Source organism: Chenopodium album, chromosome 5, assembly GCF_948465745.1.
Source record: "Chenopodium album chromosome 5, dcCheAlbu1.1, whole genome shotgun sequence".
In the NCBI taxonomy this organism is placed as follows: Eukaryota; Viridiplantae; Streptophyta; class Magnoliopsida; order Caryophyllales; family Amaranthaceae; genus Chenopodium; species Chenopodium album.
The window spans coordinates 12,289,042-12,433,220 of record NC_137838.1 but is presented as its reverse complement, the minus strand read 5'-3'; the positions used below and the strand labels follow the sequence as shown (position 1 = coordinate 12,433,220).

The window sequence follows — 144,179 nt, the reverse complement described above, 5'->3', positions numbered from 1 at the left end:
ATGCTTAGTACTTTTTTCCACTTTCTCTTTCTAACTTTTGTCTATAATTGTATTTTTTTTTTTTTTTACTTTTATTAATGTACTTTATCCACTTTCTCAACCTATTTCTTAAATACCGTGAAAAAACACAAACAAGAACGATATTATGGGACGGAGGGTGCATCTCTTTATTATTGTAGATATTCACTAGCTAAATAAAGATGTATACAATCATTAGAGAATATATGCTAAATACATTCTAAGTTACTCATAAAGTCGTAACTTTGTAAGGCTAAAACTACTCTATGTTATTATTGATCAACGTATTTTGTCTTGAATCCAGAGAGACCAAGTCGCACCAGCAAAAGAAAGAAGCATCATCCCCAAATTTTAGTGTTAAATAAAGTATTTATATATATATATATATATATATATATATATATATATATATATATATATATATATATATATATATATATATATATATATATATATATATATATATATATATATATATATATATATATATATATATGTATGTATGTATGTATGTAGAAGATAGCTCTTAGGAATAGTGTTCTACCAACTATATCCTCAAAAAAGTGTATAAAAATGTGTATTTACTTTTTTACCCTCATTAATATGTTTACTCATTTTTTTTCCTCATAAATATGTTTACTCATTAATATATTTTTTTTTTTTTTTCATTAAACCTATCATCAATTAATTAATTTTTTTTTTAACAAAAAACTTATAATGCTTTTTTTTTAATAAAAAAAATTCTAATGCTTTATACTTCATATGTTATTATTATTATTATTTAAAAAGAAAAAAAAATTGTATGTACAAAGAGACTGTTTATTATCAAAAGACTGTCTATTTTTACTCCTTCGTGGTTGTAGGGACTATTTCAAACATAACCCCTAGCTTGAACCCCACTGTGATCATACACTAAAGTACGGTGACATCCAAAAGGAAAGAAGATAGAGCAAAAGAGTCGCCAACAAGTTTTAGGAACTTGTAAACCGTTCACAGGGTGAAAGTTACACCCCTTAACGATCTAGGAGATCGTCAACTCCAATAGGTCTGGAACCATGACTGGTAGTTCGGGGATGAAGGTACAAATCCAACCTAAAAGAGATTGATCCTGCCCTAATAATAGGTGTAGGGAATATTTCAAGCGTTAACCCCTAGCTTGAACCCCACTGTGATCATACACTAAAGTACGGTGGCGTCCAAAAGGGAAGAAGATAGAGCAAAAGAGTCGCCAACAAGTTTTTTTAGGAACTTGTAAATCGTTCACAAGGTGAAGGTTACACCCCTTAACGATCCAAGAGATCGTCAACCCCATAAGGTCTAGAACCAAATAAGGGTTCGGGGATGATGGTACAAATCCAACCTAAAAGAGATTGAACTTGTCCTAATAATAGGCCTCTACTTTATTCTAATCGTATTCATGTACGCTTTCTGACTAACATGCAATCATTAGGTTAACCCTAAACCTGTTTAATCTATGTTGGTTGAATATTAATGCACAAATAAACTATTATTGGCGATCACTTGAATTATAATAACAATTAACCCTAACAAGATTATTAATTATCTTATTAAGCGTGATTACAAGTACCAATTCCCTTTAAACATGCATAAAGGTGTGATCAAGCAATAAAGAATAAATATCAAGCAACATAATAAATAATAATAAATAATCAATCATTAGAATAAACATGAATAATAATAATCATCATCAAAATAATAATAATAATAATATTCATAAATTATCATAAATTATAACAATTATAATCATAATCATGTTCATGTTAATATTAAAGCATAATAGTAGCAAGATCCTAGGCATGCTACTAACAAGATTAATAGCAAACCCTTAGCTAGCATGTCACTAAGCAATAAAAATCAAATTTTTAACCCTAACATGATACTAACAATCATAAATATTAGGAAGAACATAAAAGGCATCGCAGGAATCATATTTAATATATTTGATATTATAATTTTTTCCCTAAACATGATACTAGGAATATCATAATAACAATATAAACATGATCATAATATCAATTAATCAATTAAAGCACTTACTTTGATGCCTCGTACCTCTTTCTAATAACAAAATACACACGTTAGTAACTTCAAGGAAAATAATAAACAAAACAATCAAATTAAATAATTGAAATAGAGATTTGGGACCAAAACCTCAGAAATTAAACCTTTCACGTCTAGGGCGAAGACAACTTCGAATATGGCTAGGTGTTTCTAGGTCTTGCGAATGCGGAATTTTGTATGTGAAAACAAAGTTTAGAGAAAAAAGAATTGAAAGAGATGAATGATTAAGAGAAAATTAGTGAATCAATGATTGCGAGTGAAAACTGATTGTAGGTGAATGAAAACGGAGTTTTTAATACGTTATTTATAGAGAAATCAGCCAAAAAGATAAAATATCAAAACTGAGCACTTGGCACACGAAAAACGAGATTGGCGCACGCAAAACAGAGCTGGCGCCAGCACCAGGCTATTGGTGCCAAGCGCCAATGGCTAGCACCAGGCGCCAGGCCTGTTTTTGACGCGTTTTCGAAAATCAGATAAATTTGCTGTATCGGAGGATAAAATCGCATCTTTTCCTCGAAAATGTTCTTTGATTTTAATTAAAACTCTGAAAAGTCAAAAGTCAATTTATCAATGCTAATTGAATTAGGAATGAAAAGAACCTTCTAGAAGAATCTAGAAGACTAAAACCATTCCTAATTGCATTAGGAATGATAAATCATATTAGGCCCTCCTCTAGATCATTGGGCCGTATATAAGGCTCAAACCGGGCCCAGTTTAGTAAATTGACCATAACTTCCTCAATATTCATCGGAATTGGGCTTATAATATATCGTTGGAAAGCTCTTGTCAAGCCCCATCCAACTACACTACTATTGGACCCATATCATGGACCAACCAAACCTGATTGGCTGTTTTTTAAAAATAAGTTTTCAAAAACAGAGAGAAGAGAAAAGAATTAAAACTATCCGCAACACTAAACTTTCCACACTTTCACTTCATTCGATTATGATTCGACGTGAAAGGTACTCATCAATGGGTTTGGTTTTGGGGAGATACAAATGGGTGTCTACAATAGGCCTCTACTTTATTCTGATCGTATACATTCATGTGCACTTTCTCACTAAAATGCAATCAATATGATTAAACCTAAACTTGTTTGTCTATGTTGGTTGAATATTAATGCACAAACAAATCTATTATTGGCGATCACTTGAATTATAATCACATTAACCCTAAACAAGATTATTAATTATCTTATTAAGCGTGATTACAAGTACAAATTCCCTTTAAACATGTATAAAAGGTGTGACCAAGCAATAACAATAAATATAATCAAGCAACATAATAAATCATCATAAATCATAACAATAATAATTATTATAATGATGATCATGATCATAATAATCACAATCATAATAATAAAAATAATCATGATTAAAATAATCATGTTAAAGCATAATAATAGCAAGATCCTAGATATGATACTAACAAGATTAAATAACAAACCCTAGCATGTCACTAAACAATAAAGATCAAACTTTAGCCCTAACATGATACTAACATGAATATTAGGAAGAGAATAGGAAGCATCGCAGGAATCATGCATGATTGATATAAGTAAATCACCCTAAATATCATACTAAATAAAACATCCTAACATGATACTAATATGAATATTAGGAAGAGAATAGGAAGTATCGCAGGAATCATGCATAATTGATATAAGTAAATCACTCTAAATATCATACTAAATAAAAAATCCTAACATGATACTAGGAATCAAAATAACAATCTAAGCATGATTTCTATATCATAAAATCAATAAATCAATTAATTAAAGCACTTACTTGGATGCCTCGTACCTCTTTCTAATAACAAAATACACGCGTTAGTAACTTCAAGGAAAATAATAAACAAAACAATTAAATTAAATAATTGAAATAGAGATTTGGGACCAAACCCTCATAAATTAAAACCTTTCACGTCTAGGGCGAAGTCAACTTCGAACTTTTGGCTAGGTGTGTCTAGTGCTAATGTATGATGAATTGTGTTTGTAAAAGGCTAGGCTTAGAAAGATAGAGAAAATCAAGAATTTCTTGATGAGAGTTGGTGATATTTGGTGATTGGAAAAGGGAAGATATGACCTCTATTTATAGAGAAAAAAGAGAGTCGAAGAATAAGAAGAGAATCCGAATTCGAATCGAAATAGAACTCGATGGACAGCAGTTTTTGCGGATTTTGTTTTTATCATATCTTTTGATCCAGAAGTCCAAATAAGGCATATGATATGTCGTTAGAAATCTCTTGAAGTCTACTTTCCAACCCAATTAGAGTGAGATTAAAATATTTTGTAGATAAAAAGATATGGCCAAAATAGTGGGACGGTGTCAGTTTTGGATAGAGTTTTGTATCTCATTCATATCTTTTTCGTTATAGCTCGGATTTAATATTATAATATGGACTTGACCTCTCAAATGATATTTGACTGTAACTTTGATTATTTGTGTTGCAACAAAATTATGGATTTCTTTTCTGTTTTATATAAATGAAGATTTTGTGTTAATTTCATATGTCTTAGTATTTGGAATAATCAATTCAAATATGAGGATTCGGAATAATTTTTTGCTCTTCTGTTTGACAAATGATATGTTTCTTTGTGATTAGAAAACTTACTTTGATTTATAATTAATTTAAATATTCATGAATTAAGATCCTAGCTCAACTTGAAGCTATTGCTTTCAATGCTTCTATTGTGTTTCCCATGAGTCAGTCACAAGTCTCACAACTCACCAGAACAAAGAGTGATTGTTTGACAATATTTGGTAGTTAATGAAATATTGAGCCTCTCTAATGATGTGTACTGTACCAGCATTATCTGGCTAGATCTGGTCGTAGGCGAGTAATTTTGGTAGGACAGAGAATAGGATGGTTGTAGTTTAGTGGCTACAAGGAAGTAAGCTTTTTTTGTAATCCGTCAGAAATAAAATAATTTCCGACGGAATTTTCCGTCGAAAAGGCATCTGACCATATTTATTTTAACAGGTAGAAAATTTCGTATAAATAGCTAACCCTAAAGCCACCCTCGCTCATTTCAGTTCCCCTCTCTCTCTCTCTCTCTCTCTCTCTCTCTCTCTCTCCTCTTTCCCTCATCGCCGCACTCCTTCTCTCTCTTCATTCTTTATCTCTCCTCTCTCGATCTCCTTTAATACTCCCTCTATACTCTTTATCTCTCCTCTCTCGATCTCCTTTGTTGTTGATTACTGAATTAGCTAGCCCACGAAGCTTTTCCGATTTACTTCCCGACCACATTCCCTGCGTGTTATGGTTTTAAGGTCAAGTTCGAACATGGAAACGCTAGATCTAGCGTTTTCATGGTCGAATTTGGCCTTATATAACCAATTTTAAGACCAATTTCAAGACTAGCCATGGTTGAATCGTTGTGGTAATTTGTCGAATTTAGCAAAACCCCCAAATTGATTACCCAAACCCTAATTAAACTAATCAATTCAGTTCGTTGTAGGTTAGATTGTAGAAATTATAACCTAATTTGCGAAATTTGTGTAATTGAAATCAAATTTGAGAGATGAAATTGAAAGAAGGAAGTAGAAGAATAGGGGAAAGAGAGGGAAAACAAATTGTGGGTCCCACAATGATGTCATCTCACAAAGTGGTGGGATTTCAAAAACATTTGGAAAAAACTAGGTGGTAAAATCCAAAAAAAAAAAAAAACTTGAGGTGGTATTTTCAATTTTGGCAACAATAGATGGTGGTAATTATCAAAATTTCCTTGTTATAATTGTGTTAAAATGAAAATAGTACAAGCTTGAAGTATTTATACAACATATTTAAAAGTCAATATGATATTAAATATAAACTCTAACAAGCATAATAAATTAATAATCATCTGCCGTCATCCAAAGGCACCAACTGCACAACTCTACTTTGGCTGCTTGATGAATAGTTCATGCCATCGTTGCCATAGCCATTGTTGAAATCATGCGCCTCACTAAGCAGATATTCACTCTCCTCTTGGAGTAGCACACTATTGTTTGACAACCATGGATGATTAGTCATACAACTAATCCTTTCTAGCTCTCTTGCAACCTCCTTCATTGTTGGGCGATCCTCTCCTTTAAGTTTCAGGCACCTCCTTGCAAGATTAGCAACTTCCTTAAGCTGCTCCATTGCACTATCACTTACAATTTGTTCATCAAAAATCTCAAATAAACGATCTTCCTTAATTTTCCTAAGAAAGCATACAGCAAGGCTTCTCTCATTTTCAGGCTTAGCATAAGATATCGCCTTCTCTCTAGTTAGTAGCTCGACAAGAACAACACCAAAGCTATAAACATCGCTCTTATCAGTGAGCTCACCAGTTTGCATGTACTCTGGATCAAGATAACCACATGTCCCTTGAACCATAGTCCCTAACTGCTCTTGATCTACCGGAGCTAGCTTAGAAGCTCCAAAATCAGCGACTTTTGCTACGCACTTATCATCCAAGAGTATGTTTGCAGACTTAATATCCCTGTGAATTATTGGTATAGAAATTGTGGTATGCAAATAAGCCAAGACCTCAGCAACTTCTGCTGCAATTCTTAAGCGAACATCCCAAGTAAAAGAATACATTTTTCCTTCATCATGCAAATGATCATGCAATGTACCATTACTAATAAATTCATAAACGAGCAATGGTACCTCCGTCTCCAAGCAACAACCTAAGAGCTTTACCACATTCTTATTGTTGATTTGTGACAAGGCAACAACCTCGTTAATGAATTGTTCGGCCTGGGTGGAATCAACCTTGATGGACCTTTTGATGGCGACTACTTGATTGTTAGGTAGTAGTCCCTTGAAAACCATGCCAAAGCCTCCGCGACCAATGATGCTATTTTCACTATAATTATCAGTAGCCTTCTTCAGTTCTTCATCAGTGAACATATTCACCGCATTGCCAATTGACACATCTCGTCCTGAAAGCTTTTGTTGTAAAATATGACCACCATTTTGGTGAAAGCATTTCTCCCTTAGTTTTTGAATCTTTTTGTTTCCATGTTGCCAATGAAACCAAAAGATAACCAGCAAGGAAAAAATAAACCCACCAGCAACACCTAATTAAACAAATATTAAGGCCAAGAGTTAATTAATGTATACGACTTGAAACTTTGTTTTATGTTCCTAGTTGGTGAAAAAACATAAATTGACCTTGGTAAGCCCGTTAACCCCGTTTGTTTTGTCAACTAATTTAACGGCAACTCGGCAATTGGTGATAATTTTTAAACCATAAGATTTTTTTTTAAAAAAAAAAAAAAAAAAAAAACCTATTATTTTACAAAGTTGTAGCATCTAATATGAGGTTCCACTGTTCCACTTTAAAACGTATAATAATTAATAACAAATCTATAACTAATACAAAAATAGTAACCACCGACATCATTCTTACTTTCTTAGAACACATGTCATGTTATCATTAAAAAAAAATTCATTTTGTGAATTTTATTTTATTTTATTAAAATTCTGATCAGCCACATCATCATTAGTATCAAATTTTGAAAAGTGATTTATACTTTTTAACAATAATAATTTGATTTTTTTCCCCTTAGGTACCCTTTTCATTCATTCAATTTATCTGTAAGGTCTATTTTAAATAAAATAAAAAAAAAAAGAAAAAAATTGATGTTTTATTTGTTTTTAAAATTTTTTTATTTTAAATTTTATTTGATCAAATCGTGCCTCGTATGAGACTAATCTAGTTAACAATAAAGGAATTAACCATACAATTATTGTTTTGGAATTTATTAATATAAAGACTCATGTATACCGTACAATTTTTGTTTTGGAATATGTTGAAATTAACAGGTTTCAAATTAAAAAATCAACAAAGAAAAATTAACATTGCCCTTGTCTGGCCGTTTCTTTATGGTTGAATGGGTCTATGGTTGTATACTTGATTGTATACCAGTTATAAATTTATAAACGGAAGTTGTTACATCAACAGTGAAAGTAGGGACCAATACCGTAAAGATGGAAAAGATTCTGGTTTTGTCTAAAATTACCTTTTTAATATTCCTGAGCAAATAATACAAAATTTAATCCGTATTATTTACATAAAGTCTATCTTTCACTTTTTAAGTCCATCGCAGTGATTAGTTTTTTTTTTTTTTTTGACAGGAGTAGTGATTAATAAATAAAACTGATAGAGTATATAAATAATTCCCGGCTACTACCATCAGTCCATTAGATTAAGTTTTTGGTTGAATTCTAAAATCGGTTTATATGTTCTACTAAAAACATAACTAAAACGTGATATTAATAAAATGGTCAGTGTAACAACTTTGTTAATTGGTGTTCAAATTGGCAATATACTTTAATAATAGTAAAGAAAAATAATAGGTGGACAAAGAACTAAAGAAGACATAGAAAATTTAACTCACCAATGATTATTCTAATTGCCAGTAATAGTTTCTTCCTGCTTGCTGAATCGGTATCAATGAGAGTACACGGATTCTCCTTTGTACCCTTGCCATAATAGCCCTTTGGACATGTACAAGTATAATTTCCAGGAACATTAACACAATACTCTTGTTTTTCACATGAATTCAAGCTATTATTCGCGCATTCATCGATATCTGGATGTAATAAGCCCAACAAAGAATTAGCTACAACAATATGATTTTCTATAAATATACAAACAAAATTGAGTGTTACTGATAGAGTATATAAATCGATCACAGGCTCTAACGGACTTTGATAGTATGTTAAAAGACCAACTCAACCAAAAGCTTATTAATCTGATGGTTGAATTTCGTGATCGATTTGTATACTCAAATTAGTTACTAAAAGTGAGAGTGTGATTAGTTGGATTACCTTGACAATCATGAAGGTAGGGGTTACCCTCGAAACCGAGGTTACACTTGCAGTGGTATCCCCATTGACCTGAAGTGGCGTCGAAGCAGGTACTATTTCCTTTGCATAGGCAATTCTTTGCTGCTAGCGCGGTTTTGCAATCTTCTGTTCCAATTGACCAATTATATACCATGGGTGTACTTAGAGTATCTAAATACGCGGCATCTTGTGTTAGTATAGAGTCAAAAGAGAAGGGTGTTCCCTTCTCTTCTACATAATCTTTAGCCACCACAAATGCAATACTGCAAGGGTTGAAGTCTTGCACATCCCTATGGTTATAGAGACTCCCAACGCCTAGCGTTATGTTGGTTATCCCATTTGGAATAGATGCTAGGCAACAACCAATTCCGGAACACTCATTGCTTACATCTGTTTGATTCGTGCACCCGGTCACACACCCGGTTTCAAACAAGTTGGTACTTTCCATCCGTGTACCAGAGAAGAGTGTCAATGTGTCGCAACCAATTGCACCAGCAATGTTTCGGGTTGTTGAAAGTGAAAATCTTGTTATACTAATCCAAGATGTAAAATTACGAGTTTCTACACCATTTTTATCGTAACAACTATATGAAATGTAGTTACGTACTCGAAATTCACCATCTAGAGAGATCTTCTCAATCTCTATACTATCATACGTCGGAACCACCGGGATATTACTAGTGTTGCAAGTGATATCGTAGTAGAAGCCGTCTTCGGGATGATCGTAGTGGCACTTATCACCTATACCGAAAGGATAGGGGATCGTAACGTTGCCGCATTTTTCAGGACAACCAGGAAGGGCTATTTGGGAGTTTGTTAGAGGCAATATTGCTAAAACTATGGTAGCAAAAATAGTTAGCAAAGTATGGTGACGCCAACCAAAATCTGCTTTCAACATTTTTGTGCTTATTTTTGGTTAACAAATTATGTGAAAGTGTACTAGTTAATGAATAACAAGACTACAAGAGCAATGAATTGAATGTGTTGCTAAGTCAAGGTCTTCTCTGAAAAACTGAAAAGTAATACAAGTAGCCAAAACAATATATAAATAAAATTAAAAAACCAAGGTTTTGTCAAGTTAGTCAAATTGTTGGTTTTGATTATTAGCCGAGATAAAGTTGTCGAAATTTGTTTTTATTAGTTTCTTTTAGGGAATTTTCCTCGATATGACTATAAAATAAACTCAATCAGGATGTTTAAAGTTGCATTAAAAATATTTCCAACCAAAACATACTCTTAATTTTTTTTACGAGTACTTATTAAAAATCTATCAATTGGATAATAAATTTTTTTTTTTTTTGAGGAAATCAACTGGATGATTCAATTTGTATTTCTAAAAAAAAAAATTAAAAATTAAAAAAAAAAAAAATCATAATTCGTAAGGCGATTTACTCAGGACTTTAAAGTCTTTTTTTTCTCCCTTGTCATTACTCTATAATAAATAAATAAAAACAATTGTAAGGCTGCTAACTAGCTGCCATTGTGGACCATCAGACTCGTATCATCGTATGGTTTGGCAAAGATTAATAAAAAATAAATTTTAAAAAAATAGTAGTCTAGTTCTAGACTTCTAGTAGCAGAAATTCTTGGCCTCAAGTAGTAGAGAACTAGAGACCAAGTTGGTCTCCAATAAGGTCTTATATGTAAGTACCAACGAGATATATAGCCAATATCATCCTTAGTAGTATATATCGATATACCATCTACAACACGTTGGTGTCACCATAGTATTGCGGTTGAATTGGTATCATATTTAACAAATGTTGTTGTTGTTATAAGTTGGTTTATTATTGGTATCCTAACTAGAGTTTTGTTTGTATCTAGCTACGTTCGATTTGTATCCGAGCCATACGGTTAAGAGTTAAACTAAGTAGTTAATAATTAAGCAAAACTGGACAATACTAGGTTCTCTACTGAGTGTAAAAAACCAGATTTTAAGCATTATTATCATATTCCTGAAAATACTAGTAATTTTTGCCCAGTCCTTAATTATATAGTTGATCAAATTGGTGAATTAAGATTGGAAGTTTATAACATACATGCTCGTTGTATTAGTATCGAAAATAAGATATCAATAACCACAACCGATATTAATAAAAAAAGTAAGCGATCTAAAAGAACAACTTAAACAAGTTCAACTTGCTTTAACAAACGAAGTTAAGCATCAATTTGGAAAAGAAGTATCACCTAATAAAGAGAAAATTGTCCCATATAAATATAAGGTTTTTTTAGATTTTAACACCTGCTAAAAACCCGAAAATGGTTTTTAACACCTCCAAAAAAAAAAAAAGGGTATTAACACCATACAAATTTCCAAAAAATTGGTATTATCACCACTTAATAGTTTCCGTTAAAAAATTCCGTTAAATGTGGTCCACAGTGACACGTGTCACTATTTTATTTGTTTAAAAAAAATTAAAAAAAATTAAAAAATTAAAAAATTAAAAACCTAAAACTACCCCACCCACCGCGCCACCACCGCTGTCCCCAAACCCACCCCTGCCGGCGTCCCAGAGAATAGCCCGGCGCCGGCGACCCCACCCCCACCCCCCTTTCCTCCACCTACGCACCCCACCCCTTCCCTTTCCCCATTTTGTTTCCCGAAACCACCCTAAATGCCCCCTCCCCTTCCCTTAATCGATTCCCTACCACCCCAAACGAAACCCTAAAACCCATTTAGGGTGTTTTCGGGGTGGTGGCTCAGGAAACGAAAATGGGGAAAAGGAAGGGGTGGGGTGCATCGGTGGAGGAAAGGGGGGTGGGGGTGAGGTCGTCGGCGCCAGGCGATTCTCTGGGACGCCGAACGCCGGTAGTGGGTGGGTTGGGGGACGATGCTGGTGGCGCGGTGGTGGGGCTGGGGTAGTTTTAGGTTTTTTTTAATTTTTTTTTAAAATTTTAATTTTTTGTTTTTTAATTTTTTTTATTAATTTGGCCAATAATAAAGCGACACGTGTCTGTATGGCCCTACTTAACGAATTTGTAAACGGAATCACTTATGTGATGGTAATACCCAATTTTTTGTAATTTGGGTGGTGTTAAAATCAATTTTTTTTTTTTTGAGAGGTGATAAGAACCATTTTCGGGTTCTTAGGTAGTGTTAATATCTAAAATAACCTAAATATAAATATCCTTTTCAAAATCTAGATTAAAAAAAAAAAAAAAAAGTTTACTATATCACTCCCTAAAAGACCTACTAGTAACCAAGAAAAGAATAAAGAAACTAAAAATGAACCCTCATCTTCAGGAGAAAACACTTAATGAATTACAAGCCCTATTTGATAAAGAAGAAGGCCCTAATAAGCTTAACGAAATCATGAACTTAATTTCTGAAAAAGGGATTGCTTCTAATAATGAAATAGAGAAAAATAATTATGTTACTTTAGAGGAAGATTTATATCAACAAAGGGGATTAATGAAGTTGAATGATCTAGACTTTCTACCCATAGAAGTTGTCCAACAAAAGATTGAAAACAAACTAGGTAAAAGAGTAATGGATAATAATGATATTAGAGAAGAAATTATTAATGAAAATATTTATGTAAACAATGTTTTCCAAAGACCTAGGTATCAAGGGGAAGGAAGTTGCACACGACCAAGATACATACCAGAGAAGACTATCCGGTTTAGTGTCAAGGTTATGCCTAATCATACCTAAACAAGAAGTGGCTCTTGAACAATCTAATATATATATATAAAGGGGAGTTTTTTCCCGAGTTTTTAGAGAGCCACGTAGGATCTAATTTTCTCAGCGCGCCATGTAGGATTATAAATCTTAGTAGTAGCCAATTAAATAAGAGATTATTAATTTCTTTTAGAATTAAATAATTTAAATGCCATGTAAGCAAAATTGGCGAATGAGATTTTTAAGTTTAAATTAATTAAATATTATATATTATCTTTTAATATTAGGAATTTTATATAAATATATAACAAATTTTAGGCTCATAAATACAAAAAAAAAAAAAAACATTATTTTAAAAAATCAAACAAAACGTGCATTGCACGGGCTTCATCTAGTAATGTAATAATGACTAAGTAATTTTATAACACTAATCGAGTAATCCTTACAAAGACTTATTAATAACTTCTTAGTATAAAATAAAAGTTTTATCCTTTTACCTTTAACTATTGTACTCCGTAGAAAAATCTAAATATCTTTCGTTTATGTCACGTCGCTTCCCTCCATTATTATTGGCTGGATATAAATTGACACGAAGAAGAAAAGCTGACGTCAATTCTGGTTTCAATTACCTTTCTCAATTGATTATTCTTCCTTTCTTTCATCTGTTGACGGAGTCAACTTTGGAATTCTAAAATCAGAGTGTCGGTTTGTCCCGCGTGGCCGCGTGTATTTAGTAGTTCTAGTTGGGTGGGGTCAGGTTACCAAGATCAAATCGAAGCAGACCAAAGTGTTACAAATGATCTGGATTATGCACGTTGTTATTGATCGAAATGAGTTGAATTGAACTTATTAGAGTTGAGCTGAATTGAATTTATTAGAGTTGAGCTGAACTGAACTTATTAAAGCTGAACTGAATTGAATTGAACTTATTATATATAGTTGAAATGAACTGAAAATAATCATATAAGAATAGACCCTTAGGCATTTGTAAATACTTCCCCATTTCTATTTAGTTGACGCACTTAAAAAATTTACCCTAAAAGAAAATGTGTCAACTTAAAAAAAAAATAAAAAAAATTCCTAAAAAGGAATTTGTGTCAACTAAAAAGAGACGAAGGTAATAGTATTGTTAGAAAAATAATCTAACAAGATTTTACCCGACTATATTTCACCTGGCCTTGTATAATTAACTTTTTTATCTGGGCATCAAAAATACAATTATGATAAAAACTACTCGTATACACTAAATATGTTCTTTTTTTCTTCATATTATTGAATAGAAAATAAATAGTAAGAGAAAAAATAGATTGAAATGAATGATAAAACTGTCTAAATCAATGAAAAATATGCACGGAGAGTAAGAAATCAAAGGAGGATGAAACAAATGTTGATATATATATATAAGTGAGATTAGGTTTATATGTGAGAATTCATACTTATATGAGAACTAATTTTAGAACATTAGAACATCTAAATATATAATAATTTAGAACATCTATGTAAGTAATATGTTTAGAGCATTTGATTTAAAAATTAGAACAAGTGATTAAAAATTTATATAAATCTGCTTTATAAAATTTTAAACATATGAGTATAATTTAGAACATCTGATTTAAGATTATGAACATGTGAATAAAAATTTAGAACAAACTGATATAGAATATAGAAAGTGTGAATAAAAAATTTAGAACATACGAGTAAAAAAACAGAACATACGCTTCAAAATCTGGAACATATAAATAAAAATCTTAGAACACACATTTTAATTAAAATTTAGAACATATAAGTTAAAATTTTGGAACAAGTTATTTAAAATTTATGATATTAAACTTAACTAATTTATGGTTTAGAACATGTGAGTACTAAATTAGAACGTTTGACTTACACTACTACAAAAAGAGTGATTTTTGGACGCAATTGGTTCGACGCTGTTGAAGGGGCGTCAGTCTATAATTTTTGGTTCCGTCTTTTTGCGACGCTTTTTGTAGTCGGAAATTTTCTCGACACTTAAAAGCGTGCACGTGAGTAAGGATGCCCGCAATTTTGAATTTTATTAATGAAATAATGAGCGGGTTCGTGTTTTTTCACCCTCAGCTCAGTCGAATTAGGTTTCCACTTTCCAATTAAACGTCTTCAAAAAAAAAAAAAAAAAAAAAAAAAAAAAAAAAAAAAAAAAAAAAAAAAAGCAAAAGGTTCCCAATTAAACGAACTGCCCATATTCTATTCTACTCTCCTCTAAACTTGGACTCCATCATCACTTTCATCAGAGACAAAAAAAATCTCAAAATTTAGGTTAATTTCTGGGTTTTGCTTGCTAAATTTCAAGGAATTTGGGGTTTTGTGGCTCGTCACTTGCATAAATTTGAGGTATTTATTTACAATTTGCTGAACAATATTGTTGCTAGGTATATATCTCTATCGTTTTTGGCACATAATATATCACAATTCTCTAAATTTTCGTTAAAATTGGGAATTATTTGTTTGCATGTCTTCGATTTTGCGTTGGTGAAGAACAAGAATCGATCTCTTATTGCGAGGTAATTTTTTTCCCTTAATTAGATAAATTAATTTCTTTTTATGTTGTTTTTTTCGTGAATTCTGTTTTAAAATCCAAGTTTTCATGTTTTTTTTTCATATTGTTTTTTGGTTTTTGTTTTGATTTTTATGGCGTTTTAGCGTTTTAGTTTGGAATGTTATGGGTTTTTTATATGAATATTATAGGCTTTGAATTTTCTGGTTTTTGATATGTACGTATAGAGCCAAGGCAGCAGTGTGAACAGGATATGATCCTAGGTTTGGGAACTTTGGGTATAGTTGAAATTGATAATTGCTGATTAAATGTTATCCCTTGCACAGAGCTGGAAGTTTTTTGTTTAGTTTAGATCATTGTATTATTCTAATTTTGATAATGCCACTATGCTCTTCCTATATTGCTCATCTAATTTTGATTGTTTTTTCTGTATACTTTTCCATGTGCTTATATCTCTGTCTCTCATAGTCTTTTTCCTCATGAGTCCATGAAAATGTGGAAGATAAAGGTTACCTCCACCAAGACATTCTTGTAGTTTGGTAGTTTGGAAGCTGAAAAGGTCTTATTGAAAATTTGATTGTACTTTATAGAAATCTAATATCTTTATTTATATCAGGTATAAGAAAATAATGTTACTTTATCTGTGGTAAATTGTTTTAGGAGGGTAAAAATAATTCCAACAAATAGACATGTTTCTTTCTAATTTTCTTCTTTCACCCACAACAAGTTTGTAGGCTTGAATAACTTATTGTCATTGTTTTTGTTTGGCAATTAACTATATACTTCTTTGTAGACATGGATACTAGTTGGATTGATTTACCAAGAGGTGATCCTGGTTATTTTAAAGGCTGCATGAAATTCTTGGAACTTGCTAAAGAGACTCTTTTACCAAATACATGGGAAACTAAATGCCCATGTAATAAGTGCAAGTTAAATAAAACAAATTCTGTAGAAGAAGTTGGAGGGCATATTTTATTTTATGGTTTTTATAAAAACTATAGAAATTGGATATTTCATCGTAAAGATGAAGGGAGTAAGACCTATGATCTAAGTGATGATCAAGTAAATGCAGTAGGTCGAGATGATATGGACGGGTTACTAAGAGCAGCTTTTAGATTTAATACAACACAACGAACCGACAAAACTCAAGATCCATCATTTAATGAACAAAGTATTGAGGATGACAATTCATATGACATGGATGAGGGGTTTACCATTTATCGCGAGGTAGATGATGAGTATCAATCAACTTTCTCAAATGAAGAACAAGCAAAGTATAAAAATCTCATGGAAGCTTCTGAAAAAGGCCTATACGAGGGGTGTACTACTTTTTCGAAACTTTCATTTCTATTGCATTTGTTTCACCTAAAGTGTATGTTCCATTAATCTGCAGATTCATTTAATAAATTACTTGAACTTCTAATTGACGCATTTCTCATTATTAAGGAGTTTCCATCGTCCTATTATGAAGGCATGAAGATAATAAATGATTTAGGGTTAGGATATGAGAAAATCCATGCATGTCCAAATGATTGCATGTTATATTGGGGCGAATTCGCAAATAAAAGTGAGTGTCATATATGCAAGACATCAAGGTGGAAAAATGTGAAAGGAAAGGAGGGTGATGTAAATGAAAAAGGAAAAGAAGCATTTAAGAAAGGCGAGGCAGCTAAAGTAATGCGGTACTTTCCCCTTATCCCTAGATTAAAGAGGTTTTACATGTCATCTAAAACTGCAGAGGATATGAGATGACACTTTAATCGTAAGGATGATAAGATTCTACGACACCCTGCTGATGGCGAGGCCTGGAAAAAATTTGATGAAAAATATACAGAGTTTGCCGCTGATCCTCGCAGTGTTAGATTAGGCCTAGCGAGTGATGGTTTTAATCCATATCGTCTTATGAACACAAATTATAGTACATGGCCGGTGGTCCTCATTCCTTATAATTTACCACCATGGCTTTGTATGAAACCATCATCCTTTATTCTTTCTATAATTATTCCTGGTAAATTTGGTCCCGGTATGGATATTGATGTGTACTTGCAACCACTAATCCATGAATTGAAATTATTGTGGGAAGGTGTTGATGCTTTTGATTCTTATAGTGGAAGCAACTTCAAACTACGAGCAGCCCTACACTCTACTATTAATGACTTTCCGGCTTATGCTATGTTGTCAGGTTGGAGTACGAAAGGCTACAAAGCTTGTCCTTCTTGCACTCATTCTACTCATTCCGATAGATTTGGTGGCAAAATTATCTACACTGGGTATCGAAAATGGTTGCCTATTGATCACCCATATCGTTCACAAGCTAATTTGTTTGATGGGAAAGAAGAATATGGTATTGCTCCGATTCGTACCAGCGGGACCGAAGTTTTGAAGCAACAAGAAGGGGTAAAGTATGTATATGGGAAGACAAAAAAAGTTCCTAAAAAAAGAGGGAAAAAAGCTGCCAATGAACTTGATGATGATTGCGATCCCGATGGTGATCATATTCTTTGGAAAAAGAAAAGTACATTTTTTGAATTAGAGTATTGGGAGCATAATCCTCTTAGACATAATTTAGATGTTATGCACATTGAAAAGAATGTGTCCGATATTTTATTAGGAACTCTTTTAGATATGGATAATAGTAGGGATGATGAGAGTGGCAGAGAAGCCCTAAAGAATTTGAATATAAAACCTCATCTATGGATCGACCCTCAAGGTTACATCCCGCCGGCTGCATACACCATGTCTAACGAGGAGAAAGAACGATTTTTGAAAGTCTTGAAAAAGATGAAAGTTCCTGATGGATATGGATCTAATTTGCAAAGATGTGTGAATCTAAAGCAACGGAAACTTATTAATATGAAAAGTCACGATCATCATATTCTCATGCAAGATATCCTCCCGGTTGCTTTAAGGGCGTCGAATGCCACAAGAGTTATTGACTTGCTTGAAGAGTTGTCTGACTTTTTTAAAAAGATATGTTCAACTGCTATAGATACAAGAGAATTAGATACCATTCAATCAAAGCTCGTGTTGACTCTTTTCAAGTTTGAAAAAGAATTTTTACCAACATTTTTTACAATCATGGTTCATCTACTAATTCATTTAGTAGAAGAGGTCAGACTAGGCGGACCGGTTCATTATAGATGGATGTATCCCGTTGAAAGGTACTTATTATTATTATTATTATTATTATTATTATTATTATTATTATTATTATTATTATTATTATTATTATTCTTTTTATTTGTATTATTTATTTTTATATAATAATTTTTCCTATTCTTTCACATTCACATACAAAATCGTTACTATAATTCAAGGTACTTGGCCTTTTTGAAATCTCATGTAAGCAATAAAGCGCAACCGGAAGGATCTATAGCGGAAGGTTACCTTTTGTGGGAGACAATTGCATTTTGTTCGAGATATTTAGAAAGTGTTGAGACTAAGTTCAATAGACCTAGAAGGAATGAGGATGGTGTATCAAACATTGACAACTATTTGTATAACTCTGGTGGTCGTGTTGTTGGAAAAAAAAGAAAATGTCCGTTTGGATGATAGAAGTTTAAAGCAAGCTAATCGCTATGTTTTACTTCATTCTGATGAACTAACCCCGGTGCTCAAGTAAGTAGCATAATGTGTTTAGTTAAATCGTCCAATATATACTTGTTACTAACATAAAATTTACATCTCGGTAGTGAGTTACTAAAACTAAAGAGGCAAGAGAATGACGTTGGAGGAAGTCAAGCTGACGAATCTATTGAAAATCAGTGGATAATTGATGAATTTGCAGATTGGTTGCAAAGCCAGGTCATATGCTTTTACATTTAGGGTCTTTTTATTTTCATATTATACAACTTTCTAATTCTAACTTTATTATTCTCGAATTATAGGTCCATAATTTAGATGATAGCACGGTAGATGGAAAGTTAAGAAAAGCCTTAGCCGGTGGCTTGAGTAACCACGGGAAAAGGATGAAAAGTGTTATTATCAATGGTTACAAATTTGATATTGTGGATCGTGAGCGATTTCGAGTAACTCAGAATTCAGGAATCATGGTGGAAGCAGAGGGTCACGAATATTATGGAAAACTCAAAGAAATTTTGGAATTAGATTATTATGGTTCTTATGAGGTTGTAATGTTTCGTTGTGATTGGGTCGATATCCGTAGGGGTATCAAAACAAATCCGAATGGAAGTGTTCGTATCAATTTCTCAAAGTTGATGCACACTGGTCGATTTTTGCGTGATGATCCATTTGTTTTCTCATCTCAAGCAAAACAAGTTTTTTATATTGAGGATGAGATACAAAAAGGGTGGTGTCATGTTGTGAAAACTAAGCCTAGGGACTTGTTTGATATACCTGAATAATTTGTTTATAACTTTTATAATTTATTATAGATTTGAGTTCATAAATTTGGATGGGTGTGTATTTTTATATTTCATTTAGTTATTCTAATTCATCAAAGTTTGTATTTTATTAACTTAATTTCTGTTTTTATGGTACTAAGTTGTATTATGGTGTTGGTTTCTTATTGGTCGAATAAGAACTTAAATCAGATCTGAATACCAGAATTGAATTCAGAGCCGAAATCAGAACTGAATTCAGATCTGAATTTCAGAACTGAATCCAGAACTGAATTCAGAAGTGAATGCAGAACTGATCTTAAGAACTGAAAATCAGTTCTGGAATTCAATTCCAAATTGCAGCTCTGAACATCAGAACTTGTGTGTGTGTGTGTGATTATATTTCAGTACATGTTGTTTCTATTGGGTGTGATAATGAATTTCACTTCTGATTATTTAGCAATTAACTACTACATATTGGTATCTAGTTTATCTTACTAATGAAATTTTATCTCATGATAATTTTTTATGTATATTGCTAAATTTGCCATTAGTATCATACTGATATATATCGTGCTTTCTTAGTGGAAACTTGTAGTTATCTCACAAAAGGATCTTAGACGAGTGTGGTCTGGTTTAATCTAATTGAAGATGTTAGCTTTTTTTAACTACTACGTTGATTAGTTAGTGTGCTCAGATTCAATATTGGCACGTTCTTACATCGAGTTTGCTTACTTTCTGCTTTTGCTACACTAGGTGGCAAGTTCTTAGCTCTCTACCAATTTTGCCATTTCATTTTCTATTTAACTAAAATTAGATTATAAATACCAGGTTTCTGCTGGTGTGTCATTTACCCGAGAGTCAAGACAAGACTTAAATTTTTTTCCTACTTCCTAACCAGGTATCACTACATATATTTACTTAGTTTTGTTAGTAGTATATATTTCTAAATTCATATTCATATAAAGTAAGAATGATGTTAGCTTTTATAACTACTACGTTGATTAGTTATTGTGCTCAGATTCAATATTGACACGTTCTTACATCGAGTTTGCTTACTTTCTGCTTTTGCTACACTTGGAGATTGAGTTTAGTTATTTCTTTTCTTATAGATCTCTCATACTTGAGACTTGAGAAAGTTTATAAGTCTTGATACGTATAAGCCAAGATCAATGCAAAATTATCTATATTCTGCCAATTCTGCCATTTCATTTTCTTTTACCTGATATTTTTTGTCTTTAGATTACTTGAGAAAGTTTATAAGTCTTAGCTCTCTGCCAATTCTGCCATTTCATTTTCTTTTACCTGATATTTTTTGTCTTTATATTACCATGAGATTCCCCATGAAATTTTTTGCCTAGACTCGTGAAGTAAATCTCCAGTGAACTTTTGGCAGTTAAGTCTCTGATTTCTAATGCTAGTACTCACATTTGGAAAGCAAGTGATGCCAATGTTTCTAGCAGGTTGTGTACCCTTACTGTTGTTGGTTTAAACTTAGGAGGAAAGCAAATTGAAGCTGCAACCATTGATTTCATACCTTTTCCAATATTTTGAGTTGTGTTTGGTAATTGAGGGTCAAAGAGAGATATAAAATGCTAAAGGTTTAAGATCATTTTTGACATACTAATGTAGCTTGTCTTATGGTTTTATCAGGTAAAAGATGACTTATCGAAGCAAGAGAGCAAGGGAAATACTTGCTGCCACAGCTAAGTCAAATGCTACCGAAGCTGTTTCACAACCCACCAAAAAACAAGCTACTAAGTCACCACAGACTGAGGTACTTAAGGATGAAAAATGGGGACCTTTTTCTCCACCAAATACCACAACAAAATCTGACCAACAACCACCTAATAGTTTGGGATCCATTTGGAAAAACCATCCTGGTTCAACATCGAGTTCAGTCAAAGAGGCAACTACATCAGGTTATCATAATAAATACCCAGCAAAAGTCCCACCTAATATCCCACCTAATATTCCACAATCAAGTAGACCAAACTCATCATTGAAATCCCTTTCTACTTCTCATAAACCTTCCGAGCAAGCTGTGAGACGAGGAATTGAAGCCCTTGAGACTGGTGCTGTTAAAACTTCAGCAACAGCTCTACAGAATAATCAAGATCGACAAAACAGTGGGAAAGAATCAGAAAAGATCCCAAAACAATCTAAGTCTTTACGACCAAAAGCACTTCCGGATTGGCCCGTAGACATAGATTTTGACGACAAGGAGGAGGTGATAACAATAGGTAAATATATTTATTAAAGTTGTCTGCTGCTTGTTGTTGTTGTGGTGTGTTTCTGCCTTGTTGCTGCTGCTTGTTGTTGTTGTTGTTGTTGTTGTAGTGTGTTTCTGCTCCCCTGCTGCTGCTACTGCTCCCCTGCTGCTTGCTGTCTTGACATGTTATCTTCCATATTTTGCTTCTATATTTGAGCCTAAAACCATGATATAAAGCATGATGGACAGGATAAACACTTAGAGAAAAGTAATCTATTGTAGAAGTTAAAGTAGAAACTCAAAATATTAATCAATACTCGTTAACCCGTAGAATTCAGTTCATAAAAGGTAGTAAGCTATAATTTCAGATCTGCCTTTGCATGCCAAGCTTTAATATAATAGGATCACCTGAGTGAGATGATAGCTAGAATCCACAAGCTAGTCAGTCCATCCCTCATTACCCCTTTTTGTATTTACATAACAGCCAAAATCACTAGCAGACAAAAGTTGGTAAAAAAATTGCTGCTCTCTCATCACAGCAGCACAGCAGAGGAGTCATTGGGCTGCTCACTGACTTTGATGCTGCTCCAGCCCATCAAGTTCCTTTCTTCCCCTTCTCATGTATGTGATGATGCCTTGGTGTGGCTTGATCTCAGTGTGTGTTACATGGTAGGGTGTGACAAATCTTGTTTTTTAAATAATCCACCATCAATGATTTCTCCTGCTATTCAATGACTGGTGATTGGCAACCTGCATATTTATAACTCAAGACTAAAAGGCCAGGAGATTCTGGTGATCAATTCAAACATATAGGCAACAATTGAGACAATTTTTAGGCTCATATTTATACCTGGACTTAATGACTTAGGGCCTGTTCCGATTGACTGAACTCAGCTGAACTGAACTGAACTGAACCGAGCTGAACTGAACTGAATTGAACTGAACTGAACTTATTAATTAGTGATTTTTAACTACGGATTAGTGATCTTTGATTATTTATTGATATTTATTACTATACATATGTGTATATACAAATGTACATATTAAAATATTTACGAAAAATATACTATATAATTATAATTATAAAATGTATGGAAAATATATTTAAAACTTGAAACCTCTAAACATTTTAAGCACATATACTATTTAATTTAAAAATAAAATAGTATTAGGACAAAAGAACACAAAACACTTACATGTATCTAACACAATTGTATCAATATTATTATTGTTATTATTATTATTATTATTAATTATTGATTATTATTATTATTATTTATTGATTATTATTATTAGTATTATTAGTATTATTATTATTATTGTTATTATTATTATTATTATTATTTATTGATGATTATTATTATTATTTATTGATAATTATTATTAGTATTATTATTATTATTTCAATTATTATTGTTATTATTATTATTATTGTTAATATTATTATTATTATTATTATTATTATTATTATTATTATTATTATTATTATTATTATTATTATTATTATTATTATTATTATTATTATTATTATTATTATTATTATTATTATTATTATTATTTTTGTTGTTGTTGTCGTTGTAATAAGAGCTTAAAAGAATGAAATTTGGCTTTATATCATTAGCAATATCATTAGACATAAATTAAGAGCTGAGCTGAACTGAACTGAACTGAACTGAACTGAACTGAACTGAACTGAAATGAGCTGAACTGAACTGAACTGAACTGAACTGAACTGAGCTGAGCTGAACTGAACTGAACTGAATTTCAACGGAACAGAACAGGCCCTTATACTTGGTTGCTTGCCTGTACTAATTTTAATTTGTGTATAGTTGATGCCTTATATTGGAACAATGGAGTAATAATCTTATATCTCTTTTTCAAGCTTGTGTTATACGTGTTACACATGCATATGTATTTTAAATATCATTGTCAAACTTGTTCTAAATTTGGATATATGGAATTGTTTATATCTTGAAACTTGTATTGAGCTGCATAATTAATTTTTCAAGTAAATTATGCTTGTTATGTCGAGGTACATGCTAATTGACATTTGAATTGAGTCTCTATGATATGTGTTCTGTGCTTTCTTTTTTGATTCAGTACAAATGAATTCTATAACTGAAAATCAGAACTAAAATTCAAATCTGAAATCAGTTATGGATTTCAGTTTTGATTTCAGCTCTGAACATCAGAAATGAATTCTAGAACTGAAATCAGAACTAAAATTCAAATCTGAATTCAGTTCTATAATTCAGTTTTGATTTCAGCTCTGAACATCATAAATGAATTCTAGAACTGAAATCAGAACTGAAATTCAAATCTGAATTCAGTTCTGGCATTCAGTTTTGATTTCAGCTCTGAACATCAGAACTGAATTCTAGACCTGAAATCAGAACTGAAATTCAAATCTGAATTCAGTTCTGGCATTCAGTTTTAATTTCAGCTCTGAACATCAGAACTGAATTCTAGACCTGAAATCAGAACTGAAATTCAAATCTGAATTCAGTTTTGGAATTCAGTTCTTAACATCAGAAATGAATTGCAGCTTGTGTGTGTGTATTTGCACTGTTAAAACATATTGTTCACTTAACTGATTATTTCTTTTAACTTAATTTTGTTATTTTATTTAGATGCCAAGGGTAATACTACATTAGTAAGTGGTATTATTCTGCCAATTGACGTATGGAGTAATAACGGCGTCCAGTACTATGTCGAATTCAATGATTTATGCCAGCCAATTAGGAAGGGTGGACATATTTTGGTTAAATTCATTAGTATGATTGCGAAGATGGAGTCACATTGTCCAGTTGGGGAAAAAGATTGGAAAGCAATCGACAAGCATTTTAAAGGGAAAATAATTAAAGGCATAAGAGTAAGTATATTCATCCCTAAGACACATACTTAGACGGTCTCTTACTTCTAATAGATTACTTGCTGATTTACATTTTTAACTAATTATTTTTACTGAAGGACCGTTTTGTGATTCCTCCTGGTGTGGAATATGACAACCAAGCTCTCAAGCGTGCCAATAAATGTTGGAGGCAGTTCAAATATTCTCTGAAAATGATTCATTACAAGCCACTAGAGAAGAAATTGGATGATATGTGTAATAATGTGCCACATGGAATTACCAGTAGTAACTGGGTTAAGTTGGTAAAATATTGGGATTCGGATTACGGGAAAGTAAGGACAATATTTACCTTATTGTTTACTCTATCAAACGTTATTTAATCTCTAACAAAAAAATTTGAAAATGTGATTGCAGACTATGTCAGCATGCGGTAAAAAGGCACGAGCTTGTCAAAATTAGATTCATACATCTGGCTCTAAAAGTTTTGCAAACCAACAAGCTGATTATGTATGAATATATATGTCATTTTATATTTACTTAGGATATTAGTAAGAGCAAAGCCAAGTTATATGCGTTATATACTATTGTACACATATTTAATGCTTGTTTTGCCTTATTATTTATAGGAGGATGAACATGGAGAAAAAAATGAGCTTGTTAGCGCTGTGGATTAAAACCCATGTGGGTAAAGACGGAAAATTTCTTCCTGACACAGTCACTCAAGATTTTGTGGTATGGTTTTGTGACAGATTTCTGGTATCATTTTGTGTAGATTTTGTGGTGTGATTATGTGTTATTTGTGGTGTTACATTACTCCTAAATGTTGGTATAGGATGATGTTAAAGCTAAGGTTGAAGAGTTGAGGATGGTGCACCCTAAGATGTCTGAACAAGAGCTCGAAGATGAAGCATTTCAGCAAACTATGTATGGCAATGAGATTCCCGATCGTCCGGTGGGTTACGGACTAGGGGTTAAAAAGGGGGACATATTCGGAGTACGTGGTGTGTTAAGGAAGAAAGGCTATGGAAAAGTTCAAAAGAGGACTATTGTGATGGATAGTGTTAAAGAAGAAGTGAATGCTTTGCACAAGAAAAATGATACACTATCTTAAGAAAATGAAAAGCTGAAAGACGAGGTCGGACACAACAATCTTCTTCTTAAAGCGCTTGTTGGACAATTTTCTCAGATTGTAGGTGCAATTCGTCGAGGGAATGCATCTCCGGGTCTTCTAGACAAAGCATCTGAATTCTTAGGAAAGGCAAAACATCAGGTAACAAAGTCACATTTCTCTTTATGTGTGTGAAAGTAAGAGCTTGTGTGAATGCTTGCTTGTGATGTGTGTGTGTGTGTGTGTGTGTGTGTGTGTGCCCTGCTCCCCTGCTACTACTTGTCCTGCTCCCCTGCTGCTTTTATACTGCATGTCTGCCCTGCTCCCCTGCTACTTGCTGTAAAGCTCCCTCACTACTGCTTTTATAAATGAATCCAGAGCTGAATTCAAGAACTGAACTCAGAACTGAATGCAGAGATGATCTTCAGAATTCAGTTCTGAATTCAAAAACTGAACTCAGAACTGAATGCAGAGCTGATCTGAATGTAGAGTTGATCTTCAGAATTCAGAGCTGAACTGAATGTTGAGATGATCTTCAGAATTCAGTTCTGGAATTCATCAGTTCTGAATTGCAGCTCTGAATTGCAGCTCTGACCATTAGAACTTGTGTGTGTGTGATTATATTTCAAAGCTTAGCTTGTGTGTGTGTGTGTGTTTGAATTTCTGGATTTTGTATGTTGCTACCCTAGTAAGTACTAAGTACTAATTAGTAGCCTTTTAAGGTATAGTTGATTATGTCATTAGAAGTGGAAACCATCCTATTTTTTCACCCTCATCAATTTTGATGACGATTTTAAGAGTCCACCTCGAGTTGATCATAGATGTCTTGCACTTTCAGACTTCAAGAGTATCAGGAAAATATCTCTTAATTATATACCCACTTGAAATTTGCATCTTATTCAAGAGTTTGGTGCTTCACCTCCAGTAGCTTGTTATATTTACCTTGTAATTGTTTTAAGTCAACTTTCTCTAACATGTGGGCAAGATCAACAAACAAAAAATTAAAACCTTATTCCCAAGATCAACAGTAATTTCCTTAGTTAAATTTCTGTCTATCAAATAGTTATACCATCATTTTATTGAAATTTATTTTCTGGGTAGTATTTTTTGGAAGAAAACCCTCCTAATTTGATTGACCTTTAATGCTGTTATAGGTTTGAATTGTGAATTTTAAGGAATTATGAACTGGGTTTTTCTTAGATTTTGTAATCATGCATTTTGTAAATTATTAGAACTGTGTACATTTTTTGGTGTTTGATTTTGGTTGGGATGCTTTTCTTTGTTTACAAGACTGCATTTTTCTTTTGGAAGTAGATTACTGATATTTGCACAAGGGTTGTTTACTAGTATGTTCTGGTTGTTGATTTTTATTTAACCACCCAAATTGATTTTCTTGAATTTTGTCACTGAAACAAACATTTGGATTGTAACATCTCCAACTTCTTCTAAAATTTTTACTGAAGTTATTCTTATAGAAAGTATGAGAACCCACTTAAGGCTTTAAGCTGTAGATCATCCAACACATCATGAATTGAAATTATATGAGTCAATTGAATTCTAACAAGTCATTTTTTTTTTTTTTTCTGTAACTTGGCTCTTGTGTAATCTAGATTTGTATATAGTAGCTCTGTTTTATTTACGTAATGTACTATATTGTGTAATGTACTAATTTATACTTTGTATTTTTTTTTTTTTTTTGAAGATTGGAAAAGGCAATGTAGGTGCAACAAGAGAATTGGTCAGGACACTTGAGCATGAACAAGCGACTATATCGTCTATAAGGCCATCGTCTATCTATTTTGGTTTTTAGTCTTATATTAGTGATGTAATTATTTAGGGACAAGCTACTATAATATGCGACTTTTTTTTTTTTTCAAATAATTGTGTTGATGTTTTCTTTTATAAATTTGGTAATTAAGTACTACGTACTCTTATTATTGTTAATTAATTATTTTCTTTTAATTTAGTTATATAGAATATTTGTTTATTATTATTTTTATGTTATTAATTAATTTAATTTATGATAAATTTAAATAACTATAATGTATATGTATGATGATAATAATTTAATAAAAGAAAAAAAAAACTTAAAAAAAAATTTCTAGACGCTTTTTAATGTCTACACTTTTGCACATTTTCAAATTTGAAAGAGTTTCCTGCCATACCATAGGCTGACACAAATAAATGCAAGACAACAAAAAGCGTCGCTACATTTGATTATGTGGACAAGAAAAAGCGTCGCTAAAAAAACTACACATTTGGAATATTGCGCGAAATACGTAATTTTCGACGCTTCGTATATTAGTTTGGACACTAAAAGGCGTCGAGAATCTCGACGCTTTTTAGTGTCCTTGACCAATTTTCGACTCAAGGATTTTCGACGCTTTTTTGCAGCGTCGAGAAATAATTTTTCGACGCTTTTTAGCGTCGAAAAAAGGCCTAAAAAGCGTCCAGAAAACGCGCTTTTTGTAGTAGTGTTAATTTAGAACACCTAAAGAAAAGTTTAGAACATCATATTTAAAATTTAGAACATATGAGTAAAAATTTAGAATATAAAGAGTGATTTCACATAAGAAAAATTCTCATGAGCATATATATATATATATATATATATATATATATATATATATATATATATATATATATATATATATATATATATATATATATATAACAATTCACAAATTGATCAATATATATTAAGGCAAAATCGGTGTAAACCATATTTTTTACCAACTTTTTTAAAAAACCACATTATTTTTACTAAACCACTTTTGAGGGCCTGTTCTCATTAACTGAACTGAACTGAACTGAACTGAACTGAACTGAGCTGAGCTGAACTGAACTGAACTGAAATTCAACGTATAAGAACAGGCCCTAAGTACCTAAGTTTTTTACTGCACCACCCCTATTTCAAATTTTGACAAAAAAATTGACTGAGACGTCAAAGGAGTCCACAACTTGTGCTTTTTCCTCTTAAATCATTTATTTTTTCACTCCCAAAAACATCCGAGTATTCCCTCTATATAAATGCATTACTAAGGGCCTGTTCACATTTACTGAAGTGAGCTGAGCTGAACTTAACTCAACTTATTAGAGCTGAACAGAACTGAACTGATTGAAGCTGAACTGAGCTGAAATGAATATTGTATGAGACAGGAAAAATAAGAGCTTAACTGAACTGAACTGATTGGAGCTGAACTGAACTGAACTGATTGGAGCTGAGCTGACCTGAAATTAAGTAAAAATGAACAGACCCTAAATTGAGTAAAGCTCTAAAAATAACAAACCTAATTTTGCTACAAAAATTAAATTGTAGTCTTTATTGTTCATTCTCAAACCCTAAATTGAGGTAATTGAAGCGGATGGTTGTGATGGAAGGGAGGGCTTTGTTGTGGTTGATTATTTGGAAGTGGATGATTGAGATGCAATCCATTAGATTTGAAATATATGGGTGGTGCAATAAAAAACTTAGGTACTTAAACGGTGGCTTACTAAAAAAAGGGGGGATTTTCTAAGCTATGCCCCTCAAGTTCTTCGGTTTCTAAGCTGTATCCATGCCTTTTCAAAGTTATAAGTTGTATCCTCCACCTTACGGTATTTTATCAACAATACCCTTTGACAGTCATATGTTAACGAAAGTTAAGTTATTTTTTCAACAATGGTGTCGTGGCATTATTAATTTGACACGCGTCCCATTCTAATTGGTTTAACACTTTAAAAAAAATTTAAAAATAAGAAAATAAAATAATAATTAAAGGTTATTGTTAACGTCAAAAGGTTATTGTTTATAAAAATTAGTGAGGTTAAGGGTACAACTTAGACGTTTGAAAAAATATGGGCACAACTTAGAAATCGAAGAAGTTTAGGGGCATAACTTAGAAAAACCCAAAAAAAATATATATAAAAGGTGTTTTTTTTTTCAAAAAGTTAGACAAAAAATGTGGTTTATACCAATTTTACCTAATATCAAATCAACTTAATTATAAGAATAGAGTAAAACATCAATATAAGCAGGTTAACTAAAAACAATGGTGGGATAGAATTGTGTATTTCTTAGCTTATAAGTTATTCGTTCATTTCCAAGAGAAAATACAGATGACTACATGAACAAATTTTCCAATAGTACAGTAACATTATATTAATCTGTCCCTGAATTATATATCATTGTTTAGGTATTGGAGGGGGCATCGTTGTTTCTTTGTTGGCTGGCTTTTGGTTCCATTGGCAACATGGAAACAAAAAGATGCAAAAATTGAGGGAAAAATGCTTTCAACAAAATGGTGGTCATATTTTACAGCAAAAACTTTCAGCACGAGATGTATCACTTGGTACTATGGTTAGAATGTTCACAATTGAGCAACTTCAGAAAGCTACTGATAACTATAGTGAGAAAAGCATCATTGGTCGCGGAGGTTTTGGCATGGTTTTTAAAGGAATACTACCAAACAACCAAGTAGTCGCCATCAAAAAGTCCCTCAAGGTAGATTCCACACAGGTTGAGCAATTCATAAATGAGGTCGTTGCATTGTCACAAATCAACAATAAGAATGTGGTGAAGCTCTTAGGTTGTTGCTTGGAGACGGAATTTATTAGTAATGGTACATTGCATGATCATTTGCATGATGAAGGAAAAGTTGAATCTTTTGTTTGGGATATTCGCTTAAGAATTGCAGCAGAAGTTGCTGAGGTCTTGGCCTATTTGCATACTACAATTTTGATACCAATAATTCGTAGAGATATTAAGTCTGCAAACATACTCTTGGATGATAAGTGTGATGGAACAAACCCGCAAAATGTAACACAAAACCATGTAAATCCAAGAAGTGAAACTTTAATTCCATGAATGACATACCTTGAGTTTCCATAGCAGCCATTAGTGACAGAAAGAGCTAGTCTTCTGACTTCTTCTTCAGTATGAATATTGGTTGAGTTTTCCAGTATTATGTTTTACTAATTTTTGTGTATATTCCTTTTATTCTCCAATGATGGGATATATAAAGAAATCAAAGTGTAACGGCAGATGAAAATAAGGAGTCTGCATCATAATTGCTCCCCTTTTCACTCCCCTTTTTTCCGTTACATCCTAATGAGTAAACACTAATAAAAGGGGTTTGCCCTAATCTTCATGATTGACAAAATTTGTCAATCATAATCTCCACCTCAGCTTTTGTGACCCCCACTTGATGAATCAGCAAAATGAAACATCATTTTATTTGACGCCGTAACCGCAATTGGGTTAACCATTGAAAAGCTTCGTACTCTTTCTTGCTCCATTAAAGCTTCATCAACCTCCATTCCACCATTGAAGCTAGCTTCCCCACCTCCACAACCTTTGAAGCTTTCCTGACACCACCATTGATGATTCCCCAAAATCCACCCACCTTCCCCAATCTTAAACGAAAACCCTATGAATAAAGGGTGAAATTAATGGCATGGTCAACCCCTGGTAGGGGTGACCATGTCCTCCATTCAAGCTCCTTCCATTGAATTTGATTTTCGAAGATGGGTCGTTAATGGTAGAAGTGAGGTCGTCGATGGCAAAGAGAGGAGATGAAATATACATGACGGTGGTTGTGATGAGGGTTGTGGTTGTGATGGTGGTGGAGTGCTTTCACGTTTGACATCGATCGCCGATTGAGCTCTTCTCTTGGAAGTTACCTCTATTCTTCTCTTGGAAGTTACCTCCATTGTTGAGAGATTGAGAAGAGTGAGGAGAGAGAAAGTTGATGGAAAATGTTATGTTAACGGCGTGAATTGTGTGACTGTGAGCTGGAGTAGTGATATGGCAAGAATGCCAACTGTCAAAGGCAAATTTACCATACCATACCATCCCTAATTTAATGATGGAAATCTCATTTACACCCTTATGATTGACAATTTTTGTTGATCATGAAGATCAACTAGTATTTCCCCCTAATAAAACATACACTTGGGGCCATAACCAATTAATGTTACCTTAATTGTAATACAATTAATTTGACCCGTCACCAAATTAAAAATATTACTCCAGTATCTACACATTCTTTCTTCCGTGATACATCAAATATATCGCACAACCAAATTTCATTCATTTAACCGGTCATTTTAATTTTTGGCTTAAGTATATGACGATCAAAACTTTTTATTATTTACATATGTGACCCAATATTAATTTTCTAACAAAGTGCACAGCAAAAGTCGTTGATTTTGGAGCTTCTAAGCTAGCTCCGGTAGATCAAGAGCAGTTAGGAACTATGGTACAAGGGACATGTGGTTATCTTGATCCAGAGTACATGCAAACTGGTGAGCTAACTGATAAGAGCGATGTTTATAGCTTTGGTGTTGTTCTTGTAGAGCTACTAACTAGAGAGAAGGCACTATGTTATGCTAAGCCGGAGAATGAGAGATGCCTTGCCGTATTCTTTCTTAGGAAGTTAAGGGAAGATCGTTTGTTTGAAATCCTTGATGAAAATATTGTAAGTGATGGTTCAGTCGAGCAACTCAAGGAAGTTGCTAATCTTGCAAGGAGGTGCCTAAAACTTAAAGGAGAGGATCGGCCAGCAATGAAGGAGGTCGCAAGAGAGCTAGAAAGGATTACAGCAGGCATTGCTACTCATCCGTGGTCGTCAAACAACACTGTGTTACTTCAAGAAGAGAGTGAACATCTGCTTGGTGATAAGGTGGATGATTTCAACAATGGCGGCTATGAAAACGACGACATAAACTACTCTTCGAGCAGCGAAAGCAGAGTTGTGCAGTTGGTACCTTTGGATGATGGGAGATGATCATTATGCTTGACCTACAATCAGTGGCAGATCCAGGATTTTGGGGGAGGGGTAGCACAACCAATAACATACACTGTGACACTAAGTTCAAAATGTGATAAAGCAAATTAGTTAATATAACAGGGAATTAAAAAAATACATACTAATGTATGCAATTCCATTACAATACTAATTGTATAATCACATCAAGACTAACATTTAAGAATAAACCTTTTTCCAAAAAAGTAACTAAAGTGTCATTTAACAATCCATCTCCCATGCTATTTCGTAGCTTGCTTTTGATTTGAGTCATTCCGGAAAAAGCCCTTTCAACAGTTGCAATAGCCACGCGAAGAAGCAATACTAATTTCAAGAGCAAGTATACCTTTGAATGATCTAGATGCTTTCTCGTCTCAATTAACTTCATAGATAGCTCATTGAGTTTTTTTAGATTCCAAAATCTCTCATCATTTTGCATGTCATCAATGAAATTTCCAAGCAACTAACTAAACTAAGTCTACCAACAAAGTAATCAACTACACTACTAATAATTTGCTAGCCAAGCAACTCAACAAATCAGACATTTAACTCAACAATTGACAACAAATTATTAACAATTGCACAAAATCAACTTATAATTATAACTCATCAAATTACCAATTCATTCAATTGTGCATCTTTCACACATCAAATCAACTCACTAGATAAATTAATTATAATTAAATCACTACCCACAGCCCACTTAGAGTCTTAACTCTAAAACAGTAACAAACTAAGAGGCTAACAAATTCAGAATAGTAGAATACGTCATACATTCATAGACAATACATTATACATAGCAAATTACCAATAAATGATTAGCAATTACCATTTAATAAAGATTAATAGCAAATTAACAATAACTTACAAATTCTCAAAGTCAGATCTAACAGGGGAAGACGGAAGTGGGGAACTCGACAGTACACCTCGACTCGTCCTCGACAGTTGTCTTGTCGCAGAGGAGTAAGAGGACTACTGGCGGGCGGCAGCGACGTCGGCGAACTGGACAGACAATGACGCAGATGGGCTGGGTACTATGGAGTGCGACCAAGAACTCAAGAATGGAATAGGAAGTTAGGGTTTGAAAAGGAAAGAGAAAAGTGAAGAGGAAGACAGCCTTTCAGTTTTTCCGTATTTTTTCTATTTTTTTTTTTTTTTTTTTTTTTTTTTTTTTGGAGGGGTAGCACGTGCCCCCAGGCCCCTACGTGGGTCCGCCACTGCTTACAATAATGGTTTATGTAATGATAAATAACAGAAATTGGGAAAGTTTGTAACATGACCTTATGTTTGAAAAAGTTTGAGCTACATCTATATACGTAGTATATATTATACACAGTTATAAAAATGTATGTTTGTAACATATTAGATGTACTAATATCCCACTATATTGTTCCTATTACATGGAAACAGATGGAGCATGATGAATCCCTTGTTTAGCTATGTACTGATTGAATAGTAGAGTTCACAAGCTAAGCTTGTCACTTGTGCTCTTACTTGATTATACAATATAATATAAAGTAATCTTAGCTAGAATCAATAATCTAGCGTCTTAAGCTTATGTATCAAAGCTAGATCAAGATCAGAGTTGCAAGTCTTGCAACTAACATTGTTGGAAAAGGGGATTCATGATGATGAATCTGTTTATTATTTTTTTTTTTTTTTTAAAAAAAAGCCTAAGCCAAGAAAAGTATTCAACTTTATTTAATTTATTATTAGGAAAGATAAATGTTTAAATGTTATTTACACCACATAAAGATTGAATATATTAGTTTTGAAAATATTTTATTTCATTTTCTTTCAAAAAAAAAAAAAAAAAAAAAAAAAAACTTAAATACCGTGTGTCTAGCCATCATAGAGGCAAATTTGTAACTCGTTAGTGGTATTGGGGCTACTTAGTGGGGTTACTCCGTCAATGCTCTTTGTATTTGAAAATCAATCAATTATATTTCCTCCGTCCCTTAATACAAAGTCTCTTTCTAACATTTATTACTCATATAATAAAAAAAAAAAAAAAAAAAAAGGGATTTTTAATTTAAGGATAGAGGGAGTACACTAGAAGAGGTTCCAAATTAATTGAATTTCATCATTAACATCATATCCATGATCATGATTCCAGTAAAAAATTACACAATTATTAAATGATGATATAGGATTAATAAATGATATTTAAAAATTATAATTAAAGCTCTTCTAGAACTATTTTTTTTTTAAAAAAAAAAAAATATTTGTTTATTAATGTTTGCCAAACAATACGAGTCTGAGTCCACAATGGCAGCTATTTAGCAGCTTTAAAAAAAAAAAAATATCAGCCTTACACTTATTGTATTTATTTATTTATTATGGATTAATTAATTTTTGACAAGTCCTAACTCCTAAGTAAATCGCCTAATTAATTGAAATTTTGTTTTTTAAGTAGGAAATACGAATTTAATGATTTTTTTTTTGAAAACCGGTTAGTGCTTTATTATATCATAGTAAGAGTATCAACGAGTACATACGAATTTAATGATTTGAATCATGGAATAAATGTTTTTTTTTTGGGTAATGTTATATGCAACTGTAAGGGCTGCATATAAGCATTTAATATACTTCTTTTTTTAGTATTTAGTTGAAAATTTATCAACAATTTACGAGTAAATCGGTGTAATAAATGTTTAATTATAGTCTATTCTTTTCACTTTTAGCTTCTTATATACATCCCGGGTTACATATTTTTTTTTTAAACATTTTTTATTTTTTTTGAGGAAATGGTTTTAATGCAATTTAAAACTTCCTCATTGAGTATATTTTAAATAATACTAGAAATTTCCCTATAAGAAATCAATAAAAACAAAGCTCAACAACTTTATCTCGTCGGCTAATAAACAAAACCAAACTTTAGTCAATTTGGCTAACTTGACAAAACCTTGGTTTTTTATTTTATTTTTTTTTTTTGTCTACTTGTATTATTTTTCAGAAGAGACCTTGCCTTTTTTTTTTTTTTTTTTTTTTTGGAAAGGGAGGAGACCTTGACTTAGTAAACGCTTACATCCAATTCATTGCTCTTGTTATTCATAAATTATTACACTTTCACGTAATTTCCTAACCAAAAAAAATAAGCACAAAAATGTTGAAAGGAGACTTTGGTTGGCGTCACCATACTTTGCTAACTATTGTCACAACCATAGTTTTAGCAATATTGCCTCTAACACAGCAATCTACCGGCGTAGAAGTTGGTTCTGTTACAAAATCCCAAGTAGCCCTTCCTGGTTGTCCTGAAAAATGCGGCAACGTTACGATCCCCTATCCTTTCGGTATAGGTGATAAGTGCCACTACGATCATCCCGAAGACGGCTCCTTCTACGATATCACTTGCAACACTAGTAATATCCCGGTGGTTCCGACTTATGGTAAAAATATAGAGATAGAGAAGATCTCTCTAGATGGTGAGTTTCGAGTACGTAACTACATTTCATACGTTTGTTATGATGAAAAGAGTGTAGAAACCAGTAATTATACTTCTTGGATTAGTATAACAAGATTTTCTCTTTCAACAACCCGAAACATTGCTGGTGCCATTGGTTGCGATACATTGGCATTCTTCTCTGGTAAACGGATGGAAAGTACCAACTTGTTTCAAACCGGGTGTGTGACCAGGTGCACGAATCAAACAGATGTAAGCAATGAGTGTTCCGGGATTGGTTGTTGCCTAGCATCTATTCCAAATGGGATAACCAACATAACGCTAGATGTTAGGAGTATCAATAACCAAACAGATGTGCAAATTTTCAACCCTTGCAGTATTGCATTTGTGGTGGCTAAAGATTATGTAGAAGAGAAGGGAACACCCTTCTCTTTTGACTCTATACTAACACAAGATGCCGTGTATTTACATACTTTGCGTACGCCCATGGTATATAATTGGTCTATTGGAAAAGAAGATTGCAAAAGCGCTCTAGCAGCAAAGAATTGCCTATGCAAAGGAAATAGTACCTGCTTCGACGCCACTTCAGATCAATGGGGATACCACTGCAAGTGTAACCTTGGTTTCGAGGGCAACCCCTACCTTCATGATTGTCAAGGTAATCCAACTAATCATTACACTCTCACTTTCAAAATGAATATACAAATCGATCATGTGCTTCAACCATTAGTTTAAACTTTTGGTTGAGTTGATCCTTAACATGGTATCAGAGCTAGTATGATATAAATGTCATGAATTCAAATCTCATTTTCCCTCGAACTGATGGTTGAAGCCCATGATCGAATTATATATTCTATCAGTAATACTTTTTCTGATGGGTTTATTAAATTTCCAGATATAGAAAACCATATTGTTGTTGCTAACTCTTTGATGGGTTTATTACATCCAGATATCGATGAATGCGCGAATGATAGCTTGAATTCATGTGAAAAACAAGAGTATTGTATCAATGTCCCTGGAAGGTATAATTGTACATGTCCAAAGGGGTACTATGGCAAGGGTACAAAGGAGAATCCGTGCATAGTCATTGATAGCAATTCAGCAAGTAGGAAGAAACTATTACTGGCAATTAAAATAATCATTGGTGAGTGCAATTATATTCTAAGTCTTCTTACCCATTATTTTTCTCTGTTATATTATCTAAGGGCCTGTTCATATTTATTGAATTGAGCTGAACTGAACTGATTGGAGCTGAACTGAATTGATTGGAACTGAACTGAACTGAATTGATTGGAACTGAACTGAACTGAACTAAACTGAAATGAATATTTTATAAGAGAGGGAAATTAAGAGCTGAACTGAACTGAACTGAACTGAACTGATTGGAGCTGAACTGAACTGAAAATAAGTAAATATGAACAAGCCCTAAGCATTTAGCCAATTTGAACACCAACTAACAAAGTTGTTGACATTGACCATTATATTAATATCACATTTTAACTTTATGTTTTTTTAAAGTGTGTAAATCGATTTTAGGCTTCAACCAATAATTTAAGCTGGTGGTTAAAGCCCAAAATTAATTTATATCTACCAGTTTTATTTAATACTGAGTAATCACTTAAATTATAAGTTAAAAAGTGAAAGATAGATTTACGTAAATAATACGGAGTAAATTTAATTTGCTTAAGAAGATTAAAATGTACAGATGAGTAATTTTAGACAAAACCAACATCTTTTGCATCGTTATGGCATTGGACCCTACTTTAAGTGTTGATGTTACACAACGTCTCTTTAGGGTTGATGTATAGTTCTTAAATACAAGTAATCAAGTATACAACCATAGACCCATTCAACCATAGTGGAACGGCCAGACAAAAGCGATGTTATTCATTGTCTTATATAAGGAGTACTTTTCTTTGTTGATTATTTTGGAACCTGTATATCTCAATCAATTTCAAAACAATATTTTCTTCAATGTTTTCTTCCACAAAATACAAAGTACTCCGTATTATTCAAAGAAGTGTTATAAGTGTTACAAAATTTTTCTATGTTTTCTTCCTTACATGGGTGCCTATCTTTATTCTCTTTATTTATCTCATTTTCTTAAAATAATTGTTCTCTCTCCTTTAGAGGTGTCAAAATTATACTTGACCTGACTTGATATTAAACCGGCTCAAAAAATATCCGATTCAGATTTCGATTTGCATTCACACAAAATTTAGTATGACTCAACTTCAAAAATGAACTGATATGACCCGACCTCACTAAAACCCGTTCCAGATATCCGAATTGACACTTCTACTCCCCTTATTGATATATGACTATATGAGTCTCTATATCAATAAAGAAAATATAAATATTTTTATAAGACTAAGGGGTTAATCCCCCTATTATTATTACTCCTTCCGTTTTTAAATACTTGCTCCACTTTCCTTTTCTGGCCATTTTTAAATACTTGCTCCATTTCATTTTTTTTGAAACCTTTTACAATATTTAATTCATTTCTCACACTTGGTGAACCCAACATAATACTCTCTCTCCTCCTATTCTTCCACTACTTTTTCTTTTTACAATTTTTTATTTTCTCAATTATCCCATTGCCTCCATATTTTATTTCTTTCTCCAATTTCTCCTAAAACTCCGCTCATGGAGATTTGGAGCAAGTATTTAAAAACGGAGGGAGTATTAATTTGTCATACGGACATACAATTTTAAAGTGGAACACTAGAACCATGGTTGTTCACTTTCGGGTATCCGATTCGACCCGAAAATTCAGATATCTGAAAATTTCGGATCGAAGGAAATTGTGATCTGAATCCGAACCAAAATTTTCGGATATCCGAATTTTGGATCATATAATCGGGTTAACTGATCGAATCTCTAAATATACATATCGAATAGTTAAAATTTTGGGACAAAATCCAATCCATATCCGATCTGAAAACCCAAATTTTTTTTGGATATCCGATCCAAAACCTTAAAATCAGATTGAATATCTAAAATTTCGGATCGGGTCATTGAATTTCCAGATAGGGTATTTTTTAACACCCTAACTAGAACCTTTGATCTTACAATTTTATGTACTCACTCCGTGTTTTTTTAAGTGTTATAGTTTGACCGACACATAGTTTTAGGCAATTTAATTGACTTGAATAAAATAAGAGGTAAGTGGGGTAGTTAGAGTATTAAAAAATTGTAAAAGAAAGATAGTGTGGTTAATAATTTATTGAAAAGTAATGAAGGTGAGAAAAAAGATATAATAAAAAAATAAAATAAAAAAAATAGTAGTGAGTTTGGGTGGGGACCATGAGAGGAGAGAGATACAATATTTTAATGTAGTTTTTTGCCAAAAAAAAGGAAGTGTAACACTTATTAAAACACGGCCAGATTTGGTAAATGTAACACTTAAAAAAACACGGAGGGAGTAATGATAGACTTTTTTTTTTTTTTCATTTTTTATCTTATTGTTTAGAAGTCATCACCATTTGCCGAGTTGTTGTCGTCAAGTAACGGGCTTATCAAGGTCAAGTTATGTTTTTCATAGGTTTATATATATACTAGTTTTGTGCCCCGTGCGATGTCCGGGTTGTTTATTGAATTTTAAGATAAATTTATAATCTATATGTCAATATTTAAAATATATCATTGATACAAAATTAGTTAGGAATTGATGTGTTTTTGACGATTTGCTATCTAATAGGCATGTAATGACTAATAATAATGTTGGTGAAAATGTTTAATTTAATACATTAAAAAAAGTAGCAAAAAATAAACTAAATAAATAAAATGTTCAAAGTACGTTGGATTGACCCGAACCCATAACTTTAGGCAAGTATTGAACATTTCTTGACTCGTAATTTGAAGTGACCCAATCTGAGATGGCTCATGACCTAACCCTAACTGACAGGTCTCTATTCTATTAGATTGTGAAGTACGTAATTTTAACCGATTAATATATATTATAAATAGATGTTTTACGATTTGAACTACTTTCTTCGCTCCAAAAAATATTATGATACAAAAACAAATTTATATGATAATTTTTTAGAATTATAACCTAATAATTTTTTTGAATAAAATTATAATTCAATTTGTACATCTGAAATATTGGTATTTTATCGAAAATAAAACTGTAAACTAATAATTTTATTCTAAAAATCTATCCAAATAGAATTCTAAACTAACTTTTTTATCTTAAAAAGTCTATTTAAATCTAGCCAACGTGTCGCGAAAAGTTGAAACGTCAAGTGTCGCAATCTTGTAACCTGGCTAAAAGTTTATATATATATATATATATATATATATATATATATATATATATATATATATATATATATATATATATATATATATATATATATAGACACACACACACACACTAGGTTAGGTCTCGTGTCATGCACGGTAATTTTCAATAACTATTCTTAAATTAACATTATATTTAATAATAAATCTGTCTAAGGGCCTATTCACTTCCACTTAATTCAATTCAGTTTAGTGCAGTTTAACTCTGAATTTCCTTCTCTCATAAAATATTCCGTTCAACTCTAATCAATTCAGTTCAGTTCAGCTTAATTTAGTAAATATGAGCAGGCCTCAAGTTATTAATTTATACAATGAATTTATTATGAAAGTCTATTATTAACAAAATAGATATTTTAAAATGCGTATGTATATATATTTATATACTTATATATTTCACCAACAAATTTATATCGTTTTGTTGTTGTTAACCAATTGAAAAAATCTTAACAATATGTATTTAACTTGTAAATAAGTTTATTTTTTACACGCTATTATTCATTCTCTGTTATGTATATATGTTGTATTTTTTTTTCTCTCAATAATTAATCAATTGACTTAAAATACTCTTTTCATATCTTTCTTGCCAAGCTTTTCACACATGATTAAATACATAAATTTAAAATTAATTATTTTAAAAAAATAAATAAATATATAAATAAACCTTGTTTTATTAATGGTAAAGTAGTACGTAACTCTACATATGTCATAAATTAGGTTAAGAATGGTATCAATATATAATAAAAAAAAGGATACATTACATCTTTTTTTTTTTTGAAGGAAAATCTTTTACTATCTTTTATTTATGTATAAGGTTTATTTTCTACATAGATATATATAAAAAAAAAAAATCCCTAAAGGACACACCTGAAAATGATAGAGGATTAATTACCAACGAGGAACATAAAACAAAATTTAAAGTTGTATACATTTAACTCTTGGCCTAAATTATTGTTTAAATTAGGTATTGCTGGTGGCATCATTGTATCTTTGCTGGTTATCTTTTGGTTTCATTGGCAACATGGAAACAAGAAGATTCAAAAACTAAGGGAGAAATGCTTTCACCAAAATGGCGGTCATATTCTACAACAAAAGCTTTCAGGACGAGACGTGTCAATTGGCAATACAGTAAACATGTTCACGGATGAAGAACTAAAGAAGGCGACTGATAATTACAGTGAAAATAGCATCATTGGTCGCGGAGGTTTTGGCATGGTTTTCAAGGGAATACTACCTAACAATCAAGTAGTCGCCATCAAAAGGTCCATCAAGGTTGATTCCACCCAGGTCGAACAATTCATTAACGAGGTTGTTGCCTTGTCACAAATCAACAATAAGAATGTGGTAAAGCTCCTTGGTTGTTGCTTGGAGACGGAGGTACCTTTGCTCGTATATGAATTTATTAGTAATGGTACATTGCATGATCATTTACATGATGAGGAAAAATTGTTTTCTTTTACTTGGGATGTTCGCTTAAGAATTGCAGCAGAAGTTGCTGAGGTCTTGGCCTATTTGCATACTACAATTTCTATACCGATAATTCACAGAGATATTAAGTCTGCAAACATACTCTTGGATGATAAGTGCGTAGCAAAAGTTGCTGATTTTGGAGCTTCTAAGCTAGCTCCGGTAGATCAAGAGCAGTTAGGGACTATGGTTCAAGGGACATGTGGTTATCTTGATCCAGAGTACATGCAAACTGGTGAGCTCACTGATAAGAGCGATGTTTATAGCTTTGGTGTTGTTCTTGTCGAGCTACTAACTAGAGAGAAGGCGATATCTTATGCTAAGCCTGAAAATGAGAGAAGCCTTGTTGTATGCTTTCTTAGAAAAATTAAGGAAGATCGTTTGTTTGAGATTTTTGATGAAAAAATTGTAAGTGATGGTGTAATTGAGCAGCTTAAGGAAGTTGCTAATCTTGCAAGGAGGTGCCTGAAACTTAAAGGAGAGGATCGCCCAACAATGAAGGAGGTTGCAAGAGAGCTAGAAAGGATTAGATGTATGACTAATCATCCATGGTTGTCAAACAATAGTGTGCTACTCCAAGAGGAGAGTGAATATCTGCTCGGTGAGGCGCACGATTTCAACAATGGCTATGGCAATGACGGTATGAACTACTCTTCAAGCAGCCAAAGTAGAGTTGTGCAGTTGGTGCCTTTGGATGATGGGAGATGATTACACCTACATAGAATGGAACACTTGTTGGAGTTTATATTTGTTTCCTTAGGCTTAAGTTTTAGGAGGTTTGTTATTATCACACTAATTTTAAATATGTTGTATAAATACTTCAAGCTTGTACTATTTTGAAATGATATATTATGGATATCCTAATGAACCTAGCTACAATCTAAACAACTTAAAAACTTGCTACACTACTACAAAAATGGCATAAGAGACCGGACAAAATAAGTCTAAGAAACCAGAAAAGACACGGTGCGTAGGTAGTAGGTCTCTTAGCCTAAGAGACCAAGTTTTAATTCTGGTTTCTTATATTAGTCAAAGAGACCGGTTGTGAATTAAAATCGGTCTCTTACATATATTCAAGGGTATTGAAACACCAAGGCAAAAAAAACCACATATTTTAAACCCATCGGTTTCTTTGATGTAATCTAAGAAACCAGTTAGTACAAGGAACCGGTTTCTTTGCTTAATATTCAAATTAAAAAAAAATAATGTTGCTGCTGATGTGCATTCGATTAAAGCCGTCAATATGCCCAGTACTTATTAAAATTAAAATTGTGATAGATCATAGTACAAATTAAAAAAATTAAACATGAAGAATTCTATTGAAATTTTTTCCATCAACACAATAGGACGGAGTAAATAATAAAACATAGTATTATTAATTGAATATACAAATTAACCAAACAAAATGACATTATTTTCTATATAAATCCATATTACAAAAAATTACTAACTATCAATAAATTAAAAGAATATCAAAATTATAGAATTCAAGTAATAACTTAAAACTCGAATAACATTTCGATCTCGCTTGCGAGATTCAATCAATTGAGTTACTTCTTTGTACTATCTTCAATTGTACAAGTATGTCATTTCTATTGCATCGTTTTACTGCTAACAAAAAAACCAATCAATTTCAACTCTAAAATAAATCCAGTACATACCCATTGAAAATTTAATTTAAAATTTATAGAAAATAAGAATTTCATTAACATGCAGTAGTATTCAAGCAAAATCTTAGATCTAGTTTGTGCTTATTCAACATAGTATTAGAATATATATAAATATCCCAAAATTATGTTTCACAATTCACAAATTACAAACTTGTAGGAGCACGATTAAAAGGAAAATAAATTGACGGAAAACAAATTACCTGATTGCTTGAAAATTGGGGATTTAAATAGCGATCTTAGTGCTTTATGATAGCGCTGGTGTGAAGGCGATGACAATTAGGATGATAAATATCATTTAGAAGAAGAAGGTTAAGAAATGAAAGAATTGATAAGAGATTAAAGATGAGGAAGTATATGAGATGAAAGAGAAGGTTGGAGAATTAAGTTTAGAGGGGATGGGAAACAAGTAGTGGACGGCAGTTAGACTATCACAATAGGGTTTTATTTATTTTATTTTATTTTTCATTTTTAAAAAAGGGTTTTAATTTTATTATAGTACAAATTTCTAGTAATAAATATTAAAATATATCTAAGAAACTGGATTTTAATAATAAGTGGTTTCTTATTTTTTAAAAAAGAAATCGCACATCTCTTGTTTAAGGTTACTTTTATCTAAGAAACCGGAATTTAAAAAAGGGTTACTTATATCCTAAGAAACCAGATATCTCTCGTATATGGTTCCTTTATCTAAGAAACCAGATTAGTGGTTTGCATGGTGCCTTATGACTGGTTCCGTAGGCCTTTTTTGTAGTAGTGTTAGCTTAACACATGAGTTTGTTTAAGTAATCATCATAACTTAGAAGTCAAAAGTTCTTTTCAAGTGTACCATAAGCATGGTACATGATGTATCATATACATTTCTTTGAACTACTACTTTACATGTCCATTGGTTGTGTTAACTAACTCCTTACTCAAGAAAGACTTGTCAAATACCTCCTTTATCCATATGTTAGAGTGTGTTAAAATGACAATTTAACAATTTTACAATTTTTTACAAATGAGCAGGCCCGGTTATGGCCCTGTGCAAAGAGACCAACAGCACAGGGCCCCCCAAACTCAAAGGGCCCAATTTTTGGTAGCAGCCCATTCCTTTACTTTGTCAATTTGTCTGTAGCATACTGTGTAGGATGTTACTGTCGTATACTCACTTCTTGGGTATAGTAAAATCTACTACAGTAATTATTTTATCCTATTCATACTTTCCAATTTCCACATGTTCTTCAGTAATGCACTAATGCCTAGGAAGTAGGAAATTCAAGAGTTTCCGGATTTTACTATTTCTTTTACTCCGTACTAACTTTCTTCTCTGTTTTTTTTTTCTTTTTAATGGGACATTTCCTAACTCTCTTGTTTCACCCAACTAGTTGAGCCATAGCGAGCGATGCGCGCGATAGCCCAATAAACACGGATTATTTGTGAGCAATGATATTGTTAAATAGATGGGTTGTATTGATATAATTTATTTTGTGTGGAGTAGTAATACGTTTCATCGGATTAAAAAATGTAGGAAGTGATAGCGAAAATTGTAATTGTTATTCTAGTTTGGTTCTTTTTTAGCGTTTAATACGCAAAATTATAATCTGGGTAAGGTAGATTATGGTTTCGATATTAAAATGTCAACAACCTTGTGTTATTTTAATTAAACCGCCTAAATATTAGTTGTGCTAATCGTTTTGTATTTTCTCTAAAATTTGTGCGCTTCTTAGCAACAAAAATTTTATATTAAAAAAATCACCAACACACGCGTGTGTAGATATTGCGTATGTAAGAAATGTTATGAATTCCGAATTACTTACAAATTACTTTTTTTGGAATTGTAATTGTACTACATTTATAGAATACACATAAAATATGATCATCTAAGAAGTCCAAAAGTTGTACTTGATCTAAAAAATTTGTAAAGAAGCTGAAAAGTTGGTATTTGTAAGTCATAAGTTCTTTTATTGTTCCTAGATTTTGTCATGGCTGTTAGACTTTCTCTCATTGGTCAGTTGAATTCCTCTTTTGCATGGTGTATAAATTTTGCTCTGCTATGCTGTCTTGTCTTTCATTTTTCTGTCTTTCCTTTCTTCTTTTTTTTTTTTTTGCTTCATCTTTCCTTTTTCTCTGTGTTTGTGTGCCTGCATTTTACCAATAACAATGGCTAGCACTGATAGCATGGCTACTTCTGGGAAAGTCTTTGCACCTCCAATCTGGAGGCCAAATCAGGCTAGGTCACAGGAGCAGAATGTCGCAAGTTTTCGAGTCTATTTTATGAGTATGGAAATGAAGATGGACAGTCTTCTGAAATTGCTAGAACAAGGAATGTCAAAAGCGGCGAGGATTGAAGAAAAAGGAGAAACAAGCAATAAGCGGAAGCGAGGAATTGAGAGGGATGACTGTGGCGAATGGCCGCTGATCATCGTTGAGTCAGACAGTGATGAAGATAAAAAGAAAAGCAAGAAAGGTAGCGAGACAAAAGATCATGGAGGGGAAAGTAAGGAAAAAGTTGAGATCAAGGAAGAAGGTGACAAGAAAGCAGGAGAGGCAGAAGAGGGAGGTGAAGAATCTGAAGAAGACGAAGATGAATCTGAAGAAGATGAGGAGACTGATAAAGATGGGGAAAGTGATGCGGTTTCTGTTTCTGAGACTGAGAGGATGGAAAAACTGGTTGCAGACCCAGAGGATGGGGAAAGTGAATCTAGGAGCAATGATGATGGTGATAGTGGGTCGGGCTCTGATTCTGGGAACTGTGTGGAAGGAAATCACGAAACAAGTGAAGACTCTTCGATGTTTCGTATGAAAATTTCTGACTAATCGTATACTATCTGCTGGCTAAGTTTTTTTTTGGACGTTTTAGTTGTAGTATTGGTAGGGTATAGACTTAGATTTTCCTAAGTTTGGTTGTTAGTTTCTGGCAGTAAATTATCTTGGTGTATCCTGGCTTTTTTAGGTGTTATAGTGTCTTTTTGGACTGTTAGAAGGAGGGAAATTAGCTGATGGGAAGCCTATGGTGAATGTAATTAGCAAGGGAACATAGTAGGCTGTAATTATTGCAAAATAACCTTTTGCTTTTAGTATAATGGATGACTTAAGTTGGCTATATATCTTGTGTTTTGTATGGCTGATTATTTGGTGTACTACACTCTGAATGCCTATGCTTATATAAACGTAGAGATAATGAGCTCATATGTATGAACTAATGTAAGTACAAAAAGGCGATGCAAAGATTGTTTAAGTTAAGTCTTTTGACAAATGCACGGTTAGCAAACGAAAATAAAGTAATTACTTAAAGTACTTAGTCATAATACTATATATACATAAAAGTTCCGTAATAAGTACATGATTGGCAGCTTCAATGCTACATTTTGTTAAGCCCTAGATAGGTGATGTCTGGTTGCGTTACAAAGCATAATCTAGCAACCAGATAGCAAAAGGTAGGTAGACTAATTACAATCTGTGTCAAGCTTGACACATAGAAAAGTAGTGTTACACAGGAACAAACACCTATGAAATGGTTGTTCCTATATAAAACCATAATGCTTGATTGTCTTTTAAAACTATATAAAAGCAATCAAGCAGCAAAAGATATGTAGTCTAATAGGTGGTTTTAACCATAGCCGATTTTTTTCCTAGTCTATGTGGCTTTATTTAGGAACATGTAATTTAAGAGTACTTATTCCTTTGAAAAGCCACATTGCTTGTAATACTTACTTTTAGAGCATAATATATACATAGCAAAATATTTAGTAAATGAAGCTGTTACTCAACTGATCTGTCATTCCTTCATTTAAATGTCATCGGAGTCATCATCAGGAAACACAAGTGCTCGACGCTTGCTATCTTTCTCTTGCTTAATAGCCTTGGCTGTTTCAGCAGAGCCAAGTGGTGTGTCATAAACAATTCCTTTTCCTTTTAGCGCTGCTTGAATAGCCTGATCTTTTTCTTTTTCCTTGATTAGATCTGCATTCTTGATAGCTGAAGCTGTTTCATGGGCAATAACATCTTTTGCTGGTGTGGTAGGAACAAATTGATCATCAGCATCAACCCTCTTTCTTTTCTGAGCTATATCCTGTGTCTTAGATTCTGCTGCTTTTTGTGCTGCAGCCATCGCTTCTGCTGCTATGCAAGCATCTTCCTCTTCCTGGCTGAAGGCCGATAGATCATATGCAGCAACTGTTTCTTTCTTAATGGTCTTGCTGAGAGGATGTTTGTTCTGAGCTACACATTCATTGTGTTCATAAGACCCAGCACCTTCTGCATCAGCTATTGCAGCTAGATTCTTACTTTCAGAGCCTATAGCTGCATCTGTGGAGCTGCTTCCTGCAGCAATAGGTGTGACTGTGTCTTCTATTTCTACACCCTTTAGACCCCATTGCAGAACGGTGTTCTGTTCTAAAGCAGTTGTAGGGCCAATCTTTATCAAAAAGTATGTAGTTGATAGTCGATATGCTATCTGTCGAAATTTTGTTGTATCATCCTAAAATATAGATATATTGTTGTTTATTATTATTATTAAAATTTGAATGGAATAAAAGAATATTTAGGATTGTTAACTGGCAATGGATCGCGAATCACTTACTGTTGCCTTCATGTGATAGATCCGTTCAGCTGATAGTTCAAAGAGTGGGATGCAGTTTTCAGTAAATGCTGTAAGCTGCAATGCTCTAGTACCATCTGAGAAAGTCATTGTAATAGTCGCCCTGCATAATTTGAAAAATCATTTAGTGTTGGTTTTGAGTGGATATTATGTTCTATGATCTATATTAACTAATGTAAAGAGTTAACGACATTTACCGGTGAGTAGCAAATATTTCTTTCCTGTCACAGGCTATGCAAGTGTAGACTGTTCCAAGAGGGTTCTGTGTTCGCTTTCCACAGTAAGAACAACCTATATATGTTCTAAGCCTGTCATATTGAATATCTGATGCTACAACTCTAAGCCAATACACTTCTTGTGGAAGTGTTGTTGTTGCCTACATTGAAAGTATGATGTAAATGTGAGTATTTTAAGCAATATGGCTTTTCAAAGATAGCACATGTAAACAATCATGGTCTAGCCTTTAGAGTAGGTGAGAATAAATGTACTAATTTTTGTATCAACAATCATGTGTACCAACAATCATGTGTGACAACAAGCAATATAAAACATGTAAACATTTATTAGAAGCTTAATGCAAGTTCTGTAAGAAGCTAAGCTGTTTTGGTAGCTTATAGCAGCAAACCACTCTCTAACAGAATGAAAGATTCCTATACACATTCTGAAAAGGAAACAAAAAATTTTCATAACAAACACACGGAATCTACAGATTTTATAAAACTATAGGTAACTATAGAATTGCATGGAAAACTCATCACTATCTATGCTTAAAAAAGGATACTTATCAAAATAAATAAAACAAACAAAACACATGCTTAAATTGCCTTACATTAGCACTAAAAAGAAGCACATATCTTAATCCTACCTTTTTGGTTTTGATGCGCCCTATTGTTGTTAGAGTCCTCTCTGCAGGTGGATTCCAGGCAGCTGTAACTCTATTCTGATGATCACTTAGAGCAACTCGATGTTTTCTTGCCCTGTGAATAACAATTGTAGTTTACATTAGTCGAAAAGTGTGCAAAATATGTATATTGTGTATGGCTGAAAGTTGAATGTGAATTAGTATACCATTCAGTTAATGCAGCTGCTTTTTCACCTTCAGGGTTTTGAATTATCACAGTAGACGTGGTTGATTCAAGTTGAAAACCTTCAAGTTTTAAATGTTAGAAAATATCTATTGTGTGATTGATATACAATAGAATAGATTAAGTAAAGCATATAATTTTTGGGTTGATTTCTGAGCTACCTTTGCGAGTGATAGGACGCAGAGCTGTGATGCCAACAACCTTAAAATTGTCAGCATCAGAAACAAGAGCTTCACACTGTCTTCCTGATAAATCATTCCAGGTACAGACTTTCATCGACTGATCAGTGCTGAAAGTAAAGCAAAACATAAATGTTTAAGCCAAATTATCATAAGTATTGCACTGCTATAATGACATGTTATTAATTGAATGTAGAAATGAAATCACCTATGGTCTATCATAATCAGGTCGCGTACAAAAGTTTCCTTATTTAGACTTGTCACAATTTTCCTTGGTTCCCTTGCAACATACAGCACAATCACAAGGATATCTAAAAGAGAAGAGGAAATTATCGTAAATTATCTAATGAAGTAAGTTGAAATTTTTGGATCTCTAAAGCAAGATAATAGGATACTGAAATTACCATGTCGAGAATCATCAAGGGAAACTTTTGGAATAGAAGCAAGAGATTGGTATATAGGAAATACTTGCTCTCCTTCAGGATCCAAACATTGGATGAGAGTTCTGCTTCCTATAGTCATATGAAATGGAAGATCTGTTTCTCTAGCCCTGTACTATGCATCTAATGGCCTTATTAAGGCATTAGCAATTTCATAGTTTCCTCTAAACAAAATGACATCTTTATATGCATCAATCTGATCACCAAATAATGTCATCTTCATACGATTTTTCTGTAAAGGAAAACAGAAATAATACCTTAAGCTTAAGTCATGCATAGTGATATATTATAAGATTAGTGTGTACTTATAAATCACATATACAGATTATACCTTGTCATCTTGTAAGATAATGTACTGGTAAAGTATTTTCTTCTCAGATTCCTGTTTTCGACCTTTTTCTGCAATGTTAACTTTTACTTTATATGATTTACTCGATGCATCGAGTTCATCAAGAAACTTTCGCTGTGGTGCCATATCAAGCTTCTGTACAGAATATAAGCAAGAAGCTAACTTAGTTAAGGTTAGAGATATACAAGTATGATGAGTAATGAGTTTTATTTCTTAATTTATTATACTCTTTTTTAGAACGGTAATCCTATAGAAAATTAATAGCTCATGTATTCTAATCTCTAGATACATATATGATTGTTATAGATACTGTTGATTCTAAAAATCTTTTAGTGATAATCTGTTTCAGAGTATATAATCAATGATATGCAGCTAATAAAATAGGCAAATCAAATGGATTTAAGTATGTTTAGTTTAGTGCTAGAACATTAATTTTATAATCTCATAATATAGTGTGCAATGTTTAATAAAAATACTGATTCTCATAATTTAGATTTTAAAAGAATGTTAAAGTGCCTCTGACATATGGAAATAACATAGACAAAATCCTACCGTATCTAAAATTAGAATAATGTAAGTAACTTAGCTTAGTGTTGGAACAATTATAGTGTAATTCTGTAATATAAAACCAAACTTTTTTAGCAGGCAGATTATATAAGCTATATTGTAAAATTCTATTATGTTATCTAATCATGTCTAAGGTCCATAGCATGTCTAGCTTGTTTAGTTGGTAATTCAGCCTATAATCCTAGAATCTAGAGCAACATTATCATGAACCTAAACTAATTATTCAACTTATAATGCTAGAATCTAGAGCAGCTCTATCAGTAACCTAAACTAACTGATATATCAGGTGGTAATTTTATTTATGGATGTACTAAAAGTGTCTGCCTTTTTATATTGTGATGAATAGACATATATATGCTTATTTTCACATGTAAAATACCAATTATAAGCAAAAACATTAAGAAGAATTTATAAATATCTATATATACGCAATTCTGAAGCTTTATAATTGCACTCAAACAAATAATGGCTTTTCTTATACTACAACTAAGACCTTTTAAAGAATATTCATGCTACAATACATGCAATCTATATATGGAATATTCAGCTAGTAATAATTTGAGATCAAATCAACTGTATTTCTAAAATAAATGAAGTGAAATAGCATTCAGACTGATCATACCTGGCCAAAAGTAGAGGTTTTAATGCTTATGGAATAGAATGTAGCTTGCTCTTTGTAAATTTATGTTTGCTTTGCCTTCCTGTGGTCTACTGCAGAGGTATTGAATTTTCTGAGCAATAGAAAGACCTAAGGTGTGCTGTATTCTTATAGCACATCTTTTTTAAAAAAATAAATAAATAAAATTTAATTAAAACAAAAAGTAAGAATTCAATGGTACTGTTTGGAGTAATAGTGGTCTGCTGTTTTTTCTTCCATAAAATCAGCAAGTCTTACTCTTAAAATAGTTGTTTGTAGTGTAGGATGTACTTGATTAACAATTAAATATAGAGTTCCATATATTAGTAGAAAAAGGCTTATTTGTGTCGCTCATTTATAGTGTATTTGCGTCGCTTCTATGAGCGACGCAACTGCTCGCGACGCAAATGACTTTTAAGTCATTTGCGTCGCTCCTAGGCGCGACGCAAATAAGAGTCATTTGCGTCGCTCCTTTATAAAGGAGCGACGCAAATGACTTTTTTGATAAACTTATTTTTTGTCATTTGCGTCGCTCCTTCATAAATAAGCGACGCAAATGACTCTTCTTATAAACTTATTTTTTGTTATTTGCGTCACTCTTTAATAAAGGAGCGACGCAAATAACTCTTCTGATAAACTAATTTTTTGTTATTTGCAGAAATTGCATGCCTTGCATAATTTTGTAATTTTTTTTGCCTATGTGTGTAATAATCTTCTTAAAATCGAAACAGCAGCATGAATTTATAGAAGCTGAAATGTATCAGCATGAGATGCAGTTCATGAGTTAGCACATACCTAATTTTCTATATATCTGTATTTTTCCCCCCTTTTTTTGGGCATGACTCTTTTTTTTTTTTTTAATGATTAGTAATCTCTTATTTTCTATTAATCTAGAATGTCTTAGGTAGCTAGTAACTAAAGAATGCCTTTTTAGATAGGGGTTGTCCTTTTAATTAGAAACGGGTGCCAAATCTTGACTACTTTTTAATGGTTTTTTTTCTCATTAGAACTTCCTCTTTATAGTGTTGTTTCTTAAATTTAAGTTTTCAAAACATATTAATTTATCACACACGAAAGATTATTGCGATACACTAACAGTAAAATGGCCTTTTTGGTAAAATATTTTCGAATGGCATATGATTGGTTTTATAAAATACAAAAACAGACATCTAGATACATAATAAATAGTACAGCTTTTTATATAATCATAACAATTTTTTTAAAAACAACTAATCAAAAGGTATTGATTGATCCACTAAACTATATATATATGGTAAACATACCTCTGCCTTTATTGATAAATCTGATTAAAGGCATAGGGTGAATTCTGACTCATACATATTATGGTTGAGGTTTAATACATATTCATTAAGCAAATTATACACCAAATTTGAGAGTTCAGGTGTCAGATTAATCAGATGTACCGAATGCATCCACCAGACTTGATTTAGACACATTTTGGTTGTACCTTTAGCAAAATGTTCTTTGAACACTGCATAGATGGAACAAAAATGCACATTAGAAGATGTCAGCAATCTGCTAAAGGTTCCTTAACTTTAGACTAATGGATTCAAAAACTTTCCATATAGATAAACAGCATACCATGATTTGAAAGTTAACCAGTATGGTAATTCATGAACTATAACATGCTCAAAAAAACCATCTGCATTGCAAAATAGTATAGCCTGCAGCAGAAAACAAGACTCAGTTAAATTAGTAAAACTGCTAAATCCATTGAAAAAAAGTATAAACCTAGGAAATGGTAAGGTAAAACTCACTGGTTTAGCTAGATGATGCCAGCTAAACTAAGAACATCGTAGGATACTACATTTTTTACATGAGCCAAACTTGATTTTTCAGCATTGATGTCAGTTATAACACTGACATTAGATGCCTGACGAGCCCGAGAAAGTGCAACATATAGTTGGCCATGCGAAAAGCATGATCGCGGCAAATAAACAACAACTTTGTTAAGTGTTTGCCCCTGAGCTTTGTTGATAGTCATTGCAAAGCTAAGCTTTAAGGGGAATTGTTTTCTCTGAAACTGAAAAGGATAAGCTGAGGATTCGGATGGCCTTAGATTAATTCTTGGTATCAGTACTGTAGGGAATAGTTTCAAGCCTTTAAATCCCATTAGCTTGAACCCCACTGTGATCATACACTAAAGTACGGTGGCGTCCAAAAGGGAAGAAGATAGAGCAAAAGAGTCGCCAACAAGTTTTTTAGGAACTTGTAAACCATTCACGAGGTGAAGGTTACACCCCTTAACGATCCAAGAGATCATCAACTCCATAAGGTCATGAACCAAATAAGGGTTCGGGGATGATGGTACAAATCCAACCTAAAAGAGATTGAACCTGCCCTAATAATAGGCCTCTACTTTATTCTGCTCGTATTCATGTGCGCTTTCTGATTAACATACAATCAATAGAATTAACCCTAAACCTGTTTAATCTATGTTGGTTGAATTTAATGCACATACAAATCTATTATTGGCGATCACTTGAATTATAATCACAATTAACCCTAAACAAGATTATTAATAATTTTATTAAGCGTGATTACAAGTACCAAATTCCCTTTAACATGCAATAAAAGGTGATCAAGCAATAACAAATCAAATAATACATATCAAGCAACATAAATAAATAATCATCATCAATCATAATCATAAATATAATAATCATAATCATGTTAAAGCATAGCAAGATCCTAGGCATGATACTAACAAGATTAATAACAAACCCTAGCATGTCACTAAGCATTAAAAATCAAATCTTTAACCCTAACATGATACTAACATGAATTAATATTAGGAAGAGAATAGGAAGCATTGTAACAATCATATTTAATATTAAAGTTACCCTAGACATGATACTAGGAATCATAACAACAATATAAACATGATTTCTACATCATAATATCAATAAAACCATTAAAGTACTTACTTGGATGCCTCGTACCTCTTTCTAATAACAAAATACACACGTTAGTAACTTCAAGGAAAATAATAATCAAAACAATTAAATTAAATAATTTAAATAGAGATTTGGGACCAAACCCTCAGAAATTAAAACCTTTCACGTCTAGGGCGAAGGCAACTTCGAATATGGCTAGGTGTTTCTAGATCTAATGAATGCGGAATTTTGTATGAAAAAGCAAGAAAGAAAGAAAGAATGCTAAAAGATTAATGCTATTGAGAATTGATGAAAGAAAGATGATGAAGAAAGAGAATTAGGTGAATGAGATGAATGATGATAAAGAATAAGGAGAATTCGTGAATGTTGATGATTGTTGATTGTAGATTGATTCGTCCGTGAATCAAAACGGAATTTTTGATATGATATTTATAAAGAAAATCGGCCAAAAAAGATAATTTATCAAAACAGAGTCTGAAGATCACATAACCAAATTGGCGCCAGCCCTGGCTCATTGGCGCCAGGACCAGTGGCTAGCGCCAGACGCCAATGGCTGGCGTCTGGCGCCAATCCTGATTCCAGGCGCCAAGGCCTGGGGTTTGACGCCAAACCGGCTTTTAACACGTTTTCGAAAATCTGATAATTTTACCGTACTGGAAGATAAAATAATGTAATTTCAGTCGAAAATGCTATTTGATCTAATTAAAACTCTAAAGAATCCTAATTGAATTAAGAATGATAAAACCTTCTAGAATGTTCTAGAAGACCAAAACCATTCCTAATTACATTAGGAATGATAAATCATATTAGGCCCTCCCCTAGATCATTGGGCCGTACTTAAAACTCAAACCGGGCCCAGTTTAGTAAATTGGCCATAACTTCCTCAATATTCATTGGAATTGGGCTTATAATATATCGTTGGAAAGGTCTTTGCAAGCCCCATCCAACTACACCACTATTGCACCCATATTATGGACCAACCAAACTGGATTGGCTGTTTTCTTAAAAATAAAGTTTTCAAAAACAGGGAGAAGAGAAAAGAAAAGAAATAAAACTTTCCGCAACACTAGACCTTTCCACACTTTCGTTTCATTCGATTATGATTCAACGTGAAAGGCACTCATCACTGGGTTTGGTTTTGGGGAGACACAAATGGGTGTCTACAAGTATATGCTCTCCTTTGTGATGGCCAACAGCAATAACGCATTCAATGAGATTTGGAAAGAATTTTTTGCATATCAGGCGTGTTCCATTGCAAAGACCAGATGATGGCAGAATGTTACGCAGCAGGATAACAGGACTATTGGGTTTCAATATGAGCTCATGAGGACTCATGCCACCAGGACATAGCTTATTTAGAAATTCAACGGGGTATATGGAACAATTATCATCAATCATTGAATCATAACTCTTGTAGACCACTGCTTCACCAGGGAACTTGCCTATTAATATATCATTTATAACATCAACATCGTCATTGACTGGTGTTAATATAGCTCTAGTAGTGAATATATCTGCGCTAAACGGAGGCATATCCATTTCTGGAAAAGCAGCCGAAGTCAAATGCAGATCCTGAGGTGTGGCAACATCATAAGGCTGTATAATCTCTGATGGCAGCTGAACAAATGCATTTTCAGAATCTTGCAGCTCCCCATTTCCAAGTGCCAGCAAAAAACCTGCATACAGTGGATCATGCCTGGCTCGAATGTTTTCTGTTAGCCTAAACTTCATAAGTTGTGGCCACAAAGCAGAGCTAACCAAGCTAGCAGCAACTGCCTCAGTTTGTGTTTTTTTAGGCACAACAGGAAGAACCTGTCTAAAATCTCCTCCAAAGACTACAATTTTACCTCCAAACAATAATTGAGGATTACATATATCTCTTAGCAACTCATCAAGTGACTCAACATTTTCTTTTTTTGCCATTGAAGCCTCGTCCCAAATAATGAGTGTTGTTTCTCTTAGGAGGGCAGCTAGGCTACCTTGCTTGGGTACATTACAGGCACGTGACTCAAGAGGATCAAGTGGAATTTTAAAGCGCGAATGTGCAGTTCTTCCAGAAGGAATATTAGATGCTGCTATACCCGATGTTGCTGTTGGCAGAACAATCCTATTCATCAGTCTTATCTCTGCATATAAAGCATTATATAGAAAGGTTTTGCCTGTTCCACCAGGACCATCTATGAAAAAAGCTCTAGGAACTTGCTTTGTAACATGATTCATTATCACATCAAATGCCTCTCGTTGAGCCTGATTCAATTGATTTTTGCATTGCAGACATTGTTCTGGTATTGGAGCATTCAATGCATCCTCTATATCTTTTGTTATGCGTATTTCATCATCATCCGGTCCAACTAAATGGTCTAATCCATATTTAGCAAGAGAACTTCCCATTGATTCTAAGAACCACTCAACTGATCTAACAGTCAGTTGTCTAACCTTTTGTGGATCAGAAGGATATCTATGCTTAAAATCTTCAGACAAAAAGCTATAATATTTCATCCAAAGAGAAACAGGATCGCTAGGCTGGCAGAATATCAGCACAGTTGCAAAGAGCTTGCGGACTGTAAGTGGCATTTGAACAGCACACCCTTCTTTCAAACACAAATCAACTGAATCATCTTCTTCTAATAGCTTCAATTTAAGTGCAGCTTGATGAAAGGTGTCGCATATATGGCCATTAACTGTACGCAGATCTTCAAATGATTTTGGACTCCTGACATTGTGCAGTAACAATCTAAGAAAATACCTTTCTCCTTCTGAAGGTCCAACAAATGCCAACCTACCAATGACTATCTTCTTATTCTGTCTCTTATACCAATGCTTGTCAGATGCATCCCAACGATAGTGCTCTGAAAACTCATTGTATAGTAATCCTGTTCCTAAAGGTAGGCTAGCATTCATTCGGAAAAACTCTGTAAGACAGGTTCTAGAACGCTTAGCATCTGAAACCACTAATGTCAGCTTTTCATGACGCCTGAGCTGGATCAACTGAGAATTGGGCAAATGTACAGGAAGAGGCAAAACTGGTGGATGCATCTCATACATATCAAAACCAAAAAGGCGCCAAGCAGCTTCATAGGGGGAAACCCATCGGCCTGATTGATACTGCTCAATTTCATCTTGGGCTGGCATAGTATCTTTAGACTGGACAATATTGAAAGATATTCTATCATGCCCTTTATACACATACTTATATAAATACTTGACAGCCTCTATGGTGGAACAAATTTCAACATTTAAGTGACAATCAAAATACGAAGAAAGATAAGGATTATATGGAATAACCCATTTATTATCCATGACTGTTTTTCGAACTGTAACAGTTTCTCCAGTGTCACTTCTTCGATACAATGGATAACCATCACTGCTATTCCTTGTTTCATCGCAGAACTGCTTTGGGTAACCTTACTTACAACGACCACGACTTTCCTTGTGCTTCATACAAGGACACTCTGGATCCAAATGACCACATGGACCATGCATCATGTGTTTGAGTATAACTTTCCTAAGATAGGTATGATCAACATACGGTATCTCAGCACATACAAATCTATCAAAATCAGAAGGGCATTTGATTTTGTAGTCTTGCTTTAAAATGACTAAAAAATGAGCATGAGGTAGACCTCTCTTTTGGAATTCAATGACATAGATCATTGCTGCAATTTCTCCAAATACCTTTTTTTTTTATCAAATGCTTTAAAGCAAGAACTTTTGCTCTAAAGATCCTTGCAACTATATCTGGTCTATCCTGTGCTTTTTCTCCAACATCAAGTTCTTGCTTAATTTCAGGCCAATTAGCATTGCAGGTCATTGTAATGAAAAGATCAGGCTTTCCAAACCGCTGGACTAATGCCATTGCATTTAGGTACCTCTTTTTAAGGTCTCGAGGACCACCAATGAATGTTGGAGGTAAAATGACCTTACGACCCACATTTGCTGCACAGTTTTCACCACAATCAATGGTATCTAGAATTCCTTGATAGAGATATGCCCTTATAGTCTGCTGATTTTTCCGGAAAAAATCCAACCGTGTATTCTCCACTTTCACATACATATCTACTATGTACTGCTGAAAGCATCGACCTGCTCTAAGTAGCATGTTATTAGGCCTACACTGAAGCCTGTACGCATAATATTCCCTTGCTGAAATGTTCCTGTCTGTTTTTGAAGAAGCTCCACTTGCACCTGCAAATACAAATTTTGTGCTCTAATTAAAAAGGAGAACAGAAATAAGCAATAAACTAAAAACTTATTGCCTTTTGTAAATAATTAAGCAAGCATAGTGCACATACGTCTTGCTTCTTCTTCTAGTAAATCTTCAGCAGTATGAACACTACATGAAGCCACAGGATCAGGCTGCGATTGCAATTGCTGAAATCCACCTTGAGACATTTTTTTTAAGCCTTGAGTCCATCCACAATCACCGTAAGGAAAAAGTATTGGATATTGTAAAGGGTCATAACACCCATAATAATGCATGATTCTATGACATGATTTTCTCTTAGCTTCATCACTCTTAGATGACTCATCCTCAAAAGAATCGTCATTTGCTGAATCACAATCAGTAAAGTCCCCTTGAGATGAATCCTTTTTTGCTGTTACCAAAATATGGGGACTTTGTGCCTCACTGGAAGATGCATTCTCCCGCCATATGACAGCTACTTCATCAGTGGAAGGAGCATTGTAGACGCGTTGATCTGGTACAGTTGTTTTATTTATCAAAATTTGTGTAGATTCATTGATTTGGATTTCTCTCAACGAACGAAAGAACCTCGCATAAGGATTTATTTTAGTAACCTCCATGAGAATAGCCAACACATCTTCTCTTAATTCTGGAAAACACCCTAGCCGTTTCTGAGCTTCAAGTTGTCCATCATAGAAATAAAGCTGCATATATTTGGGTCCTTCCTTTCCAGGTAGTAAATAGGGGATATAATGGTATAGCTGACCATGCAGCTTAAAAACATAAATCCCTTTTTTGGTCTTAGCATCGAATTTTCCACCTAATGATGTAAATGCAAACATGTTGTTATACAAGCGTATGTATTGCCTGAAATGCTTTGCATCTTCGTCCATAGAAGTCAAGAGCCTCAGAAGCTGTGCAGGGCAATCATTTGCAGCAATCTTAACCTCACCATTGCAACAACAGAAGTGAGATGTTTCAAAAGAAAATTTGCGTGCTCTACACTTTAAACATTCAGTAGGAGAAGGAAGCTGGTAGGGCTCTGTAGGTAATTTCTTACCAACTGCTGCATCAGGAATCCCTGCTCATCACAGTATACCCATAAAACAGTCAAACATGTATACATAGATTAACATGCATAATTCAAATGAAAAGGTACAAAATTCAGTAAAAATTTGGTTACTTGTCACTGGATGTCTAGTCCTGAGTATCTTTGCAGGTTTTGTGATAGGCTCAGGCTGCAATCTAGGAAAGCAGAAGCAATACACCATGTATATGTCACTATAGTTTTTTCTTTAATCATGAAACAAGTTAATGCTACTGCTAACTGACCAGTGGCCTTAATACAATATGTGTAACAGTTTTTTTTTTCCTGTATATATACCTCTGCAATTCATCCTGAGATGCAGACTCTAAACTCTTAAGGCGTTTAGTGCGATATCCTTTTGAAGATGATGGTTCCCGTATCAAACGATCTATAAGAGCCTCATTCAAATAAAATATTTAGAAAACTTAAATTGCATATCTAAATTAGCTATGAAATGGCAAAGCTATGGTGCAGGACATACTCATATGTAAATAGATGTATAACAACTATCAAGCTACAATTAATAATGTGTTGTCCAAGAGCTGAATTCTTCTGGCACATCAATCCTGGTTCCAAGGCATAACATGTTATAAGTAACTAACTAACATGAATAATAATAAAAGGATGGGTATGCATAAAGGCTGCATATAAATGAAAATATCACTTTCAACAGAATTCATATAACAAAAAATTTAACCAACTCCATTGCATCATCTCAGGAAATCTAATATAATACATAGGTTTAGCTGCAGAACAACTTATCACAAAAGAAATTTTAGTTAATCAAACTTAACACAAGCCTACACCATACAAAAGCATATAAGCCAGTCCTAAAATAGTCTTAGCAGCAAAGCAGTAACTTAGCTCGATACAAAAACAAGAAAAGCAAAAAGAGCTAAGAAATACATCCGTAGAACTACTAATTCCCAGATAGACACTAAAAACTTCTAATGCTTAACAGACTTTGCACGCTTAAAACAGCCTTCTAAATCTTCTGGCACTGGAAACATCGAAACCATCTCACAATCGGAATCAAGAACAGGACTTGTTTCTGCATATATATGTCGCAGCAGCCGTTTTTTAGGAGGCAAAAGAGGTGGAATAGATACAGGAACCTGAAACTCCTGTCCAAGAGGAGTAAGACAGTCTTGCTCAATAAGAACTGTAGAAGGCTCTAACTGCTCCTTAATGCCTAACACTCGTTCCTTGACACCTATATAGCTCTCCCTCTCTAAGGTACACAGAATGGCATCAAACCTAGTTGTTGTCACCTTATAATTAGCATCGATTATTACAAGGTTAAAGACATCAGAAAGGTAGTCCACAGCCTTTCTAGCTAGGTTCTGTTTTGCTGAAGCTGCAGTCCGGCAATAGTCACTAAATAGACACCGGAATCCTATGCCTTCTCTATGAGGTGTAACAGTAAACCATGAAGTGTACCGAACAGGAGAATGCTCAATGGTTTCAATCGGAGTGCATTTTATATCAACAGTTCTAAATATAGCCCTTAAGATCACAACAAAGTCGACTACAATCTTCTTGTGATTGCTTTCAAGTTCAGAATGAATATCATCATACACACAGATTTTAGGGTCATCTCTCTCAATGCGTTCCAACTCCTCCTTCTTGAACCAAAACAACTGACCACATCGATCATACATCTGCTTCCTCAAGTAGGTCACATCCTCAACCACTATATCATATTTTTTCATAAGATCATAGACAACCTTCCTAGCAGCCACTTCACAAGACTCTTCTATACTCTTAGTATAACCTCCAATATAAACAGAAGCAATGGGACCGCAATCTGTTTTTACAATCACGCAAGCAATGCTTCCAGGTTCATCAACAAACTGGTAATCAGGATCAGGGAAGCTCAAGTAACTGGTAATCTGCTTCAGAAGAGGACGGAAAGGCATCACTACTTGCGTGGGTGGTAAGTCCATGACCTGTAAATAATTACAAGGCAATCAGTCCATTGCTAAAACCATTATTCTAATCATAGATTGTTCTCATGTAAATAGGCTAAACAATAATTAGAAGCCTAATATAAGTATTCTAAGAAGGCAGGTTGTTTGTCTAACCTATACCAATGAACCACCTTCTAACAATACAAAAGGTTCCTATATATAGATTGAAAAACAAACAGAAAGAACTAACGAGAAACAAACAGAATATACATTTTTTATAAAGTCATTTCAAATTACAGAACTACATAGTAAACCAATTATTATCCATGCTTAGAACTAAACTCTTTTCATAATAAATAATTCAAACAAAACAAACACTTCTTTTACCAATAAACAACCTTACATCAGCACTCAAAACAAACACATATACCATCATATGATCCAGATTCTAAACAGAACACCTTCACCCCCCCCCCCCCCCCCTCTCCTCCAAACAAATAGCATATCAAATAGAATATGCTCTTCTCCAAACAACATATCACACTAAACCAGCAGCCCTACCATCACAAGATCCATTTCTAAACAAAACATCTCCTCCTCTAAACAAACAGCATACATATGCAACAGAACACATTTTTCTCCAAACAACACATAACACTAAATCAAAAGGCGTAAAAATCTGAACTATCAATCACATTCCATGCTAATTTTCCATCAATTTTCCATGTTAATTTTCCATCCAATTTTCCATGTTAATTTTCCATCAAATAAAAGGATAAGCAAATAAACTAAATCAACAATTCTCATTTTTTTTAACAATCAGTGCAAAACAATCAAGAGTACTGATTCACAATAAACGAACATAATTCTCTAAACACCATGAAAAATAGGCTACTTTATACACCCAATCTAGAAAGGCAAACATCGGTGCAACACATAAACTCCATCACATGAACAGAAAACATAGCATAGACAACATATCCATCAACACACAAATCACAATGAAGTATCTGGTTTGTCCTTGTCACAGTCCTGTAGTATATGGAATCATCATTTGTCACTGATAGTCATAGTTTCGGTTCATTAAAAGCTCTTGGACGAACCATAACAATGCAATAATAAGAAAGATACATATATATATGTAACAAACATGTCCATCTCAAACAATTGATAAGATTTAAGTTACCTGAGATCCCTTGTTTAGAACTACAATCACTTTAGTGTAAACTCTAGAACACCAAAAGAAAATATATCAGATGCAAAATAACAAGTGATAGATGCACTCCAAGAAGGTGAACTATATATATATATCCAGTACAAGTACACACTCAATCAATAAAAAACCATTTTCTAAATTCAAGCCTCATTCCCAGTCAAACCAAACCAAAAAGACCACACATGACACAAACCTTAAAACATGGAAGACCAAATTTTTACAACCAACTAAGCAAGGTGTCATTGACTGGACTAACTTTAAATTTTCTGTAGCTAGTAATTTTGACAACACTAAGCTCCCCAACAAACAATCCATAATGAGTACTAAACTAATTAATATAGGCAATACAAAAAAAAACAAAAATATAATACACAATAATAAAGGACCCCAAAATAACAAAAATTATAAATCCTAAAGAAAACAAAAAAAAAAAAGGCCTACAGAAAAAAAAAATCGAAAAAAATAAAGAAAGGGAAAAAAAACACTTAACAAACTACAATTTAAAAACGACACCCAAAAAAGGAAACCCAAAAAAATAAAGAGGACACATAAATGCCCAATCCACAAACAAAACCCAACCCAAAAGAAAGTACAAAGTACAAAGTCAAACCCATTCAAATCGCAAGGAAGGTTTTAAAAAAAAAACAAAAAAAAAGGGAAAAATTTGTAAAAAAAAAAAAGGAAACAAGGGTATTTATGGATATGCACTGTAGAATTGAAACAGTAACTGCATTTGTGGGTTCTGAAAGGGTAGTGATTATAATTATCTATTTATCTTATCAATTTACCATCCTCTTACCTCTTTTAATTTTCAGCTAACATATATTGTGACATGTCAATAATATTCATTGTAAATAATATTTTCACAATCCTTCAATAATCTTCAATATAATAGCACTTTCAAGATTTCATACTTTTTTTGTAAGGCAAATTTCAAGATTTCATACTTAACAATTACATCCCTTGATTTCCAGCTATCATCAAATTCACCTCTTATAAATTTTAATCAATTTAATTGTTTTTATCAACATCTAACTACTCAAAACGATTTAAAGTTAAACTATACATTGTATAATTTTCAGTATATATTCTCATTTATTGTTAGTGAAATTTTGAATTTCAATTTAAATATATATTGTAGTAGGGGCCAATTTTATTTATTTATCTATTTCATTTTTTTTTTGTTGAGGGCCCTTTTTAATGATTAGAACAGGGCCCCGTAATGGAATGGGACGGCCCTGCAAATGAGTATGAATTATGAAATACTTCATTAATAAGGTAAAAAATATTTCTTTCTAAAATTTAAAGAGACGATGGCCTAAAAAGGTAGGGATTTTAGGAGGAAAAATGAAGAGTTTTATGAGGAAATTATAAATTAGGGGTTATTGTTTAGTTTTTTCTAGTAGGGTAAGTAGAAGAATAAATATAGATGAGGAAACATATTTAACTCTGGCATCACCTCGAAACACGCACGATTGCACTAGTTCTACTCTAAGCACGAAAATTTTAAATAGTTTTGGGATATATTCATCCCAAGTTTATGCACAATTAACAATCCCTTCGTCTTCCATTTGCTTCAAAGGGGGTGGAGTCGCTATTTTAATTTTGTTCTAAGCTATGCCCCCAAGTTATTGAATTTCTAAATTGTATCCATGCTTTTTCAAAGTTATAAGTTGTGCCCTTCACCTCACAAATTTTTTTCAACAATACCCTTTGACAGTCATTTCCGTTAACGAAAGTTAAGTTATTTTATCAACAATGGTGTCGTAGCGTTAGTTATTAATTTGACACGTGTCCCATTCTAATTGGTTTAACGCTTTAAAACAAATTTTAAAATCAGAAAATAAAATAAATAAATAAAAGTTATTGTTAACGTCAAAGGTTATTGTTAATAAAAATTAGTTAGGTTGAGGGCACAGTTTAGACGTTAGAAAAAGCATGGGCACAACTTAGAAACCGAGGAAGTTTGAGGGCATGTAATCCCCCGTATTTTTAAATATGTTATAAATGAAATTTAATTTTATTTATAATATTGTTTTGTATTTTTCCGTAATTTAATTTCAAAATATTCAAATTATTAATTAGGGTCAAAAATTATTTTAGTACAAATTATTTTATGAACCTTCATTCTATAATTTATTTCAATACAACTAAAGCTTATTAGTCCATTTCAATCATTTGGCCCATTAATTTTGCGAGGCCCAATCTTTCTATTTACCCTACAACATTCTCCCCTATAAATACCCTATTAATCCCCAAAATTTTCCCATACAAAAAGGTTAGTCTTATTTTCTCTTTTGTTTTATTAATTTATATAATTATAATTATTGATTTATAGGTTTTGATTTTATTGTTTGAAATTAATTTAATTAGTGTCAAATTGTATTTTAATGATTAAACTTTATAATTTCAGATTTTATAAATGTCATAATTTTCAGATTTTGTAAATTTTATAACCTAGGGTTTTTAATTATTGAAAATCATGATTTTAGGGTTTTTATGAACAATTGATTAGGGCTGCATGTGTAAAAACCTGTGGTTAATCTGCTCCCCACTCAAAATCCCACAACCCTGATGTGAATGCTGCATGTGTAAGAACCTGTGGTTAATCTGCTCCCCAATATTACAAGTGTAAAAATTGGATCGTCACAAGGTCATTGAAAGGCGAAGGCCATGACCAAAGAAAGACACACACAAAAGCACGCAATCAGCAAAGCTGAGTACATACAAGCTGCGAAATAAATTAGGTAATATCTAACATGCTAATAATAATCAAGCATAAGTATCATTAAATTATAGCCTCAACACATGACTCAACTATCAAATTTATTAAGGCTTCACTAGTTGATATTAACTAACTTATTTATTTATTTCATTGGATTACACAATAGACAAGGTTGTCCAACCCATGCTCCATTTGGAACATCAATAAAAGAAAAACCTCATGCCTCCTTTCGGAAACATCAATAAACATCCAACGACCACGGGCGCGACTCTGTGACCGTAGTTAGTATGAGATCTCACCTAACTCCTAGTTTTAAAAAAAAAAATTTGAAATAGGAGACTCGTAGATCAGACGAGCTCGATAAAAGTACACGGCTAATACCCCGTGTACCCTAACCCCTGATTGTCATTACTCCAGAAGACAGAAGTGCACCCATATATCCAGAGTTTTATTGCTCATCCATCTTGCACTTTACGTGATTTACAGGTTTAGACTTGGTGATGACTCATATGCAAACAATACAATCAATCCAATACCAAATCAATCAAGTAAAACAACTTTTCAATTTCGATTCTTGATTTATTAGTGACAAGCAACATTTATTATTTATTCCTTTAACTACCTCGGTGTATAAACACCTTGAATGCATAAGACACCCCAAAACCTTAACCTCGTCTTATAAGACTTGAATTCTTCCTTTTTACTCAAACTATTTCAATAATCATGAATGAGTAATAAATAAATCATTCCACATATTCACATACCTTTGCCTCTAAGCGTATCTTGCAAAGTTAATGGATAAATAATATTTACAAAGTAGAATAGTGCACATCATACGGAAATCACAATGTATAACCAAACAATCATTCCCAGTCTTCTCTATACATGATACTAAGTTCTCGATCCATCCTTAAACATGCACCTAAAAGCAAGGTTTCGTACTTTGTGCGTACCTTGAGTAAACGAATTGGCATGCCACTTTACTATCTAGAAATCACCTTCAATAAACTCCTCTCCTAAACCAAACAATAACATCTCAATCAATACCCAATCAATCAAATTTATAGCAATACTAACTTACTTTAAAACCTTCAAAATCCAAATCAACCAACACTTTAAAACCTTCCCTTTAGTTAGAATTAAAGGTTTATATATAGTTATTTAAATTTTCTTCATAAAAACCTTAAAATACACTCTTATACGTGAAATTACAGCAAGTTTAAAGTTTAATAAAAATCTTAAAATTATTTAAAAACCCCTAATAATCTCCCTTTTTAATGGGTGATTAAACCCTCTTTATAAAACATCAAAAGTAATACTTAGAAACTATTTACAGCACTTAAAATTTCAATAAAACATATATTTATGCTTAATTAACTTTAAACATAATTAATTTTATTAATCAAACTCAAGGATAATATTTGAAGTATAAAAAACTTCGTTAAAATCAAAAACTGCCCGAAAATTATATTTAGAGGCTAAATTTGGCCGCGAAAGGGTGGTGCTCATTATCAAAGGTAGTGAGTCTTTCTTAAAACGTTGTTTCCACATGGAAAACACTATTTTTTCATCAAAATCGGATGAGTTCAGAATCTGATCGGGATTAAAACGGGATTAATATTAACGAACGGAAATCTAAAAATTAAAACACGAATTTACGTGTTCAAAATAATCTAGAATTAAGTTAAACTAATCAGTAGTTATAATCACCAAAATTTCAAAACATCATTACTATAAAAGCCCTAAATCAATTGTTCATAAAAACCCTAAAATCATGATTTTCAATAATTAAAAAGCCTAGGTTATAAAATTTACAAAATCTGAAAATTATGACACTTATAAAATATGAAATTATAAAGTTTAATCATCAAAATACAATTTGATACTAATTAAATTAATTTCAAATAATAAAATCAAAACCCATAAATCAATAATTATAATTACACAAATTAATAAAACAAAGGAGAAAGAAAATAAGACTAACCTTTTTGTGTGGGAAATTTTTGGGGATTCATGGGGTATTTATAGGAGAGAACGTTGTAGGGTAAATAGAAAGATTGGGTCTCATAAAATTAATGGGCCAAATGAATGAAATGGACTAAAATTAATGGGCCAAATGAATGAAATGGACTAAGCTTTAGTTGTATTGAAATAAATTATATAATGAAGGTTCATAAAATAATTTGTACCAAAATAATTTTTGACCCAAATTAATAATTTGAATATTTTGAAATTAAATTACGGAAAAATACAAAACAATATTATAAATAAAATTAAATTTCATTTATAAAATATTTAAAAATACGGGGGATTACATGGCGGTAGCACGCCAGCAGTAATTCTCTTAGATTTTGTTCAGGGTATATACAGGGCTTTTTTTTTTAAGAACACTTTTATTTTTGTTGAAAGGAGTTGATTAGAGAAAGGCTATGAGAGTAATTTGTGGTTATTAAAACCTAAATAGTACTAGTATGTGGCAAAGTCAAAATAAAACAAATAGAGACTTGGCAAATGAGTCATTTAGATCGGGTCAATTCTTGTCTGGTTAATTTCGGGTTGGTAAATATTCGGATTGGCTCGAGTCAATTTGGATTTCGGGTCAAATTCGGGTCAGCACTTCAAGTTAAGTTCGTGTTGGGTTAATTTTTAGGATCAATTTTCAGATCAATTTCGGGTTGAGTCAATTTGAGTCGAGCCAATTTGGGTCGGGTCAGCTCAATTTTGGGTCGGTTCACCAAAATAAATTCACTTAAAAAAATAGTTGGAAAAATAAAGTAAAATCATTAAGAAAATTTAAAAAAAAAAACAAAAAAACAAAAAAAACAAAAAAACAAAAACGTGAGTACCTATTACTTAGGAAAGATAAAAGCCCTAAAATAATTAATTCACCATTTCACAATTAACTCTAATTCACTTCAAAATTCGGGTCACTTCGGATCAAGTCAATTCGGGTCGGATCGAATTCGGGTCAATCAAATCGAGTTTAAGTCGGGTTGGGTTACTTTGGATTTCAGGTCACTTAGTGTCGGGTCAAGTTAGGGTTTCGGATCAGATTATTTCGGGCATCGGGTTAAGTTCGAGTCGGGTCGGTTTGTTTGGATTCAAGTCATTTTGGGTCACGAGTAAGGTGTGACTTGTTAGCTACTAGCCTACTGGCTATAGCTAGAAAGCATGGACTACTAGCTAGCTAGAAAGCATGGACTACTAGCTAGCTAGAAAGCGTTGGACACGGAGAGATAGTGTTAGCGAAAATCCGTGTCCGAATATATTTTATCATTTTTTGGACACAGACCGTGGTGACACGGCCCGTTTTGCTTTGGACACGCCACCTAAGTGCCACCTCAGCTCTTTTTTAACAAAATTGAAATCCCCCTTTTACTGTTGTTTCATTCACAATTCGCAAATCGCTAGTACACTTCACATAGTTCGCCGCCGCTATCCCTTACTGTCAACCACCGCCGGCGATACACCCGGTCAACCACCACCGGCAGGCGGCAACTTGTTTACTCGAGTTTTTCGTGTCCGTACCCGAATCCGTGCATCCTAGCTAGCTAGTAGTTTAATTTCATTACTCAAATATAATTTGCAGTAAATTATATTGGTGTTAGATTCTCAATTTATAGTTTAATGTTGTGCTTGTGCGATTAATTGTATAAGCAAATTGGAAAAAAATTGTGGGAAAATTAGATAGGTTTTATGAATGTATATGCTGTAATATAGTTATAAAATAATTAAATTTGTAATTTGTTTGATGATAATTGTTTAATTTGTGATGGGGTTTGCTTAAATTGCCATAAAATTACTGCAGGGTTCAATTTTTTTGGTGTTAGATTATCAATATATAGTTTAATGTTGTGCTCTAAATTGTATAAAGCTTATAAGAGAAAAAATGTGAGAAAATTGGATAGGGTTTATGAATGCATTGCCATAATTTAGTTATGGCATTTCAATTTGGATTAATATGGAAGAACTTTAAAGTAGTATAAATTTGTAATTTGTTTGATGATAATTGTTTAATTTGTGATGTGGTTTGCTTAAATTGCCATAAAATTGCTGCAGGGTAAATGGGTTTACAATATGCTGCTAGATTTCAGTACTCACCCTTGGCACTAGAAAGTAGCTTAAAGGTGTGCTTGATTTCGGGTGGTGATTTTTCGTTATCAAAGAGACCCTTTGTTCAATTTTTGAGGAGGGAGGGGAGGTTTTGCCTTTCGTCGTCGAAACATCTAGCAATCTCTTTACCGGTTTGTTTTCTTACTGTGTTTATATAATTCATAATGTAGTTAAATTTGAATATTATTGTTATCATGCTAATGAGAACATCAGCATTGTGATTTTAGAAGATGGAGATGTGGAATTGGTAGAAATGCTGATAATGTGAAGTCTGATGATGAGGATGGTTTCATGGATGAAGATGAGAGGCGTGATTGGAGGAAAAAGATTTGGGATGTGATTGATAAGTATCCTAATGTGCAAGAGGAGCTTGATCCCGAGGAGAAGAGGAGGAAGATGGAGAAGCTTTTAGCCGAGTACCCCCTTGTTGTGGAGGAGGAAGATCCTGATTGGCCTGAGGATGCTGAAGGAAGGGGTTTTGGTTTGGATCAATTCTTTAATAAGATTAGCATCAAGAATGTGAAGAAAAATGATGATGATGATCAGGATTATGATAGCGATAAGGAGATCGTGTGGCAGGATGATGATTATATTCGTCCCATTAAAGATGTTAGTAATGTTACCTTGGCAGAATGGGAGGAGATGGTGTTCAAGGATATCAGTCCTCTAATTTTCTTGGTGCACAACCGCTACAAAAGGTTACCTTTCCATCTTTCTTCTTATAACGTGGAATGCCGTTTTATGTCTTAATTTTTGTCCGGTTAGACTCATTAGAGGGAGCTATATGCTTCTTAGCTGCTGAAGAAATAGTAGAGCAGCAAGTTTTGCTAATTACTGAATTAAGACAATATGTTGAAATAATAATTCATTTGTTGAAATTATAATTTATTAGATTTGCTCGCATTTACTTGGTGAATTGGCAATGTGTTTAAGTTGTTCGTAGTACTTGTATAATTTTTGTGTTGATTTTTATGCTCTTTTAGCTTGCAAGATTAAAAAATCCTCTTTGTAATCGCAATTCATGTGTTTCATATGTGTTTGCTTTGTATATTTAGACATTGGTTATAAGTTTATAACTCGCCATATCAGTCAACAGTTACGTTCATATGTACAGTGTATATTAAGGTTGTTAGATAGTAACTTATACCTTTAAGCTATAACTCACGATGTTAATCACAGTTAGGTTCATATAAGCAAGTTTTACAAAAATTCGTAAGGTAATGTGGTTTTAAAAAAATCACTGGGTACAAATTTTACAAAAATTCAACAAAGTGCTTGTGAAGTGTTGTGATAATTTCAAACTGAGACAAAAGCTGATACAAGTTAACTTTCTGTCAATCTCTTGTGTGTGGTGATAAAAAATTCGCTAAAGGTACCCACTGAAATTACATGTGGGGGCTCCTTACCATTTCATGCACTCAACAATTTATCCTTCATCCTTAATTGTATTGAGAGATGAACATAGAAACGTTTAGTTAGTTTAGACTTTGAATGAAGTTGTAGCTTGCATGTTGTTCAAATTTTGTTGCATCTCATCATCAGTGCTATCAGTATATAGAAGTTTGCTTTGTGACTGCTGAGTATTTTTTAGTACTCAATCATCAAATTAAATTTCTTGTCCTTTGTCCTTAACCTTGGTAATGGTAATTTGTTGCTTGCTATTTTATATATGTTTTTCTCTGTAACTGAATCAGACAATCAGTATCTCTCTTTATTTTTTTATGTTCGAGTAAAGAATTGAAAGTTTCAGCCTTGTATTATCATACTCTGTATTTTGCCTGTTTTATTGGTAGTGGTTTTGATAGGTTTAGTTGTTATTGTTGCCATATGAATATAGGCCTCTGTAAGTGCACATATACTGTTATGGTACTCATTGTAAAGACAAATTGATATAACCTTCTTTATTTTGGAAAAAGATATTTAACTTCCAAACCTTCTGTTTATGGGATATTATGGTCATTTGCTAGCTATGTTGCATTAATTTTCAGACCTAGAACGTGAAGTGTATTATTGCTTTCAGTGCAACTCTTTTTCTGTAACAGCAGTAATTTTAACATCAACCTTCTATATACTCATCTTCTTGTCTGAATGCCTGCTTCACCTCAAAATCATCTTACCAAACTGGTTAAACTTAAAACACTCGCTTGCCTGTCCTGTATCTGAATATAAACATGTTTGCAGACCAAAAGAAAATGAACTATGTCGAGACGAGTTGGAGAGAGCTGTGAATATAATATGGAACTGCAGGTTACCATCGCCTAGGGTCAGTCTTTTGCTTCTTATGCTCTTCTTCTTTAATATTGGATTTATCTACTGGAGCAGATCTGACAACTTACTTTACAAATTCCAGTGTGTTGCAATAGATGCAGTTGTAGATTGTGATTTGGTCTCTGCTTTAAAGGTGTCCAATTTCCCTGAGCTCATCTTCACAAAATCTGGGAAGATATTATATCGGGAGAAAGGTTATCATTCTTTTCTTTTCTTTTTTTTATTCCCAAAAAAGTTTCTTTTCATTGCAATATTGCATTTCCCTACTCCCTCATGACAATGACTGTTGTAACTTCTTCTCGATTTTACAGCTATAAGACCAGCTGATGAATTATCTAAGATCATGGCATATTTTTACTATGGTGCGGCAAAGCCACCTTTTTTCAATAATATGGAAAACTTCGACGAAGCTGTTCCATCAGCTCCTATTAGCATTGAATCTTAGTAACACTGTCATGAAGGTAAAGATAGAAATTCCTCTAGTTTCTTACTCCTGTTGTATACAATGATGTGAAGCATGTTAGTTATGATCAAGATACATTATTACATGTAGTTAACTCTGTACCCTAGCACATGTGATACCTCATCTTTCTCTTTGAAGTTGAAAATATGAAAAGTAACAACTTTATCAATATTTCATACTCATTACTATTTTATTTATTCTCATCTTCTGTGCTTGTTGTATCTGGATTCTGTTGTCTCTGGTACGAGGAAATTACATGCATTACCAGTGTTATCCTTTCTGCTATGAGTTATTAGTGGATGAATTAACTGTGTGATTTTTGCTTTAATCATAAGAATACAAGGTGAAAATCCACAAAGGGAGTTAGGTTTATGGCTTTTAACAAAAAATAATAATTTAATTCTAAGCTTGGCACAGCTGGAGGTGAACCCCATGGTCTTCTGTGATTCTTCACACATACTATATGTGATGATTAACTTTCATGAAAAAAATCAAACAGATCTTGGACTTCACCTTTCCTTTGGCGGACTCTTGTAATTGGTGCAAGGTTGGGGGTGTTAGTGTGAGACTTTGATTCCGGGTCTTCTGTTATTCTGTTAGTTTATCATTATTAAGGGGAGAAGCTGTCATGTATGATATGTATTAGTGTGAATCTTACTATAACTTCATGCAAATAATGCCCACATCACTAACAATAAAGTGTGTTGCATTTTAGATGGTTGGTCAACTAACATTGATCAATTAAAACTACCTCCCTGATTAAATTACGATGCTTAATGATGCTCTTGAGTTGGCCATAGCAGCACACTGTACTTGTCTCGTAAGATAAGGATGGATTTGAGTGACACAACTGCTATATTTGGCAGATTGGTAGGTACCAATTAACATATTTTAGGATCTCTTGATTCCTAGTAGGTGAAAGCTGTAAAACATTATCACCTAGCTACAATAGGTAAACTAGTAGAAGCTCCAGAAGTAACAAAGACTTGGGATCAAATGTCGTCCTTATTGTCAGTCTTTATATCTTGCACGGAAAAAGTCCACATGTTTTTCTGAATGAAACAATATCCTTCACATTAATTCAGTCACTTTCAAGACTACTTGAGAGTTTGAATTGAAGCAGGAAGGAATGATTCCTTAGAATATGCTTTTGTTCTTTCCTATGTTAGCTTACCATATAAACAGACTCAACTCTTGCTAAAAGACCAATTTCTTTTCTTTGTTATATTTTCTGAAACCTTGTGTTATGCAGAAGTTGAATTAGATTTTTTTGCAGGGGATAAATATGTTTGTTTATGGTCCTCTAACCATTAAGTCATTTTCTATATATTTTGAGTATATTAGAATATGGTTCTAGTGATTAGATGACCATCAACAAACATGTTCATATCATTGCACTTACCTACAAATTACATCACTCTCAAGATCCATAAAGCATGATGGCCTGCATATTACATTATTACATCGCTCTCAAAATTTATAAGCAAGTGGCTTCTATGAATTTCATAAAAGTCACTGATATGCAAAATCCAATGATCCTATACAAGGAATTTTCTTTCCTTCTCTTTCAATAATACACGTAGGACCTATGTGATTGTTCTATGTGTTTGATGGATTAGTCCCATTTGGTTTTTGTGTCGAGCTAGGTAGGGCAGAGGAACCAGGACAGATCTACGAAATAACCGGGATGAGAGGTAGGCCGGTCCGGGTAGGGTGCTTTATTTCTGTAAAAAAGGGTTATTATTACAAAAAGACCACGAGCCACCTACTTGATTTTTACTGAACAAGGATGAAGCTTGTTAAATTTTACAAATTGGAACTACCGTGAAAAAATGGAGATGCTTTACCTTACTCCTACAAGTTTTTTGGCAATTTTTCTATCAACGATTAGTTTGAGCAGACTATGAAAAGTTAGTCGACTTAACCCTAATTATTTTTACCAAATCCACAAATAAACATCAAACTTCTGGATGGCATTGTATACAACATCATTCCATCATTTTTTTTTTTTTTTTTTTTTTTTTTTTTTTTTTTTTGGGAAAGGCTTCCCTCATCTTTTAAGAAGGTTGGTAAGGGGTATTACATCTTGCTTTTCAAAATTTAAAGTGTCCAAAATAAAATGAGAAACATAAAGCAAGGGTACTAATCCTCTTTCCCTTTCTTGTAGATCCCTAAATTAACTAAGTGGCCCCTAAAATACCATAAAGCAACAATTGAAGCAAACCAAAGCAGAATGGAAGAACTACTTCTGAGTTAACCAAGTGCAAACTGCCAACTATTGAATGTGATCACTTTTTGCTGGTAAACCAACATCTTCATAGTTGGCCCAAATTATAGCCCCGATGAATTTTTTTAACAAAGTTGAAAGTATAATCAAGCAATCATGCACGTATCAAGTATTTGGAGGACTACGGCTCTAGCCTACAACCAACAACCCTAATCTAATTCAAAGATGTTAGGGTCATGAAAGCGTATTGGAAACAAAAAATGTAGAGATTGAGAAGAATGAATAGGAGAGATGGCAAGAAAAATAATAAAGAATGACACACTATGAAAAACTCTTTGAGCACCAAAAATCCATAGAAACATTCTAAAGTATTGGGCTGAATTATACACTAAAATCTCTCACTATTAATACAAGAGGATTCATAGATTAGTAAATTAGGTATGTACTCCCTCCATCTCTTATTGTTTGCACCATTTGACCCAAAAAACTCTCACAAAATGTGGGGCCATGGGAAAATAAAAGAGGAGTAAGAGAGTAGTATGCAACGAGGGTTAATACACATGAAGACTTGTTATATGACTATGATTTCTTAATTGTGTATGTGTAAGATTGTATGTCCAACACCAATATATATAGTGATAATGTCATAATACTGAGAGTCTGTTCTCTTCAGTTTAATTTCATTTCAGTTCAGCTCAGCTCCAATCAGTTCAGTTCAGTTCAGTTCAGTTCTAATTTCCTTCTCTCATAAACAATTCATTTCAGTTTAGTTTAGTTTAGTTCAGTTCAATAACTCAGAACAGCCCTGAGATCATGTGAATATGCACATGCTACTAACATGTAGAAACTTTCATCATCACAAATTCACAATGTTTCAGTGTTTTCATGAGCCACACCTCTAGTTACTTTTCCAATATTAATTTCAACTAGTCTCTCAATGTTCAAAGAGTTTACTTCATACAACCTTGTAGATTAATTTAGAGAAATTGATCCGATCGCAAGCATTAGCTTTGCTTAATTTATTTTGAAGCTTCATTTCTATAGAATAGAGCACATATAAATGATACAATCTAACAAGACACTGGTCTTACATAGTTTTGAGTCTTTGCTTAAGAAATACTTCTTCCGTTCTTTTTTACTTGACCCGCTTTGACATTTATACTATTCACCACTCCTCCATTGACCGTATTTTATGAATAATTTGTAAGGAAAAACATGTTCATGTTGGATATTTTTGAATTCGTCTCAAGAAATACTATCATAATATAAAACTTTTATAATTTTTACTTATGGAGAATTAAAGTTAATAATCGTTGAAGTATTGCATTGGCAAGCGTGATAAAAGAAACAGGTCAAGTAAAAAAGAACAGAGGAAGTAATACATTATAAATCCCTTTAATAATATAGATGAAGTTGTGTAGGAATTGTTCAACACGAAATCCGCTACTAAAAAACACCATTATTGACATCTAGCTGAAAGATAGTCCATTTAAGGGGACGTTTGGTTGGTGTATTTTTTGAATTGGAAACGGATTCGATTAAACCAATAACGTTACCATGTGTTTGGTTTGAAGGCATGGTAACAATTACTATTACCTAAGGGTAATGATTGCCCCTTATTTGTTATCTCTCAAAAACTTGGGGTAACAAATACCCTTACCCTCCTCTTAACAAATACCCTTTCTATAGTTAAACCAAACAAATGAAAAGGTAATAGCTAAATGATTCCTTTCCCTCCTCTTATTTGTTTCCTTTCCACTTTGTTTTTACTTTTCAAACCAAACGCCCCCTAAGAGTGTATAACAATAATAATCAGAGCACTAAGGTTTCAAAGAATGGATGTACACAAGCACCCAACAAATCAAGCTTATAACCGTTCTTAACTTCTTATTAAATTATATCTTATTCCGAGTACTACCCACTTACAACCACACAACTATGCAAGTGATATTTGTAACATTGAAACATGTTTTAGTATAATACCTATTTTTAATTGATTTCTTGTTTGCTTTTGATCATTTTTGTAAAAGATAATATACATTGAATTTAAATATCGGTAAAAAAAAAAAAAAAAACAATAAATAAATAAATAAATTATGATGGTTTTTTTTTAAAAGACAAAATCGGTAACTTTTCAAGAGAAGAGTAGATTTATGGCAAGGACAGGTTTAGTAAAGTCAAGCTTATGTGCTCAAATATAAAAAGGCCAAAGTCTTTAATTAGAAAATTTGAAAACATAACTAGTTTGGAATAAATGTACTAACATAACATCAACAAAATAACAATTAGATATAAGAAAACTTACGGTTGAAATAATTGTTACTAATCAATTATAGTTTAAGGCAAATTGCAAATAAGTTAATTTTGATGATACATGTCTTTTGAGTCAATTGAGTGGCTGCTTTGAAAAAGTCTTCTTATGGTGATATTTTAGACCTAATATTGAGCGACTTTTATAATAAGGATCAAGGGACGGGTAACTCCTCTATAAATCATAAATGTGTTTCATGCCCCCTAAAAAAAGATACCTTATCTTTTTTATTAATTGATTGATAAACTAGTTTGCGTTTTTTGGTAAAAGGAAGCATGGCCATCAAAATAAATAAATCAATAAAATTCAATAAAACGAGAAACATAATAGCTATTGGCATTCATTGACATATACTAAAAACGCCAATAATCCAAAGTTTTGAGAATGAGAGGTTTGTAATTACGCGTAGTGACATGGAATAACTCTTGGCGCATAGCACTTTTTTTTTGACAACAGCAGCATATATTTGTTTTGAAACAAATAGGATGGTTAAGTTGTAAATATTAACATGAGTGTATGAGTATAAAATATCATCAAATAGGTAATATAGTCCTATTAAATGTTGTAGTGGTATAAATATTTTTTTAATGGTACAATAAATATGCAAATTGTATATCAAATATTAAACCACTATGAGATATAATACTACTATTAAGATAATCTATAATCTACTGGTATAATATACTGTATAATAGTACAAAAGAAAAAATATAACAGTAATCATAAAAAATACCTTTGTGAATATCATATGATTATTTTATCCTCAGCTCGTATTTGTAAAGATTAAATATAGGCATTATGCGCCTAGATGGAAGTATGGGACTCTAGTAACATATGATGGTAATCGTTAGTCGTTTGAAGTGGGTGACCAAAGCTTCTAGGTGAATCCTTCACCAAATAAAAATAAAACCACCCAACCCATAAACAGAGTGGAAAAAACCAAAAAAAAAAAAAATTATTGATTGCAACGCCAGACAAGCTTAATTATTCTATATTACAATCATTTTCCCACTAATCAATTACATTATTTATTCATGATCATCATGACTTAATAATTGATGATATGTACAATTTTTTAACCCTCTTTTTTTCTTTAAAAAAACGGGAGAAATTTTTATACATTTTGTGGAACAAATCAAACCTTTGGTTATAATATTACACAATTTCCCAAAAAAAAAACAATCACATACCACCTGTTAAGCAAGAAAACATTCTATGACTTCTATATCTCTTCATAATTTGCTTAGGAGGAGAGCTAGAATTTCTACCAACACCATAAACTTCATTATCATGATCATAATTGAAGTTATACCCATACTCGCCGGTAGACCCATACCGTCGATGCCCATGACTTCTTCCATCGAACACGCCCCCACGAGGCTCCGACCGTGTAACAACATCAAACGTTGCACCTTGTTCATGTTCATGTTCATTTCCATAATCGTAAAAATCAGCTATGTTGTACGTTTGAGCAGCTCCTACCGAAAGACACCGATATTGCCTACGAACCTTGTTTCGCTTAATGACCTTAAACACCAAAGGAATTAATCCTTCCATTTTCGAAACCACGATTTTGTGAGTTTCTAAGGTAAGAAGATGAGAAGAAGAGAGGTTGTGCTTTGAGGTTAAGGTTTTTGAGGTTTCTTTTGCAATGTGTTTTGGTTTTGTTGGGAGGGTTTGGTGAGTATTCCATTATAAAGACGTTTATTTGACTTAGATGTTATGCTAAGAGATCAATATTGAATTTTTAAATTATATGTATTTGAATTGAAAGCGAACTAACAAATATATACAATAATTGATTGGAATAATATTATGCAATTTTTTTATTTTGGTTGGATTATCAAATGAGCCAACTGGTTTGGACTAATATTTTGTTATGTTATAGTCAGATTTATGAAAGGTACGTGGTTATTTTTTTTATAATATTATGAGCATAAATGGTAACGAATATATTTTATGCTATGTATTTTAAATTTTATTAGTGGTGGAAGGCTTGTAACGAGTTATATATGGTCTTTAAATAAATAAATTCCATGTTCTACTAATAGTGGCATACGAATCATTCAAATCAGTTATTGTGTGGTTTAATTTGGTTTTCAATTATGTTCAGGTGATAATTACATTAGTAAAATTATAGTACTCCCTATATTTCTAAAAGTTCGCTTCACTTTTTATTTGTGCAGTCTTAATGAACATCTTTTGTAAATTACTTATATTTGTGTAGTTTAAATTTATCAGGTTCTGCTTACAGTTTAAACGTAGGTAAGTCAATTAGATCATTTGAATCTAGCTAGTCTTATACTACTGCAGGTCGATCTATAATAATAACGGATATTTTTTACCACTTGTCTTTTACCTTAGCCGCCGTCAGGTGGTGTTAGTTGTGATTTGGAACTAAATATATATGGCCCATAAAGGGACCTAGACTTGTTGATTAATGGCCATCACATTTGATCTAGACTAGGTGACATAACACTTAGAAAACACAATCATACAAATGACAACTAGTTATAAGTCTCTTTATAATGAAGAATCAAGCTAAGTCTTCTTCTTCTTTATAATTCAACTAGATGTAGAATTTTCTTCATTCATCAAATCAAAACATTACCTTCTTCTTGACTTCTTTATAACTCATTTATCAAAATTTTAATAATCAATTAAGCTAAAAAAGTGGTTTAAGAAATTTGGATATTAACTTGATGAAATGAATATAAAGTAAAGTTACATGAAAATGTGGCATATTTTAGATGATATGTTACACGACCCAATAAAGGTTACACGTTTGGAATTCAGTTGATCCAAATATATGTTAATCATATGTATTATTGACCAAGAATCATTACAGCACAGCTGACAAATTAATATTGGATCATCCAATATATATATACTCATTTTCTTCTTGGAATTTTCGGAAAAGTGTTGCTCTTGCTACAAGCTAAGGCACCTTTTATTCTTTCCATCCACACGCAAATGATATGGGTTCAATTGCTTATCCTTACTAGAACTAGAATGTGCATTAATTATACAATCGGGTGTAAAATTATACTCTTTTTACATTATCCTTCTTATACGCCTATGCTCTCGAGTATTAGTTGGAAGTTATGCATCTTCACACAGTTCTACAGTAGTATGATCCTCCCCTAATTCAATTTTTTCCATTCTGTCATTTGTGACAATTATCAAAAATTAGCATTAGTCACTCTTAATTTTTTTTTTTTAGTTTGACATTTTTCATTTTGTCAATCATACCTTTGGGGTTACTTTTTTTATATTATTCTTGGTACAAGGCATCTAAATATATGAGATGAAATGATTGCTATCAATATACTTCATGTATCATGATAGGAGTAACACAATTACAAGCAAGTACTTGGTATTACAAAATATTAAGATAAAGAGAAAGATAAATACACATAAGGATTGAATATACTCCATAAGGCCTCATTCACTTCATCTTATTTTTGTTGATCTAAATTGAAATTATTTTTATTGAATTGAAATTATTTTCGCTGAAATGAAATTAATTTTTCCAAACTAAACAAATTTTGATAAGAGTTACACCCAAGTTTACAACTAAACTAATTAGTTTTATTAAGTTATAGTAATTTCAAGTAAGTTCAAATCAGATACTAGTAAAATAAGCTCATAAAAGTGAATAAAACACATTATAAGGCCTTATTCTGATACGATTATTTTCAGTTCAGTTCAGTTCAGTTCTTAATTTCCTTCGTCTTTTATAAAATATTCAGTTCAGTTCGGCTCAGTTCTTAGTTCGATTCAGTTCAGTTCAGTTCAGTTAAGCTCAACTCTAATAAGTTCAGTTCAATTCAGCTCAGTTCAGTCAATGAGAACAGACCCTGATATTTTAAATAGTGTAGTTTTGAGCTCTTTTTTTTTTTTTTTTTTTTTTTTGAAATATGTATAGATAATATAGTTATTACAGTCAAACATAAGCGTTTTTTTTTTTTTTACGAACAAATATAAGCGTAGCCTATAACATAATCATTATAATAAAGAACTTCTCTTAAGTTGGGAGAAGAGGATTGGTTAGTTCAGATAATAATGAAAACAACATGCCAACTAAAAAGTATGACATAGTTTCTTCTCAATCTAGAAGACTTATCTGTTATTAGGATAGTTATAGTAGTAAAAAAATAATGAATTTATAGTAATATGCTTCGTTCATGTATATCTTTTATTTTGGTAGACTTCGTCTTAGAGGTTTAGTATGATCAGCCAGCTGGCCAATTATAAATTATTTTATCGTTAAAACGGGGGCATAAAGCACGCCATTTTATTTCATTTTCTTAAGTAGCAAAATGTCAATCATGAATTGGTGAATGGAAGTTTCGGTCACATAACATATTTCGATTTTATGTGCTCAAAACAAAACGATTGTAATCTATGTATGACAATTGACAACTACTTTAATTGGTAATGTCTTGATAATTAAAGTCGGAACGTTCATTTTTAACCCAAGTACTCTAACACTCTAAAAACTAAGTGCAAGTTGTAAGGGAATTTATTATTGCTAAATTTATCACTCTATGTAAATCAAAGTGTAGAAATTAATTTATCCAAATTTTCTACTTTGAAAAAGTCTAGATTATTGTAATTAATAAATACGGAGTAAAACGGATTATTATGGCTACTTTGATTCTTTGATGGCTGGAAGAAAAGTACACGTAACACATGTTTATAACTTATATAAAAGATTGTTTTCAAAAAAAAAAAAAAAATTAATATAAAAGATTAAGATGTAAACTTGATCTAATCCAAACTTAACAGATATTAAAAATTTATGACGACAATAGAAACTTCGTTATGTTCCTGTCTTCCCATAAATAGTACAGGGGAGTAACGAGTAATGTTGGTATTACTCAACTACTTGTAAAGTTGTAATGTTGACTTTACAGTGGTTTAAATTTGAGGGTTTTTGCTAGTCATAATCTTTACTTTTCTTAGGTTGAGATTTTATCAACATTAAAATTCTAATATTCTATGATAGATAGGTTTTTTTTTTTTTTTTTTTTGGAACAATATGATAGATAGGTTATTTGTCATACAATTTATCAACATTAAAATTCTAATTTTTGTGACTTAAGAGTAATATCCTTGCTTTTATGGAATTACACATATACTTCATTTTATATGAGTACGATATACTTTAATTTGATTTAATAAATTGTGTTTACTACTCCGTATATGTTGTATGTTCGTATACTCATATGAAACAATAAAATTTAATCATATTAATTATCTGTATGGATCAGCACTTACGTGCGTATGTTAAAGCAAGGAAGCATAAAACATTAGTTTATTGTCTCATATAGTCAATCTAAGACTCAAAATCAAATTAAATTAGGACTATGTAAATTCCAAATTTGAAATACTACCCATTCTTCAATACGAAGTATTCGTATTTACTAATATTTGAGATAAACTTGATTATGTAAGTTTGACAAAGGCGTAGCTGACCACATATCCATTCCTTTAAATATATAATTAGCAGCACTAATGTCATTAAGAAGTTGATAGGCTGGATTATGCAAGTTTGATAGAGATATGAAGCAATCAATAGAACATTGTTTCAATTAAGAATGAGTTGACAACGTGAATTATTAATTTGGAGAAACTATCATACTTGTACTCTTCAACTTAAACAAGCAATATTCTCTTCAACATTTGAGAACATCCAATAGCTACATAGTATTATATTTAGACTAAACTATAATTGTGATTATGATGCATTTACATACTACCTCCGGTCCAAATTACTTGCAATTTTGGAATATTTTATATCTCACAAATAATACCCCAAAGTTGCGAGTAATTTGGACCGGAGGTAGTAATTATTAGTACCATGTACTACCACCCTTCAATCAATTATGAATGGTATGAATATTATATGTAGTAAATAAAATGGTATGAGTGACAAAGATTCCACTATTTATTACCACCTACTAAATGTGTGAAAATAATTAAAATAGAATTACAAAGCGGACTCTCTAAAAGACAAGCACATTGAAAAGTAAAGCCTTACTACTTTACTAGGGTACTCAAAATTTGGTGAAGGCATTTTCATGAAGAAAAAAAAATGGCAGTACAACAAAATTATTTAGTTTTCGAGCTACAAAACTTACCTGTGAAAACAAAAACCCTAAGAAGAATGAAAAATGAAAACAAATCGGGGTATTGAATTAGCACTTTAGCAGGAGATCATTTGGATGTTGACTTGCAACAATAAACCCAAAGTTGTGCCCAAAGAGTGTTAAAAATGTCCTCAATAATGTTTCTTCGTTCAGCAATCACTTGTTTTGTCCTTTTCATATAAGCCTGCCCACACCCTCAGCACTCATTCCCAACATCGGTGCATTGATTGATTCTGCAAGCGGAAACTCCTCATGAATGCAAATCGTGTTTCCCACGCCTATCAGAAGTGAGCAATCCATACAAAAGAGAAGCTTGGCCTTATCAAAGGCATTTCAGTCTAGCAAATGTCAAATAACCTGTGTGGCCTCTTCCTTCACTGCATGGCTTTGCCATGACTGTTGGGGCACCAGAAGCTTCCACTGCATCGCCTTTTTCAGTTGAATGTTGTCTTTTCTTGTGAGGTGGTGATCTAAAAGAGAAACCCTCATCTCCTTTACCAAGTTCAGCCCTTACTTCTTTAACTTCGTATGTTCGGAGGAGTATCTCAAACGTTCTTATATCTATGAGTAAGAAACTAATCTTAATGAAAGGGAAAAGATTATAACAATTTTAAAACTATATCAAGTTAACAGATAAACCAACCTGTGAACTTCAATCCGAGAGCTTCACATGATCGTTGTACTTGCTCGATGCAAGGCGAGAATGAGCACAAAATCCCATCTGGTTTCAACATCCTTCCAGCTGACGGGATTACAAGCCAAGGTTGGGGTAAATCTAAGAAAACAGCATCAGCCTGTCCTAAATGTTCATCAGGAAATCCCTCACCCTGAATATCTCGAACTCCTACTGTAATTAGCTTGTTCACTCCTGTCTTCTCAAAGTCCTCCCTGTCACATGAAATCAAACAGTGAGAAGCTATTTCGTAAGTGACCATGCTAAAAGAACCATAATAAATCAACCAAAAAAAAAAAACAACCTATACATAACTTGTAGGAGTAGACCAGCAATACCCTATTTGCAGTTCTTTTTCTTTATTTATTCTCCTCAAATTTTTTTTAATATTCTTATTGATAAGACTTCAGTTGTTGAACTTTAAACAACCCTATGTGGCAGCAAACATAACTTAATTTACAGACTCCCATGAAGAGTTCTTTCAATGACCAACTTTCAGGCATGGGAAATAAGCATAGTAGAGAACATCAAAAAGTCCCCTTCTATGTAAGCATGGGTCAAAAGTACAAATGAAAAAGGAGTAACACTCCCACCTCTCCACCCTCCCCCCCAGCAACACAAGAAGTACAACAGTTATTAAGGTGTAATGTACAATAACCATCACCAACTATAGCTTTACCTTATTTAATCGCCACAATCTTTACATCCATATACTAAGGCTCCGCTTATGTTGATTAAAAACATTTTTCAGGAAAATCACTTTCTAAGGTAAACAATTTTTAAGGGAAAACACAATTGTAAAAAGGATTTTCCTAAAAAGATAAATGGGAGTAAAAGGGAGGGAAATATAGAGGAGAGAAAATATAAAGCAAGAAATTAGAGAGAAAAGTGCATGGTTTTCCTTCTCTTAAAAGAAAGTTTTTAGATATGAGAAGACTGTTTTCCACTCTTTTACAAAGAAACAAAGGAGAATGGAGAACTGAAGGAAAAATCATTTTCATGGAAAATGTTTTCCACCAAAACAAACAGAGCCTAAAAGCAAAAAGAAGAAAACATAGAACCTTGAGGTCAGCCACATAGTAAATGTTCAAGTGGGCAAGCTCAACTATCATTCACATTTTGGGTTCACCATACCATTCAAGATAATCTAAGAAGCAAATTGTAATTCCAGCGATACTTCTAACAGGAACGCCACTACAATTCAAGATGATTAACTGAATTTAATTAATTACTCCCTCCGTCCCAAAAAGAACGACCCATTTGGGTTGATTACGCGGGTATTAAGGAAGTTAAGTAAAAGGAAGTAAAAGTATATTGGAAAGATAAATTTACATGGGGTTTGTAAAAAAATAGAGAGAGAAAGTAATAAAATAACATGGAAAATAAAATTTTTATATGAGGAAGCTAATTTTGCACAAATATTGTTGCAAATTGGTGGTGTTTTAATGCAAATGGGTCATTCTTTTTGGGACAAAGTTTTGGCCAAATGAGTCGTTCTTTTTGGGACGGAGGGAGTAGTAAAACAGTTCATTTGAAGGTGAACTTACCTAGCTGAAGCAGCCCTTTGCTCATGGAAATCAAATGTATACACATGACCCATCGGTGCCACGGCCCTGGCAAGTGAAGTCGTGAGAGAGCCACTACCTGTACCTGACTCCAGGACGACACATCCCGGAACTATCTCCAAGTACATAACTACGAAGCTAATATCCGCTATGTACAAAATCTGAGTCCTGTGGCTTAGAACCAATGTCCACAATTCTGGAGTTGGTGCCAACAAGTAAACAAACCCCTTTTTGTTGCTGAAGACTTTGGACCCAAATGGCTTACCAATCCAATCAGAGTGTTTAAACACTCCAAACCGGTTTTGCAGGACTGAGCCTCCAATTACCTTGACAGCCTTCATGTGGTCATGGCGTTCATAGACTATTACTAGGTCTCCCTCTTGGATTCGACGTAGGAGGGAGAGTCTTTCCGATGGGTCTGATGGTATCATGGTGTTGCAGTTTCCTCACTGTTAAAAGACCTGTAATTAATAGGTGCCGAAAAACATTACTCCGTATAATCTAATTTTCCACAATGTATGTAATTATCTCCAGCTACGCAGCAAACAATCAAGCAGTATACATTGCTTCAAACAAACTCTGAATACTGTAAATAACTTGCATTGTAAACACAGCTTAATAGAAACAAACTTACAATTCAGTATGTTATAAACGGAAAATTTTTAGCACCTATCCAAGCTTATAATCACATATGCTACAATTTTTAGCTTACAACATTCCAAAGGGAAAATCTAGCATAGCCAACAACAGGACAACAAAAACTAAAAATTCAAAGTTTTTCCATCCTAATTACCGATTCCGAATAAGTGCATCACTTTGACTTTAACTATATTAGCTTACTTATTTTAACTCGATTTTTTGTTAATCTTCATAAACCAAATATTATTCAATTACATAGTATCAATTAGGTTCATAACTACTAGTTTCATAGTTCAATCCTAAAATTAAAGGGTTCTACTACCCATTAGCAGCCAAATTTGATTCAATTAGGGTACTACAACACATTAGCAACCAAATTTGATTCAATTATTGAATTAGGCTCATAACTTTTTTCTCGTCAGTAGTTATAACCAACAGTTCAATTCACTATACTGGAAATTAAATTAAATTAGAAACCCTAGATTCTAAAATTGATATGATTACAAAAGTAAACAAGAAGTTACCTGAGAAGCTGCTTCAATGGAGGATTGAAATATCAGAAGGCGCCTCAATGGAGAACGAGGAGTGCGCTTCAATAACCTGAGAGTGTGAGAGAGAGGACAAATAGGGCTCCGTTCTTCCGTTTCCTTTTTTTTTTTTTTTTAAGGGAATAATATTTATCCGTTAAATCAAATTAGCCAGAATTCTTTCCTAGGAAACTAGGTTAGTGTCTTTAAATTACTCAAATTTTCTTTATTGGATGTTTATTTGTAATTTACAAATGATGGGCCCCGTCAAAAAAAAAAAATAAAAAAATACAAATGATAGGCATTTACGATCACCATAAAACCAAAAACAGATATGAAAAAATCTATTTTATATTGTAATATATTCTCCCTCTGTTTTTTAAAGATGGTTACGTTTGTCTTTTTAGGCGTTCCCTTTTAATGGTTACGTTTCAACTATTCTTAATAATATTCAATGCACGCATCGCGTGCAAAACTACATATTCATATACTTCAATGGATGACATTAGCAGTCTGTGTACTTTGCATTCATTGGTTATTAGATGTATTGATTGAGTGGTTTTATATTCACATGGATTATGCCACCTAAAGTTAGCAGTCTGTTTACTTTGCATTCATTGGTTATTAGATGTATTGATTGAGTGGTTTATATTCACATGGATTATGCCAGCTAAAGTTGAAAATAATGACAAAATATCATCATTTTTTCAATGACTACTATCTTATTTTCCTTAATAACCATGTAAAACTATCAAACATGGTCTTTTTTGGATAAGAAAACCTATATTATGACATTTTTTCTTTCTACTTCAATAAGTGAAGTCTTAACTCAAGCTAAATGCAAACTAGGATCTCTTGTAGATGGGAAGCTAAATGCAAACTAGGATCTCTTGTAGATGGGAAGAGGAAGGAACTTGACTTCCTTGCTTGTATGCTTAGACATACAATAAACATTTCTAAATGCACAGAAAGCCCTCGATCAAAGTCATGGCTATAAAAAGAAGGCTTCAAACACGAATTGTGTATATTAATTAAAATTTGAAAGTTAACCAAGAAGAGAACTTGTAAAAGAATGGATCGGCATACAAACTTGCAGAATGTCAATTCTCATGGTAATACCCCAAACAATACTCTACATGTGAATGGAAGTTTTAGATTTTGAAACTACAAACCACCTTGCTCTTAATCGTTGTGTATGCAAATACTAGCTTCATCTAGATTGTGCAATTAGATTATATTGCATAGTTCAAATTAAATAAAACAACCTGTGATGCTTAACCTTTTCGACTGACAGTAAAGGTAATCCCAGAGGGATCTTGGCAAGATCTTGATCTTCTTAGCTCTGATATAACCCAGTAAAATACTGGTATGGATCAAAAGTTTTTATGCTTATACTTGTTTCCCTGCATTTCAAGCACAGACTATCCGTAGTTCGTTGTGATACATCAAACTAATTCATTCCCCAATTGTCTTTGTTGTCCTGTCAATTCAAGCATAAACTCGTCTTTTTACTAAAAGGCATCAATCCCTTTATATGATAGATACAAGTAGTTGTTCAAGCATCAGCCAAAAAAATAAAAAAAATCTCGACCTTCTATTGAAAAATAAATAGAAAATACACATGCCAAATAATCTCAGTGAAAAGATAAATGAAAGAACATGTGAGATAAATTAAATACATCTATAAAAAGGATCAAAAAAGTTGTATAAAAAGGGATGAAATCTCTACAAAGAGATGTGAGAACTGAATTAAAAATAACACTACTGTAATCATCTTGAAGAAGAAGTGGAATGTTAGAACAAAGTATACAGACTAGCAGGTGCAGGCGTGCAGCACAGCAACAGTGTCATACTTGAAACAGATGATTCTCAAAGCATACATTCCAACTTGAGTCTTTTGCCACATGATCTGCACTTCCACCACCACTGCTTGAATCATGACATGGACTATTCGTTCCCTTAGAAGGGGACCTTTCTATATCCTCTTGGCTGATGTTGTCTTTGTTGTGAGCTAACACATTAGGGACAAATGCATTGTCCAGAATTTTATTGGAATCAGTATCAGCAACCTGTGGGGGTGTATATGACTCACATGGATTATTGCATTCATCAGCATCATTTTCTTCATCAGAGAAGCATCTGCAGCAATCTAATTCATCCATATCAAATATACGGCTAGATAATCCTTCTCTCCATGATATCCTAACCTCAGACTCATGAAAACTACGGAGCAATGATTCAGGAATCCCAGGAGAAGCCTGACTATCCATGGCTTTTCGGAAATTGGCAAGGTCAATTGAATTATCTGGTCTAATCAGCGGATTAAACTCAAAGCTCATCTTTGGTGAATCCACTGCAGGCATATCACATCCCGGAGATAAGCTAGTTCTTCTGAGAACTTCAGTCACTGAATCAAGTTCAGATTCAAACCAAAGTCTAGATATCTCATCCCTGCTCAACTGGGACAATCCAAAGCTTTCTGTACTTGAATCCGACTGTGGGGTTTGAATAACATTTCCACTTCCTATCGAATCTTCAGAACGTGGGGTGGCTTCTTTTTCATGATCATGCCGAAATTTGTCTTGTTTAGGTGAGACTTCAACCTTAGAACTCGGCACATAAAGAGGATAAGTTGGTGAGGGGCTACGCACCAAATGATCAAATGAAGGCCCAAGGACACCTCGAAAGTCAGGGCTCCTACTACTACTACGAGAAATTGTAGTGGCTGCACTACTTGTTGCTGTACAACTACTTCTATTGCACAACTCAGACGAAAACCCAAGACTCGACATAGGTGAAGATGAACAATCAATTGAATTCGGAGACAACACCACTTCACACTCATTCAATTTCACACTACTTTTACTATGATCATCATCCTTGTCCTCACTCTTCTCATCACAAGGAGATAATATCCACTGCATCGAAGCCTCGGATGGAAAAGGAACAAGAGAAACCCTAGGCTTGCTAAAACTTCCTAGGACACCCTCATCATCACTCCTAAACACCTTAGTTTTACTAGACCCAAACAAGTCATTATTTCCAATAGTAAGCAATCCTCTAGGCCTACATTTCCTCTTGTCACTAACACCAGACAGAACATAACCAGCAGCATAACAAGTAGTGGGTGTGGCTTTCACCACCGATGTCGAACCGCCTTGTATCTCAGGCGAAACAGAAGCCTGTATAGGCGGAATAGGGCTAATTGAATCACAACCATTTGACTCCTTTTCACCCAAATCAGACACACAACCATTTTTACCTACAGGAGTAAAATTCACACCTTTTTCACACAATCTAGCATCAGAACCAACAGAAAAATCAGATCTTGAGCTGGGTTTTTTCCCAGATTTCCAAGAATACAAACAAGGAGTAGGAGGGTTTTTCTTCAACCTTTTAACATTTCCAGAAATGGGTTTTTCTGGGTTTCGCAAATTATTGCAATTTTTCACCAAATTTCCACCATTTTCACTCAATTTAACCTTCAAACGCTTAGCATTTGGAGCAGGTTTAGGGGTTTTATGAGCAATTAAAGATTTGGGTTTTCTATTACTAGCATTTTTAGTAGCAGTAGAAGAGTAATTAGACAGAAAAAACCGGAGACAACCCTTTGAAGCTTCTGCTGCTGCTTCACTAGATATTGAAGTTGCAGATGAAAATGAAGATGAACAAGAAGATGAAATGTTGAGATTTTTTACCATTAATGGACTTCTGGGGCTCGGATTTTTAACCCTTTTCTCCGTTTTACTTTGAGTTTTTGAAGCAGAAAATTTGTTATTCATCATAATGACATTAAATTGGTTTTTTTTTGAGGATTTACATCGATTAAAATTGGGGAATTTTTGTGGGATTTGAGAGGATTAGGAATGGATGAAGCTGAAGTGTGTAAGTTTAGGAAGGAGTAAAGAGGGATTATCTTAAAAGTTTGATTTGATTTGATTTGATTTGAATTTGAGAAATGGGGGTTAAAAAATTTTAAGTTTGCCCCTGGATTTTGGCTTAATTTCTGAAGAGGGTATCATGATGTCATGCCATGTGTTTCCTTTTTGGCTTGAACTCTTTGGGATACTTTTAACAAGTGTTTGTACTTCCCCTTTACAAAGAACAACGGTTGTATATTGACTCTTACTCTATTAAATTAATGTTCAATGCTTCCTTTTTTTTAAGACAAAACACGGGGAATCAATTTATTAAATTAAGGTCTGTTAAAGTTTGAAAACTTTAGGGGATAGAGTCCGAACAAATACATTCATCATTAGTACCCGTATCCCATCTAGCAACAAAGTGAGCTACGGTATTCCCCGCCCGTCTAACATGAATACAATCAAAACTAGTAAACGCATTCCTCATTCTATCAATATCCTCGAAGAAATGAAAAATTGGAGCTGCTCCCACTTGCTTGTCTCTAATAGCATGAACCACATTCATCGAATCACCTTCAAGGATCACATTTGCAAACCCAAGTCTGCGAATAATCTGAACACCATAGCACGCTGCAGCTAGAGCTGGGCATGGGCCGGGTCAGCACGCGGGCGGCCCGGGCACGGCACGAGGATGGCCCGGCACGGCCCGGCCCGACGGCAGGCCCGGCCCGGCACGATGGCACGCCCCTCGTGCCTCGTGCGGGCTGCGGTGAAAAAAAATCCAAAAGTGGCCCGGCACGGCACGAGCCCGGCCAATAGCCCGTGGCACGGCCCGCAGGCACGGCCCGCAGGCACGGCCCGCAGGCACGGCCCGCAGGCACGGCCCGCAGGCACGGCCCGTAGGCACGGCCCGTAGGCACGGCCCGCAGGCACGGCCCGCAGGCACGGCCCGCGGGCTAACGGCTATAAACTGGCGCTGCTCTTGTTTTTTCCCTCCAATATTTACTATGAATGCATGCAACTCGGTGATGGTGTCGAACAATATAAAAATCATGTGAAAGATAAATTTTTTGAGTTATATAGAGTTTATGAATCTAAATATGGAACCGTCACTCATTTTGCCCCTTCTCAAACATCCAAAAGCGTAAGTAAAACGGGCAAAAGTTTGGCGGCCCAAGCTGCTAACATGTTATCTAAGTTTTCAGGTAGTGGATCATCATCAAGGCGAACACAAAGCGATGTTTCGGAGTTGCAAATGTACTTAAACTACGACTTCATGAAAGACTTGGACGAAGATTCGAGGTTGGGGATGGACATCCTAGATTGGTGGAAATCCCAAAGCACAAAGCATCCAATTTTGGCGGCAATGGCACGTGATATTTTCAGCATCCAAGCCTCCTCCGTTGCCTCGGAACGAGCTTTTAGTGCTTCGGGAAGGGTTCTAGACGATAGAAGAACAAGTTTGAAGCCCGAAACACTAGAAATGTGTGTTTGCTTGAAGGATTGGATGGATGCCCAAGAACGCATCCAAGATCGTACTTTTACGGCCAACGACAACATCGATGGTTCCGATCGTTCTGGTTCAACTAGCTCCTCCGCATTAGCTAGTGAACATGAAGCCGAAAATGAAGACGAAGAAGATAATGAAGACCTTGATTGAAGATTACCAACAACTCGAGAATTAATATTAATTAGCGAAAATTCTAGTATTTCCTATGTACTCTATTAATTAGTGAAAATGTTAGTATTTCCTATGTTGGCTATGTACTCTATTAACATTAGCCGTATAATAAAATAACAAAATAAGTTATTCATCAATTATTGTTAGTTGTACACTTGTACTTCATATTATCTTTTACTTAATAAATTTTTATGAATGAATTTTTTCAACTTTTAATTTTATGGAATATGTTATATTGTTATTTAATTTTTGTCTAATACTTATATAGTTATATGAATAATATGATATATAGTAAATTATGAATGAACAATAAATATTAATATAATTTAAACAATATTTAATATAACTTAACTCCATAAAAAATTTAATAATTATTAAATTCAAATATTAAATTGTATAATTATTCAATTCAATTTTTTCTTTCATAAAAAAAATTCAAGTTTTTTTAAAGTTTTTTTTAATTTTTTTTTTTAAAAAAAAAAAGAAAAAAGGGTAAGCCGTGGGCCGGCACGGCCCGCCTCCACCGTGGGCCGGCACGGTGGCCGGCACGACGGGCGGCCCGGCACGGCACGACCGGCACGGTGGGCCGTGCCGTGCCGTGGACAGGGAAACCTTGAAGGCCGGCACGGCACGGCACGGCCCGCCTCCACCGTGGGCCGGCACGGCCCGGCACGACACTGTTCATGGCCCGCCTAGGCACGGCCCACGGCAGGCCCGGCACGGCCCATGCCCACCACTAGCTGCAGCAGCTTCTGCCACCTCTGATGACCATCTGCAGGAAGTCTTTTTCGTTGCAACCAACAAAATCGTTCCCCATTCATCCCTCACGACTGCACTTAAGCAAACACCTCCATGGTTGGGCACATTTTATGGGTAAAGTCTATGACAACTAGCATTACACACGATTCATTTATTCATGGATCTAGCATTTTATGTTAATCAACTCTCATCCTTGGTAAATTTAATCTATCGAACTTAAAATTACAGAAATGATTTCCAAAAAAGGTCTCATCACTATAAAATAAATTAACATTCAACATTTAGAATTAGAAATTGTTTTAGAAGCTTTGCAAATAATGTTACAATATGTTAAAATGCACTTAAACCATGAACTAAGGGTATGTTCTCATTGACTGAACTCAGCTGAACTGAACAGAACTGAATTGAGCTGAACTGAACTCAACTGAACTGAACTGAACTGAACTGAGCTGAGCTGAACTGAACTGAACTGAGCTGAACTGAACTGAATATTTTATAAGAGAAGGAAATTAGGAGCTGAGCTGAACTGAACTGAACTGAATTTCAACGTAAGAGAACAGGCCCTAAGTAATCCAAGATATTGTGCAGACGATGGAATTTTTATAATTTTTCTCATGAAACATATTGGAAATGGCATTGCTCACCTTGCTAGTGTATGAAACCTAGGTAAATGAATACTTCAAGCTACACTATTCAATTCCTCAATGTGCTATAGAAGCGTTTGCTAAGGACCAAAAGAGGAAGTATACAACAAGCTACATGCACTAGTATACAACTCTCGACTCTTGTACTTGTCCAATTTTGAATGCTTAGATTTTGGACAGATTTTATCTTTATCTAAATCTATGACATATTACGTGGTTTTCGCTTTATGTAAACATGTACTTGTTATGCTCAATTATAACTTTTTTTTTTTTTTTTGAGGAAATGCTCAATTATAACTAGGCAGAGGCTTTTATAACAACAACAAAATTATCTTCTTAATTATGTTAATAGCAAATTACAATGCAGAAATGACGCATTACATGCAAACTCATCAAAATATGGACCCTTTTATAGATCACAAAATTTTTAATGCACTCGATTATTTATAAAAAAGTTCTAGTAATAAATTAGTATAAAATATTAAAGCAATTCTATTATATTTGAAATTACATGTTGACATTAATATAACAATCACAATATTGTTCCCTAAAAAAAAAAAGAGGGAGCTCCACTAACAATTTAATTTATCTCCTCTCACAACTTTATATGTTGAAATCTGTGCCACTTTATTATTTTACTTTTATCATTTAAAAAATAAAAGAAAATGAATAAATTGTGAGAGGAGATTTATTCACGTCATTATCAACTTGAATTTACCCAAAAAATGACAATATTGTTGCATTTTAAAAAACTTGGTTTATGCTCTTGGTCGATCCGCCCATGAAGTTTTAGAATCTTATGTAGCGTACTAATATCCGGTCCGGTAGACTCCATTCTCTCGCTTCCGACTACCAATTTGCAAACAATACAGGAAGAGAGAGAAAATGGGTGGTGTGCGAGCACTGATCTTGGACGCTTCAATTCTTCTTGCTGATGATTGCGATGGTAATGGCGCTCCTACTCTTCGTGCTGGTGCTGATTTCCTCTTTCGTGCCCTCCAATTTTCCCAGCTTCGAAAGGTTGTCGTCTCTTTCGTCATAGTCGTCGTCAATTTTATATTGTAGTTGTGAATTGTGTTTTTGGATGTTTTGATTTTGCTATAGTGCTGATTAGATTGATTTTAGCTCATTTTTTGATTAATCAATTGCATGCAATTGCATTTGCATTTGATCATATGTGTTCAAATGGTGAATATCAATTTTACTTGAAATTACTTTTTGTTGAAAATTATGTAGTCCGTTTGTTTGTTTGTTTGGGGTTAATGATTGCGCATACTATTTTAGGATGTACGGAAAATGTTGATGCCTTAAAGTGATGTAGTCTTGGTTTATGATTAGATTTTTTAATGTTTAGTTATAATACATATAAATGATCCAATTGACTACATAAATAGTAATTTTGTGATTTTATTTTTTATTTTTTATTTTTTTAAGTTATCAAATGCGCCCGGGCAATGTTACAAGTCACAACTACTTTTAGACCAACATATTGGAGTTTGTAACAGCTTAATTAAAGTGTTGCAATTAATTTGGAATGGATGAAGTATTATATGAACCAAATGGACAAGAAGTAAAGTGTGTTGTTCTAGATGATGCCTTACAAGGGAAAAGCCGATTTGATGAATATAAGTAAACATTACATAGCGGATTAAAAGAAAAGGCTTTCTTTTTGACGAGTTATGTTAATTATGTAGGAGTGGAATGACGAGAATTTGAATAGAGTGGAGATCCTTGAACTTTTTATCTACTCTTGATTTTTCATTAGATTAATGTGCAGTTCATTATAATTGAAAGACATTCCTGAATTTGAAGTCCAGATTCTATACTTAAAAAAGTTTCTTGGTTTAGGTTCTGTTCTTTCCTTTTGTGTTCATACTTTAAGCAGACCATAAGATCTATTTTTTCTTGCACGGAATTCTTTTCGGAGAGGATCTTTCAATCGATAAGGTTTGTGCATGCTTTGAACTTTTGTCTAGGATGACTATGTCTGTTTGAGTACAAATTAGCGCTTCAGAAACATGACTCTTCTACAGGTTAATCCGAAGAAATAATTAGAATTATTGTCGTAAACAAATGATAAACTTGTGAAACTACTTTTATATTACCTATCTGCACTCCTTGCTAGTCACACTAAATACTATTTCACTTTAATTGGTAGTAAACAAGTGCTGATACAGGTGAAAATAATCACAATTCTTGTTAGTTAATTTTTTTTGGGCTAAAAATTAGGTATACTCTTACACAATGAATGTTACATAAACTATATTCTAAAGAATGATGTTTTTCTCTGTTTTGATTGCTCTGAAGAAGATTTAAACTGTAATTGGCAGAATGGGAATACTTTAGAATTAGTTTCATTCCTTGACAGTTATGCTATAGTACTGTTCACTCTTTACTTTTAAGCCTGAAGATACAATCCTTTTCAGCAGCTGTACGCATTTCAGCTTAAACTAGATGGGTATTTCATCCCAAGCAGCAGCTGTATGCATTTCTGCTTAAACTAGATGGGTATTTCATCCCAAGCAGCAGCTGTACGCATTTCAGCAGCTGTACGCATTTCAGCAGCTGTTCACTCTTATGAGTCTTATCCTCGTGCTCATGTTTGACCATAGATTCTACAGTTTTCATTCATCTATGTATATATGTTTTTCTTTGTGGTGCAGGTCAATCTTCTAGAAAAGATGTCAGAAGTTTATTCATTCGATTGTTTTAAAGTCAGTATTTCTGCCTTGGAAGTTCTTATGAATGAAATTTCAGTAGCTTGGGATGATATTCGAAAAGACATATTGTTTGTACTTCACAGTAAGAAGGTGGATGATTGTCTTAAGCTATGTGAACGTGGGGTTTTGCTAAGTATACTAGGTGAGCATACTCTCCTTTACGGTTTACAGTGTACTCCCTTTGTCCCCAAAACTTCGACCCTTTTGTGTTGATTTTGCAGTTATTAAAAAAATTAAATAAAAAGAATTAAAAACAATAAAACATATTGGAAAGATAAACTTACATGGGGTTTGTAAAAAATTAGAGAGATAAAGTATTAAAAATACATGAAAAAAACAAAATTTTATATGGGGAAGCTATTTTTGCACAAATATTGTTGTAAATTGGTGGGTATTTTAATGCAAATGGGTCGATCATTTTGGGACTAAAATTAGGCTAAAAGGGTCGAAGTTTTGGGGACAGAGGGAGTATTATGTATATCTTGACAATGGATATTTGTTGGAAACGAGAGAGAGTTCTACCAGACAACAATTAGTGAATGTATACAAAAAGGCATAGATTTAAGCTGCTGTTACATGTGTTATGTTGTACCTCTGCTGAAAATAAGAAAACAAATGTAGTTTCATAAATTTTGAAAGGATTTGTTTTGATGAGATAATGAAAGAGCAATCTCTAGAAAATAGGAGATGTACACACATAGCTGTTCTCCAATGTCTGGCTTGGATGTCCACTTGACGCATATGATTTCCCATGTGTCTCATTATATCTCACAATTACCATACATCAGTTTTTTTTTTGTTGCCTCCTTATGTGAAATAAGTTGGAATGGTTGGTAAGCTGAATTGCTGATCATTGTGCATGTTGAGGTATCTTTTAGGTGGTCACAGTGTTTTCATTCTTACCTGTAGATGTTGATACTGGAGGAGATACAAATAAGCATCCAAGTGCCCATTATATCGAGAAACTGGAAGAGCTTCCTTTGACTTTGTGCCGCTTGAACAAAAAGGTTTGGCATATATAATTGCTTGGACAAGTATTAGTTTTTCCTTTCCATATAAAGGTATCATGTAGTGGTTTCGTAGGACACTGAAGTCACTTGTTAAACTATGTTCCTTTGAATACCTTTGCTTGGGCCAGTATCAGTTTCCCTTTCCATGATAATGAATTATATAGCGGTTTTATATGACTTGCTATACCATAATCCCTTGACTACCTTTGTTTGAACCTTTGTTTGAAAAACATATAAGTCTATAGAAAATTAAATTGCATGGACTCTTGTTGGTTTGGTATTTTCTTTTAAGTCTCAACGTTGGAAGCTTCAAAGCTGCAAAGGGTAATGAATATATGAGGTGTTTTTCTAATCTATTGGGCTTTTGTATGACGACAAAGAGAACAGTGATGGCATTTTTTAGTGTTTGGTTTCTGGCATCTTCTTTTGTTTGTTCTCCACTCTTTCTTCATTTTGTTGGCAAGAATAGTTTTGGACATTATATACTTGAAGGGTATGTATGGAAGAGGGAGTTCATATGGGTGGAAGTCATTATACGTGGTGCCTTATAGCCTCTCATTCAATAGGAAAGTAATGTTTATGTTAGGATTCTGCTATAATTCAGTGTTGGTACTTGGTAGACATTTAGTAAATAAATCATTTTAATTTCTAGTTTCTTGGTATCCCCTTGGATTTTTTCCTGCATACCTACTTCTGATTTTCAGACTTGGCAATCGGCATTGAATTTCATGCACAACTTTAAACACTTTATGTACTCCTCTCCTTTATCGTCTTCTGCCAGTTCTCTTCTATCTTCATTTCTTCCTCTGAAGACCATCTAGAATGAGATCATAATACTGTTAACTAAAGACAACTAAGGCTACTAGAATTTGTGTCGGCCATTTTGAGTTTTGTAATTCTGTATTTGGTCACCTGCATTTTCCAAGTCCCATGATCAGCATGCTGTTTAATATTAAGTATATGAAAAAAGAGGCATAATCCTATCTAGAAATTTAGTAACACTTAATTTATTATGTGTATTTTAATTTGGGGGTGAGGGGAAGATGAAACACTATGCTGATTTACTTCTGAAAATATATTGTGAACAGGTAGCTTCAAAAGAGACTATAACAGTTGGCTACTGTATGAAGCCCTCCCGGCAAGCAGATTTTGCTAAGGTGAGCTGTAAATTATCTGGAGATAGAGCAGTTGGTGCAACTGTATGGGTTATGCTTTTAACTAATTTATATTATGATTTGTGTTGTTAATACATATACAGTAATAAATAATGAAGTGATTTGATTAAATCAAGCACTAGCAGTATGAAATCCCAAACAACAAGATCAGTATGAAAGAATTTGTGGTATGAATATTCTCATGAATGTGATTCAATGCAACGAATATTCCTTATCTCAAGTATAAATTTAATGCTCAATTGGAAAGATGCAACCTTTTCATTACCAATCTCTTCTTAAAAGTGTTACCAACTTTAAAAACTCGTGATATTTAGTATTCCCTTTGGATTGACAGTATGATATTTTGTTCTTCATGCGCTCACTGCTGTCATTGCTTGTATTTTTAACTTCGATGAGTAGAAGTGTTTAAGATCTTACTTGGGATTGACTTATGGATTTAGTATCACTTTTCTTTTGGTTATCTTTAAATACGTTATATTGGCTATTGGTTTTCATTAAATTGTTAGAAAGTAGGAGCTATAACTTAAGAGTCTTACCAGGTGCTTAAAACACTATTGATTTTCATTTTCACCTTTAATTTGTGATATCATAATTCATATCTGCAAACACAAAGAGAAGGGACGGAATCAATGGAGTCCTCATTCCATTAATGATCATAGCTTGTAAGACATTGCTAAAATTTTCCTTGCTTTTCCTGACCCCCTGATCTTTAGCATAATATTTTACAAGTGTGTCCTTTGGAAAGAAAGCGGTATAAGATGTTCATCTGATGCTGTAATTTTAGTTTCATCTATCAATTTTTTGCAGCACAATGAAATCTAATTTTCAGGATGACCTAATCAACTTTTTATTAGTATATTGATGACTGCCTGTATTTCATAGAAACTTGTGTGCACATGACAAAGAGAATTTGATATTGTGGGGGTTATAGGTTCTATTTGGTGATTCTGAGACTGTTGGGATTGACATGCTCTGTTTTCTGCTCATATCTTTTCTGCAGATTATTTTCTCCTCCCATACTAAGTGAAGTATGTATGTTGCATTTGGCAGAGAGGTGCATTTCCACTGTGTTCAGTCCAGCATGATTTGATGTTTCTGCCCCTCAGTTACGATCTTTCCATACCATTGCAGCTGCAAGAAATTGATGTAATACTTCATAAAGCAACTGACGAAATTTTATCTGTTGAGCTGAACTTGTCACTTGCCCCAAAAATTACCTACACAAATGGTATGGAAGAATTGAGAAGGTACTTTTGTTTTCTTTGAAGATGATATGACTTTCATCCCTAATAATATTTAGTTTTTTTTTTGTCCTCCAACACCTCTCATTTTTTAAATACTAATTAGCCCCTTTCATGCATTACTTCTCTTAATATATCGCATGGCCAATTTCTCTAAAAGACAGGTCAGTTTTCACAAAATGGGATGTGAACTTTTTAAGCTGATTTTTGTCATAACTCACAATAATCGGAGGCGAGTTCCAGTTATGTATAGATTTCTTTTTGTTTGATTTCCCACATTTTCACCTGGCCTCTAAGCTTACCCATTAGTTTTGCAATAAATTTCTCTCTGGATGTTTGCTTTTCTGAATAATTTGATGTTGGCTTTGTCTATTTGCGAATGTTACTGCGGTGAAGGAACTCAAGGAAGTGGTATGTCTTTGGTCATTGTGCCTGGTTTATGATTTGGTAGTACCAAAGAAACTATAGGTGAAGGAACAAATAGAAAGACAAGTTAAAGGCGCGAAGTTGGAAAATACTGTTTGATACATAAGCATATAGTAGTATGAAGTTGTGAACGAGAAGGGGACATAGATCAAGTTGATAAAAATCTGAAAATTATCTCTTTTTTTCACTTTAACCCTAGATATTGCCTTGAGAGCTTTTGGTGGTCTAGATTCGGTTAATGAACTCGTGTAATCCATTCTATTGAGCCTTTTCAATACTTGCTACCCTTGATTGCTGGGGCCTGGGGCCAATGCACAACTTTCTACTTAATGAGAAATAACGTTGATATCTGAAACACTCTCTGTCCCGTAAAATTAAATTGATAAATTATCTTTCTTGGCTGTATCAAGAGAAGTTATAATTGTTTTATTTGCTTAAATGGTACATTAGTGAATTGATATTATGGCAGTTTTTGGTAACATCAAAGTGTTACCAACTTTAAAAACTCTATAAATGGCAGGAGAACTTTGTTCTTAAACTTTTATTGAAGTGAAAAAGATGTGCAAAAAGATACCTTTTGGGTTCTTGACTTCAACTGTAGTGCAGTTGATGTAGTTCTCTAGCATGTTGACACACAGGACCTTGCCGGATCATCCTCACTGTTGTGTTATTGATCCATTCAATAATATTTATCCTGTTTTGGATCGGCTCAAGATCCAATATCTTCTACTCGGGTTGGAGGATCTGAACAAGGAAGGCTTCTCAAAGATTAGGGGGGGCCATTTTCTCAAGGTATTATGTTGTGTTTATCTCCTGTTCTCTGAATGATCATATTGAATTAGATAGACAACAATATGAGTTAGATATAGCATTCAATTGGTCAAGGGAGTGAACATAATGCCCTCATTTTCTCAAGATATAGCATTATGTGCACCTCCGCTGCTCCAAATTATTAAGCTGAATTAAATTGTCACGCTGTCTGTTTTATGCTCAATCAATTGAGAATGGTACATATGATTCTGTCTTATATGAATCCATTATTATGAAACACCTACTTTTCCTTGTGAAATCTTCTACTAAATAAAAGTTTGAGAAAGTGCTTTCATTTTTGTGGAATGAAAAGTGTATTCTAATGCATGTATTGGTTTGATTTGAAGCATTTATAGTCTTAGTGTGCGATCAACTTTTTCCTATAGTAAAAGATTTACCAAAATCATCTGTCATTGTGTCAGAACCAGCCTCTGGAGGAGCCTGGACACTCCTATATTCAAACATACTAACTGAATTAAATTAGTAGGCATTATGAGAGCTTTAAAGTTATTCCCATTCAGTCTAACAAGACACTGAGCCACTTAATTACATGAAACATAACTTACCAATTTCCTCAAACCCCCTCCACCAGGATAGCTTTTCTGAAAGCATCCCTTGCTCATTATTGAAGTGTACTTCTAGGCACTCTAGCTGTCTTCCTCTAAGACCTCTTTCAGAAATACCATGGCTAACGCTAATCACATTTCAAAGAGAGCCAAATTTGCCTCTGCAGTAGAACATCCCACAACCTTCATTTGTTCTGTGCCTAAATTGCACCATTCCCACCATACTTTTCTCCATAATTGCTGTATCAGTATTCCACAATTTTTGCATGAGAACAATCAATCATTTCCAGTTTCTAGGAATTTGGTTTTGCTATATTTTAAAATAATAATTACTAACTTGGGCTCAAGTCTTGTGGGGTGTTCTTTAGCATGTATTCAGTCGAAACTCCCTAATTTCCTCACTTGAAATTTTATATATATTTTTTTAATATATTTTTAATGTGCAGCTCTTCTCTTAACTGGAATCGCCAACATCAATTGTCTGTTCTACAGTTCCTTTTTTATTTCCTCTCTTCTTTTGGCTGGAACTTGCTGTTCTGTTCTTCTATCATATATGCTTCTTTTAGTTGTGAACAATGATGTGCCCATGATCGTAGAAGCTCAAATGATTTTTACATGTCTTTGCTTTTCAAGGCCTTGGTTCTAAATTGGTTCCCCAGCTATAGCAATTATTTAACCCAAAATAATCAGATTTGAGATTTGTATACCTATACTCCGCTTTCTACTTAAAATTTTAAAATTTTTCATACTATCTTCAATTCTTTCTTTTCCTCCCTTTCTAATAAAAAGTCATCCTAATTTTTTTGTTCTTGGCGGTTATGATATAAAAGCCTTCTCATATAGATTTATGTGATTTTGAAGTACATGCAACTAACTTACAGAATATAGTCAACTGACTTTTCTTGTTCGGGTTTGTCTAGAAAACTAAGATGTGGATTGAATATGCAGGTTGAAAGTTATAATGATCCTAGTTTGACAGATAAGCTATTGGAGGCTAAGGTATCCCTTCCCAGCATTGTGAAACCTCAAGTTGCGTGTGGCGTATCAAGTGCTCACAGTATGGTAATAAGCTAGTTATCATCCTTTTATTCAGTATATAATTAATTCAACACATATGCACATGGACATAGAGGTACTTAAATTTGTAACCCTAAAATTTCAGAGACAGTTGCTTATAGCTCTAAAATTTAGTGTACTCATGCTTTGCATACATTTAGTTTAAGTAATTCAACACACATGCTTGTTGAGCTGTAGGTGTGGTTTCACAGACATTTAGTTTGAGTTTTTTTTTTTTTTTTTTTTTTTTTTTTTTTCCGTGCAAAAATTATGTAAAATTTGCCATGTTATGGTGGAAGCGATAGTTTAAGCTGGTAAATCAAGGAGAAAAAATTTTCTTCTAGAAACTGATTCATGGTTCTTTGATTTGTTTTCCCTCTAAATTTGAGTCCAGACTAGTTTTGACCCCAAATATATTGTCAAGCTCATCACATACTATATACATACAATAATTGTGTTTTATGTGCTTATACTTAAGCTTTAAACCGTCTTTGAACAAAAGAGAGCATGCAAATTCCACTGGCAATCTGGTTTTAATTTGTAATGCTCACTGGGAGTTCATTATTGTTCTGACTCCTTTTTCTTCGATATAAAGGAGAGCTACAACTGTTCTGATCTTTATGCAAATTTCACAGGCAATTGTCTTTAGTTTAGAAGATTATAAGGAACTCCAGGTGCCACTACCAGCTGTAATTCAGGTGAGAAAATTTACAACTCTTTAATTTAATTTTATTTCGCTTATCTCCTAGCGTGCCCCATTTTCTATCTTTGAGAGGAAAGATGAGGGTGTAAAGGCTAGGGAGAACAAAAATAATTCTTAATAAAGGAGTATGCCTGTTTGAATATCACTGAGAAGACTTTGAGATGACTAAGGTTTGATAATACTCAATACAAGTGGCATATGGCAATGTCAATGAGTCTTTGCGTCGTAAGAGAGTCTGTTAGGAAGTACAGTTTGAGATGCGGCACGTTCAGTGATGTGGCTTTTATTGAGCGAACATTGTTGCTGTGGCTATAAGTTCTGCATTTTTAGGGTCTTGCAAAAGATTTTCCCATTAATGTAGCTGCTATGAATAATTATTTAGATTGAAGAGGTTTGAGGGTCTTGGCTCAGTGTAGTGGAGATGGTCTTTCTGACAATTGTATTAGGTAGTTGATGTTTCTTCCAGTGAGGAAAATAAGGGGCTTGATGAAAAAGGTGATCCACAGGTGCCTTTCTATGGGTAAGAGCTTATTGAAGAGTTTGCAGATAACCTTGCGGTCTTACAAGATGCACAATTTATCTTGTTTGGATCTCTCTTGTATGCTGACCTCTTGATAAGTATGGACTAAGAACAGTAGGAAACCCCTATGTAGCCAACCCTCAGTAGCTGGAGATTTCTCAAATTTCATTTGTTTCCCTTGCCTTTCATTCTTCCCTTTTCTCCCTTTATGGTGCTTACTTTCATTGCTTTCTTGCACTCCTAAGTTTCCTTCTTGACCTTTTCCGCTTGTTCCTTCTATATATATGTATAGAATAATCTTTTTCAATTTCAGAAACACACAAGGAAACATCCATTATCTGAAACCATTGCAGCAGCAGGAATAATCTTATTCAAAACACTTGCCCATTTTGTCTTTGATGATTATTATCAAATGGTCTCTGTAGCTGGTCCAACTTTGTGGATGAGCGATATTTAATCAGTGGCTGGTGTGTTTGGATACAACTGAGCTGAGGCATTACTTGGCAATAACGTGTTTTGGATTGTCCAGATTCTTTAAATTTTTTGGAGTTTTGGTGTGTGAAGGATTGATGATGGGTTCTGTTTAGAACAGTTTATTCTATTTCTAAGTAATGAGGAGGATCAAAGCTTTGTTGATATATTATATACTAATATTTGGCTCATGGACTTTACAAGGGGGTTCCCTTTATAATCTTATAAAATGTAAAGAAGTCTGCTTTGGCAAGAACTTTGCTATCTGCTTATTTTTTTTTTCCATAATCATATTTCTTTTATATTATGCCAATTAATTATGGTACTTACTAGTGTACTTCTTTGATCTTTAAGTACAAGGCCCTTAATTATGCAGGAATATGTAGATCACTCATCCACACTATTCAAATTCTATGTCTTGGGGGAGAAAGTCTTCCATGCAGTCAAAAAGTCTACACCTAACGGAGATGTGTTGATGAAATCGTCCCAAGCAAATCAGTTAAAGCCTCTAGTGTTTGACAGGTAACTACTGCTAGTTTTTTCCATGATGCTTTCCAATTAATGAAGTTGTGTGTGAAAAGCTGATTTCCTGCAAGGCTGCAACTAACCGAGTGAATATCTTTCACAGCTTGAAGTCCCTACCCACTGCCGAAAAGAATCAGTTTGGAGATGAAGCTGTTGACCTTGAGCTTGTAAAAAATGCTGCCAATTGGCTTAGGGAAAAGCTTGATCTTACCATCTTTGGCTTTGATGTAGTTGTAAGTACTGAAAAACCATGACTTTATGCTTTCCTGCTTAACTTTAAACACTAATCATACAAGTATTTAAGATAGGTAAAGTGGTGGCTGGTAGATCCCTTCATCGGGTTCATTAGGCTCTCGGCTCTCAGTCTCTCACAGTCATCCACTGCTTAGTATGCTGAAAGTTGAAGTGGATAGTTGAAGTGGATATTAAATCCTGGTAGCTGAAGAGGGGGGAGTGGTATAGGAATGAAAAAGCCTTATGTTCCCTACTACTCTACTAGAGGCTTGAGGCTTGAGGCTTGAGCCATATTTACTTTGCGCTTTCTGTATCATAATTGATTATTGATCATAACATAATTCTTGCTGTTAACAGATACAGGAAGGTACTGGAGACCATGTGATAGTGGATGTAAACTACTTGCCATCATTCAAGGAAGTATCAGATGATGTAGCAATTCCTGCATTTTGGGAAGCTATTAAAAACAAGTTTCGGGAGAGACAACAGACGATTAGCCAACCTTAGAAAGTCTATACCAAAGAAACATGAATCCTAAAATGTTTTAAGTCCTGCATTTGGTCTACCGGAGATCTCCATATAAATGGTAGACTACTGTTAACTGACAAATCTGTAATATTTGTGCTTTTACCTTTAGTTGCACCTTGGGATGTTGGTCAATCACTTAATCTGTTGAGAAAATTTGTTTCTATAATTGGTGATTTCATGTTTTATTTATCCTGATTGCATCTCCTGCGCCATAATTTGTTGTTTGAACGTTGACGAGATTGGGATGTCCTGGTTATTTGCAAATCCCATAGCTTTGCATGAAGAAGTTTTGAATTAAGATGGCTTTATACATTAGCTGTTAAGTGTGTAACATGTATAGGGTTAAACAGCAAAAATGGACCTAAAAGATTGTCGGGTCTCTACTTCCAAACTCGAAAAAAAAAAAAAAAATCATACTTCAATTGTACATGAAGAGTTTCATTCTTCACTCATAACTTGTGTGTGTTTGCTCATCTAAGATCGAATTTCGGGGTGCTTTTGTTTCAAGAAATTTTTTTCACTCATACTTTGGTGAAAATAACAAATCATACAATGTGCAATTTAACGAGGGAGGGTGGAACCTACTAGGCTAATTCGAAGAGAAAAAAAAACACATGGGTGGGACAAATTTTCAAAGAAAGATACATAAAAGTTAGGATAGTCTTCTCTCATAACTATAATCGAAATTTTTAAACAATGAACATAAGTGTCCATAAAAGGGGATACCTGGATGGATTTGCACAAGATGATCTAAAGCATGTAGTCTTATACTTCATAAACTCATTTGAATGGATGAATCATATACACCAATCGTTATAACAATATGCATACAAATGGATACAATACGTATACAGAATTCGAACAAAATATTAACATTTCAATCATATGACAAATGTGATGATTAATTTTTATGATGTTTTTAATTTCAACTTTAGACATGTTATCGTTATTACGATAGTCAGAAGGGGAAACATATGCCTAGTGATATTAGTAATGGTGGTGAACTGGTAATGGGCAATTGGAAATTTGGATCAAGTCAATTGAGTCATGTTCGAGTGATGAGTCATTTGGTTCATGATACTATCCTAGTTCATTATTGTTTCTGCAGGAATCCGATGACCCAACTCCAAGATCCAAAGCCTGAGTATATAACCCGTTCTGCTCCTATCGGCCAAACAAGAACCTACACACAGAAAAGAGATCAGCTAGCCCCGGGGTGAATCCGGGGATAATTACTCCAATGATTAAGTCAGTAAGTGTTTATAGAAATAGGAAAGAGAATTTAGAGAGAGAGTGTAATAAATGCTACCTCATTTATGAGGTAAAACCAGATTATTTATAGGTTGATTAAATGACGGGTGACAGTTTAATATGCAAAGTAACTTTCGCCACGTGTCAAACGTGAGGACGACACGTGTCAGCTGCTGACAAGCCGATATGTATACTTTATTTATAAATGCCGATATTAACAAGAATTGCTGATGAACTGGATTCGAATAGTATATCGGCCTAACATACCATATCGGCCTAAATGTAAATATCTCCCCATACAATTATAATCATTATCACCATCTTTTTGAAGCATTATAATCTATTTATTTAATTATGAAACTGACAATCAACTATTTTAAATTCAGACTCTGTCATATCGAATCATAATATCAAACTTTAAACAAAATACGAACATGAATAACATCATTCTAGATAGGATTGACTTTTATATTTACATATATGCACAAAACTCAATCAAAAAAGAACAATTCAAAACCAAAAAATAGAAATTATATGATGTGATCTCCACTATTATGAGTTCATGACAATCAAATAAAACACACACCACACTACTTAGATTTATTCATCACTTACCCCCCTCTTCTTATTAGTGGGTCCCTACCCCTTTGTCCCAATCAATCTTTGCACCACCAATCATTCTCATAACTCAATCCACTTCTCATTTCTTTTCATTTTTTTTTTTGATAAAATCAAAAAATCAATAAAATTAAAAAATAAAAAATTTAAAAAATAAAAAATAAAATAGAAATTGAGTGGGCCCCACTCCAGTTCCTCCTCGACAATCCTCCGGCTTCGGCGTCCCTATAAAAACCTCCATTAACGGTGTCTCGATCTTCCTCCACCCCGATTTCTCTCTCTACTGTCTTTCTCTCTCTTCCCCCAATTTTCGTCTTTCCATTTCTAGGGGGAGTCAATCTCTCCCCCTTAAACCCTTCAAAACCCTAACAATGGCGGATCAATCCTCAGAAAAAACCCTAGATTCTACTCCTTCTCCTCCCGATCAACCTCAATTAGCCGATTCCATGGTTCCTGAAACCATCTCCGTTGAAGAAGACTCAGGTTCGTTGTCGTTGTCCCGGAACTCGTCGTTTAGTAAGCTGAATGCTCAAGCGCCGGAGTTTAAGCCGAAGAAGACGATTCCTTCGCCGCCGAGCTCGGTTATTGGTGGTGGTGATCCGAGAGTGATGATCGTTTCTCCGTCTCCGTCTCCGTCTCCGCCGCCGTCGTTGGTGCATGTTTATCCGCCGCCGCCGCCTCCGCCGCAAGTCAACTCGCCGTTTCCGCTTATTCCGTTGCCTCACTTGAATCATCTCCATCATCAGCCGCAGCACCAGCATAATCAGAATCATCATGATCATCAGCATCATCATCACCGGAATGATTCGCATCGGAATCATCATCACAATCAACCGAAGCATCATCGAAGCGGGGAGCAGCAGGATGGAGCTGGTCAAGGTGGTCATAAGCAGGATAAGGATCATGGGCAAGGGAGTAATGGTGCAGCAAAGAATCATAATGGGTTGTCTGATGAGAATACTCAGAAACTCATTAATCAGGTGTGTATTTGCTAATCAATTTTTTTGCTATAAATGTTAATATGTATGTTTATGTTTATATCAAGCTGACTTATTGATCAATGGTATGTATATGTTGGCAAATTAGTATGATTTAGTGGTTAAAATCAGTGTTGGGAGTTGTTGCTAAATTAGGATTTTAATTTTATGTTATGAATTGAATTTGGTATTATCTGATGGCATTTTTTATGTTTACAAATCTCTTATGGAGCGTTTGTTTTACAAGCTAGTACATCAAAACTAGTCTAGGTCATGCCCAAGTTCATTAGCTCTATACCAAAATCATTTTGGTTCAGCAGATTTATTATCTTGGATCAACAGATACTCGGATAGGCTTGTTAGATTGTATTTTGCCTATCAAACATTTGATTCATTGGTATGACTAAAAACTCATTTCTTTGCCATGTTGGTATGAAAGAATCGTAGGCATTGGTACATTATAATCTAATGAGAGGCATATACGTACATTTTTGGGTTGGAAAATCAAACATGAAATATGCAGCAGTATCATGCCTATTTCCCTCCAACTTATGATTTTTACACTTGGATTTTTTTTTTCCCTCTCCACTCTCACGACTAAAGTACTAAATTAAATAAAGCTACTCCTACTCCACACACCCGTATGATATTCAGTGTTAGAGTTTTGATACCTTGGGTGGTGATTCTGGTGATTTTTGGGTATGTCGTAGTTGGCTCTCTGTTTGGCTGTTTTTGTGTTGATGTAAAGAAGATTATGAGCAAGGAAGTTTCTCTGTTGCATAATCATGAAGAAGAGCCTTGATTTTGGGAATTTGGCTGATGGTGAGTTGTATGGGCATAGACACATCTAGTGTGGGCAGGTTATTAATAGTGTGGTGAGTAATGATAGATGTAATGAAAATTAAGAGCAAGGAAGTTTCTCGGTTGCATAGTTATGAAGCGGAGCCTTGATTTAATGATTTTGGGAATTTGAGTGATGGTACTGTTTATAGGCATAGACACATTTTGTGTGGGCAGGTAATTGGTAAAGTGTGGTGAGAACTGATTGAAGTAGACCAAGTTTTTTTGGTTCTAGTTGGGAAAGGGAAAATATAGGAGAGTAGGAAAATAGTGAATTGTGATTATGACAAGTTGAACATATGAAATGGAGGAACTTAACTCCTTGTGCACCCCATTTTAAATTTACCAATAATTTAGCGGTTTTTTTATACCAATATGGCAAACAATTGTTTTTTTAAATACCAGTTTGACTAAATTTCCATTTGAAGTATAGTCTTTGTATAAAAAAAGTAATTGAAGTTGATATCCCACCATGGTAAGTGTTATATGACTTATATCTCAAAATCATGTCCAGAAGGAATCATGGTAAAAAATTAGAAAAAGTTTTTTGTTAAGAAATAGTTAGGAAGCCATTGAATATTGTTGGCTATGCAATGCATGTCAAAGATAAGCAAGTTCATTAGGCTTATGGATTTAGAAGTTCTCTTGCTGCATTGCAATGTGTGGCAAAGTATGTTTAACAATGTTTGATGTTTTTGGGATGCGTGAATGGTTGAATCTAATTCATTTTAGGTATTTATGATGTGCAAACTAGGAAGCTATATATGCTGTTATTGCAAAATTCTCTGAGTCATCAAGTAGGAGTTATATGGGTTTGACACACTGTGTGTGTCATGAAAACTTATGTGGGAAGCAGATAGAAAAAGGCAAGTCTCAGTTGTTGGTGTCGTAATGACTTGTAAGGGCACTGACCCTGACACAACATTGCTTGCAAGAAAGTTTGATAAGCTTGTTTGAGTGAAGTTGACATGGTATGGGCTGGTTAATTAAATAGATTTGCGGATTGGAACTGGAAGGAAATAGCTTTGGAAAGAGTGAACTTATTTTGCTATTGTCCCAGTCTTGAGTGGTTAAGTTATAGCACTCTGCTACTTCTTGTGTATATTAGTTTTCTTATGACTTATGAATGCAGCAAGAGGACAAAATTTCCTCAAGAATGTGATTTATAATTATGTATGTATCCTTCTAAGCTGATGGTATGGTTCTAATATTCATCTTGAAGAACCTTATATCAGAACTTACTATTTGAACTATCTTGGATGCTAGGTGTAGGAAACTTACCATAAGATGTCATATTTTGTTTTGGTGAGGAAGGGTGATAGGTAGATGAAAGAAACTGTTCTTTTCAATAAAATGAATTATGATGAATCTAGTGATGATTTCTTTTGATCTAACGAGGAGCATTAAGAGTCAATTAAGCATCCTAACTCTTCAAACTTAGATTGTTTTTGGCGCTATCTTGTTTAACAAAGGGCTTTCTTGTAGCTTGGAAAATAATGATGAAGAAACGTTGGCTTGCTAAAGTGTGGAAGATGGTTCTGTTACGAATTTGGTAATACAGTTGGAAAGATAAAATCCTAGGCATTTTTTTGTAGAGAATTAGAGATAGCTCCTGTCAATCTGGCATTTTTTGTAGAGAATTAGTTATTTTTTGAAAATATGGATGAAGAATTGTTGGCTTGCTAAAGTATGGAAGATGGTTCTGTAAGGTATTTGGTGATGCACTTGGTGACTTGGGAAGATAGAATAATAGGCATTTTTGTATGTATTGCTCTTGTGAAGGTAAAGTTCTTTTTTTGAAGCTATTGTATTGCTGGAATCTAGTGTTAAGTCTTCAATATTGAGGAAAACTTGTCATTTGTTAATTTTGCGGATAAGTCATTTCATTATGAAAGGAGTTAAGGCTTTGAGTTAATAGAAAGTCACATTTTATAATTTGAAAGCCACTTGAAATTTTCCTTTTTTTTTTTTTTTTGAAAGAAAGCCACATGAATTTTCTTTTATAATGAAATAGCGCGAAACTTCGAGAGTAAGAGCCTTTTTGTCTTCGTCCCTCTTTAGCACAGCTTGGTGTCTGTCGGTTATAATTCTTTATTACTTAAAAAAAGGTTATTACATGATAATTTATTAACTTTTATTTATTATAACCATTGATGAATAGCAAAGATGGTAAGTTAATGGTTACCTTTTTAAAAAACTACTGCGTGGAAAGAGAGTAACAACAATCCATAAGGGGTTAATAAACTGTACGATAGAGGGGAAATGTCCATTTAAGTCTTATGTTTAGTTCATCTTTTTTTCTTCCTCATCTTATGTGAACTTTTATTTTATTCGATGTGAATTTGTTTTTTCTAACTTCGTTTAATCTAAGTATCTGATTTGACTAAACATTGACCTTATGTGTACACTAATCTATAGGGAAAAGATGTATAAGGTTAGGTCTTATTTGATTTGTATCAATGTGTATTCTTCAAATATGTAGTTTTTGTAAAAAAAATTCTTTGTAAAATTAAAGAAATTTAGCAATAAAAAATTGCATTTAAAACTATTAAGTATCAGATATAGTAGTTTTTCTAGTCTGATATGAACCTTTTTTTTTTTGTTTCCTATAGAACAGATCCTGTTCAAGTAAGGTCGTTTTTTTTGTTTCCTAATCTAATCTAAAATAAGTATAAGATACTTAAATAAGGTGAAGTTAAACATAGTGTAGGACTCAATTGTATATTTTTCATCCAATAAGTCTGTGGGATATGTACAACCTTTGTTATCATTTGCACTCCAACTTGAACATAATTTTGTTTGCTATGAATTATTTTAACTCTCATGTAGATTTATTTTCTTGTCCTTGAATCAATTTTCCATGTATATTTAATATGCAACAAATAGCACATTTTTTTCGTTGTTTGGGTCTTTCACAGTCTAACGAAAGGAGGCATTTTTAGGTGGAGTATTACTTCAGTGATGTGAACCTGGCTACTACTGATCACCTAATAAGGTTCATCAACAAGGATCCTGAAGGATTTGGTATGATTGTTGTACCCTCTAATCATCTATTTTATAGGGGAGAGATCTAGTGGGATATACTTTTTTTTAATGACAAGGATGAAACTGCATTTTTGAAATGAAGTGTGCATTTTTTTTTTAAAAAAGTTTAATGTGCATTTTTCCTCTTTGTATATTGAAAGGACTACTTCTTGGGGGAAAATAATTAGCTTGATGATAAAACGATGCACACTCTTAAATAATTTAAGTTAATGTTGCACATTTTCGCTTAAAAAATATGTGCATTCAATTTTTAATAACTTGCCAAAAATCTCACATCTTTCATAACTTGAGCTAGTGTAAATGCAATTGAGTTAAGTGCAAGCTGACTTGGCTCCAACTTTGTAACCATTAACATTGCGTGTTTAAGTTAGTTAGACCCTGGACTTTGCAACCTCCGCACACTGTTAACCAACTTCGGATCTTCAATAAGTTGTTTTTATTATGATGAGTGACATTCTTTCATCGCTTCTGTGCTGTAGAGTTTTCCTTGGATACATTCTGTTTTTGTTAATCTTTTGGAAGTATTTTTACTTTTATGAATTATCCTGTTTTCTTGACCTTTTCCTGGTTACAATCCCTATGTAGTACCAATATCAGTGGTTGCATCTTTTAAGAAGATTAAGGCTCTCATAAGCAGTAATTCTCAGCTTGCAGCTCTACTAAGGAGCTCAACAAAGCTTGTAAGTCCTAAATCTCTCTTGATAGCTTCCTTTCTTTGTGAATGCTTGGTATTGCTTTATCATGGTTTTGTTTTCTGCTGTTGTATCTTCTATTTTAATCCACCCTGCTTCTCATTGATCTTACTGATCTTGTATGGCTATCTGCCTCCTCAGGTAGTTAGTGAAGATGGGAAGAAAGTGAAGCGCTTGCATCCTCTAACTGGGTCTGATATGGAAGAGCTGCAAGTATGGCGTTAGATTTATATGTTTGCAAGCTTTTTATATCTCTGTATAAAGTGATGGGCTCTACCTTTATACTAGAAAGTTTTCTGCCTTATGTCTGTAGACTTGGTTTCCTTGACATCTGATGATTCTGATTTATTGGCATTCATGTATAGGCTCGTATCATTGTGGCTGAAAATTTACCTGAAGATCATTGTCACCAGAAGCTCATGAAGGTTTTTTCGGCTGTGGGAAGGTACTTAAGCATCTGATAAAGGCTTACAATTCATAATTTGCCATCTGGACCTTAATAATCATTTCACATCAGATTCTTTCTTTCTTTCCTTTTTTATTTTATTTTTTATTTAATTTTGTGCAAATGATATCATGAATAATAGTTATAATAATTATAAGCATTTTTATCCAATTATAATGATAAGATAATTATTTTTATTATATAATGAATGATAAGCAAATTAGTTGTACATAGTAAGTAGCATGGGAAATATTGCATCTTCAATAACTTTGAAACAACTACCCATCCTTGGCAAGTGGGTGATCAATAAGTAATAGATTGTAAATAAAAAAGACGATTGTCATAATCCCTCCATTAAGATTGAGAAGTTGATGCTGGATTTCCTGTTGCCTGGAGCTTCTGGAGTATTGAAAGGAATATCATGTAAGCTGGGATTTAGAAAGTCCATGATTCTATGGAGGTTTGGGGTTTGGAATGGTAATTGAGTATTGAAAGGATTATCAAGCTGGGATATAGAAAGTCTAAGACTCCATGAGAGGTCTGGGGTTTGGAAGGGTGATTTGAAGCATATAGCTTTGGCAGGAAAATGGTGGTGGAGTAGCATAGGTCTTGTGGTTTGATGCCATACTTGCTTAGATGCGTGCGTAGGTCCTTCAAATATACAGGACTGGTTTTTAGATTTCTTTTATAGGTATTGAGGAAGGAAAAAGATTCTGTAAAGAAATGCAGTAATGGTTACAATATGGTTTCCAGATTTGTTTTGAATGTTTGAGGTAGGGAAAAGATTCTGTGGAGAAATGCTGTGATGGCTACATTATAATTTATAAAGCACCAGCAGATTTACTAAGTTAACTTTGGCAGTGCTGCTCCACATGATCTGTCATGGGATAGGTTATCTTGTTAGCATCTTTATATGCTTGGGTTTTTAAAATTATTCTTTAAGGGAGACAACTTGTCCTCTTGATGTACTTTGCTTTCTCCAATGCCATAAATTGCTTTTTCTTATGAATAATACTTCCTCCTCAAAAAAAAAAAAAACCTTCCAACATTTCTTTTTAGTTGACATGTTTTGACTTTGTGCACTATTTACATGACTAATTTTGACTTTCTATTGTGATTTAGTTCTAAGAAAAAAACATAGTCAGTGTTAGATTTGACCCAGGGTCTAATTTCCAAATATCAAACTGTTATAATATTTACTAATACATAATTAAAGATAAGTACTCCCTGCGTATTTAAATACTTGCTCCACATTCCTTTTTCGTCCGTTTTTAAATACTTGCTCCATTTCCTTATTTAGAAAACTTTTACAATATTTAATTAATTTCTCTCACCTAGTGGACCCACCATTAATCATATTTTATTAATTTCATGTTCTCTCTCCTCCAACTCTTTTCACTACTTTTGCTTTTTACAATTTTTTATTCTTCCACCTACCCCACTACCTCCATATTTTATTATTTTCTCCTAAAACTCCGTGCATGGAGAAATGGAGCAAGTATTTAAAAACGGAGGGAGTAGTATTATATTTTAAAGTATGCGTTGCCAACCATACCTAAATGAAATGCGTTAACTAATATGAAACAATAGATATAATATCTAGCACAGGAAAGTTGGAGCTGCGGTCACAGAAGATAAAATTAGGGGAGAACTGATTGAGTTGGTTTTGGCATGTCAGGCAGTAATAAGATCCACCAATAAAGGGATCACCAAAGATGACTTTGATGAAAGAAGTTAAGGACATGAACAGGTTTGGTTTGCAGGAACATATATATTGGATAGAAGAGATTGGAAGGAAGAGTCTAATAGATTAAATATTGGTTTATGTAGTTGACCCCATTTTGGGGATTAAGGTGTCGATTGTTGTTTTTTTTGTAACAATACTACTCCCTCTGTTACTGATACACGTAGTTTTAGCAGAGCTTGTGTTTGGGGTATGGAAAGTGGTATTATAGTTCATAATCTACAAGTGGGGAAAGTGGCCCCCCCCTGGGTAAAAAAGAATTAATGATAATAAAGGGTTGGACCTTGCCATATAAGTGATTCAGTCATTCCGAAATGGCTGAATAGGGCAGGTTATGTGATTATTTAGGAACAGAGGGATTTTAAGGTGTAAATTATTACACAATAATAGGTCAATTAAACATAGCCTTACACCTATATAGCACAACTACTAGTGAACTTGATTGGAAGTTTTGTAATGAATATATTTGAACTTGATTGGAAGAATCACAATGAATATATTTCAGAGAGAGTTTTAGTTTCAAGTAAAGTTTCTATGAATCTAATTGAGTTTTCTTTTCTCCTTTTCCAGTGTGAAGAGTATTCGTACCTGTCAGCCTCAACCTTCCAACAATGGTGCTTCCTCTGCATCTAGGCCATCAAAAACTGATAATATGCTGTACTGCAACAAGGTAATAGAAGGTCTTGCGTTCATTTGGGATGCAATTTCCTTGTACCATTTTTTTAATAATTAATTTCTTGGTTTTCCCGTCTTAAATCTAGATAATATTCCTTATGACTGATAACTTGACCAATGCTCTTTTGATTCTCTTGATACAAGTATGAAAAATATCAAAATAAATTGGATAGGGCTCTTACATTGTTATTACTATTTAACTTTGGTACTTAAAGTGAGTATATTTTTTCCATGGAACCAATTTGATGTTGTAATATACTATGGTAGCCATAAAAAATTGATTCAAATGTGCTCAACAAACTGTACTGGTTACATTTGAAGTTAATCTGGATTTTGTCAGATCTAATATTCTAATGGCTGTTGTTTTGATCAACTATTTTGTTTCTTTTGTTTAGCTGCATGCATTTGTGGAATATGAAACAGTTGAGCTGGCTGAAAAAGCGGTATGAATCTGTTCACCTTTCAGGTTTTCTCTCTCTGAGATAACTTGCTTTTCCTTTACTTTCTACCGTTGCTTGGAAGTTTATTTTTTTCTTAAAAAAAAAAAATAAAAATCTGTTACCTTTTGCAGATTGTTGAGCTGAATGATGAGGGTAACTGGAGGAATGGCTTGAGAGTTCGCTCACTGCTTAAATCTGGGGTAGATGTTTCTTAACACCTTTTTCCTTCTTTTCATTTCTAAAAGGCTCCTCTGATCCTTTCTAAGTACGCAGGTCCTAAGCTGAGCATTGTAGGTTGTAGTGTCATACTCATTGTTTTACAGAGTTATATAATCTCTTGCACTGTAACAAAGAATTGCTTTGTGAGTGAGGAGTCTGTTGATGCATATTGCTCATTCTAGTTAATTTTGGTTTTTGAAATTTATGCAATAGTAATAGTAATTGAAATATAGATGTCTCTGGAAAAATGTAATTAAAAATTCAATCATAATAATAAATATAAATGATGAAATTCCTAAGCACAATAATTATTTTGCTAAAAAAATAAAGTAAAATAAGGTAGAGTTTAAGAGGGATTATTCCTTTTAAAGAACTCCACATTAGTATAGGTATATTGTGCTAGCTGTAGTGTAGTTCATTTTTGGATATCGGACCGGATCTGATCCAAAAATCCGAATAACCTGAAATTTCGGATCGGAGATAATGCGATGCAAATCCAATCAGCAATTTTCAGATCTGGTTATAGAAATTTTTGGAAAATTTGTGATTCGTATCCGATCCAAAAACCGAATTTTTTTTGGTTATCCAATCTGAAATATCTGAAATAAAATAAAAAAAAAATAGATCAGATATCCGAAATTTTGGATTGTACTTTCGGATGGTATTGGTAATTTTTGAACACTCCTAGCTAGCAGTTCAACTTTGTTCATTCCCTCCATTTATTATAATATTCCTTCCTTTTTGGTCAAGTCCGTTCCATAAAGTTCTTCCCTTGTATACCGACACTAAAGTGGAGTATTTTAGAGGGAATTTTCCCTCCTAAACTCTACTTTATCCCTATTTATCTTTTTTATTTTGGTAAAATCATTAATATACCTAGGAACTTCATTATCTATATATTAACTTAATATTATCATTGACTATTGGGTTGCATTTTTCTAGAGACTTGTATATTTCAATTACTATTAATTTCAAAAACCGAGAATGGATGGAATCTAGTTAATCCTATATGTATTTTGGCCAAAATAATATCCCATTTTGTGTACATTATTGATCATTCCCTTGTATTCATCATCCCTTCCTGGCCTTTCCCTAAAGATCCATATAAAAACAATTATTTATTATCAATTTTTCATCTCCGGTATAAAACTGCAAACTAGATCTATATTTTACTTTGGGGATAAATATCCAGTTAAAAGATACAGTTCTAGTTTACAGCATTTGTACCCTGTTTTGAAATATTACTTGATGAGTTATACTTCGTATTGAAGTTTACATTGTATAGATGTCATGTGAATTTATGAATTTGCTAAGCTCCATATTACTTGTTAATGTCCCTGGTTTTCTTATAATTTTTATCTTTGTATTTTCTGGTGTTATCAGTCTAAGAATGCACAAGCACGAGGAAAGAAAACTGGGAATGAAGGTGAAGTTACATGTGAAGAAGAAGATGTATCCACGTCTGAGCAGAACCAAAATGAAAAACAATCAGAAAACCTTTCTGGGCATTCTGATGGCCACTCTCATGAGCAAGTAAGCATTCTTGTCTTCTCTTTATACCTTATATCCATGTGGATGTTGTCATCGGAGTATTTACTTTTAGTCCCTGAGTATCCACTTTTTTCTTGTCAATTGGGCTAGCTGGCTAAGGCTTCTCTATATAATGAAACAGAGGGAGTACTTTGTTATGTCATTGTGAAGTATAAATCCAATTGTCCACATGTCCCTGGTGGTGAAAAGGCATTGCTATTTTTTTAGAAATGTTTTTGAATCAAACTAATTAATTCTATGATATTTATATATAACTGATCAAGTAGAGAATAGCAATGGAATTGAATTGATACCAGAGATTCTTTTTATTTAATTTGTTTCAAAATTTTGAATCTTCTTTCTTTACAGATTAGAATCTCTGTTATCTTGTTGGTATATTCATGGTGTTTTTTTTACACTGGCCTTGACTAATGATGTTGCAATCTGCTGATAAATAAATAATTTCTTATATATATCAATAGCAGCTGATCATTAGAGTTTTCTGTCATTGAACAGGCCGAGGAGCCAATCTTAGAAAAAGAGGGTGGGCAGAAAAAGAGTCGTAATCGGGGTCGCGGAAAGGGGCGTGGAAGGGGTCATCATAATCATCACCAAAATAATAGGGGGCACCATGTGGGCTCCCCACCTGTGAACAATGTAATGAACGCAGAGCACCCTATTGTAGCAAAGCAGCAGCCTCCTGGTCCTCGTATGCCTGATGGTACCAGAGGGTTTTCTATGGGCAGAGGGAGGCCAATTGCTGTCAATACAACTGCTTAAAAATAAGCCTCCTGTCCCACATTTGGTTGCTGAGTTCTTCAGTTTCGTGTGCTTCCGATGTCAGTGTGTGGCTGTGTGTTGGGTGCTTGTGAGGGGGAGTTTTGCTGCTCTGTTTGTGGGTTAATGGCAGGGTTTTAGAGCGAACTGTTGGTTTGGCTTTTAATCCTATGTTGTGCTTTGAGTGTCATTTGCTTCCAGGAAAAATGATGTCGAAAATGTATGTTGCCTATTTGTTCTTATGAACCCCTCTCCCCTTCTGAAAGGGGGTAAAAAAAAAAAGAAAGAAAAATGTAGAAAGTAGACCAAGAACCTCGGATTATATACCTGTAGAGATGTGAATGAAGAACTTACAATGAAAGGCAAGTAATGTATTTGTGGCGCCTCCTCTCTCTCTCTCTCTCTCTCTCTCTCGGCTAGAGATGAATTAATCAGGCTGATTTACAAAATTTGTAGATCAACCACCTTTTTTTGTTGGAAAAAATGAAATGATAATGATACCCCTCGTTTATATGAGAAAGTTACTCAGTTATTAGCTAAAATAACCATAAATTGTAAGTTAGGCTTATAAACTTTTTTTTTTTTCTCATTTGGAAAGGGTTTTTTGCTCTAAAAAAAAGAGAATTATTGTTAAAAGTGTGTCATTTAACTTTGTAAAAACTCAAACCCTTGAGAATGAGAAAGGCAAAGAAGCTCATCTTAATATCCCTAGTGAGCTTTACTTTGATTTTTGCACAAAAAGTTACATAGAGGAAATGAAAAAAAGACATTTTATTGGCAAAACTTCCAATACTTCCTCTGTGTTAAAAACAAGTGTGAGATGTTTACTTAACATGCATTTTTAAGAAAAAATAATTATAGAGGTAAATGGACAAATTAGCCTATCTAATTTTAACATCGGTAAGAGAGACGGGTGTTCTTTGCTATGTTACATAGCCTCGGGTTTGGTTGTTCAAGCGTTCAATTCAACTAATTTGTAAAGTAATTTCATAATTTTCAATTAAAAGTGAAGTGTGCAGGTGTTACTCATGTCCAAGTAATAAGGGTTCGACACGGATCTTTGAATAAAAATAAAGAGTTTGAGTAACATAACAATGTTTAAGTTTATTATGTTATGTTACTCAAAACTCTTTATTGTTTTAAGTTTATTATTTTAGCCAATTTGTTCAAAATACATGTCGTAGAGATGATTGCCCTTATGAAAAATAGAGGAAGTAAGAAAACCATAAACAATATGCAATATCAATTTGTGAGGTACTAAGAAGGCTACACTTCCAATTTAATGAATACATTTTCCACTCTATCATCTATTGGATTTGCTTCTTGATAGATGCAATGTTTTTCAATAAGCAAAGAGTTGAGAAGAGAACGAACTATATTTGTACAATACTATACCAAATAATTAGGTTAAAAGTACAAACAGACACTTGTTATTGTCATTGATGACAAGAGTAATTTAGGCGTAAACTTCTTCTCAAACCCCATTTAAAACACTTTAAAATAGTTTTCAAGTGTATATACCTAACTTATTAACTCAAGTAAAGTTGACCTGTAAGACACCGAGCCCATCGTTTGACCTTGAAAACTCTTTCTACCGTTAAAAGAGTCTTATAAACATTATTCTGTACTCCGTATGATTTTACCTCTTAAATCTCAAAATAATTTTAAATCCAACTCACAAATCCCCAAAACTGGCCCATTAGCTCAGCTGGTTAGAGCGCCGTGCTAATAACGCGGAGGTCGCAGGTTCGAGACCTGCATGGGCCATTTTTAAATTTTCTCCCTCCCTTTTTTTTCCCTCAACATCAATTCACTCTCCCTTTCCTTTTACATTTTCACCAAAAAAAAAAAAAAACAAAAAAAAAAAGTTCAAACTTTCTCTCTCCTCAAACCATTTCCATCCACTCTCTTCCCTTCTCACTCTCCTCAACCTCAAACCTCCATCAATGGCGACCACCGAATCACCTCCACAACCTCCAAACCCTAATCCCCAAGACTCCCTCATCCTCTTCAGCGGCCCTTCCTCCATCCAATTCCAACCCCAAACCCCTCCACCTCCGCCGCCGTCTTCTTCGCCGGAAATTCTCCCTCCGCTGTCGTCGCAGAAATCGCCGGCGTTTGGGCTGTTCTCGTTCCAGAAACGTCCGCCGTTGAGAGTCACTACAGAATTTGACAGCGAAAGCTCGGTGTTCTTCCACAAAGTATCGTCGAAGCTTTTCAATGGATTGGCGAAATTGAAATTCACTTTCCATAATAATCCTAAAGGCGAGGTTGCTGAGCCGCAAATCGCGCTTATTACGAAGCATCTTGCTATTCATTACGATGTTGAGGAGCAGAATGCGTTGGTTAAAGGGTTCCTTGATGTTGGCCCTAATCTTAAACTTAAGGCTGCTCATAATATTCAGGTTATTCTCTTTTCTTTCTTCTATTATTATGTTTGATTATTGTTTTGGAGTTTGTTATCGAATTGGGAATTATCGGATTGAAATTTCGGATGATTTGCTGGTTTAGGGTTCATAATGAATTAATTAGTGTTGCATGCACTCGTGATCGCCTGCGCCATTAATGATTTGGTGGTAAGGGTGTGGCTATTATTGGTTGGAGTACTTGAATTTGGTTTTATGGTAAATTGTACTTTTTTGGTAGGAATTTAGGATAGATGGTTTAAATTTGGAATATGTTTCAATGAATTGACTCGAAATTAGGTTTCTTGTGGTGGATTTAGAGTTTTGATCAATCTATGATATTGTGCTGCGAAAAAATGTCATTTTTTACCTTCTGATGATTGTAGCTAAATAAATGGGAAGCAAATTGCTGTTTGACGTATGGTATCATGAAAATGCATCTCTTGGGTGTTGGTCATTTCAGTAATGGTGGCATGGCGCCTCGTTTAGTCATTGTGGTGATTTCTTAGGGAGAAAGTGACTTTTGTGAATTGTTCAGCAATTTTGATATTGCATATAAAGATTATATTTATAATGTGAGTTTAAAGAATGGTTGAGCAAGGAGGTCTAATGACTGGTAGCACATTTGTCTTCTTGCTGAGATGCTATGCCTGACTTCTGAGTGAGACTGAGGCTCCCTGGGAAACTATGACACCTTGTCTAAATATTACCTATGTTATTCGGACTAAGATACCATGTCTAACATGGGTACACGTCCAAGTGTCCAACTTGGCTATTTTTTGTAGAATATCCATAATTTTGGCCCAATATATGCTATAAACATCTGCTTCTTTTTAATACTTAAACTAAGTGCTTCTATATGTTGCTATGTCACTTGGGCTTTTCCTTATATTACGGAGTACTAATTACTCATTTTCAGACCTTAAACAATAAGATACTTTGTATGATGTTGAATTTTCGTTTTGTGGATATGTCGTATGGAATCAAAACTAACAATCTTTGTCGTCTTATTAACTGGCAGCTGATCTTTTATTTTATTTTATTGTTGTCTATCCAAATAGTATAGATTAAGGGTCATTACTCTTTTTATCTTTTTTCCCTTAGGATAAAGGTCATCAATTTAATTTTGGATGGTTAAGTTTAGGATTTCTTGATGATTTTTTTTTTCAAAATAATAATAAAAAAAATAGAGTCGATGTCATATGACTTGTGATTAAACTAATTGAACTTGTTCTATGCTGATCTTGGTCATTACTCTTTAAGCTTACTTGCTCATATAATATGCTATAAGCTTTGAGTTTAGAGGTTATATATGGGCTACATTACTCTGTGTGAGAGGCGTAGTATGGATCCTTTTTAGCTTCAATTGGCATTTGACTAGGCACCCATGCTAATCAAAGCAGAATAACAAGAAGGGTGAAACCTACAGGCCTGAACTCAGCTTATTGACAAGGAACTTCTCTATGCATTATTATTTGAATGAGAAGAATTCACTGGTTAAAGGTTTACTCCACATTAGCTCCAGATTGCAGCTGAGAGCTGCTTATGATGCGAAGGTCTCTGATGCCCCTCCACCTTCTCTCTCTTCCTTCAGATTAGATGATCTTTTTTCATGCGATGTTCATTTTAACAATCTAAATTATTTTACAAAGCTATCTGTCCATTTTGCATATACTTTGAGATTGTTCTGTAATTGGTTTGCTATTTTGACTAGGATGCTAGATGTGTTAGGGAAATTGTAGTACCTTCTTGGAGAGCTTGAGATTATCCTTGTTTTAGATATAGTTTCTTATTTTGACTATTCATTTGATTATGTGCAGCTAAGCAGATCATAAATAAATCATCTTTTTTTTAGTCGTCTCTGTGCTTTGTATGTAATGAATCTCCTTTTCACTTTATTCCTTATTGTGGAGGGTTGGGTGGATGATGGTTGTGTGTGTGGGGGAGGGGGGGGGGGGGGGGGTGAAAGGATGCACATAGTTGCTTTAGGGAATCAGATTCTTCTTTCATACAAATTAAATATTCTTCTCAACTATATGTGATATGTTGCACACCAGTTACTTATCACATTCAAACTACCACCTTGGACAACCCAGAACCATTTATTTTCAAATACCTTGAAAATTATCTGGTAGATAGATCTGAAGCAGGACGATCCTCGATCCTTTAGCTACTCCTGCCATATTCTGGGTGATTTATTTTATTGGTGTTTGTAGCTATCACCCCAGGGGAAATTTTTTGGTGATACATATTAATATTTTTTAAAAATATAATTTTCTGCTGCTTTTGAAGAGTTCATGATGCTCTTTGAATTGAAAATTAGTAAGACAGTAAGAGAGCCATATACTTTGTCAATCTTTGTCCCTGTTCGTTTTTGTAACTTTATCATTAAGATATAAATTGTAAATAAAGGGGCTCTTTGTCTGGCAATCTTAAGGCATTGAAATAAATCATTGTTTGATTTTAATACTTTTATTCCAATATTTGGTAGCGTTGAAATGTTCAGTTGGAGCTCAATGTTATCAATGCCTTTCTGAGATATGTGACAAGGGAAAGAACAGGTGGTTCTCTCTGTATGTTTTATACTATGTTGTGCTGTTATGTACAATTACTGTCAAAGTACATTTTAATAGACACTTTGTATACTTAAAGAAAATTTTGGTGAGTATTAAAAGAGAATACTGCATGTGCTATTTGATTTTGGTCCATGTAATTGTTGCCCATCTCTTTTTAAGAGGATTGCTATTTCTTATTTGGTGTTTGACAAACTACTGATGGTTGTGATGTCATCATCAGCTACAAGCTTTATCTAAGTATGACTGTTGTGACTGTTGATATCTGCACTGACAGAACTTCCAAAATTACAGGCACGACAAGGAGAAGTCTCATTGGCAGCAAATCTCTCTGATCCAGGCTACAAATTTGAACTGGCCACTGATTTTCCTTCTATTGGTCTGGTGAGCTCATTTGGTTCTTAGTATGTCCTATTTCTTAATTGGCTAGTTTTAGCAGTTGGTGATCCAAAATACTGATTTAATGGCTTTTTCTTTTCATTTGTCAGTTTTGGTGAGGTCAGTTGGTTGTCACTATTTTGCCCTTGTCCATATTTGTAAGCTTGTTCTGGATGGTTCTGTGTTTTCTTAAAATTAATATTTTAATTTTTAGAACTAGTAGCATGCCAACAGTCAGCTCCCTTTTTTGTTGGTATGCTATCCTAAATTGCGGGAAAGGGGGTGGGGCCCGTAGGGGAGATTAAGTTCTTTGCTTTGGAGTTTCATTATGTTCTCTTTTAAGTTGCTGTCCTAATACAACTGAATGGTAATGACTTTATTCTGTGATTGTGATGCTGCAGCCAAAGGCAACTTTAACATTTCCTTGTGGTGAAGTTTCATTAGTTGAGAAAGATGATGAAGATTTGAAGAGAGTTTTGTCAGTAAGTGGTATTGCTAAAGGTTCAATTCTCAATGGCCTTTGCACTGCTGTGTACTGTGATGAAACTTTGAAACTAAGATACTCATATAAGGTAGTGTTTCTAGCACACTCTTGCTTCTGTTATCTTGTTCGGAAGCTCCCTTTTCTCATTATAAAAATTTTCTTATCACCAATACTTTATTGTATGTAATCAACTTGTTGGAGGAAATGATACAGGGATCTGACTTGGCTCTGAGCTGACTTCCACATTCCGGCTTGTTATACCTTTTCTGCTTTCTCTTGTATTGTTGTCCCAGAGTTGAATTTTTAAACTCTGTGCAGGATGATGAAATGTCATTTATTCCAAGCATTTCTTTGCCTTCAAATGCTGTTTCATTTGCATTCAAGCGACGCTTTGGTCCTTCAGACAAATTAAGGTGCATCCTTCACTCTGTATATGTTAATTTCCCTTTAAATATTTGAAATAGACTATAATTAATGTATGGAAAAAAGAAACTTACATGCTCACTTGGTCCTCTTTTTACTCTGTAAAATAATTGCTTCCAGTTACTGGTACGACTTTGATACAAATTATTGGAGTACTGCGTACAAGCATACTGTTGGGAAAGATTATAAATTTAAAGCTGGGTATGATTCCGAGGTCAGGCTTGGATGGGCGTCACTTTGGGTAAGTTTTTCCTGTCTTAATCCACTGTTATTGATGTTTGCCAACATATATACTCAATTGTTCATCCAAATTTAGCTTTGCAATGCTGTGTCAGCTATGAATCCCTTTATTGGTTGGAGCCCCCCCCCCCCCCCCCCCCCCCCCCCCCCTCCACAACCTTTTTTTTATTTGTTGCTATATTATTGCGATATTAAGATAACTAAAGACGCATGGAGGATAGATACATGACCACGGCCAAAAGGTGCTTTTGGTGAATTTTGTTAAGTTCCAAAGTTGAATTTGAGATAGATGCGTACATCTTGTAAACTATCTGGGTAACTTATTGTTCCATTTTTGTCCATCAAGCTTACTGTGGATCAATTTTACAGCTGAATCATCAAATCGTTGTAATTTTTTGGGCATAGAAAACCGGTTACTTGAAACCGTTATCTTCTCTCTTAAAAACATACTGAGTATTATGTAAAGAATGATCTGTTTTTTAAAAATCAATCTGCTGCAGAAAATGCTTCACAACAGTTAAAAAATCTACAAAGTAATTTTAATGCTTAGGATAGCTGAGGTCAATGAAGGCATTACCTTACATAAATAAAAGAGGAAGACCACGAACATAATTTTCTGATAAAAGACTTGGAGAAGAAATTGGTTTCTTTTGATCTGATTTCATATCTTCCAAGATTAATGTAGGTTGAATGTTTGTCTTCTAATTTGCTTACTGACGCTGTCTATAAAACTCTGTCCAGCATGCATATGCATTATGCTAACATAGTTCTTATTGTACAAACTTACTAACTTAAAACTCCCACAATTATTTTCTGTAGAACCCTTTTTGTTTAAGATTTTTCACCCTTGTAAATCAATGAACGACTGTGGGTTTTTTTTCATTATTGACTTCGCTTAAAGCTTGTCAAAATAAAGCAATGATTTCTTAATCACACTCCCTCCATCCTAGAATAACTTGAACACTTACTTGTATTGGTATGGTCCTACAAAAAAGTACTCCCTCCGTTAACTTTTAGTTGCAACTTTGGGGCATTATTTGTGAGATAAAAAATATTCCGAAATTGCTATTAAAAGTTAACGGAGGTAGTAAATATTTCTTACCTTTCTTTTGGGCCTACTATCTCATTTTAACGCCTACTTTTTTATTAAAAACAACCTACAAATATTCCTGTAACTCCCATCACATCTACTTTTCCATTAAAAGTAACAATAAGTAATCCAACCACAATTTATTTCCTAAAACTTTATATATTGATGATTCGAACTAATGTGGGATGGAGAGAGTTTTACAAAGGGATTTTGCACCTTATTACAATGATTTTGTGTTTCAACCCAAATCCAAGTACTTATGATTGATACTTGACACCCCAAGTAGTATGAACGTCTAGACACTTAATTTTGGTCAAAAAGGAGAAAGTTAGTTATTTTTATCTTTAAACATATACAAGTTATAATGAAGGAAAGTATTTATGTCCCATGCTCTGTATTTCTGTTCTAATACTGATCACTCATAATCACTTCCTCAAGCCCTCTAGCTAAGAATTTTTCATGTCAGAATTTTGGATTCTTACCTAAATTTGACACTTGTGTCCAAGTCTGAGCATCATAACCTTAGAGGCTCAAGGGAATTGGAAATAATAGTTTAATTGGGACCTCATTCTTGACTATGGTGATTGGTGAGAGTCTAAGTGGGTTTAGACACTAGAACAGCCTCGCAAATTGCTGCTGAAAGTGGAATAGAATTGCTTTGCACTCTAATCTCCTCGATGAATCCATTGGGACATGCAAAACTAGGATCTTAGAGAGTAGAGCTATGTAGTATTGTGTATTGCTTTCATAATGTTGAAATCTTAAGAGTTTTGATTTATCTTTTATTGTGAATGTGCCTTTAAAATATGGACCTCTTGAGTGAACATCACACCAGTGAGAAGTTTGATGGGTTTCAATGTTAGATTTTTTCAAACATATTAGCTGTAAATGGGAATAGTGGACTCTTGTGTGACAAAGGTTGATACCTCCTTTTTAAGGAGAACGTTGATGTTTCTACCTCTACAAATTGTCCTTGCAAAAAAATATATTTTCGTAATTATTTTATAAATAGTTTAACAATTATATTCTTGATGGGGTTTATTTCCTTGCTCAAACATCCTGGGTTACCTCTTTTTTTTTTTTTTTTTTTTTTGTGTGTGTGTGTCTGCTGGATTTCCTAATCCCTTGTGAAGATTATTTTTGCGAGATAAATATGAGTTAAGATCTCGCTATTTATTTTAATATTTTATCCTTAAGCCATCATTAAGGTAATTTTTAGGGAAGGGGAATAATTGTATTTTTGAAATGTCTATTTGGTAGATGGTAGGTTTAGATTAGTTTACTATTTGCATGTGTGATTCCTATGTCTGTCATAGTGGCGTGGATATACATATTGAGTACAAAGAGTCGTAAAAGTCCCTCCTTGAGTTAGCATAGTAGCATACACCAAAAAAAAAGGTCGGGCGCCATTTTACATAGGAATTAGCTAGAGATTACCTTGTCTGCTCCTTAAGGGTTTAATTCCACGCATCAGATCGAAATGCATTTAAGATAATTACACAACAACAAATCATTAGTAAATTTCTTTATAGAATGACTATGATAGCTCCCTATTCGACAAGGGTTTTCTTCATTTTGTTAGTTTCATTCTTTAATTGGTCATGAATCATGTTATCAAATTAATCTCTCTTTTTGAGGGGGCATAATGAGTGTTTTAAAGAATAAGCAGGCAAGATATATGAAATAGTGCTATTGCGTAGAGATCAATCTTTCAGCATCCTACTTAGTTTCTTCCAAGGATGCTCATATTCCCTTAACTAGTTATTATTCAACAAATGTATATAATTACAAATTTTTTCTTGTTTCCAGGTTGGAGATGAAGGTGGTAAAGCTAAAGCTGCGCCAATGAAAATGAAAGTGCAATTCATGCTTCAAGTGCCTCAAGATGATATAAAATCTTCAGTTTTGATGTTTCGAGTAAAGAAGAGGTGGGATATATGATTTAGTGTAGGCAGGTTTTTTTTTCTCTTTTATTGGGCGCTAAGTATACAAGCTCCATAGTGAATTTAGAGATGTTAATCAGTAGGCATTTTTGTTTCTGCAAATATAACTCGATATTTTCACTTAAATAATTTAATGTGAGGAATATTTGAGAATCCTAGCTACGTAATTGGGGTTTTATTTCATAAGGTGTGTTATACTACGTAACCTCTATACAATATATTATTTCCACGGTTTTTAAAACTAGTAATATTTTAGCTTTTAATTTGTTCACAAACGTTACTTCTGATTATCTTTGGTGATTCAGTCATGCGTTGATTCCCTCTGTTCATAATGTTAGTCCCATATGAAATCAATCATATAAAATAAGAAAAAGCAATATATTTAGAATCTAACATTAATGTACAACATAATTCATAATTAGTTACCTTATTTAACTTTTTTGATTTTTTTATTAGGAAAGCAGAAGCCATAATTGCATAATTTAAGGTAAAGATTCCTTTCTTAGAGTCATGTCATCAATTTACAACCAATTAATTCCAAAAAAATCAATAGTATATGAGACTAACATTATGAAACGAAGAGGGTATTACTTTGTGTAATATTAAAAGTGTTAGCATGTAGAAATTGATGAAACTAATTTCTTACCTTTTTTAGTTTTTGATAGCCAATATATACAATATTTTTGACGTGATACTAAGGTTAATTAGAAAATAACACCACATAATTTGCAAAATTTTGATTATAACACCTCCTTTTCTAAAAGTTTTATCATAACACCACATAAAAAAATTGAAAATTTAATATCACTGCAAACGGTTTGACGGAAAAAGAGTGTGGGTCCCACAGTTTAGTTGACCCTCCAATTTTTTTACCTTTTGAACTCAATTCTCCCTCTCTCTCATTGATTACTCAACTACTCAAACATTCATTTCTCTGTGATAAGATTCAACCACCAAAAATTGATATTGAAATGAAACCCTAATCTACATTTTGTGGTTGAAAGTAAATTGAGAGGAGAGGTGTCATTGTTTGTGCGATACAACTCAGCTTGAAGTCGTCAGCCATTTTCATCAAGGTAAAAGCTTGGCTATTTCTCAACGACAGGAAGAAGATTCCAAAAGAGGTACCAATTAACCTTTTTACAGTATTTTATTTTTGATTTCTAATGTCAAAATAGCAATAATGGTGTTCATGTTAGGGTTAATATGGGGAAAAATGTAGCTGACTGTAAAATAGTCAAACTTCCCGACGAATTATTGTGAATTAGGGTTAATTACGATATAATTGGAAAAATTAGCTTAGTAAGTGGTTAAATGTTGTTAATTATTGTGTCATTTTTTAATTAAAAAGTGTGAGTTTGTTGCATTGTTAAATGTAGTGTGGTGAGGTTTTGATGTTTTCTGAATTGTTAATTTTCTTGCTACTTATGTTGGAATTACTTCTTGCATTGTGACTGTTATTCCAATTGGTTATTGTGTAGATAATGGCCACCACTGATGGTTTGATAGACATTGTTTTTCGAATTGGGGGGAGGGGGGCTTTTGTCCAAAAGAGAATAAGCAGATTAAGAAGTTTACTTTGCTACTGTGGTGGGTTATGTTACTGGAGGAGGGGGTTAAAGTACCTAAGCTTGATGTGCATTATATTAGGGAGACTGCTGTACATGGATTTGTTAAGTACAATGTGGATGTCCCTACCCAATATAGGTGTTGGTATAGGGAAAAAGGGAAAACATTTAACACTGGTAAAAGAGAAATAGTGAATGAAGATGAAATTAGGGGGCTTTTAGAGACAGTAAATGGGTAAGGGTATGTAGAAGTGTTTGTTAGTGACAATGAAACAGACCACCAGGTTGGTGATAGGCCCATTACTCTTGAGACCCAACACACCCCACAAAAGACTGGTTCAAGGAAGGTTAACACAACAGGTAAGAGTGTTGTTTTTAGGAGAAGTCCTAGGCTACATAAAACAGAAAAACAAGACATTGAAAGGGGTGTTTCTTCACCTAAACCTAGATCTAGTTTGCCTACCCAGAAAAATAAGGGAAAGGGGAACCCTTCAAAGTGCAAGGGTGTGTGAGGCTTCTGGAAGTGGGAAGGACAAGGGGAAGGGAAAACAAAAGCAGCTGCAAAGGGGTTGGTGTTTGAGGATGACAGTGATGGGGATGATAGATCTGGGAGTGAGACAGGTTCTTCAAGTGATGATCAAAGTGAAAGTGACATAAACTGGGAGCCAGGAAAGAGGAGTATGATGATGGTGATGAGCAGTGGTTTATACAAGATTCAGCCGACATACTTGAGAAGGTTAATAGGAAATTCAAACAGGGTTTAAGTAAAGAAGGTGACTAGATGTGGTGAAGGAGGAGAGTTCAAAACTTAGAGAGAACTTGGACATAACTGAGGTTCATATTTAGGAAGAAATAGAAAGGGATTCTGATGAGCTTAGAATCTTGCATGGTTCTTCTGATGAAGAAGACAATAACCCTTGGTATAATGAGAAGGTTGATTTTGATAAGCCTATTGAGCTTGCTGCAGTTCAAGAATGCCTTCGTGATGAGGAAAGCTTTAAGGCTTCATGCTATTTCCTACACAATGACAACACTAGGATTACTATTCAGTGTAGGCATAGATGTGGTTGTGAGTTTAGTACAAAGACCAGCAGAATGCCTCAATGTGTGTGTGTGTGTAGCTGGTGTGAAGTGTAATTTTAAGGTGTATGCTAGGAAGTTGGTTAGACAAGAGAGTTGGAAAATTAGAAGTTTGAGGTTCAGCATAATTGTATGAGGTCAAAGGGGAATACAAAGGTTACTGCAGAATTCATTGCAGAAAGATATCTTGAGGATTTCAGAAGCAATCATGGGTGAAAGGTGAAACAGATTAGGGACAGAGTGCTCAATGACTTGGGTATATAGGTGACTTATTTCAGAGCATGGATGGTAAGGTGTAAAGAAAAACCAGTCATTTATGGGTCAGATACTGAACAATATGCTAGGATTATGGCAAGGATATAATCAAGCATAATCCTGGGTCAGGTTGCATTATAGTTGTTGATGGAATTTGCAATCTTGAGCTACCTCTCTTTTTGAGGATGTTTATATTCCTAAGGCCATTGAATGATTGATTTGTAAGGGGTTGTAGGCCTTAAATTGGGTTGGATGTCCATACCCAGGGAAAATACTAGTGGCAGTGTCTAAGGATGGGAACAATGCAATATACCCCTTAGTTTGGGCAACAGTAGAATTTGAGAACAGAGAAACATGGACCTGGTTCTTAGAGTCTTTGATGGGCACTATAGGAAGTGATGATGGAGATGGTTACACCTTCATGTCAGACAGACGAAGGTATGTTTGTATTTTAATGTAATTCAATACTCTTTGCTGTCATTGAAAGTGTTCTGTTTATGATTGTGTGTCTTGTGCAGGGATTGGTTGAAGCTCTAGAAGCAATAGTCCCTGTAGCATAGACCAGATTTTGTGTTAGACACATCTGGGCCAATTTCAAGCTGAAGTTCACTGATGGTGCTTACAAGGAACTGTTTTGGACTGCTGTTAGGGAAACCACACAAGTAAGCTCCCCTCATTTTCACTCTGATGATAGCTGTGTTTCAACACAGTTGATTAATTAGATCTTTCATTGTTTTTTTTTCAAGTTTGTGCATGAGGTTGCAATGGAGTCAATTAAGACTCTAAATGAAGAAGCCTATGACTATTTGGATGTCATTCCCACTAGACACTGGTGTAGGCATGCCTTTACCCCCAAATGTAGGTGAAACATGTTATTGAATAACATGTGTGAGACCTTTAATGCAGTTATAAAGGATGCCAGAAATAAATCAATCCTCACCCAAATGGAATGGATGAAGAGGTACATGATGAGAAGAAATAATGAAAAATGGGAAGACTCAAATATCATCACAAGCAACCTCACCCCCTATGTCAGCAAGATTTTTCAGAGGATGGAGTTTGTGTCAAGACATTGCACAGTGCAAGCTTCTAGGGGGGTACTTATGAAGTCAAGTTGAATGATGACCAAGTGATAGTGGACTTGGATCAGGGCACTTGTACCTGTTATCACTGGCAACTCACTGGCTACCCATGTGTTTGTTAGGGTAAAGTCGTATCCCCAAATCAAAAGTAATTCCTAAATCCTCTAACTAATGTAGATAGGGAAGTAGGTCCGAATCCACAGAGAAACAGGTCTTTCTATTCCTAATTAACTAATATAATCTAGATTATGAAGTAACCAATATATAAGTTTGAATATGAAACTAAACTACGGAGATCAAGAATAAGGAGAAAATAATATATAAAAGGATCTAGGGCATAGGTTCACCAATAAATAAGATTCCAGGGTAGAATATAATAATCATTCATCAATGCATATATTAATCATATTATAAAGGGCTTTCGCTACGTATTATAATCACACAATTAATTTACCGGTATTAAATCTCATCTTTCGAACCTCGACTTAACCATTTATAAATTAACCTGCCTATTGAAACTAGACCTAAACATCAATTCTCATCTGTCGAATCTCAAATCAATATTGTCAAACTCATGCATAAAAGATTAAGCCTAATCTAGTCACAGAGCATTAAATCAATCAATAGGAAATTAATCTAGCATTGATAATTAACAACAATAAATTACCCCTTCATATTATTTATGGAACCCCATAAACCCTTGAAAGAAAACTACTCACACATAATAGAAACTAAAATAATCAAAGCAATAAAGCAAGACATGATTAAAGGAATAAAATAAACAACTAAGATTAAGAGAAGAGAAATCGTTACCAAAATAAATCTGGAATTAAGAGTAGATTAAGAACAAAGGTTTTCAGAGAAAGAAAATCTAAGAAAACAATTAAGAGAGTAAAGAAAGAGTAAAAGAGAGAGAGAGAGAGAGAGAGAAAGAGAAAGATTCTAAAATCGTATTACGGAGGAGTATTTATACTCCGTACAAATCCTAAACTAAAACAAACTTAAACGACAAAATTAACTCCTAATATTTACACGCGCCCGGCCGGGCGCGTCACCGGGCGCCGACCTTCGCTTCTCCCGCCCGGCCGGGCGCGCCTCCAGGCGCCAGCCTCTTTGGCCGGGCGGCTCTCTTGGGCCACTAATTGGACTACGATTGGGCTCCAATTCTTCGGGCCAATCTGGGTTTCCTCTTCCGGTCTTGAATACCCGGTCCAAATGCCCCGGTATCACCTATACCGAGCCCTTAATCACCGGTTCGATGGCTCTAACCGACCCTGGGTTATAAAATCTAGTCGTGTTTCGCCAGTGCTCGTGATTGCTCCAAAATATCTCGGGAAAATACTCCAAAAGTGTAAATCCCTGCAAAAGTCAACCAAATCCACGAAAACACTAGAAAACACCAATTAGTAATAAAAGTGGCTCTATAGAGCCAAAAACACTACTAATTATGACCAAGGGACGGGGGTAAAATACTATATAAAATAAATACATCAGTGTTCATGCATATGCATGTATTATGTACCAAAGATCTGACATTGAACATTATGTGCTCCCATACTATCACATGGACATTTATAGGAAAGCTTATGAACCCCCAATTCAACCAATGTCATGTCCCAAACATTAGGATAGAGTGAATGTGAGATAACCACGTCCACCAGCTTTCAAGATTCAAATATTCAACCAGGTAGACCAAAACAAAAGAAAAGAAAGCTGGAGCAAGATGAGGTACTAGCAAGGGGGGGCTAGAGAACCAGAACAAACAAGGAAGAACCAATGCAGAAATTGTGGTGGTTATGGACAATATGCAAAGACTTGCAAGCACCCTATTGTGGGTGAATCATTTAAACAAAGATCAGCAGGTAGACCTCCAGTTGACTCACCTTGGGTGGTGGAGCAAAGGAAGAAGAAATAGGAAAGAGATGCAAGGAAGGTAATTGTTGTGTAATTTGTACAATTAACTATGTTACGTTGTTAGTTGACTTTGGAATGGATACTTAACTTTTGTTTTTTTTTTTTTTTTTTGGACAGAGTGCCATAGGAATAGGACCAAATAGCATTGGAAACAAATCTTTTCCTCAGGAGAGGCCAGGGTTTGAACCACTCAACGAGAGGAGAGGTTCACAAAACCCACCATTATTATCCCAGCAAGAATCACAGGCTGCATTTCAAACAAGGACAACCTCCAGTCAGCCTACTTCAAGCAAAGATGCAACAGTGAGAACAACTAGAGTGCAAACCATAAGGGCACAACTTCAGACTTTTAACAAGCTTAATCTCACTAAGTGATGTAATTCAGTAGGAAGATTGATGTATGATTGCAGACAATTATGTAGGTAGTTAAGTGACAAAGATTGTAATGAATTAACATAGTCATGGTGATAGTTTTTTAACTAACTAATTGTTGTCAGTATTTTGTATGGCTCTTATGATGCCTAAACTTTATTCAAAGTTTCAGACTTATGTTCCTATGTTCAAATTACTAATTTTGCAGTAGAAAAGGCACATGTTTTTATGTATTTATTTTGCTCATATAGTTAAAAATAGTCATATTATTGCAAATAAGTGACAAACAAGTAACAACAAATGTGCATCATACTCTATCCACTTAATTTCATTAACATTAAAAGTATTGCATCCATGTTCATTGCATTTAACACAATTAGAGTAGCAACCTAACCGTCACAAAGTACAAAATAACTTGCAAACCACCTACTTATCCATCACTAACAGCCCCAAAACTCAAACAAATATACTAATAACAAGGACAACAACAAACCAAATTACAAAGTGTTGAGTTATGCCTCCCTTGCCTTTAACATCTCTGCTCATCCTCTTTCTGTCAAATTTGAGAGCCTTGCATTTCATCTTCAAATTATCAACCTCATTCAACAAACACCTCATTTGACCATTAAGGTCCTCAACTTCCCTTTTATAGTCACTTACTTCACCCTTTAATAACTTTTATCCCAACAGGTTATTAACCTTTGTTTGCCATGTTGTCCCATCAGGTTGATCAACCCACTCAAATGTCTTACACCCCCTACTTTCAATCACAGGATCAAAGAACTTGCACGTCAAGAATTTTCTCCCAAGATTCTCCCTTATCTAACTGGCCAGCTTTGCAAATGGCACACCACATTGACACATCTTCTCTTTTGAAGGATATGGGCTTATGAAAGACATGACCTGCAATAATTTGGAAAGCAAAATAAACGTCATACCCTATATTCTAATCTAATTGAACAACAAAACAAATCGAATTAAAGATTGGAACCGAAATTGGAAAACCCCTGATTCAAGAATTTGGGTGAACCCTAATTTTAAAAATTCGCCAAATCTTACCTTATTTCAGCTTTCTCCACCCTTAAATGGATGTTGAATCGTTGAATTAGGTTAGGTTTCAACTTCGGTATCCGCAATTTCCCCCAAATCTATGAGTTTAATTGTTTCACAATTACAAGAGTCATGGCTGACCCTTATGGTGTGCAGGGTGAGTTGTTGCTCAGGGCACAAAATCTGATGGGCCCCTTGACTATTTTGTTGCAAATATATTAAATTGCATAGAATTTGGCATAGTGGAAATACAACTATACTATATGTTTCTTGGTCTAGTGTTCGAATCCTATGACGATTTATATAATTATTTTTTTTTATTTATTTTTTTATAATAAAAGGTCATCAATACATTTAATTAACTAAAAAAATTTTGTGTTCTTGGCTTTTTTTCCCATACTCCTTATCAAACAACTAATTGTAATTATTTAAGATTACCAAAGTGATTACACGACATGGGTCTAAGTTTGTATATTGTGTATCTTTAATATAGAATATAAATAAATTAAAGGGCCTATATTTTTCTAAATTGCACAGGGCCTCCATATTTATTGGGACGACCCTGACAAGAGTGAACATTAAGGATGAGAATCAAAGACTTTTAAAAGGGTTTCCAAAAATTAGTCGTTACAAAAGTCCCTAGTAACAGTTCCATTAACGGAGTAACAGTTTTGGTGGTGATATCAAAATTTAATATTTTATGTGGTGTTGTAATAAAACTTTTAGAAAAGTAGGTGTTATAATCAAAATTTTGCAAATTATGTGGTGTTATTTTCTAATTTTTCCAAATAATTAAGAAAATAAATTTTTAAATTTTACGCTTTATTGTGAAAGAAAAAAAATAATAAATAAGTAAAAGTGGAAAGTGTCGTAAAAAATATATAATTTTTTATTTCTATTTTTAAAATTGTTGTACTTAACAAGTTACCATTTTAGGAATTTCTTTCAAAAAATAGTATAATGGTCTAAATTTAGATGTATTTTTTCGCACTTGCATGTGTTTCTAAAATGTAACCTAAGCCTATTATTATATACATATGATAGGGTAGCACATTGTTAAGTGCTGTCATATTTTCCTAAGCCCCTCGTACACAGTCCACTAGAATAACACCAGTTACACTCTACTCAAGATTCCCCTTGATTTTGCTATACTAAATATGCTCATATTTGTTTTCAAAGATTGCTTTGAAGAGAGAATACAAGTGTTTGAAAGTGTTGTCTTACATTACAAATAAATGGAATAGCTTATTTAGGCGTCCAACCTATATCTAGATGATTTCTAGCCTCCTCAAATGGAGGGTTCTAGACTACCTTCTTACAATGTTCTCACCTTTAAAGGAAATTACATACAAAGAGGTTTCTACACATTGCTATGTTTAGAATGTACAAGACACTCATAAAACATTTTAGAACATAACAACACATATGTACATACACAGAACACCCTAGAAACATTTTACTATGATCATCTTTGAATATTCTAGAGTCATCCTTTTTAGAATAATCCTCAAAAGAACCTCTTGGTGAAGTATGAAATATTCTAGATCTCTTCCCGTGTTTCGAACTTCAAACTGCTTTGGGATCTCATCTTGGAAAACTAACACTTCCATGATATTCTTTGGCCCAATATACAGTGGGCCCCCATACTTCAAACCCACTTGGACATACTTTGTTTAAACCCCACAAACGCATATTCTTAGGTGTAACAACAACACAATATGAACATTAGCTTTTTAGAAAGTGAACATTAGCTTTTTTCTCCTCTATTTTTCTCCTTCGTTTTTTATTTTCTCTCTCCTCTGTTTTTTTAATTCTCCCCCTTTTTTACACTTTTTTTTTATTGAATTTGTTTCATACAACATGAAAGTAGCTATTAAGTATGACTTTTTGTGTGAATTTCGATTGATTAAGGTTTATATGAATCTTTGAATTCACAATTTATACTCTGTTTTTTCACCTTCCTTCTTTAACTCCTTTTTCCTCTTTTTTTTTTTTTTTTCTCTATTTTTCTCTATTTTTCTATTTAACGATTGAATCTGTTCCTTGCAATATGGAATTGGTTGTTTATCTGATTTTTTGTATTCATATGAATTGAATTTCTTTAGCTTCGATCAATTTTATTTGTGTATGAATTTCATCTGATTTTTTGCATTTTTTTTTGTCAATTAACATAATCATGCAAAATATGAACATATGCATAAGTTCCCTTAAATGTGAACACTAGCTTTTAAGAAAGTGAACATAGGCATAAAACATATGAACATATGCATTTCAGAAAGTTTACATAACAATTCAAAATATGAACATAAGCATTGGTTTCCTTAAAGTGAATATAACCATTTAAAAGGTGAACATACGCATAAAAAATATGAACATATGCATTTAAGAAAAAGAACATATGCATAAAATGACTTAATGAGAATATTTATGAACAACAAATATTTACTATGAATATTTACATTATGAACATATAAAATATTATTATGAATATAAGACATTTAACTATGAACATAAAAAATTGAAGAAATAAAAAACAATATGATTATGAAACATATGCATCATAAGTATTAAAAATATGAACATATGCATTGGTTTATTTTTGAATGCGTATAAACATAATTAAGCATTTCAGAAGGGAACATATACATAAAAAAATATGAACATATGGATTTAGAAAGTGAACATAAGCATTTCAGAAAGTTTACAAAAGGATTCAAAATATGAACATAAGAATTCAAAATATGAACATATGCATCTCAAAATATGAACATAAGGTATCCGTTTGATTTCACTAATTTTTTTGACAATTCCAATAAAAAATTTCGAACAATAGAGTATCAAACAATATTCAAACAAAATTAAGTGATAATCACATAAATTCAAACAAAATTAAGTGAAATTTAAATAAACGGTTATTTCTCCAAATGTCACTGAGTACTTACAAAATTCACCAAATGCCATCAAAGTTTTCAAAATTCATCAAATGTCACTAACAAACAATACAATGACAACTCGTGCCACTAATAGCATATGGACGTTAGTTTTCCATTAATGCAATTCTTATTTCACCAAATGCCATTATTTTGGAAAATTAGTTCACCAAATGGCATTACTTTTTAAAATTAATACACAATAATTATTTATTTTAATGAATAAAAATAATACTTTTTTTCGGTTTTCGTGACGAATATTGTTCGGATAAGGTTTTGGGCCATTTCGACCCTTTATGGATACAAATTAAACTCGAAATTGGCAAAAAAAAACGTAAATATCCCGTTTCGCATTTTTCTCCGAAAAAAAAATTACGATATTGACATACAAAACAGAGCATATATGTTATTTTTTAGTCAATTCCGAGCTTAATTTTTTCTCATAAAGGATCAAAATGACCCCTAAAACCTTACCCGATCAATTTTGATGCTTAAAAAATAACGACACGCTAATCGAAATATTTTTCAACACACAAAACGGAGCATTTACATTATTTTTTTTTGTCAATTCTGAGCTTAATTTGTACCCATAAAGGGTCAAAATGACCTCCAAAACCTTACCCGATCAATTTTGATGGTTAAAAAATAATGACACGCTAATCAAAATATTTTTCAACACACAAAATGGAGCATTTACGTTATTTATTTGTTAATTCCGAGCTTAATTTGTATCAATAAAGAGTCAAAATGACCCCCAAAACTATACCCGAGCAATTTTTGCCACGAAAATGAAGAAAAAAAATATTTTTTTTATTAATTTAAAAAAATAATTAAAATGAACCAATCATATGATGACACACATCAAGATTTAATCTTAATGACTAACGGAGTTAACGGCCGTTAGTCATTAATGACATTTGGTGAATTTTTTAAAAGCTCGATACCATTTAGTGGATTTTGAAAACCTTGATTGCATTTGGTGAATTTTTTAAGTACTCAGTGGCATTTGGTGAAATAGTTATTAAATAAATTTGCCTTTTTTAGGAAGGATCCTTTTGACTTTGCATCTCTTCTCTAATGTCCATTGATGTTTTTGCAGTTTTTTAGTGAGAGAAAATGAAATAGAGGAGAGAGAAAGTGAAAAGGAGGAGAGAGAAAGTCATATAAAAAAAGAAGAGTTTTGAGTTTGAAGGTGACGTTACATTTATTGGGTGTGGGTGGGTGTATTGCAGCTTTAGTGTTTTTTAGTTTTAGGGCTTTTTTTAATTAGGTTGTGTGTAATTGGGCTTCTGTGCTGCGCTGTTACACCTATCTAAGGGTGCTGCCCCACAAATTATCCATTATTAGGTTAATCCGTTACTATCTATAGGTATTCACTAAAGATTCAAGGAAAAATATAAAATAGATCTTTATACAGGGAAGTGCTATCAAGCACTACAGGCAAGCCCTGAGCGGCTGAGCCACGATCGTGCCTTGTTGCCTAGTGACCCATTTGACGCCCATATTTGATAATGGAAACGACTCGTGACAATATACTCTCCCTTATTTTCATTTTGATTTCCCTTCTAAAATCTCACATAGTTACACTATTTAAAAATAGGAAAAATTGCCCGGAATAATCCGACTTTTGCCTCATCCGCCCAAAATAATCCCACGTTTCGACTATTTTTAAATAATCCCACCTTTTGATTATTTTTAAATAATCCAACCTTTATACCTCTTCCGCTTTAAATAGTCTCAACCGGTCATCTAACTTGCTATTACAAGTTACCAAACACGTGTTAGCCTATAATTGGTAAAAAAAAAATAATAATTTAAAAACTAGAAAAAAAAAATTAAAATACCCCAAACCCAAATTCCGGCAGCCCCAACCACCAGCCGTTACCCAATTTTGGCCACCATCCCTTCCCGATTCCGGCTAACCCGTCCCTCACTCTCCTTGTTTCCGGCTAACTCGACCCCAACACCAGCTTGTCAAACCACCAAAAAAACATCTACTGCCGCTCAAAGTTATTAGAATCGGATTCTACTTTGAATTGGTGAGTGGGGTAGAATCGAATCGTAGAATCGTACGATTCTACCAAAATGTAAAATTGGGCTTCAAAATGTAACAAATGACTACATACATAATTTTATAGCAATGAGAATGATAATAATATATATTGTTAATAACATAATATTGACATACAAACATTAAATAGTTTTTCAAGTAATTTCGCACGCGCATAACTTAAACAATACACTATAAACTATAAAGTCGGATTATTGGTACACATTCTTAACCATGAAAGTACACGACAGTTGTTGTTAAATTATGAAAAAAAATAACGTTGATGACTCGTAAAGTTGTTTTCCCTAGACCCATGCATAATAATAAAAAAAATATAATAATTTTTTTTTTTTAAAAAAAAAAACCCAATAATGAAAGAAAACTAAGTGTCAAGTTAGTTCATTTAACGAGATAGCTAAAGAATGACAACTACAACAAACTCATGTTATAAAAGTATTTTTTATATGTCCAAAGTTGAGTGCATGAGACTCATGAATACATTCTTATGCCCATAAAATTTAAATGGTTGGATAGAATCTTAAAAGTTATTTAAATTGATGTTTCATAAGCTTTATTATGATTTAGATTGAATAATTAATATGTAAGTCATTGACTAAAGATAGGTTCAACTATGACACCCTTACACTCTTTAGTCTATAACATAAATTATACAAATGATATAGGTACGAAACCAATTCTACTAGAAAGTAGACTTTAAGAGCTTTCTAATGACATATTATAAGCCTAATTCCGACTCCGAAATCAAAAGTTATGAGTTTCGAAAAAACAGGTTTTTTGCAGGAGTAGAATCGGAGTAAAATCAGGAAACAGAGCTGGCGCCAACCTTGGCTAGCTGGCGCCAGGCACCAATGGCTAGCGCCTGGCGCCAAGCCTGGTTCCAGGCGCCAAGGCCTGGGGTTGGACGCCAAGCTTGATTTCAACGCGTTTTCGAAAATCTGATAAATTTCCCGTACTGGAGGATAAAATAATATAATTTCTTCGAAAATGCTATTTGATTTTGATTAAAACTCTGAAAAGTCAACAAAGTCAACTTATCAATGCTAATTGAATTAGGAATGAAAAGAACCTTCTAGAAGATTCTAGAAGACTAAAACCATTCTTAATTTCATTAGGAATGATAAATCATATTAGGCCCTCCCCTAGATCATTGGGCCGCACATAAAGCTCAAACCGGGCCCAGTTTAGTAAATTGGCCATAATTTCCTCAATATTCATCGGAATTGGGCTTATAATATATCGTTGGAAAGGTCTTTGCAAACCCCATCCAACTACACCATTATTGGACCCATATCATGGACCAACCAAACTGGATTGACTGTTTTCTTAAATTAAAGTTTTCAAAAACAGAGAGAAGAGAAAAGAAATAAAAACTTTTCGCAACACTAGACCTTTCCACACTTTCGTTTCATTCGATCATGATTCGACGTGAAAGGTACTCATCACTGGGTTTGGTTTTGGGGAGACACAAATGGGTGTCTACAGAAGCCCCCACTTTGACTGAGTTTGGAGAAACGCAAGTTTCGAAAACAAAAGTCAAAGTAGCGATAAGGACGGAGAGTGATTCAGAACGTTCTGCAATCCTAAACCACTCTTGTAACGCCGATACTTGCAAACTAACGTTAGTTAACCAGATAAAAGAGTTAAGAAACGCGTATCTTGCACCGTCGAGCACACGTTTCTGAAAGTAACCCATTGTTGTTGTATCCTTGTTGTTTTGATGACCTCTACAAGCTAGAGAATGCCATCCCGCTTGAAAACCGCTATGCCCGTAACTGCTTCCAAACTAGAAGATTTTTTCGCCTGAAACGATCCTCCTCGCAATGATAGTACTCCACGTCCAAGGGAACACTATCGAAGATTATTTCTCTTGAAACAATCCTCACCCGCATTGATAATATTCCGCATGCTAGGGAATACCATCGAAGATTATTTCTCTTGAAACAATCTCCATCCGCATTGATAATATTCCACATCCTAGGGAATACCATCGAAGATTATTTCTCTTAAAACAATCTCCAGTTGTTCGTGACAACTCTCCGCAAGCTAGGGAATGCTGCCTTGTTGCTTTGACGTTCTGAACAAAGAGCTTCTTTTTCCTGCTGTGATAGTCTTCGAAAAGATCACTGCTTTTTAATATTTGCTATGCCAGTACGTCGGCGCTTTGCTGCTTGTGAACCAGTATGTCGGTGCTTTTGCTGTGATGACAATCCTCTTTTCTTTGGGAATAGTTGCCAACACAACTCTTGTATGATGTATGACAATCCGATTTAGGGAAAGTTGTCAATGCCACGTAACAATCCATCCTTGGAAATGTTGCCACGATGAAGCGACAATCCGTACCTCGGAAAAATTGCCAAAAATCCAATTTTTGGAAAAGTTGCCAATGCTTCGTAACAATCTTTCATAAGAATTTTGCTACGATCGACAATCCACATCTTGGAATATAACTCTTGAAAGCAATCCACCTTGGAAATTTTCCAACGCTATGCGACAATCCTTTTGGGAAAATATTGCCAGTTTGCCACTATTGACAATTCGCGTCTTGGAACATTTGCAAAAAAGAGTCGACCGACAATCCACTTCGGGAAAATTTGCCACTTACTGAAATGAATGACAATCCACGTTGAGGAACTTTGCCGAAATTTATAATGAATAGAGTCCTTAAACAATCCTTTGGGAAATTTGCCGTAGGGAACTGGGTGCATGACAATCCAATCTCGGAAAACTTGCCAACGAGCCGACGAATGTATGACAATCCGAACTTGGAAAAACTTGCCAACAAAGAAGGAGCACGACAATCCACGCTTGGAAACTTTGCCAGAGATGACAATCCAATCTTGGAAAAATTGTCGTTGAAGAAGATGCACGACAATCCGTTTTTGGAAATACTGTCAGTTGGGGATGACAATCCAATTTTTGGAAAAATTTGTCGTTTTAATAAGAATGCGCGACAATCCATATTTGGAAATATTGTCGTTTAAGTGCTTTCTTTTGAACCGATTGTAATGAGCCAGTGTTTAGGCGCTTAAGCTAAGTGAGGCGATCTTTCATCAGGTCGACCACTTATTGTGGTTGTAATCAAACTGACTACTTAATCATGTCAAATTGCTTATAGGGGCTAACTGGCGTACCAAGGAACCCGAAATTGCTGCATGATGCCGAAATCACCTTTCTGAGAGGCTTCGAGCTCTATTGCTGCTGAGATATCTCTGGCGCCAAGAATTGGAGTAGGGTCTTCCCTATTCTGCTGCACCTGTATTTATTTGACTATAGAACTTTGCCAATCTTTTTAATTATCTTAGGGTTGACCTAAGGCTTAACATTGCTTGACTCGTTTACTTGACACAACTCAAGGTATAAACTTGACTCGATGTGATTGACTGACTCGAGGTTGACTCGACTCAAAGTGAAATGACACGTGTGACTCGTGACCCGTGTGTGCATTGTAATGTGAGCGTGCGACTCGAAAATGCAAAAAAACAAAAAATTTGCAAAAAATTTCCGTCATTTCTGTGGAGGGTACCGACTTTCTCCCGAAAAAGAAAGACGCGAAAAAAGAATCGAAGTTTTGAAGATGCATGTAGAATGAGCTTAGTCAAATGTCATTTGATACTATCTCTCAAGGTGCAAGGATTAATCCATCCTAGGCTATCTCAATGGTTGACTCCATGATGAAAGTATTTGGGTAACTTAGGCACGGAGGCTAAGCACTTCATACTTTGTGATGCAATGATGAGTGATGTTGATATGACAAGGCATGCTTCAGCGTTGTATTAAGATTTCATGACAAAGGGTTCCTAAGGGAAGTATATTTGGTCATGTATCTGTGCAGTGTGTGAAAGTGACACTAAAGTTAGGCCGCAAGGGCTAAGTGTGTGAAAAAAATATATTATTGAAAAGAGTCAAATGGTGGTGACTCTTAGGCTAGGTAAGCTAATAATGTAGGGATCAAGCCCCCAAGTCTAGCTCTAAATGAATAGGGATGAGCATTGGAGATCCCTTGATATTATCATGGTGTAAGTATGTGAATGTGAATATGAATGCATGTTTATTACGGTCGCACCTCGATGTGAAGTTGCCTACGTATCCGTTAGGAATCAGG

At 33.9% G+C, this 144,179-nt stretch overlaps 10 protein-coding genes, 2 long non-coding RNA genes, 1 other non-coding gene and 1 pseudogene across 17 annotated transcripts; 10 read left to right on the top strand and 4 right to left on the bottom strand.

Moving 5' to 3' along the window:
* Nucleotides 1-5,813: 5,813 nt before the first annotated feature.
* Nucleotides 5,814-10,010, bottom strand: LOC145630459 (wall-associated receptor kinase 2-like). The gene is made up of 3 exons (XM_081682716.1): nucleotides 8,911-10,010; nucleotides 8,478-8,672; nucleotides 5,814-7,154 (listed from the first exon to the last, which is right to left on the bottom strand). The coding sequence occupies exons 1-3, from the start codon at nucleotides 9,824-9,826 to the stop codon at nucleotides 5,944-5,946; spliced, it is 2,322 nt and encodes a 773-aa protein (XP_081538842.1). The 5' UTR covers nucleotides 9,827-10,010; the 3' UTR covers nucleotides 5,814-5,943.
* Nucleotides 10,011-15,875: 5,865 nt separating this feature from the next.
* On the top strand, nucleotides 15,876-19,444 carry LOC145632606 (uncharacterized). The gene is made up of 7 exons (XM_081684959.1): nucleotides 15,876-16,401; nucleotides 16,474-16,754; nucleotides 16,848-17,595; nucleotides 17,692-18,241; nucleotides 18,398-18,622; nucleotides 18,773-18,884; nucleotides 18,968-19,444. Exons 1-7 carry the CDS (start codon nucleotides 15,876-15,878, stop codon nucleotides 19,442-19,444), a joined length of 2,919 nt encoding a protein of 972 aa, XP_081541085.1.
* Nucleotides 19,445-31,827: 12,383 nt separating this feature from the next.
* LOC145632605 (putative wall-associated receptor kinase-like 16 pseudogene) lies at nucleotides 31,828-32,358 on the top strand (annotated as a pseudogene).
* Nucleotides 32,359-35,377: 3,019 nt separating this feature from the next.
* Nucleotides 35,378-42,416, top strand: LOC145630458 (wall-associated receptor kinase 2-like). Its single transcript, XM_081682715.1, has 3 exons — nucleotides 35,378-36,437; nucleotides 36,729-36,923; nucleotides 41,046-42,416. Exons 1-3 carry the CDS (start codon nucleotides 35,483-35,485, stop codon nucleotides 42,254-42,256), a joined length of 2,361 nt encoding a protein of 786 aa, XP_081538841.1. The 5' UTR covers nucleotides 35,378-35,482; the 3' UTR covers nucleotides 42,257-42,416.
* A 26,053-nt stretch (nucleotides 42,417-68,469) lies between these two features.
* Nucleotides 68,470-72,140, top strand: LOC145630457 (thioredoxin-like fold domain-containing protein MRL7L, chloroplastic). Its single transcript, XM_081682714.1, has 6 exons — nucleotides 68,470-68,613; nucleotides 69,153-69,337; nucleotides 69,420-69,904; nucleotides 71,388-71,469; nucleotides 71,557-71,668; nucleotides 71,786-72,140. The coding sequence occupies exons 2-6, from the start codon at nucleotides 69,158-69,160 to the stop codon at nucleotides 71,917-71,919; spliced, it is 993 nt and encodes a 330-aa protein (XP_081538840.1). The 5' UTR covers nucleotides 68,470-68,613; nucleotides 69,153-69,157; the 3' UTR covers nucleotides 71,920-72,140.
* Nucleotides 72,141-77,657: 5,517 nt separating this feature from the next.
* On the bottom strand, nucleotides 77,658-78,032 carry LOC145632604 (uncharacterized). Its single transcript, XM_081684957.1, has one exon. The coding sequence runs from the start codon at nucleotides 78,030-78,032 to the stop codon at nucleotides 77,658-77,660; it is 375 nt and encodes a 124-aa protein (XP_081541083.1).
* A 4,420-nt stretch (nucleotides 78,033-82,452) lies between these two features.
* On the bottom strand, nucleotides 82,453-86,185 carry LOC145630456 (uncharacterized). Of its 2 annotated transcripts, none has more exons than XM_081682713.1 (4): nucleotides 86,032-86,178; nucleotides 84,851-85,317; nucleotides 83,274-83,518; nucleotides 82,453-83,191 (listed from the first exon to the last, which is right to left on the bottom strand). In XM_081682713.1, the coding sequence occupies exons 2-4, from the start codon at nucleotides 85,297-85,299 to the stop codon at nucleotides 82,953-82,955; spliced, it is 933 nt and encodes a 310-aa protein (XP_081538839.1). In that variant the 5' UTR covers nucleotides 85,300-85,317; nucleotides 86,032-86,178; the 3' UTR covers nucleotides 82,453-82,952. The 2 variants fall into 2 exon arrangements, with proteins under 2 accessions (XP_081538839.1, XP_081538838.1); XM_081682712.1 differs by having other exon boundaries at nucleotides 82,457-83,191; nucleotides 84,851-85,329; nucleotides 86,032-86,185.
* A 1,696-nt stretch (nucleotides 86,186-87,881) lies between these two features.
* On the bottom strand, nucleotides 87,882-89,735 carry LOC145632603 (uncharacterized). The gene has a single exon (XM_081684956.1). The coding sequence runs from the start codon at nucleotides 89,733-89,735 to the stop codon at nucleotides 87,882-87,884; it is 1,854 nt and encodes a 617-aa protein (XP_081541082.1).
* A 4,015-nt stretch (nucleotides 89,736-93,750) lies between these two features.
* Nucleotides 93,751-105,155, top strand: LOC145630455 (inositol 1,3,4-trisphosphate 5/6-kinase 4-like). Of its 3 annotated transcripts, none has more exons than XM_081682710.1 (12): nucleotides 93,751-94,002; nucleotides 94,894-94,928; nucleotides 95,645-95,843; nucleotides 96,611-96,708; nucleotides 97,800-97,868; nucleotides 98,937-99,133; nucleotides 100,192-100,345; nucleotides 101,878-101,991; nucleotides 102,621-102,683; nucleotides 104,056-104,201; nucleotides 104,308-104,437; nucleotides 104,796-105,155. In XM_081682710.1, exons 1-12 carry the CDS (start codon nucleotides 93,867-93,869, stop codon nucleotides 104,943-104,945), a joined length of 1,491 nt encoding a protein of 496 aa, XP_081538836.1. In that variant the 5' UTR covers nucleotides 93,751-93,866; the 3' UTR covers nucleotides 104,946-105,155. The 3 variants fall into 3 exon arrangements, with proteins under 3 accessions (XP_081538836.1, XP_081538835.1, XP_081538837.1); XM_081682709.1 differs by having other exon boundaries at nucleotides 100,177-100,345; XM_081682711.1 differs by lacking the exon at nucleotides 94,894-94,928 and having other exon boundaries at nucleotides 93,751-94,001; nucleotides 100,177-100,345.
* A 1,819-nt stretch (nucleotides 105,156-106,974) lies between these two features.
* On the top strand, nucleotides 106,975-118,606 carry LOC145631922 (la-related protein 6B-like). The gene is made up of 10 exons (XM_081684152.1): nucleotides 106,975-107,815; nucleotides 111,595-111,676; nucleotides 112,283-112,377; nucleotides 112,531-112,602; nucleotides 112,755-112,834; nucleotides 115,149-115,248; nucleotides 115,649-115,696; nucleotides 115,825-115,893; nucleotides 117,296-117,445; nucleotides 117,959-118,606. Exons 1-10 carry the CDS (start codon nucleotides 107,207-107,209, stop codon nucleotides 118,220-118,222), a joined length of 1,569 nt encoding a protein of 522 aa, XP_081540278.1. The 5' UTR covers nucleotides 106,975-107,206; the 3' UTR covers nucleotides 118,223-118,606.
* Nucleotides 118,607-119,912: 1,306 nt separating this feature from the next.
* Nucleotides 119,913-119,986, top strand: TRNAI-AAU (transfer RNA isoleucine (anticodon AAU)). Its single transcript has one exon. It is a non-coding gene; the product is annotated as a tRNA-Ile (tRNA).
* Nucleotides 119,987-120,054: 68 nt separating this feature from the next.
* LOC145631921 (outer envelope pore protein 37, chloroplastic-like) lies at nucleotides 120,055-127,913 on the top strand. The gene is made up of 6 exons (XM_081684151.1): nucleotides 120,055-120,624; nucleotides 123,492-123,581; nucleotides 123,977-124,147; nucleotides 124,378-124,472; nucleotides 124,603-124,723; nucleotides 127,622-127,913. The coding sequence occupies exons 1-6, from the start codon at nucleotides 120,166-120,168 to the stop codon at nucleotides 127,751-127,753; spliced, it is 1,068 nt and encodes a 355-aa protein (XP_081540277.1). The 5' UTR covers nucleotides 120,055-120,165; the 3' UTR covers nucleotides 127,754-127,913.
* Nucleotides 127,914-129,876: 1,963 nt separating this feature from the next.
* Nucleotides 129,877-131,675, top strand: LOC145630454 (uncharacterized). 2 transcript variants are annotated; one of them, XR_014112055.1, is made up of 3 exons: nucleotides 129,877-131,096; nucleotides 131,177-131,320; nucleotides 131,565-131,675. It is a non-coding gene; the product is annotated as an uncharacterized LOC145630454 (long non-coding RNA). The 2 variants fall into 2 exon arrangements; XR_014112054.1 differs by having other exon boundaries at nucleotides 131,405-131,628.
* A 395-nt stretch (nucleotides 131,676-132,070) lies between these two features.
* On the top strand, nucleotides 132,071-134,183 carry LOC145630453 (uncharacterized). The gene is made up of 2 exons (XR_014112053.1): nucleotides 132,071-133,673; nucleotides 133,772-134,183. It is a non-coding gene; the product is annotated as an uncharacterized LOC145630453 (long non-coding RNA).
* The last annotated feature ends 9,996 nt before the right edge of the window (nucleotides 134,184-144,179 follow it).

What these genes read in the sequence shown, in the direction of transcription:
- LOC145632603 (XM_081684956.1), bottom strand. Translation starts at nt 89,735, where the DNA reads ATGGTAAAAAATCTCAACATTTCATCTTCTTGTTCATCTTCATTTTCA.
- LOC145630459 (XM_081682716.1), bottom strand. Translation starts at nt 9,826, where the DNA reads ATGTTGAAAGCAGATTTTGGTTGGCGTCACCATACTTTGCTAACTATT. An exon ending in CTACCTTCATGATTGTCAAG is followed by an intron (nt 8,673 to 8,910) that starts GTAATCCAACTA and finishes TATTACATCCAG; the next exon opens with ATATCGATGAATGCGCGAAT. An exon ending in GGCAATTAGAATAATCATTG is followed by an intron (nt 7,155 to 8,477) that starts GTGAGTTAAATT and finishes TTGTTTAATTAG; the next exon opens with GTGTTGCTGGTGGGTTTATT.
- LOC145630456 (XM_081682712.1), bottom strand. Translation starts at nt 85,299, where the DNA reads ATGATACCATCAGACCCATCGGAAAGACTCTCCCTCCTACGTCGAATC. An exon ending in CAAAGGGCTGCTTCAGCTAG is followed by an intron (nt 83,519 to 84,850) that starts GTAAGTTCACCT and finishes TTCATGTGACAG; the next exon opens with GGAGGACTTTGAGAAGACAG. An exon ending in TCTCGGATTGAAGTTCACAG is followed by an intron (nt 83,192 to 83,273) that starts GTTGGTTTATCT and finishes TCTTACTCATAG; the next exon opens with ATATAAGAACGTTTGAGATA.
- LOC145630458 (XM_081682715.1), top strand. Translation starts at nt 35,483, where the DNA reads ATGTTGAAAGGAGACTTTGGTTGGCGTCACCATACTTTGCTAACTATT. An exon ending in CTACCTTCATGATTGTCAAG is followed by an intron (nt 36,438 to 36,728) that starts GTAATCCAACTA and finishes TATTACATCCAG; the next exon opens with ATATCGATGAATGCGCGAAT. An exon ending in GGCAATTAAAATAATCATTG is followed by an intron (nt 36,924 to 41,045) that starts GTGAGTGCAATT and finishes TGTTTAAATTAG; the next exon opens with GTATTGCTGGTGGCATCATT.
- LOC145631921 (XM_081684151.1), top strand. Translation starts at nt 120,166, where the DNA reads ATGGCGACCACCGAATCACCTCCACAACCTCCAAACCCTAATCCCCAA. An exon ending in ATTTTCCTTCTATTGGTCTG is followed by an intron (nt 123,582 to 123,976) that starts GTGAGCTCATTT and finishes GTGATGCTGCAG; the next exon opens with CCAAAGGCAACTTTAACATT. An exon ending in GGTCCTTCAGACAAATTAAG is followed by an intron (nt 124,473 to 124,602) that starts GTGCATCCTTCA and finishes AATTGCTTCCAG; the next exon opens with TTACTGGTACGACTTTGATA.
- LOC145632606 (XM_081684959.1), top strand. Translation starts at nt 15,876, where the DNA reads ATGGATACTAGTTGGATTGATTTACCAAGAGGTGATCCTGGTTATTTT. An exon ending in AGAAAGGCGAGGCAGCTAAA is followed by an intron (nt 16,755 to 16,847) that starts GTAATGCGGTAC and finishes TTTAATCGTAAG; the next exon opens with GATGATAAGATTCTACGACA. An exon ending in GGAAAAAAAAGAAAATGTCC is followed by an intron (nt 18,623 to 18,772) that starts GTTTGGATGATA and finishes ACATCTCGGTAG; the next exon opens with TGAGTTACTAAAACTAAAGA.
- LOC145632604 (XM_081684957.1), bottom strand. Translation starts at nt 78,032, where the DNA reads ATGGAAGGATTAATTCCTTTGGTGTTTAAGGTCATTAAGCGAAACAAG.
- LOC145630455 (XM_081682709.1), top strand. Translation starts at nt 93,867, where the DNA reads ATGGGTGGTGTGCGAGCACTGATCTTGGACGCTTCAATTCTTCTTGCT. An exon ending in TGTGCCGCTTGAACAAAAAG is followed by an intron (nt 96,709 to 97,799) that starts GTTTGGCATATA and finishes TATTGTGAACAG; the next exon opens with GTAGCTTCAAAAGAGACTAT. An exon ending in TCTTTGGCTTTGATGTAGTT is followed by an intron (nt 104,438 to 104,795) that starts GTAAGTACTGAA and finishes TGCTGTTAACAG; the next exon opens with ATACAGGAAGGTACTGGAGA.
- LOC145630457 (XM_081682714.1), top strand. Translation starts at nt 69,158, where the DNA reads ATGGGTTTACAATATGCTGCTAGATTTCAGTACTCACCCTTGGCACTA. An exon ending in GTGCACAACCGCTACAAAAG is followed by an intron (nt 69,905 to 71,387) that starts GTTACCTTTCCA and finishes ACATGTTTGCAG; the next exon opens with ACCAAAAGAAAATGAACTAT. An exon ending in GCAGGTTACCATCGCCTAGG is followed by an intron (nt 71,470 to 71,556) that starts GTCAGTCTTTTG and finishes TACAAATTCCAG; the next exon opens with TGTGTTGCAATAGATGCAGT.
- LOC145631922 (XM_081684152.1), top strand. Translation starts at nt 107,207, where the DNA reads ATGGCGGATCAATCCTCAGAAAAAACCCTAGATTCTACTCCTTCTCCT. An exon ending in TAAGGAGCTCAACAAAGCTT is followed by an intron (nt 112,378 to 112,530) that starts GTAAGTCCTAAA and finishes CTGCCTCCTCAG; the next exon opens with GTAGTTAGTGAAGATGGGAA. An exon ending in ATATGCTGTACTGCAACAAG is followed by an intron (nt 115,249 to 115,648) that starts GTAATAGAAGGT and finishes TCTTTTGTTTAG; the next exon opens with CTGCATGCATTTGTGGAATA.